Below are 144,179 nucleotides of genomic sequence, written 5' to 3'. Positions count from 1 at the left end.
TTATATAAGGGGACTTTCATTGTGTCACTACTAGACAGAGGCACAGTATTCTAAATTTATTCTGTACATTTTTTGTACCATTTCATGGGATGGCAAAAGCCACATCACTATGGCTAGGCTTACAAATGCCCCAGGGCAGATAGCCTAGTACTATACTATGAAACTATGAAACTATAATAAGATGCTATAATGCCAATTAGACCAGATTACATATGTTCAGTGGACACATGTGCGAAATGGACAGCTATGTATGGGGTGAGATTTTTTTACGAACAGATTGCCCTTTTTTTGTGTTGTTATTAAGATGAGAGTGAGATGGTGGGGAAGGATACTGGGTATACTTGGGGAGGATAGCTCAGGTAGGATGACAGACAAGACAACATACAGGGGCGGTATATGACACATGGGGGTAAACACCTTGGAGGAGGGAGGGGTTTTTGGAAGTCACAAGCCCATGAGCCCCCAGATAGAACAGTGGGACTGAGGTCCCCACCCAGGAGCAGTCACTACTGCACCTGCACGGCCCCAAAGGTGGCTGTGCTCGGTGCTGGGTAGGAGAGGAAGGCTGATCCTCTAATTGCACCACATGACCCTCTAGCTGGTGTAGCTGGTCTCCAAACTCCTTGCAGAACTCACTACACACCACAGGCCAGACCTGACCATGGGTGACAGGTTCCTGTCCAACTCGCTCCCAGGTGGGCCAGGCACCATCCCCTGCGGAGGTTCCACCTGAAGGTGGTGTAGGGTCAATGGATGAGGAGATTACAGGCTGGGCCACAGACATGCTGGTGCCCCGTGTCATGGCCAGCTGAGGTGGGACAGGTGGGTCAGCTGGGACCAGCCTTTCCATACAGGCTATGGTGTTGCAGTTTTAAGACAGATATGAGTTAGTAATAGTCAACAGCATTCAGGATTAGTTATGACAGCATGCATAGATATTCCCATTAACCCAGGACACCAGATTCGGAACAGTTGCAGAGCAAGCAGAACACATGCATATAAACTGCATGACATGTACAAAGGATGACAGACTTGTGGCTGGAGCCATGAACACTGGCCCAATATTGGCATGTTGCTGTGATACCTCAGACATTTACTGTCATACCAAGGTTTTTTGTGACATATGTCCAATGAGGGATATGCCTGTCACCATGTACTGACTGCAATCCTCACACTATGCTTCAGCAGTTCACAGATAAGTGTTTTGTGAGCAACACAAGAAACAAAAGGTTCCACACACTGCCCAGTCTACAGATGACCCTACAGATGGGGGTTTCATCACAAACATAGCACTGTCATAAGAGCTATCAAAACATGCAGACTAGCCATAACCACACATGACCTGTTAAACCTACATTACTCTAAATAAAGAATAGCAACACTTACATTCTGTAGTCATGTCTGGCAGATCCCCCTCCTGTTTGTTGGCCTTTTTCCACAGTGTATGTTGTTTGAGGTAACTCCCATAACCATCAGTGATGATGTTTGTCAAACACCAGATCTAGGTTCCACTCACACTGAATGCTATGGCCCAACACCAACATGATGTTCCTAGATATTGTAGTGTGTTTCCATGTAATTGGCTATGGGAATGTTACCACAGCTGTTCCCCATGCAATCAGCTAGAGGAGGACTGAAATTGGTGCAGAGGCCATCAGCTGATCATGACCATCACTTACAAAACACAAGCTGCTGCATAAGCAGAGCAGGTGTACATCTCCACATCCACCAGAGAGGGCGTGAGAGGGCAGACAGAGACAAAGTATGTCAGGGAAGGGGTGGGAGAGTAAAACCTAAGCATGTTTGTGTCACACACCTACCATATAAGGTGTCAAACCCCTGACTGACTATGCATAGCTATCACATGTGTATTCAGTTATTGCATGCACCACATAGCTTACATGCTGGTGAGCTATCCAGACATATATGTGCTGGTGAGTGACATCTGCAACAGTGATATAGTACTGAAATGGTAGGTGTAGCACACGTGCCTGTCCACATGAACAGGTGTTAGTGTCAACGCAGCCACACTCTCTAAGGGACTCATACACATTGCCACACTTTGCTGGGTCAATAATACACTTTCTGACTAGTTAGTTTGCCACAATACAGTAATGCACAGGTATCAAATGGCCCACAGGGGTTATCCTGAGGTTCTATGGGCAAAGGGTATGTGAATGTGTCTGATATCAGACAGCATGCATCAGTATACCAGTGGAAGTTATAATGGGTGTGAATGTGGTCAGAAGCATCATACACCACACAGAGAGACACAGGGCGCCGGTATTGATGTGCATGTGTGCATTGCTTCATGGGTGTGTAGTGGTTGGCTATGCCAGAGGGCTGTACAAGACTAGGTGAAGGGTATACCTTGGCATCAGGACACATGAGAATGGTCTGCAGTGGCTCAGGGGTGTAGTGTGTGGAATGACCCACACAGGTGGGTATTGTATTCTCCATCCAGACACCTGGGTTACTATTGTGTGTGGCCAGTGCTGTACAATGCTTGCCATGTATGTGTTCTATAGTCCATGACATGGACAGTGTCTGGGGTGTGCACACATCCCACATTCAAGTACAGTGACATGTGGAAGTGTACCTGGGTTGTCTGACCCATGTTGTGTACACAGATTGTTATCATCAAATGTGCCAGTCCTGGTCTCATGTGACGGGACCTAGTAATGGACAGCAGGTTGACCCTGCACCTACATTGATAGCATGATACAGGTATTCTCTGGTGTCAGTGGCATCTGTCCATACAGGGGATGTGTGTAAGGCATGGTATGTCCTTTGTGGATCACATTTGATGGCACCACAGTTGTTGCAGGCATCCAGTGGGGAACATAGTGAAGGCGCACTGTCTGCAATTATGTGCCTATTGTACTGATGGACAGGGTGCCATGCCCTCTGTAGTCTACTGCAATCACACCATGGTTACTATCTGTGAATAATATGCAGGGTACTAACAACATATCGGTTGTTGCCTAGGCAAGTGTGTTTGTGTATGAGACGTGGGTTCAGAGTATTTTCTGGGTAATACTAGGGTTGCTTACTTTGTTCAACAACTGGAATGGGTTACCTCGTAGACAAAGCTGGTGTATCCAAAAAGTCCAAACAGAAGAAAAAAATTATAACACCAACACCACGATGCAAATAAAAGATTTATTTCGCAAACAAATGCTAGTACTTAGACTTTCACCATAAGGCTTCGTCAGGCAAATGAGTACATATTACATGTGCATGTAAGTTGCTGTTCTATTGGGGTGAAAAAAATCATTCATGAGCTGCATATACTCAACAGAAGTGTTTAAGTTAATTTGCTGCCATCTTTGTAAAAGAACAGGATATTTATCATGGTAATTGGGCATGTTGAATATACACAAACCCCTTGGTACAATTTTATGTTTGAGATACACCTTAAAAGAAAGTCTCTGCCATTGTAGCCTTTTATAAAACTGTATTTTTTTATTGAAAATCTTGTAGTTGTTTTCAAAATTTTCAGGCACTGGTATATCATTAGAATCTTTGGAATTCTCTACCGTAAAGTCAGAATTCAAGGGGTTACCAGTAACATCCAGCATGTTGTTTAAATTTGCTATCCGCAGCTGCAAATCACTTGTAGAAGGAATCTGAGACATTGTGTCTGTAGGTAAACCCAGAAAAAAAGAATAAAATTTCAACAACAGGAATAGGTTACCTCATAGACAAAGCTGGTGTATCCAAAAAGTCCAAACAGAAGAAAAAAATGGTAACACCAACACCACGATGCATCATATACCCACTTTTAAAAATGTGTCATTACAACTGTCCTTTAGCTATAAAAAAACAAGCTAACTTAAAACTTCAGCTATGTTATAAAGAACAAAAGAAATGCCGGGACAACAGTATGATACAGTGTGGTACTCAAAAATGTTTTAATTTTAATTTTTGTAAACATATTTTTACTGGAACTCTATTTAAACATCCTATTACATCGATTTTTTTTATTTTAGAAGCCATGGTATATGCAATACTATGAATATAATCTATATAGCTATGTGCACACAATGTAATGCATTTTATATAGGTAAAAGTAATAGAAAATTAAAGGACAGAATATGTGAACATTTATCTGAAATTAAAAAGAAATTGGACACTAATGCACTGTATCGACATGTTCAGAATACAGACATATCACAAACTGTTAACTTCTGTATCTTACAGAATATGTATAAATCTATTAGAGGAGGTGCTTTGATTAATTATACTGAACTACAGGAGAATAAATGGATCCTACAGTTTAGAGTGTACCAACATCCTGGTTTGAATAAGAGTTTTAGTTTAAAACCTGCTTTAAGAGAAATTAGAAATAAATTTTAATTATAGCTTTTATGTTTCTTTAAGAATGTTTTATTTTGATGTCACATGATTTTAATGAAAGTGTATTTAAATAGGACTGATGGTAATATGTACTCATTTGCCTGATGAAGCCTTATGGTGAAAGTCTAAGTACTAGCGTTTGTTTGTGAAATAAATCTTTTATTTGCATTGTGGTGTTGGTGGTACTATTTTTTGTTCTGTTTACTTTGTTCACCAGGCCTTGATATCACATGTAGGGGTATGGATTGACATCTCTCGACTGATTGACATCTGTTATCCTTGTAAGGTGGACATTGTGACATATCATAGAGCTACCATACAGGAAAATTGCAAAACCTACTCCACAATGAGAGCAATTGTTACACACTCACCTCCACACAGGATACTTAACAGGAACACACACAAACTTTCCATGTCTGGGAACAGAACTCCTACCTAACTAGTGTATCACACTACAGCATTAGGCAGTTATAGCACACGCCATGGAGATTACTGGGCTATGCCTTCCCCAAAGGTGTATTTCACAGTTGATGACATCAGCACACTTGCCAAAGTAGGCCAATGGAGGTTGTAGTTCCTGTGGATGGCCTCAAAAGCATTACTCCCTACACTGACAAAGGGACAACACACACACACACAAACATCCACACTTGCCATGTCTGGGAATAGGACTCCTACCTAACTAGTTTATCACACTACAGCATTACACAGTTATAGCACACGCCACAGAGATTACTGGGCTATTCCTTCCCTGAAGGTGTATTTCACAGTTGATGACATCAGCACACCTGCCAAAGTAGGCCAATGGAGGTTGTAGTGCCTGTGGATGGCCTCAAAAACATTGCTCCCTACACTGACAAAGGGACACACACACACACAAACATCCACACTTGCCATGTCTGGGAATAGAACTCCTACCTAACTAGTTTATCACACTACAGCATTACACAGTTACAGCACACACCATGGAAATTACTGGGCTATTTCTTACCCAAAGGTATATAGCAAAGTGTATGACATCAGCAGCCTTGTCGAAGTCAGGCAATGGGGAGGGGATTGTGTGTGCATGGGCCATAAGCCATTCATCTAGAGGCAGGCACTCCACACTCAGGCACACATGCATTTATATTCCACAGGTATGTGGATACAATTGCTAGATGACTATTGACTTCTGCAGTCATGTTACACAGTTAGCACTAGCACCATAGACACTTTCATGCTTAATGATTCCAGAGGCAAATGTCTATGGTGATTGACATGTGCGCATCATGTGGTTTTAGCCATTTGGATGTGTGCTGGGTGGGACAGGCCTCATGATGGTAGGCTCTTTGTGACTATCACTCTCTTCCACGCATCTATGTATGTATACTTTTGGCCTATTATAGTGTGTTGCCCTTGAATATCTGTGTGTATTCCTATCCAATGTGTGTGCAAAGCATGGCTTGTGCATACTGAGGGTGTATGCACTAATATCTGCGACTGACAGGTATGTATGGTCCACTGTTGTTGGGAGACATGGGCTTCATTTATTTCAGTGTGGGAGCATGCCCAGTATGACCTTCTGTATCAAATGTGTGATTCCATTCCAGGTTGTTTGTACTCCAGTGCAGACATTTGTGTTCTACACCTACAGCTAGTAACAGTTTCTGCAGTACATCTGTAGATCAGTTGACAGTAGGGGTTCAGAATGGGCAAAGGATGGTGAGGTACTGTATGTAGGTGTCTCTGTGCTGCTTCTGCTACATGGTCCTGAAGTTGGCAGAGATATTCAGACATGTGTACTGTTATACACTGTGATGTTTTATGTCATCAAGTACTGTCACGTTGACAAACTTGCTAGCAGTGATGGCCTGGGGAACACAGGGTGAATGCAGCTGTGTCTGGTATTGTGATCAGCAGCCTACATATTGTTGTACACTCATGCCATTCTGGAGGGGAAGCATTCCATGGTTGTACATCTATTGACATGACAGTACGGCCATATCTTGCTGTGGTGATGACTCACAGCTGTACAGATTCACACAGGTTACGCAGAGACAGGGGTCATACTTCTAGACAGTACCCATACACACTGTGGTGTATGATCAAGATTTTAGCCACCCATTCTCGTGTTTGCAGCCAGGGATAGTATGTGCATGTGGCTGAGTATTGGACTTCACACACTCCATGTCACCCATGTTCCAAACCCCCATCCCTCTATTATTCTATCCTCTTCCATACATCATGCGGACATACTCTGGTATTCTTCCTATAGTTATCACCTCATCACAGCAGTAATTTGGTGTTGGTCCAGATTTCATACAGTGAGACATGGTGGCTATGTTACTGCGATTTGTCCAGATGGTCTTGCATTTGGGTTCTATGGACTGTGTTATGTTGTTATTTTGGAGTCGATGACATAACATACATTGGCAGTACAGGTGAGAGACAGGCCTTTGGCAGATGACTGTAGGCCATTTGGTAGTGATGCAGGCCAGATGTAGTAGGCCATTGCATTCTGTCAGTCATACAGTCCCAGACTGCAATGAACTATCTTACCCTGGGGTTACAGGGTAGGTGTGCAAGGTGTTCATGGCAATACCATCTGTCAGCATTGATTCAGTGGTGTGGGTGCTGGCAGAGTACTGCTTACAACTAGGGACACACCTGCATGGGACACGCACTCTGCATGGTGCATACTTTCGCTATTGCCATACACAGGTTGGGGTCATATTGTACTCATTCACAACAGCAGGGGTGAGACCGGTGAGGTACCTGTGGGTGGTGGTTGTGTGAGCTAGGTGCATCTGTGCTTTGGACAGTACTTGCATCTGACTCACGAATGTGCATGGGGCATTCCACTTCTGCTGGCTTGTGCAGGGACATTGGCTGTTTCTCCATACATCATTCTTATGACCTTTGCTGTCTGCTGGCGATTGGCCACATGACATCGGCATTCCCGACTAGCAGCCCAACTGATGTGCTGCAAACCTGTTTCTATAATTCCAAGAGTTTGTCCATTTGACAGTTACATATTATACACTGTCTGTCTGGGGTACTTCCCCCGTGTACTGCTTATATATGTGGGCCGACATTCATGCCATGTCCATCTTTCAGATGGTGACACATATTACTTCCAAACATTTACTACGGCTTACTGCTGGAATGTGTTTTGCTGGACAGCATTGTCTATGGTACTGCAGTTGTAATACCTTGGCCCCGTCATCGGCAGTACTGGGCAATGGCTACCAAGACAAACCTCACCATGCATACATACATACTGACCACTGGTGTACAATGCACAACACACCAGTCTAACTCACACACATGCATAGTGTACACATGCTACAATCTATCCTGCTACCTTGGCCAACTCAGGTAATCGGTGTGCCACTATTATACCTACACATACATGTTACTACATTTCTACATGGGATTGTAGGGGGGGGGCACACCTGACCATTACTAAATTTCTACATTGGATTGTGGGGGGGCACACCTGACTGTTGCTACATTTCTACATAGGGTTTGGCACACACCTGACTGTTGCTACATGTCTACATAGGTTTTGGGGGTGCATACCTGACTATTGCTACATTTCTACATTGCTTTGGGGGGTGAGCACACCTGACAGGTGTACACTTTTGCTATGTCTGTCCTGGTATTTCAGGTGCTCCATTTCATTTTGCATTCTAACCTATCATACTGACTAGAGGCATATAAGTGTACACAGGCCTTAGGTTTGATTGACCTACATTTCGGTTTCTGACTTCTTACCCTTCAGATGTAACATCCCACTACCTGACCTGTTGTAGTCTATCTGTGTAGCTCTGGGGGGGATGTTCTCCATAGCTATCAATCAGAGGCCTTAACACAGCCTTTGTTTGTGTCTGTCTACACCTGTCCTGCTGGCTGAGGCTGTTGTTGGGTATGTGAGCGTCCCTGACTGGCATGTGTGCATCATATGGACACACATGTGGGCCAGTACTTTTTTTGCAGTGGGTTTTGTCACCTTGTGTAGTACAGGCTACTATGGTGACACCAGTATTTGTTACAGATCTCATGCTGCCACTAGAGGTGTCTACTATCTGCTGGCATACCAATCAGCCACCCGATTCCCATGCACGCTGACATCCACACTACAGATACAAGTAACTACACATACGACTCCATTCAGCAATTGGTAGGAAGAGTGACTTACCTTGTAGCTGTGCCAGTATTGAGGATGGTGCTGGAGGGCTGACTATGTTGAATGCACATGGTACTCCCTATAAATGGTTAAGCACAGGTAGTGTCTTGTTTGGCATCCCTTTTACTGTGTGTGCGAGCCAGAGAGAGGTGTAATTCCCTGGGTCCCTACTGTGTCAGTGTATGTGCTATGCAATGCCTCTTTTTCCAAGGCCAAGGCATACTGGGTATGCTTCCTTCTGCCTACTGGGGCAGGCTCAGGTTGTTCTTCCTCTGAGTCACTCTGTGCCTGTGCAGGCCTAGGCAATGGTGGGGAGCTGTGTGGCCCTTCCCACGTGTTGTTCCTGCTGCAGCTGTTCCTGCAGGATCATATTGTGTAGCATGGCACATACGATGACAATTTGGGTACATGTAGCTGGTGAGTACTGCAAGGCTCCACTGGACGTGTCCAGGCACTGGAACTGTGACTTGTGCATCCCAAGCACATGCTCTGTTATGATTCTGGTCTGTGCATGTGCCTCATTATGAAGTTCTTGTTCAGTTGTGTGTGCATTTCTGATGGGTGTCATGAGCCACGGCTCCAGTGTGTAACCAGCATCATCCACTAGCTGACTGTACAGGATGTCTTCACTGGCAAATCTCTAGTACAGCTGCATCAGATGCCAGATGTGGGAGTCATGATAGCTTCCAGGGCAGCCAGCACACACATTCAGTATAATGCCCTGGGCATTGCACATGACCTGGCAGTTGATGGAGGGGAAGCCATTGCAGTTGATGTAGACCCTACCCTGCTCACCAGGTGGTGCTTTAATGCATATGTGCATGCAGTCTATAGCACCCACTACCTCTGGGTATTCTGCTATTTGGTGGAAGAGATGCATATTGCTTGCCAATGCCTCACGGGTGTTGGGGAAATATACGTGCTCACTGGCATGTGCTGAAATGACATCCAGGAACTGGTGTAGTACCCTGGATGCTGATGCCTGTGAGATGCCCTTGATATCTCCAGTTGGCCTTTGGAAGGTACATGTGGCTAGTATTCTTAGGCCTACACATACCTTGGTCTCCACTGGGATGGGTTCCCCTCTGTTAGTTCTGTGTGTGAGGCGTGGATGGCACAGCTCAACAATTAGCTGTAGGAGGTCCCTGTCCACCCTATAGCGCTCCACTACCTCCAGCTCATGTAGGCCCTGGTAGGTGACCCTGGGTCTGTACACTCTTCTCTGACTCCTCACTGAGAGTTGGTCGATAGCATTCTCATCCGCACCACCCTCAGCCTCTTCCACATGCTGATGTATGATAGCTGCTGCAGCCCTTATCATTTTGTTGCTTTTATTGTTTAAAATTTCCCCGCTTGTATACACTGTTGGTGTAGAGCATGTGGGAAAACCAGAGGGAAAGGTGTTTACATGGTTTATAGTAGTGTTTTGGGCTGGGCTGGGCTGGGCTGCCTGTGTAATTGGCTGATTCTGATACCTTTCACCTGCCAGCTATGCTAGTTCTCCGTGGTTACCTTCCTACTGCTGGTTTCCATTCTCATTGCCTTCCTGTTTAAGCCTGGGGGCGCGGCATACAAACACAGTGTTCAGATGTGCACAGAGCTGCTATTTCTGTTTTTTTTTTTTTCCTACACCTGGTGCGTGCCACACACACCTGCTTAAGTGACATAAGCACCTTTTACAAGATTTTGGCTCATCTTGCAATGTGTACACCATGGTTTTCTTGGTGTAAGATAATACAGCCCTAGACACACCCCCTGCCTTAGCTGTGCTTAGCTGAGGGCAAACCTGGGCCATAGGGCTCCAATAAGCTTACAACTTACATGACACACCCCTTTATGAAGTCATCTAGCTCTTAGGCTTAAACTATGGTTTATTGCTCCTACATGGTTGGGTGCAAGCTAGGCCTGCAAGGTAGTATGTGATTCAGTATCATAAATCCTCATTTGCATAGGATTGCCTGCTAATGCATAGTTACATGTCACACACTGAGCCTTCCCCCTTAGCAACCACTATTCACTGGCCATGTTGTCTTCTGCTTGCCATTACGTATAATGGCAAAATACTGATTTTGTCCAGATTGCTTATTTCAGGGTTTTTTTTTTATTTTCCACCTGATCCTGTTTGCACGCCGTTGCCCTACGCTTAAACAGCTGATATTGGCAAAAAAATATAAAAGGTAATTTTTTTTTTGTTTTATAACACTTTAGCATGCCAATGGCCATATATTTGGCCATTGGCATGCTTTCCACAGCCTATACACCCTTTATTTGTCATGGCTCCATTTTGTAGTTTGCAGAAATGTACTCGGTTACTAACCGAGTACATTTCTGCAGACTACACTAATTCTACGCGGATAGCTTTCAGATTCCTGGATCACAAATTCACCTAATTTGCATATTTTTCAACTACAAATGAGGTAATTTGCATCCCCGGGCTTGGTCTGTGCAGGATTAGTTTAAGAGCTTGTGTGCAATCCCGGGAAATCGTTCTTGGATCACGCGGCAGCCATATTGCCGAAAATAGCTCTTAAACTAATCTTACATGCCGTGCAGGGCTTGCAGAATCTGGGGGATTGTGTCTTAAGAAGACTTTGGTTCCAGTCCAGTACAGCAAGTACAGTATACAGAACCATCATAAATTAATTTAATTTTTCGGTATGACTTTATGAAGTATGCTCAATGAGATCATTCATAACTACCAACCCTCATTTTTCCAAAAGTAGAACAATGCTTCATTGCGTCTCAAAATATGGAGCACCGTATGGTGGTGACTATGTTATGTTGTTACAGAGGATGCTATCCTTCTGGAACACTACTTTGTGTATGTCAGTACTTAGCAATGTACATAATCTACTGTACGCATATAATCTGATGATACACATATATGATGTGAATGAAGCTAGATGAAAAGTTTTCCCACTTAAGTTAGAAATGAGTAAACAGGAAGTAGTAGGAACAGCTTTGTGGGCAGTGCCGGTGCTAGGTTATTTTGTACCCTAGGTAAAACTTACTAGTGTGCCCCTTGTTTTACAAATAAATTACTTTTTTTTAAATTGAAATTATAGAAAAAGGAAACAATGATTTAAATTGACATATTTATTGACATATTTATCTCACAAAAATTACACATACATTGCATAATCAAAATTAAATTTTTCTTTTTAAAATAATGAAAATAAAAGGCCATGGTTACATTATTGAATTTCTTTCATATCACATAGCCAAAAATTTACACGTGATCTTACTTCACCCATACACACTGTACTCGTGCAAGAGTACAATTAGTTTCAACAACAAAACATTGACAAACAGTCCCATTTATCTTGACTACCCCTACAAAACGATATTAGGTTATAAAAATACACCATCCTTAAACAGCTCCCTAGAACACACTGCAGACCTAGTATCTCTTTGACTCCTGCCAAAATATTAAATAAAAAAAAATTAATAATAATAATAAGAAGAAGAAAAAGAAGAATAGTAAAGAAATAATAATACTAATAATAATAACATTAAATAAAGTCATGAACAGCTCCCAAAACACACAGACCACTAGTATCTGGTTTACCATGCCAGACAGTGTATTACAGTATAAAAAATACAACAGCCCCCCCCCAAAAACTGCATCACCAGTATCTGGTCAACCTTGCCAGCATAGTATAAAAAAGAGAAAGTCATCAACAGCCCCCAAAACACACAGACCACTAGTATCCAGTTGACCATGCCAGTGTATTACAAAAAAAAAAAAAAAAAATCAACAGTCCCCAAAACACATTGCATCCCTAGTATCTGGTCAACCCTGCCAGGATAACTTATTTAAAAAAAAAAAGAAAGAAAGAAAGTCATCAACAGCCCCCAAAACACGCAAACTACCTAACCTTACCTACTACTAGTATCTGGTTGACCATGTCAGGAGTGTTAGAAAATCGCAAACTTCTCCCAAAACAGCCAGCCCACTGCAGATTTCATCTTCTGCTATGATCTGGTTGACCCTGCCAAACTCCAGGCCCAGGATGTTAGAAACAAAGGGTTCCTAATGCACACAAATACCACTGAGAGTCTTGCCAGTCACAAAATTCCTTTTCACCAAAAAGTGAGAAGATGTGATGACCGAACTCCTGTATTTCTGTACTGCTGAATTCCAACATACTCTGCAGGCACTGCTTCACAGCAAAATACCTCACGCTGAAACTATTTACTTACACATGTATTTTTAACAAAGGAGTTTTACTTGTTGAATTCCTGAAAAGAACTGCATTGATGCTTGTCATTAGAATACTATCAGAATATCAGAATCAGAATATTGACTAAAAACTCAAGAAACATAACGTGCCTTCCAAAGAAATAGAATGCGGTTCGTACAGCAGTAACATGAAATGTTCATCAGATAGTTTAAACTATGAAGTCTATAACTGAAAAATATGCATTTATCTTAAGATGCAAACAAAAGAAACAGCACGGGTATTAAGTACATACTCAAGAGCTGCCTATATACAGTTTGACCAAATTCATGTTACTCGGGTTTTCTGCACAAGTTAATTGGTGCTATACATTGCTTTTTTTGCTTCAGTCAAAATCATTTAGCTAACCTGTCATTATGCAGAGCAGAACATAGACTTGTGTCTTTCTCCATTCATGAAAGCAAAACTGAGCAACTAATGTCTCTCATATAACCGTACTCCATTTCTGTATAAATAAAAACAGAGAGAAAAACAATTTTCCACTTCTAAGGAGCACAAATACAGCATCTCATTCAAGCTGCAGAATAAAATATGAAGCCGTTAATAACGACTGACAGCTCAGTCTCCAGCAGCTGGTTAGAGTATCCGCTGGGTCACCTGGCACTAATGAAAGTGATGTACAGGTTGGGAGGACAAATATTTTTTATAGTCGATAGCGGCCACTAACAATGGGAGTGAAATTCTAGGATAGAAAGTTTAAAATCTTAGATCCTGTTTTATGTTATGTTGAGGGCTTATTGGTGATTTGAAGTGACAGACAAAGTTTTCTTAGTTTCTTATGTGGGAAAACACCTGATGTGGAAAGATGCTTCGTCTCTCCCAGATTATTGATCAAAGAAGTTGAGAGTTAGGTTACTAGGTGTTAAAAGTGAACATACAAGACAAACCATTCTCAATATGCTGCCTAAATGACATAATTTCTTCTTTCAACCACTGCATAATCAAAATAAAGACAGATTAAGTAAAAAACTAGCAGTAGCATCACTTCAGTTAGAAGCTCAAGCTACAACCCACAAAGAATAATTGTTTTACAATTTCTTCAGTATTGACGAAGGTTAAATTAGAGATGTATTACGAGCCACCTGGCTGCGCCCGCTCATGATCTGCACCCTAGAGGAATGCCTAATTCACTTTAATGGTGGTGCCCTCCCTGTTTGTGGGCATTATATAAATACCATCTAGCTAAGGCAGATTTATACAGCCTATCAGCTACTTTGTTGCTGAAGACTGCAAATCAGGATGATGACCGTTTGCCTTCAGCATATCCTTAAAAGTATAACAGAGGAGGGGGACTGTCCAGTCACTATGTGATGCATCATTAGCTCTCCATATCATTTCTGAGGTTATGAGAGATTACTTGTAGGCCATTTAAAATATTCTCCCAAGAAATTTACTGTTTTCATAAAGAAAATATCTCCTGGAAAAGAACTTCATGATTAGGAAAAATAATGTTCCTTAGAATCTTGGAAAAAAGGAGAACAATTTTGTTTCCTATGAAATTTTCATTTTCACTTGAGTTAGAAGGAGGAGTTCTTTCTTCTTTTCTTCTAGCTTTATGAACTTACACAAAAATTTGGGGCACTTTTGCAAGTATTCTCTGCACAGACTGATATGCACCTATGAAGAGATTTGAGATCACAAGTAGACTACAACCTTAACTTTGACCACCATGTGTCTACTGTAGTAAGGAAGGCTTTCTATGTAGCACACTTGATTAGCAAAGACATTGCCTCAAGAAAAGGAGGTTATAACCCCTCTGTACTCATCACTAATCAGGCCTATAATTAAGTATAATGCCCCTTCGGCATGTGCTGTACAAAGCACCAGCAGCAACTGGAGAAACTTCAGAGGTTTCTAACTAAGAAGATCAAGGGACTTCAGCATGTTCCTTACACAGTCCGACTAAAGTCCCTGTCACTATACTCAGTATTGTATAGACTTCTTAGGGGAGACATGCCTGGCTTACAGAGCAATCTCTGACACAAACCTAATGAATTTGCTGCATATCCATAAATCAAAACAGGACTAGAGATACCCATTCCAGGGACCTAAATATGGCCTGCAACTTGACACTTTTTAAAAGGAACCTGGACAAGTGGATGGGGCACAGTGAATTCTTACCAAGGATAGCACCCACAACTTTCCTGGACATGGGCAGTCATTAATAAATACAGTTGCGAGTATTGACTAGTGTATCTATGGTATTAGATTGGAATGAAATGGCTAGGCCTGAAATGACTTCCAGGTCGATAGCCTAGTAACCTCCTATGATCCTATGATGGTTCAATAAAGGTACTGATGCAGGTCACAGATCTTTCTTAGCAAATAAATTATACTCACAGTCTGTTTTAAGACAATAGACAAATACTTTTACAGCAGACCTATCTTGAGAAAACACCAAAAAAGTTCTAGGTACAGCATTCACTAAAATCCATGATCTGTCTCTTGAAGAGTTAGGAGTTCTTTTTTTATTTTCCTGCTTGCTTTTTTGAACTGTGCTCAGTTACTAGCAAACGTGTGCCTTAAGTGTTTTCTACATATACAAATAATGCTGCAACAAAGGTAGTGGCATAAGTCACTACTGTTTTAATGTAGTTTCCTATTCAAATTGAAGATTCCTTAGTTAATGTGTTTTATTCAAAGGCAGTCTTTAGTATTAAGGTAGCCACATTAAAAAGTGCTACAGAGGGTCTACCCAAGAAAAGAAAAATTGATAGCTGCAGCTGTGAAGACTGGTAGAGATGGGTGAAGGCTGCCAGCCTAGTCAAATAGAACTTGATACATAATTCTGGCATTTGTAAATATAAATGTAAAATACAGGCTTGTGTCTTAAATGTAAATGCTGTTTCAACAATGTGGCAACATTGCCATCTGCTGTAAGGAAAATTAAATCAAGCATTTCAAATTTTTCTTTTGAAGTTAAAATTATTTAAAATCTATCCTTTGATCTGTAGAGCTTGGAGTCAGCCTGTCTGAGCTAGCACATTCTTTCTATGGTTTTAACATAAGGAATAATTACTAGAGTGTACATGTGAAATGTCTTTTATTGTTGTAGCTTCCTGAGCAGGTGTTAGATTGCTAAATAATGCAGCCTGTGGCCTGGGAACCCCAGGCTAAGTGTCAAAATGATGTCATGTGTATACTGGGAAACCTAAGTGCCAAAATGATGTAATCTGGGAGGGCCCAGCAGAAATGTTTGTTAGTGATTTTAAAAACTATTGCTCAGAGAGACTGTAAGCATTTTGATCTTGGACATTTAACTCAGCACTGTCATATGCTCTCTTAAGTAAGTTATCTTAGAAGTGTGTTTTCTTGTAGAAATAGCTAGGACTATAAAGATTAGACTGTTTTTCTGTGATGTCAAAACTGTACTACTGATTTATTTTAAGTATTTTGGTGTGATCTCTGAACTATTTTGACTAGCACTGTGTAGTATAAAGTATTGTCTTGTGGTTTTAATTATTTATTATTAAATATTTTAAAACCTTTTAACTGTGGCTGGTTTGTGTAGAGATAAGTTAAGCTCTAGAGTACACTGCACATTTATAGAGTTTACTGTCTAAGCCACTCCTATAGCTTTAGCCCTGGACTATACTACCATTTGGATAATAATATTGCACAGTAATAATTGGACACCCTTTTAAGGGTCTTTGGGTAGCTGATAATTATTAGCTGGTGATGGCAGGAATTACTACAGTATAGTCTGGGTATAGGAGCACAGCTGGAGTATCTGTGTCAGCCTTTCGCAGGAGTGTCTGTGAAGTTTAATAAATACTTATCTCAAAGTGTGTGTGTGTGTGTGTGTGTGTCCGCTACTTGGGCAGGGACATGAAGCACTGGTTGGACAGAGAGGGTACTGGAGGTTAGCTTGCCAGCTAGGCTGAGATCTGGACCCTACAGCTGTGCCAGAGGGGAGTCTTAATGGGGACCTGGAGAGCAAGGGAGCAACCAGCCCCAGACTGACTGTGATCTCTGTGTGCTCTTAAGGGAAATTGCACTTTACTGTGTGTATTTGTTATCCTTTCCTCTTATATGAGACACCTTCTCTGGTGTTAGTGGTGAGGACTGAGGCTCCTTGTTGCTGGGCCAGGGCACGGGTGTCACATATTAATTGGTTTGCAGTGGTGGGATCCACTACACATACTAATTAGTGGGCATTAGTGGAATATCCACATCACATATTAATCGGTTAGCAAATACTAATTGGCTTGTAGTGGTGTGGGTAGAGTGAATCCTGTAGCTTATGTACAGTGATCTCTGAAGGTGTTTTGTGCTCTAAAACAGCCACACAGTGAATACTCAGAGTTCAGATCACAATTTATTTTCTTTTGTTAGCTTAGTTAGTCAGGGTGAGCAGGCAGCATATCAGCAGAGGAGTATGGAAAGCTGACAAGGAGCCAGGTGGTGGAGATGTGCCCGGCTAGGGGACTGGTGCATAGAAACCTGACTAAGCAGACCTGATTACAGCTTTGGTAACATCTGCATCAGAAAACAGCAACCAGGAGTGTTAGAGTATGCTCAACAATATACTAAGGTTGAAAGTAACTTTGCTACAAATATGCAACATAAATAAGGAATAAGATAAAGCTTGCTTAAATGTAGAAACAGAGTTTAGCAATATGTGATTAGCAACCATACTAAACAACTGTGGCTTAAAAAAATAAGGAACTTGCTTATGAGTGTATTACACACACATCAAGAAAGCTGACTTTTTACAGACTTGGCAAGAATGTAAAAAAAAACAGGATATATCAGAAAAAAACTAATCTGCTTTCTTTAAATAATGGACAACAGGACATGTGTTTATCCACAAGGCATTTCCTTGAAAATATATGATTTTCTAAGAAAGTTTAAAAATATGCTTTTCTAAGAAAGTTTATCCACAAGACGTTTCCTTAAAAATATGTTTTTCTGCACTTATCAGCATTTGCACAAGGACAGATGTGTCAGCATTTGCATCATCAAGGCAGTAACTTTCCAAAACTAAGAGGGTGTGTGCTTAACTAAAAATATATATAAAGTCTGTATAAACAAGACTGATTGCCAAACAAGTGGCTTGAGTGTTTCTAAAAACATATTGTTATTAAAACATTTTGAGGTTAAGGCAGTGGTGAGTTTTAAAGGGGGGAACATGTGAATCTATAAATTGTTAAAATGTTCACATGCAACACTATTTGGTGATTATGATAAAACATCACAAGTGTGCATATATGTCACTGATAATCTGTTTGCAGGTAAAGTTTAAAAGTTAAAAAAACCTCAGTTACATCAAGTATAGCCAGATGGGTTATAGTATACATACTGTTCAAATAAAGTATACAGGAGGGTACAATAACTACTAGTAGAAGTAGACAGCAAAGGCAACAGAAAAGAAAACAGCCAAAATGATCAGATCAGACAAAGGTCTACAGTTTAATAACCTAATAAAGCAAATGTATAACCAAAGTGTTGGGCTGACACACATTATAAAGGAAATAAACAATAGTGCAATACTACAGGGGGAGGGGTACTTTCTCAGTTTTACACTGACTGTGATCAGTATTGCAAAAGGGCATAAAATAAGGCTACAGGAAGAAATATCTCATTCCTTCTTGACAATACCCTTTCAGGAGTGAGGGAAAAACAGGTATTAGTGCATTAGAAATATTGGTAAACAGATTAAACCTGACAGGATAAGATATGTTACAAGTTGCTAATAGCTATCATTCTAGTTATTTTATTGTTTAGTATTAAATTGTATTTACAACCTGTTAAATTGTAAAGCTTTACAAGAGATGGCTTAAAATTGCTTTATTAAAGCTATACAAGAAAGAGTAAAGATGTGTAAAAACTGAGCAAGAATGGTCACTATTTTAATATGTTTTTGGCATATTTCTGGTGGCAATTCCACTAGATACTTCTAAAGAGACATAAGAATGTTCCAAGATTTTGCTTGATGCTAATGTTACTAAATTTGTAAGATTGGACTAAATATACTTTACAGTCTCTTTATGTAAAGAATTCAGTACAAATGAAATTAATGTCTAGTAGTAATTTGTCCAAGTTGTAATATTATCACTGGTTTTAAGTTAGAGTCTTATTATTGGTTTTTGGACCATCATTTTATCTGTACTAGTATTGGTTACCTCAGTTACAGGAAAATTATATTAAATATTGTACTTATACAGCTAATGGACTAATATATACATAGCATTCTTTAGTGTATAAATCATGTTTTTTTTAAATCATCAAGTATTAAATATACTGAAATAATTGCATTCAAATATTTATTATCTAAGCCCATTTCAGTACTTTATGTTCACTTCGCTGTCAGCCAATGTGTTAATGGGCAGTTCAGAGACATGACCACAATGTTATGGTTAAAAAGACATTAAAACTGTATATTTTCAGCAGTGTATAAATGCTTGGAGTAGCACATAGTTTTTGTCTCTTATAGATATTAGTCTATCTCTAATCTTTTGGTATAAAATAATTAATAAAAGTAAATAGTTAATTCAACAGTTGCAAAGAGTTAATAAAAGAGTTCTAAGTCATAAATTAAATTCTGTGATTGCAAAAGAATAAATTAATCAAGTTAAAAAAATAAAGTTAAAGCAGACAGCTCATAACTGATAAAATATTTTCACGGAATGGTTTGCAAAAGAAAAAGTAGTTAAATACATTCCGTTTTGGTAGTAATACTTGATATAATTGTATTAACTATGTAAAATTGCATTTTGACTTGTATCAAAAGAAGACTAAAGGTTTTGTTTCTTAATGTGTTTTCTATATAATGTGATCAAAAATACATATCAGTATAAAGTGTTTTAAGTACGGTTTAAAATAAAAAAGAGGGAATTGTTAGAGTGTGTTCAACAATATCCTAAGGTTGAAAGTAACTTTGCTACAAATATGCAACATAAATAAGGAATAAGATAAAGCTTGCTTAAATGTAGAAATAGAGTTTAGTAATATGTGACTAGTATCCATACTAAATGACTGTGGCTTAAAAAATAAGGAACTTGCTTATGAGTATATTACACACACATCAAGAAAGCTGACTTCTTACAAACTTGGCAAGAATGTAAAAAAACAGGATATATCAGAAAAAAACCTAATCTGCTTTATTTAAAGAATGGACAATAGGACATGTGTTTATCCACAAGGCATTTCCTTGACAAATCTTTTCTAATAAAGTTTATCCACAAGGCATTTCCTTAAAAATATGCTTTTCTGCACTTATCAGCATTTGCACAAGAAGAGATGTGTCGGCATTTGCGTCATCAAGGCAGTATCTTTCCAAAACCAAGAGGGTGTGTGCTTAACTAAAAATATATATAAAGTCTGTATTTAATCCAGTCATGTTAGGGGTATTGGTAGGGACACATTTGTCCCTAGGTAAATGTTATATCTCTCACATCACCTGTACTATATGAAAAGTAAAGTAGGACAGTACCTGAAGCTGCAACATTAGTCCATGTGGTTTGTTATAAAAAGTTATTTGTTACTTCTCTGAGTTGATGCTGCAAAGTATATTCTCTCATCATTGTATATTCTGCAAGTTTCTATATGCAACAGACTGTGAATGCAACTATAACCAGACTTTGATTTCAGCAGAATCCAGCCAGCAAGACTGAATGTCTTAAGAAGACTTCAAATCCATCACAGTAAGCAGCACCATAGTAACTACAATAACAAAAATTAATTTTACAAGCAGGACAATCAGACTGGCAGTGGAGATACAATATCATCGGAGAGTGGACAGCTCAACCTTTCTGTGAAGGACAATCAGACTGGCAGTGGAGGTACAATATTCTCAAAGAATGGACAGCTCAACCTTTCTGCAGTGGACTTAAATATCCAGCTGGAGCTAAAGAGACTTGACTTGGAGGCCAGGTGTTTGGAGACAGAAGCCAAAGAAAAGGAGCATCAGAGGAGGCATGAGTGGGAAATGCTGACTCTTCACCAGAGTCATGGAGGTAATGGGGAAGGGAGTAACTGGACCCCAAAAGCACAACAGGTCAGGAAATTTCTTCCACAATTTAAAGAGGGGGATAATTTTGAAAGTCTCATTCATATGTTTGAAAGGGTATGCAAACAATATAGTGTTGACCAAAGGCTCTGGGTACAGTCCCTGACCCCCTTACTCCATGGGAAAGCTGTAACTTTTCTGTCAAAAATACCTGACAATGTCTGTTTTGATTATGTATTTTAGAATGTTTTAAGCTAACACTTGAAATGTACAGGAAAAAGTTTTGTGAGCATAGACACAAAGCAGATGAACATGTGTGTGAATATGTTGCTGAACTGAGCACTTAGTTTCATAGCTGGGTGAGTGGATATCAGGTCATCACTTTTGAAGTGCTGGCAGACATTTTGGTTAGAGAACAAGCCCTTAGCACTTTGCCTGAGGACATGATGATCTGGTTAGCTGATAGACAATGTGCTACTTCAGATGAGTTAGGGAAGAAGGAAGATTTATACCTGGCCAGCAGGACAGCCCTGCTCATGGGCTTAAAGGAATCCATGGTGGGCAGCACAGACTGCTACAACAGAATCTGCCAGTAGCAGGGGAAGCCACTAGTTTAGGTACATGTCCAGGAGCTAGAGTTAAATGTTTTGAATGCAGCCAGTGGGGCCATGTGGCATACATATTTCCACAGAGGCAAAATGGGGAACCAATGGTGAGGGAGCCAGTAAGTGGGAAATACAAAATGCTAATAGTAGGTTGTGTTGGGACAACAAGGGCACCAGACTACCACCAGAGGCTAAATCCTATTGTAGTGAATAGCAAAGAGGCTATTGCCAAAAGAGACACAGCCTCTGATATAACTATTGTGAAGCCTGCAATGGTTACAGAGGAGCACTACTTGCCAGGGCAGTCTACTCCAGTCAGGGCTTTAGGAGGGATCCCATTCCAAATACCTTTGGCTAGGGTTCACCTTGACTGGGAGGGTGGAAAATGGAAAAGGAAGACAGTAAGTAGGTATATATGAGGATATACATGCAGATGTCCTGATAGGGAATGATTGTGATAGTGTAGTACCCTGTGCTTGTGCAGTTACATGCAGTCAGGCTTGGAGACAAGCATGTTGGTCTGGTAGCCTGGGGGAGACCCAGACAGACTGCATACTTGCAGCCAGGACTGCTGAGGTGGTTACTTCATGAAGGGAGCTACGCTGTAGCAGTGAGACTGAAGGTAAGCCACAGCTGCTTGTGGGTACTGATGTTCCCTTGGACAGGGTAACTGCAAAGGTAGAGGTGAGTAGTAGTACCCAGGCTGACAGTGAGGCACCACTGTCAGAGAATGCCAGACTTCCTGTGGAAAGGCTGCTGGGAAGGGTTGCAAGGAGAGAGTTGAGACAGGCTCAGCTCTCAGACCCTACATTGCAAGGCCTGAGGCAGGTAGCTAGGGAGGCACCTGATTCTCAAGGAAAGGGGGAATCTGTATTCTGGGACAAAGGGTTATTATACAGAGAGTGGACCCCTGAGGGAGGGCTAGAAGGTGAGGGAGTACAGCAGTTGGTAGTGCCTAGACCCTACCATCTGACACTTCTAGCCATAGCCCATAATATTCCCTTTGCAGGTTATATGAGCATAAAACGTACAAAGAGGCATATTATGCAGGACTTCTATTGGCCTGGAATTTCCAGAGATGTAACAGGGTACTGCAGGACCTGTGAGCAATGCCAAAAGGTAGGCAAGGCAGGAGTCAAGGAGAGAGCTCCTTTGATGACTTTGCCTGTGATTGAGGAGCCATTTCAGAGGGTAGCTATGGATATTGTGGGTACTCTGAGTACACCAAGTTCCGCAGGGAAAAATATATCCTAGTGGCAGTGAATTATGCCACACGATACCATGAGGCATTGGCTTTGTCCTCTATTGAGGCAGAGAAGGTGCCAAATGTTTTGTTAGAGATTTTCAGCAGGGTAGGTTTCCCAAAAGAAATACTGACTAACTGAGGTGCCAATTTCATGTCAGACCTGCTGGCTTGTCTGTGGAAGTCCTGTGGGGTGAAGCACATGAAGACTACCCCCTACCATCCCCAGACTAATGGTCTTGTTGAGAGGTTAAACTCTACAATCAAGTCCATGCTACGGGCATTTGCAGATCAGTTTAAGAGGGAGTGGGACAATATTCACCCCATTTGTTGTTTGCTTACAGAGAGGTTCCCCAGGAATCCACAGGTTTTTCACCCTTTGAGTTGATGTATGGGCATAAGGTGAGGGGATCTCTAGATTAAATTCGAGATGAGTGGGAACGTGAGTGTAAGTCTCACAAGGAGTCTGTTGTGGCATACATCCTAAACCTCAGGACAAGGCTCAGGAAACACATGGGCTTGGCCCAGGAGAACCTGGTAGAAGCCCAATAACAGAAAAAGGTGTGGAATGACAGGAATGCTCGAGCTAGAGGGTATGCTGTGGTGCACAACAAACTGCAAGCAGCTTGGGAGGGACCCTACAAGGTGGTAAGAAAGGTAAGTGATGTTAACTACATGGTGGAACTGTTAGGCAGATGGCAGGGGCACAAATTGTACCATGTTAACATGATGAAACTTTACTATGATAGGAAGGCCCTTGTGCTGAGCATTTGCAGTGGATTGCAGGAGGAGTCTGAGGGAGATCTGGGGACTGATCTCCTCAGTGAGGCTCGGGCTGACACCTCCATGGAAGGGTAGCAATGTCCCTGCAGCTATCTCCTACCCAGGTTCAGGAAATCCAAGCAGTGTTGCAGGAATTTGGGGACATGTTCACTGGGAAACCAGGGTGCACCCACCTGGTGCAGCACTCGGTGGATACAGGACCCCAAAGGCCTATTAGGCAGACCCCTTGTAGGGTGCCTGAGAGAGTCAAACATACTCTGAGGGGGAGATACAGGAGATGTTGCAACTAGGGGTGATTCAAGAGTCCAACAGTCCCCGGGCTTCAGTAGTGCTGGCGCCAAAGAAGGCAGCACCAGGTTCTGTGTGGATTACAGGAAATTAAACAGTCACACAGAGTCGGATGTTTACCCCATGCCTAGGACAGATGAGGCCCTAGAGCCGCTGGGTGGGGCTAAGTATCTTACAACCATTGATCTTACCAAGGGTTACTGGCAGGTGCCCTTGATTCCCAGTGCTAGAGAGGTCAGCCTTTGTGACTCCTTTTGGCTTGTATGAATTCACAAAGATGACCTTTGGGATGAAGAATGCCCCAGCGACTTTCCAGAAGCTGGTAGATCACATCTTAGTAGGAGCTGGAGGGGTTACCCTTGCCTATCTAAATGATATTGCCATCTACAGCCATTCCTGGTGAGAGCACCTTCAGCATGTCAGGGAGGTGCTGGGCAGACTACAGAGGGCAGGGTTGACCATTAAGCTGAGCAAATGTCAGGTGGGTATGGCAGAGGTCTCCTACCTAGGACAAAGAATTGGGAGTGGTAAGATAAGGCCAGAACCTGCCAAAGTGGAAGCCATTCAGGCATGGCCTGCACCTGTTACTAAAAAGAAGGTGAGGGCATTCTTAGGGACAGCAGGGTACTACAGAAAGTTTGTCCCTAGTTATAGTACCATAGCTGCCCCCCTCACCAATTTGACAAGGAAGAACAGGACAGATAAAGTAGTGTGGACCCCAGCATGTGAGCAGGAATTCCAGAAGCTTAAAGAAACTTTGGGAGGACCCCCCTGTGTTAGCCAGTCCAGATTACAGCAAAGAAATTGTTGTGCAGGGAATGCTTCAAACCATGTGGTGGGGGCTGTACTTAGTCAGATTTCTTCAGGGGGGAAGAACACCCAGTGGTTTATCTCAGTCATAGGCTCCAACCCAGGGAGGAATGCTATGCAGCGGTAGAAAAGGCATGTCTAGCCATAGTGTGAGCACTGCAGAAACTTCAGCCTTATCTGTATAGAAGAAAATTCACTGTAATGACAGATCACAACCCCCTAATATGGTTAAACAGAGCCAGCCAGCAAAATGCCAAGTTGCTAAGATGAAGTCTGGGGTTGCAAGCATATAACATGTCAGTGCAGCACCACAGTGGGAGTAGCAATGCCAATGCAGATGGGCTCTCAAGACGGGGAATGGGGTGAGGTATATTCAGATAGACATGACCCTCTCAAGTGGTGTTTCTCAAGGGTCACTTGAAAAACTAGCTTAGGTTTTCTGGGGGGGGGGGTGAAAAGACTGGTAGAGATGAGTGAAGGCTGCCAGCCTAGTCAAATAGAATTTGATACATAATTCTGGCATTTGTAAATATAAATGTAAAATACAGGCTTGTGTCTTAAATGTAAAGAAATGTTGTTTCAACAATGTGGCAACATTGCTATCTGCTGAAAGGAAAACTAAGTCAAGCATTTCAAATCTTTCTTTTTTGAAGTTAAAATTATTTAAAATCTATCTTTTGGTCTGTAGAGGTTGGAGTCAGCCTGTCTGGACTAGCACATTCTTTCTATTGTTTTAACTTAAGGAATAATTACTAGAGTGTACATGTGAAATGTCTTTTATTGTTGTAGCTTCCTGAGCAGGTGTTAGCTTGCTAAATAATGTAGCCTGTGGCCTGGGATCCCCAGGCTAAGTGTCAAAATGATGTAATGTGCATACTGGGAAACCTAAGTGTCAAAATGATATAATCTGGGAGGGCCCAGCAGAAATGTTTGTTAATGATTTTAAAAACTATTGCTCAGAGAGAGACTGTAAGCATTTTGATCTTGGACATCTAACTCAGCACTGTCCTATGCTCTCTTGAGTAAGTTATCTCAGAAGTGTGTTTTCTTGTAGAAATGGCTAGAACTATAAATATTAGACTAAGTGTTTTTCTGTGATGTCAGAACTGTACTACTGATTTATTTTAAGTATTTCTCTGTGATCTCTGAACTCTTTTGACTAGCACGGTGTAGTAGAAAGTATTGTCTTGTGGTTTTAATTATTTATTATTAAATATTTTAAAACCTTTTAACTGTGGCTGGTTTGTGTAGAGATAAGTTAAGCTCTAGAGTACATTGCATATTTATAGAGTGTACTGTCTAAGCCACTCCTATAGTTTTAGCCCTGGGCTCCCTGGGCTATACTATCAATTGGATAATAATATTGCACAGTAATAATTCGACACCCTTTTAAGGACCTTTGGGTAGCTGATAATTATTAGCTGGTGGTGGCAGGAATTACTACCATATAGTCTGGATATAGGGGCACAGCTGGTGAATCTGTGTCAGCCTTTACCAGGAGTGTCTGTGAAGTTGTATAAATACTTATCTCAAAGTGTGTGTGTCAGCTATTTGGGCAGGGACATGAAGCACTGGTTGGAAAGAGAGGGTTTTGGAGGTTAGCTTGCCAGCTAGGCTGACATCTGGACCCTATAGCTGTGCCAGTGGGGAGACTTATTGGGGACGTGGAGAGCAAGGGAGCAACCAGCCCCAGACTGACTGTGATCTCTGTGTGCTGTTAAGGGAAATTGCACTTTACTGTGTGTATTTGTTATCATTTCTTCTTATATGAGAGATATGAGATATGCCCTCTCTGGTGTTAATGGTGAGGACTGAGGCTCCTTCATTGCTGGGCCAAGGCACGGGTGTCACAGCAGTATTCACTGAAAACCAGTGATCAGAAATAATCTTAAGCGGACATCAGCAGAGGTACCAGTTTTGGAAAATCATTTGTGGTGCAGTGGCTACAGCATTCACTGAAAAACAGTGATCAGAAATAATCTTAAGGGGACATCAGCAGAGGTACCAGTTTTGGGAAATCATTTGTGTTGCAGTACTCTTCTCATAATCTGAAGCAGATAAGGTGAACTTCCATGTCTTTGGGCATTTTATAGCTTCCTTTAAGTGATTCAACACCTAATTACATCTAATCCCTTTTCTCTCATGAATATCATTAACTTCCACAGATAAAAGTAAAATGTAAGAAACAGCCATGAAGGGCTTGGTTTAAGACATACAAAAAAATCATTCTATACTGAATGGTTTTCATAATTCACTACACTGCATTTTTCATTACGGAGGAATAACTTTATTGAAGGTGATGGTTTAGCATGTGTGTCACACGAAAAACTGCAATATTCATTAAGATTTTATGAACACATAACCTTCAACATTCCACCCCAAGCCTGAAATTTGAAATTTCAATGCCAGAGTACAAAGAATAGATATACAAAAAATTGAAAAACTTGTTTCATTTGCACAGAGATGTGGGGAGAAGGAAATATCCAGAGCAACATATCCTGCCACTGCACTATTGAATGTAACTTTAAAGATCACCTGAAAATTTACAGGCCATAAATATGTTAATCAGAGTTAATCAAATCTTTAATCAGTAATCGGAGTCAAAATGTACAGTAAGGTGATGAATGTTTAAATTACTAGAAATGGGCCATGATAAATTCACCACCTTTGAATGTATAGCCTTTTGGTTCTTAACTTTAGTTTATGTTTTGCTTGCAGATAAAATATGCTTGCTCAGTTGCAGCACTTTTAATTTAAGTTAATATAGTTGTGGATTCACATTAAAGATTCCAGCAGGAGTTGCTTTTTTTTTTTTTTTTGTAATAACACAGAACTGCAAAATCTGATGCAGGAACAGAATAGTGCAGAAAAGGGATACTATTGTATAACTAGATCAGTTTTTGACAGAAGCAAAACACTCCATTTTTGTTTGGTTCTCATCAGTATCAGATATAACTCTGCATTTCTTTCAAACTAAACTGCTCAGTCTAGATTGAAGATCTTCAACAAGTCTTTAAAACAAGCAGGCATATTCTAGTACATTAATAAGTGAAACACATTCAAAATCGGTATTAATTTAGATGCTTGACTGCAAGTATCTTATAGTAGAATAGCAGAAAAGAACTTCCACTTACATACATACATAATTCAGAGAAACATTACTAGTACCTTACTAATCTTTGATGCAGATGTTTTTTTTTTTTTTTGCCTTCATGCTATGCTTCTGCTACTTAATTTACTCTGCTTGTTGTCAGAAGAAAAAATTCAAACAAGTCGCATCTGCCTCAGGTGATGAAAAACTTCTTTATTAGCAGCTAACTATATTACACAGCATGTTGGCCAAGATGATCTTATCTGATCAACTTGTTTGCTGACATCAACTTTTATACTGCAAGCAAAACAACTTTTTATTACATTTCTGACCATTGACAGTTGGCTATGAAAAACATATAGGATAAACATGTTTATCACAAATTACCTCAAACCAACAGCTAATACAGAATGTTCAAGAAGTACAGAATGTTCAGTTCAACAACGGTAGCTAAAATTTTCCAGGACACACAGCCTGCCCCAGTAAATTAACTCTTACTCGGCCGTGCGTCCTTATCCCAGGCTTCACTAAGCTATAACCAAATCTCTTTATTCTGAAATGCAGAAAACAGATATCATTCAGGTTCATAAGCAATGCTGCATATTATTCACAGATGAGGCCCATCTTTGATAGGCATATCCCAACAAATAACATGTTCACTTTGCAAGAAGAGGAAAAAGACAAATAACAGTATGTTTTTAAAACTTTTTCTCTTAACATTTCCCCCCTGAAAACACTTTTATTTGTCTTTTTATTTCAGCAATATATGGTAAAAACTAAGTTTTTCTTTGCATACATTACTTCATTGGCAAGACAAACTTTTTAAACTTCAAAAACATTTGCAAAGAGTCACACTTCAATGTATTCACTTTCACCAGTCTGTTGCAATTGCTGGTACATCGTCTTCGTAACAGCAGTATCAACCAGTCTTTGTAGAAGACCACTGATACAGGGTATACAACAACAACCACATGCCACCATGATAGCCACAGTGACTCCAACGGACACCAGGAAACTGCTGATGAGATGACTCCATTTTCCAAACCACCCTTGTAGAAAATCTGTAAAGGGATTATTTACCCCAGAGTTCTCTGCCAATTCTTCGGATAACATTTTCAAACCTTTCAAAGCTCGAGTGATACTTCCATCAGGCGCAGTGTTGTTTGGAATATATGTACAACAGAAAGTCCCAAACATCTTGCAAACTCCTCCTTCTTTGGCCAGGAGCATATCCAATGCAATTCGATTCTGCCATGCCACCTGCGAAGTGGCATTCAGTTGTTTAGCAATTCCTTTCAATGCATCTTTGGTATAGTTCACAAAACGCTGCTGGTTATAGTAAATGTAGTTGATCCAGTCCACATTCTTATTAGGTTGAATCCAGACAAAGATGGATGTAAAACCAGCTGCTATTTGGTTTATTGCTTTGTATTCATCAGGTACGCCTCTTGGTACGCCAATGCTATCGATGTAGACACTGTTATCAAAATATTTCTTCGGTGCCTCTCTTTTTCTCCTACTCAACCACTTCGGCTTTATTTCAGGTTCTCTTACGAGATTGCTTGCTGCAACTGGGAAAATGTAGAATGGCAGAATTAACTTTACAAGTGCACAAGTTCCCTTCCAGGGAATTGTAAGCCTTGATCTGATTTTGTTGTCTCCACATAACCACCGTACGTCTGCTAAACTATGAGTTTGGTTCTCCAGACATGGATTCCCATTGCCATTCACAGTAACATTGCAATAGTTCTGTCCCATATTGCCATAATTTTTCTCTGTGCCATCTCTGGAAATGCACATATACGAACCTGGATAGGAAATTGCTGCAAGCGGTTTCTCAACTTTGCTTATGACTGGAAAACACTAAATTTCATTTTTGCACTTATCTTCAGTTTTGTTGAAGAATAATTTCAACAGACATGTTAGGTTACCTTCATCTTGCATCAATGGGACTATCACTAATTGCTGTTTACCTTCAGCACAAGAAATACAGTTTTCACGATGTGCTTCTCGGGTACTATATCTAACCAAGATAACCATTCATTATGGTGTACAAATCCCATCTCGAGTAACAATTGATCTTCTTTTGTGAAGGCAAAGTCTGCTTTATTTGTCGCATTCTTAAGGCTTTGTATTTTAAGTTGGAGGGTTCCCAAAGGATCAGTTCTAGTTGGAAGGGACACTCTGATTCCATAAACTCCTGAATCACTTTCTTGTGGTGACACAATGGTTATAGTAATTACTTCGGTACCATGGAAATGCGCAATTTTTATTCTTTGTTGCCTGCTTTTATCTTTCTCTGGTATCACTGCACCACTTGTTTCCCATCCATTCACATCTGTTGACCACCAAACACTTGACCAGGACGTACAGTCTCTATTGCACAAGTATTTTGCATGAGTCAAGAAATTATTATTGTTCCATTTAGAACAGTCCAAAATTCCTTCACAAAGTTTCACCTGAAACACAGTAGTAACACCTGTTTGCGCTTGCAGCACCACCATTCCTTTTTCTCTTGCAACTGTTCCTTCTCATATGGACATATTTACTTTCGCCACCAAAATCATCATCATGTGACAGTTCAAGTACCAGTTGAACATGGCCATCCTCCCTAAGGACTACCTCGCGCCATTAGTTTCTTCACTGGGTTTGAGACGAACTAACCCCTATTGGGCTAATCCCCCTTTGTAGCCAGTCTTTGCGCTCAGAAGTCCGGTGGAGTTTGACCAACATCAATGGTAGAAGGAAGAGACTTGAGTTTTTTACAGTGGGTGATATGAATCCACAAAGTCCTCTCAGCAATCTTTACAGCCGTAGGTGTCGAGATAAGTACTTGGTATGGGCCTTCCCACCTGGGGGATGACCAATTCTTTCTCTTCACAATTCGAATCCACACCCAGTCCCCGGGTGCCACGCTTAACAAGGTTTAATTTCTGGAATCTGCAAAGGAGTCATTGGTTACAAGAGATTTGACATTTAGCAGCTTCTTCATATAATCCGCTAGATCCTCACCCCCCTCACGTTCCGCTGGCAACAATCCTTGCCACTGAGGGATGTAATATGGTCTCCCAAACAAAAGTTCAAATGGTGTAAGTCCTTTGTAGGAAGGTGAGATTCGCATGTACAGGAGTGCCAACGGAAGGCACACAGTCCATGACCTATGTGTTTCTGCCATTAGTTTGCGGAGCTTACTCTTCAAGACACCGTTGTGTCTTTCCACCAGTCCAGCTGATTGGGGATGGTAAGCACAATGATTCTTGAGATCAATTTGAAACACTTGACCCAATTTCTGAACAATCTGGTTAACAAAATGAGACTCATTGTCACTGTAAATGCGTCTTGGTAGGCCAAATCGGGGAATTATTTCTGTAGTCAAAAGCTTTGCTACTGTTTGTGCATTCAGATGCTTCACTGGAAAAGCTTCTACCCATTTAGAAAAAGCATCAATAATGACTAAACAGAACCTTTTTCCCTCTGAGGGTGTCAATTCAATAAAGTCCATACAGAGTGCGTGGAATGGATACGGAGGGGTAGAGAATGCCTGCTGAGATTTTTTAACTCCCCTCTGAGCATGATACTTTGCACATAATAAACAAGATAAACAGAATTGCTTTGCATAAGTTGAAAACCCCTTACACCAAAACACCTTATACACTATTTGAACCATTGTCTGTACTCCTACATGGGCAGGTCCATGGCTAACCAATGCTGCATACCTAAAAAGGTTTGAGGGTAATACCATTTTGCCATCTGATGCCCTATACAGCCCATCCTGTTGAGTGATACCATATTTCACCCAACGACATTTTTCTTTCTGTGTTGTCAATGTTTGCATTACTTTTAGTGTCTCTAAGTCTTAGAGGTGCCCGGGCTATAAATCATTGTCATGTAAAAGCAAATCATTTTCTTGAGCTGCCTTTTTTGCAGCCATATCAGCAAGTGCATTTCCCCTGGAGACAGGATCTTTTCAGTTGGTATGTGCAGAACATTTACATATCGCTATCTGAAGTGGTAGTTGCTCTGCATCTAACAACTGTAAAATTAAATCTCTGTGATTTATTGGTTTGCCTGTCGCAGTAACCATTCCCCTATTCTTCCATTGTTGAGCGAAAAAATGTACAGTGGAGAAAGCATATTGACTATCTGTATAAATTGTCACTTTTTTACCCTCCCCTAAGGTACAAGCTCGAGTCAAAGCCACCAACTCAGCTGCTTGTGCAGAATAAATGTTTGACAATCCTTTTGCCTCCAAAACTTCAGTTTCTGCAGTTACAGCATACCCTACTAGTGTTTTTCCTACAGTGCCCTTCTTTGCTGATCCGTCTACAAACAAAACGAGATCAGAATCTACCAACGGAATATCTGTTAAATCTGGTCGGGGAAGTACTTTGTCATGAATGCTCTCCAAACAAACATATGGAGTACCTTCTTCTGGAGTCAGCAAAAGTGTCCCCGGATTAAGAGTAGTACATCTTTCTATGGTCATATGAGGCTGTGTCAGCAGCACTGTCATACACGACAAATGTCGAATAGGAGATAAAAAGGTTATCTTATCGTGCAAAAGTATAGTAGCCACTGAATGTGGAACCCGCAATTTTAATGGATGAAACAAAACTAATGATGCTGAGGCTTGTACTGCCATGGCGGCTGCCACCATAGCTTGAACACAATGCGGCAATGCCCTTGCAACAGGATCTAATCTGGAGGAGTAGAAAGCTATCGGTCTCTGTTTATCCCCATGTACTTGTACCAGAACCAAAGTCATATATCCTCCCTTACAATCAACCATTTGTACAAACGGCTTAGAATAGTTCGGAAAACCCAAAACAGAAGATCCTGCTATCAATTGCTTAATTCTATTAAATGCCTGTATTGCCTTATTTGTCCACTGTATATTATTCTTAGCTACCATGGGAGTGTCATAGATCAGTGTGGTCAATGGCCCTACTTCCTCAGCATAGTTTGGGATCCAACTTCTACAAAAATTAGTCACACCTAAAAAGGACATCATCTCCCACTTAGTTGTGGGCATAGGTGCCTCAAGAATTGCTTGTTTTCTTTTGTTCTCCAATTGTCTACCTGCCTGCGAAATTAAATAACCCAAGTACTTTACTTGTGCTTTCCACAATTGTAACTTTTCTTTATTTACCTTATGTCCTTGCTCAGCTAAAAAACTAAGAAGGGCAAGGGTATCCTTTCTACAACTTTCCTGCGTGGGTGAGGCCAACAAAATATCATCTACATACAACAGAACCTGGCTTCCCTCTGGGGGAACAAACTGAGCTAAATTTGCAGCCATTTCTTGTGCGAATATTGTCGGACTCTCACAATAACCCTGTGGCAATCTGGTGTAGGTGTATCTTTTACCTTGATAAGTGAATGCAAACCAAAATCTATTCTCCTTATGTAGTGGTATGGAGAAAAAAGCATTGCTTATGTCTATGACAGAAAAATATCTGTGCTGAGGTAGTAAATCATTAAGTAATGTATAGGGGTCAGGGACCACCGGTGCTCTTGGGATGACAGCCGAATTAACTGCTTGTAAATCCTGAACCAACCTCCATGACCCATCCGGTTTCTTTACAGGAAACAACGGAGTATTGCAGGGTGAATCTGGGCATTCAACAAGAATTCCTACCTGTTTTAGCTGCTCAATAACTGGCTTAATTCCTTCCTCTGCTTGTTTACTTAGCGGGTATTGGTGCTTACGAGGTCTAAAACCTGACTTTGGAGTTATACAAACTTCAACTGCTGTTTGCATCAATCCTATATCCCCTTTACCTTTTGAACATAAATCTACAGGCAAGGCACTTAACGCACTATCTTCCTCTTGAGTTAGGAGGATTTGTCATGCCATTTCTGTTTTGTCATCCCTGAGGTGCATACTTGGTTGTGCCCAAGTCACCCAATTTAATCTTTGTACCTGGATCTGTCGATCTTTTAACTGACTTTCAGACATTGTGTTCCAAATCGTTACCTTTTTCGCCAAATCTACCCAATGTGTCCCCACCGTTTTAGTAATTGAAATATGTGGGCTATAACTTGAACGATATAAAGAACTCATTTCCTTGGTCAAAGTACAGGTCACTACTGTATTACCTTGCTTATCCCAAAACATATCATTCAAAATTATCCTTGCACATTTGTGCCTAAAGAATTCTTTTTCAAATTCTTTATCCAGACCTGGGGCCTGTCTGTAGTACATAGTACAATGTAAGTGCGCCACAACCTGCGGTGACCCGCTCCTAGATTTACTTAAAGCTAGGTTGATCAAATCTGTATCAACCCTCCCCGGCCCATTTGAAATCAATCCTGGCTATACCAGTAAAACAGGTCTTGTACTCCTGTACCACCAAGCCATCCGCTAACCTTTTCGCCTCAATGCCTTTAGGTGTGGGAATTGCCACTATTCCAAACAAATGCATCAAATCTCTTCACAGCAAATTAACTGGACAAACTTTTGATATAATTACCCTACACCTAACAGTTTGGTTTGTTTGTGGATCTGTGAACAATAGAGGATGAGACAGTGGTTCCTTATAAATTTTCCCGTTTGCCGCTTTCACAAGGACAAACTCGTCCATTTCGCAGTTCGGGGGTAGAACTGCCGGACCCAAAAGTGTACATGATGCACCTGAATCACATAAAAACTCCACTTTCTGTCCCTCAACCAAAAACTCTATCATGGGTTTTTGGTCCAGATGCATAGCAATACCCAAATGTGCCAGGTTTATGACTTCACAGTCACAATCCCGCCCTTCCTGAATTTCCTGGGTGTCCTGACATTCATCGCAGAGAGTGTCTGCCTCATCATCATCACAATCATTCTCACTTTCTTCTTCTCTACAATAATCACAATAATGAATTTGGCGCCTTCCTTTACTATCATATAGTTATGCGGAGCCCTTGTTCGTAAGCTGTGGGGGATGTTGCCACTCTTCACAGTCGGCAGCAAAGTGCCCATGTCTACCGCATTTAAAACATTCTCCACGTTTTAACCTCCCCTCATATTCCTCTGAATGTCCACCCTGTTTATACGACGTGTCCCATTTCGGGTCCCCACGTCTTTGTATGCCACCACGGCGCCCTTGCCCCCTTTGGTCCTGTACCAAAAATATACCACCATCATCCCCTACTGCTAACACTTGTACTTTCTTTTTCTTTTTTAAATTGAAATGTCACTTAGCATGCCGTGCATATTCAAACAAAGGTTGCAGTCTACATGTTCTGTGATCTACCATATGCTTAGGTATAAAACTACTTATCGGAGCCTTACAACCTTTAAGAAAAGCATTTTTCAATTGCTGTTCATACAGACTATCATTGGTCTGATCCTGCGGAATCTTCATTCTACAATGGTTATTGAACACTTTTGTCAATCTTACAATATAGTGATCTACAGATTCATCATCATTTTGGATGCACTGATTTATTACTGTCCAATCTGCTCTTGGACGCCACTTATCAGAAATTCTCTTTAACAGATCAGTGACTCGCTTGTCTAACACCCCAGAATTATGCTTTAATGTAGTGCCATCATCTGCCTTACATATCCAAGTACCACAAACTAAGTGCCAATCTGGACCCAGGATTTGTTGCACTACTTATTCTACTTCTAAACCATTTAGATGATAACTTAAACGCATACCAACTATGTCCTCAGAAAAGTTTTGAAAATTAACCTTGGGATGAGGAATACCATCCGTAGCTCGTTTTATATCCTCTCTAGCCCAGGGACGATAAACTAAAATAGTTGGCTCTTGTCCAACATCCCCTGCTTGTGGGTTTGCAACTTGTATTAAGGGAAGGGCTTCTGAGTGGTCAGAAAGTTTAATGGCCCAACGTCCTTGCCCTGCTGGTCCCGACCTTAACTGCATAGGTTGGTCTACCTGTTGCAAAGTAACCTTGGGTACTACGGGAATTTGCAGGTAAATTGGAGGGGTCACAACGTTTCCTTGAGCAGCCAATAACCCACCCTGCTGTACAGATCCCACATCTTCAGACTGATATTGAGGAGGTTCCGCCGGTACGGCAGCAGCAATTTCCCCATACGGTGGGGCAGTTGCCTGCCTTTGTACCGCACAAACTGTATGCTCATCCTCCTTATCTAAAAATAAAGCTACTTTTCCACTTGGCACCAGTGATTCCTTTTGATTTATTTTTTCTTTTTCCCGGCATTGTTTTTCTTTTATAGCTCATTTATTTGCTTCTTCTAACCATTTCTGTGCTTGGGGAAATCCCAATTGTCTTTGCTTTTTAGTTCTAGTTCCCGCATCTCTTTTCAAATCTCTAACCAATCTTGCACAGGCATTCTTATTCAGTGTACCATCAAAATCATATTTCGACTTCCACCTTTTCAAAAATGTAACATTATTTTTGTTTAAACCTTTAATATACTTAGCATCAACATTTAAACAGGCATCACTCTCACACTTGCAGCAATTCAAACCCATGTTTCCCCTAGATTTCTTATTTTACCTTCCTTTTTTTTTTTTTTTCAATTATTTAGGACTGTATCAAAATGTCACGGCCCTTAAAAGTTTCACACATAGAGTAGGTTGACCCTGTGAAGAAAAAAAAGTATCTGGTTGGCCCTGCCTATCAACAACCCCAGAAAACATACAGATAGACCACAGGAATCATCTGGACAGTGGTTCCTTTGATGGTTCATTGACCCTGTCTTGCTGCCAGTCAGTGTAATTAAAAAAAGAAAGTCAGCAGTCCCCCAAACACATTGCCTCCATACCATAGCCAGCCTTAGGCATAGGCCAACTAGGTGGATGCCTAGGGCACCACTCTAGCAAGGGCACTTTTCCAGTAATCTGAATGGTATAGGTAGACTAGAATGGGGGCATAGGGTGATATTGGGGGGGTGCTGTGGAGACCTTTTGCCTAGGGCACCAGTTGACCAAAGGCCAGTCCTGCTACCTAGTATCTGGTTAAACCCTGCCAGGTTATATATAAAACATATTAAAAAAAGTCAGTGCCACAGCCCTTAAAAGTTTCACACATAGAGTAGGTTGACCTTGCCAGGAAAAAAATAAAGTGTCTGTTTGGCCCTGCCTATCAACAGCCCCAAAAAACACACAGACAAACCCCAGGAATCATCTGGACAGTGGTGAACTGCATCTGCCCTGCTGCTAGTCAGTGTATTAAAAAAAGAAAATCAACAGTCCCCCAAACACATCGCCTCCCTAGTATCTGGTTAAACCCTGCCAGGTTATTACATATAAAACAAAAGTCAACACCACTACCCTTAAAGGTTTTACACACAGAGTAGTACATGGTTGACCCTGCCAGGAAAACAATACAGCATCTGTTTGGCATTGGGCTGTTCACCCTTTCAACAGCCCCAAAAAACACACAGACGTGACACACACACCACAGCCCTCTTTTTCCTCTTGCTCTCTCCTTGCAACTAAAGTGTGAGAAGAGAACACAAGGCTAACAGGACTAATCAGCAGCCCACATCATGTATTATGTGACAAACTGCTGAGTTTCTAGGCCCATGAACCGCTGCAGCCCACAGTCCTATGACATGAGCTGCCCACTGTGACTGTCACTGATGTGACCTGAAAGCCTGACATTTTTGCCTGCTGGATGGAGGACACAATGCAGAAAATGAGGACATGTCCTCCTTTTGCTGGACGTCAGGTAACTCTGCCATTGAGTGACTTTGGGCAAGTCACGTAACCAGACTGTGTTGTGGGAGGATAGTATGAATTTGGTTACAAGCCTAGTAGTGCCTACCAATGAACACGTAAATGAAAGGAAAGCAAATTAAATAGGAGTGCAGGAGAAAAGGAGAATAAGAAAACATTTCTTTTATATTTGCATTTCCTTAAAATATCGAGCTTTAGGATATGAACCATTTAGTTTAGTTAACTTCTAAGTGAAAATTCTCTTGGTATTTATAAATTAATATGTCTGAATTTGTGATATGAATGTGATACAAAAGGTATACCTTGAGTGTAAGTGAGCTGACTGCTGACTTGGTATAGTAAAATTGATATAGTAAAGGACTAATATACCTTATGCTGTATTTTCTCCTATTTTTGTATGTAATTATGGGAATGAGATCACTTATGACTTGTTTTTTACATTCCTTCTTGTTTATGCACAAGCTCCATTTTGTTTCAACATAATATTTGCTGATCCTGTATATGTCAACATGTGTCTACTTTATAACAACGAAAGACCAAACACTGAAACTGACAATGAGACCAAAACAATGAAAACTCAAAACACCGAAAACCACGTAACTTTACAGCATACACATAACACACAAAAACATACACACAACTACACCACACTGCTAAACTCAACACCCTACACTAGAGATAGGCAAGCCCACCCACCCCCTACTTTAGTATTCTAACTCCAAGATCACACAAACAGACATACAAGGCAAACTCACACCCACACAGTACAGTCCCTCACACACACACACACCACAGTCACAACACACACTTACACACAGCAATCCCCCTCACAAATACACTGACACATACACACTTACCCACAGCGGAACACCAGAAGCACTAATTCAAACTCCCGTAACATCGGAATTTTGAATTTCGCGCTTTTCGGTGTTCTGCAGTTTTGTTCTTTTGGTCTCAGTGTAATCAGTTTTGGTGTTCTGGCCTTTTGGTCTTTTGAAGTAGACCCGTCAACACACTTTTAAAGCTTTTAAAAGACAGGATTTTCTGCTTGGTTAGACAGAACCCTCACCTCTGGAGTGAATGTACTGCCCAGGGACTTTTCCCGACAGTGGCTCCTGCCTGGCTGAAGCAGGGCTTTCCAGTTGAAGTGTTGGCAAGAATGATGTATTAATTCTGTTATTTCTTGATATACTATGATGGATTGCTTTATTTAAGTTATATTATAGCAATAACCCACGCCTGGGTGTGGGTAATGCTGGATTTACCCACGGTTGGCGTGGTTTGGTCCCGAGGGCTAAGCCCGAGGGACCAAACAAAGCCAACCGTGAGTAAATACAGCATTACCCACACCCAGAAGTGGGTTATTGCTATTATACCATGACATTATTTAAGAAAAGAAACTATTACTTTTCTTAAATAATGGCATAGTATAATGCCTGTTTACTGCCCTTCCGCAGATGTCTGGCATCCGCGGCAGTTCTGATGTACTACGCGCCTGCGCAGTACATCAGAGTTGTATAAAGAACGAGAAAGCAAGATCTCCGTTGCGTATTTTTACTGTTGTCGCTATGTTAAATGGGTTTAACATAGCGAGACAGTTTTAAAATAAGCAACGGAGATGTCCGTTGCTTATTTTAAAACTGTCTCGCTATGTTAAACCCATTTAACATAAACAGTAAAAAAGCAGCGGAGATCTTGCTTTCTCCGTTGCTTTTTAAAACCTGTCTTGCTATGTTAAATGGGTTTAGCATAACGAGACAGCTTTAAAATAAGCAACGGAGATCTCCGTTGCTTATTTTAAAGCTGTCTCGCTATGTTAAACCCATTTAACATAGCGAGACAGTGTTTTAAAGTAGAGTTATACTAATGGAAAAAAGTCCGGGCGACCGGACCTTTTTCCATTAGTATAACTTGATTTACAATGTGCACGCTGGCCAATCAGCGTGCACGTTTTGGGAGGGTCATGGTATAATATGTTGTTTTATATGTATTGTCTAATTCTACCATAATAAAGTTATGCCTGACGTCTTTGTCTTGAACATTTCTGATCCTGCTAAAATTAAACTCATTAGGCAATACAGAATTAAAAAATATGCTTCTATTACACATTAACAGACCCTGGAGGGCATTATTGCCCTTAGACAATGGGCTGTCTGTAAAATTGTTGTGTTTTACTTACTTATGTATTTTTTAAGTACTATTTTATTTTTTAATACGTTTTGATGTAAAATAGTTCCTCTGCCTAATGTTTCATACTTGTTGTAGTATATGTTAAAGTTGTTGGAGGAAGCACTGTTACATCAAACATGTATAAAACAAAAAATAATAATTCTTAAAATAATAAGTGAAACACAATTCTACATACAGCCCATTCTCACTCCCATACACACGTACACAGTCTCTTCTGCTTTCACACATATACATATACTCACACACTCTCCTCTTTTTTCAAAGACATATTCACTCACACAAGATAGGGCTCACTCTCTTTCGATCCCTGTCTCACACACAGTCTCTTCTGCTTTCACACATATACATATACTCACACAGTCCAACCCCAAAATGTCTCCTTCCACCACACCTACCTAATTACCAAGCCCACACCTCATCTGAATGCAAATTATTATTAAAATACCACAAGTGTTTCACTACATATATAAAACATATCCTCCGCATTCTCTCTAAACTTACTCGCAGTGGAGACGTGCACCCTAACCCTGGCCCTGATTTCTCCAACCTCTCCACAAACCCCCCATCCAAATAGCTCCCCTATCACCCAAATCAGACTTAATAAAAAGCCAACAGACCTCCTCATTATGTCTCTTAACATCAGAAGCATCTGTAACAAAATCCAAGACCTCCAGGCATACATACACATGTATTCCCCTGACATCCTTATCCTGACCGAATCTTGGCTTAAACCTCACATCAAAGGTGAAGAAATACTCCCACCTGGATATAACATCCTTCACAAGGACAGAATATCCAGAAAAGGAGGAAGAGTGGCACTGATGTATAAACATCACCTCAATATCCAAATTCTCATCCAGTCAGCTCCCCAGCTTGACAAGGAAGAAATCCTCTATGCTACCCTAAAATTAAATCCTAAGAAAGCAATCAACTTAATAGGCTGCTACTTTCCTTCAGGCCAAAATATACCCCCCTTGAAAACCTATTAAACTGGGCCAATCTCTCCATACCCCAAGAAACCATCATACTCAGTGACTTTAACATCAACTGGCTATCCTGCAATAGTAAACCCCCAGCACTCCACCTAGATCTACATGGCTTCTCACAGCTTATACAATCCCCAACCAGGATAAATAAAAACCCCAATAATCACACCATTCTTGACTGGGCCCTAGTCAACAAAGATCCTCACTCTTACCTGGCAGGCTCCTTACCTGACTCCCTAAGTGACCACTCCCCAACCTTCCTACTAAAACACCACATAAATACAGCAAACCCATTGTCCACCGACACATTCACTGCAAAGCTAAATTCAACTCCAGCTCCTTCACCACCTCCCTACAAAAAATAAACTGGTCACCCCTAAAATACCTCAACCTAGATGAAGCAGTCCACTACTTTAGCAGCACTTTCCTCAACATCCTTAACTCCAATGCCCCCCAAAGATGCACCAAAATCAGAACTAAAAAATCCCCCTGGCTACAAAAACACCAAAGACCTTATGAAATCCAGGGATAAAATATGGAAACAATGGCGCACAACCAAAAACCCCTCAGATAGGCAACTATTCCTTGAACTACGTAACAAAGTCAAAAAGCAAGTAAAAGCAGACAAAGCCCTTTTCTATCAGACATCCCTAAACTCCTCCCAAACAACCCAAAGCAATTCTGGTCCACAATTAACTCTATCCTCTGCCCAGGGAAGGTAAACACCCCCCCCCCCCCACCATCCACCCCTCTCTCCACCTGTAGCACAGCAGACTCTTTCAACAAACATTTTACAGAGACCGTTCTATCCCTAACTAAAAAAACACTTCCCTACATCAGCACCCCCCACACTCAAACCAACTCCACCCCTCCCTCCCTTCTTCCTTTCCACAGTACCCACATCCAACATAAAAAAACTACTGACAAAACTTAAACCCACAAGACTAGCAGCTGACAACCTGCCCACAGAATACCTAAAAATAGCAGCTGATGTTTTAGCTTATCCCATCTCCATATTAATCAACCTCTCCATTTCCTATGTGCCAACCCTATGGAAAATATCCCACATCATACCCCTACACAAAGGCGGCCCCTCAACAGACATCTCCAACTACCGCCCCATTGCCATCCTCTCACCTCTCTCCAAGATACTCGAAAAATGTATCAACTCACAGATCTCCAATTATCTCCTAGACAATAATCTCCTCTCCTACATACAGCATGGTTTTAGACCACACCATAGCACCACAACTGCTCTGCTCTCCTTCACTAACACCATTCTCCAACATAAAAACAATGGCCTTTTCTCCTGTGCTGTATTTCTTGACCTATTGAAGGCTTTTGGTATTGTATCACATGATCTTCTACTCTCTGCACTCTCCAACCTCTCCTTCTCCATACCTGCCATCAATTGATTCCACAGCTATCTACACGGCCACCAGCAGTCAGTTGTCTGGCACAACAATCTGTCACCTCGTCTCCCTGTTACTTTCGGAGTTCCCCAAGGCTCCATACTTGACCCCTTGCTTTTCTCCATTTTTACCATTGACCTGCACACCGCCACCAAACATGCCTCCCTCATACAGTATGCAGATGACTCCACTCTCATCTGCTCAGCTCCGACTCTAACAGAACTACAACAGATCACTCAAGCATCTCTCTCTTCTGTTGAAAGTTTGCTATTAAATGCTCAACTCCTCCTCAACCTAAATAAGACCAAACTCTTCATCTTTCAACCCTCAAAATCTACCCTGAACATCCCCCATTTCAACATACTTGCCAAAGACAACACTTCCATCTCACCAACAGCCCACACTAAGCTACATGGTGTACAGATTGACAACAAACTCAAATTCGACACTCACATATCACTCACAATAAAAATGTCCACAAAAGAAATGGGTGCCTTGTATAGAAACCAACAATACCTAACCAAACCAGCCAGAATCTCTACCGCAACTTTCCAACTAATCTCAACCCCACTGTATGCATCACCCATACTCACAAATCTTCAACAATCAGACCTAAAGAAACTCAAAGCCTGCTACAATAAAATTGTAAAATTTGCATCAGGGGACTCCCACCGCAGTCACCACTGTGTCTCCCTTAGAAACCTAGACTGGCTTGAGCTCCCTCAACTCCTACAACTAACCCATCTTACCTTTGCTCATAAACTTGTAAACCACCCTCTTAAAATTCCCTCACTTCATACACTTCTCCAACCCTACCAATCCTCCAGACCCCTTCGCTCCTGCAACAAAAATCTACTCCAAGTCACCAAATCCAACAACTCTGCATGGGAAGCGCTATTCTCCTACTCCATATCCAAAATCTGGAACTCACTTCCCACTGCCATAACTACCCTCCCTTCCAGCAGTCTCTTCAAAAATGCTCTTAAAGCACACCTAAAATCTCACTGGCTATGTCCTTGTCCATACCCCAACTAACCCCCCCTTTCTCCTGTACCAGTAATTAGCTGCCAGCTCTACTATTAGCTGTCAACAGGTTATCAGTATTTCATTACTATTTCTTATCCTTTAACTAGCAGATGATTGCAGTACGATGTTTACTCTTTTCTCTATGTGAGAAATTAATACTACTAGGCAAATGTCTTGTACCTTATATTGCTATTAGACTCTGACATATGTCATTACCTGTCAGACTGTGTCTTTGCTATAAATACGCTGTTTTTTTCCCTCTGAAATGCTAGATTATACTCATATTATGTGTAGTTTTGCTTGTCTGAATATATGGAGCCTTCCTTGTGATATTATACTCTGACATATAGGTCATTTCTCCGGTTGAACAGTGTCTTTACTATAATTATACTGTTCCTTTTCTCATCTGGTATGCTAGATTGTACTCTTAATATTATGTAAATCTCATATGTCTGAATATATGGAGCTTTTCTCCCTGGGCCTCCTCTGAAAATTGGCATATACCCAGTCTGACTTTCCCGGTCAACAAATGTAAAATAAAATAAAATAAAAATAAGCTCACATACAATCTTGGGAAAAGGAGAAAGAGTGCCGAATGGTATGCTGTTCCTTTAAATGGAGGCTGTTCCTTATCTATTGACTTCACTTGCTAGCTGTGTAACGGAAATTGGGGGGAGGGGAAGGAAGACTGAGAGAAGTAAGTTACTGATTTTGCATCATGCAAGTTATGCTTTGCACAGCAGCTTATGTGCTCATTTTGTCTGAAACTCCAGTAATTTTGTTTGTGCTTGTTTCTGTCGACCTTGGATTAAAAGGATTTGTTGTACAGCAACAAACCCACCCGAGCTTGATATAAACAGGAAGTTCCTATCAAGGAGTATGCAGTGAACTGCCTGCTGTCTGATATGGATAAAAGTTTGCAGAGACCAAAACGGCTGAAACTAGGGAACAAAACACTGGAAAAAGACTGCAGAGAGAAAGAAGAGATGCAGAATGTGTGTGCTACAAATGGGGGAACAGAGCAGTGCTGTGGGGAGCACAGACGGAGTTTGGAGTTGTTCTGCCAGGAGGATGAGACGTTTATTTGTGTCCTGTGTGTTCCCAGGCATTCATGTCACAGTTTTGTGTTCCTGCATGATGCAGTCAGTGTGTATAAGGTAAGGGATGTCTGATGAATAACATTTAAGTAGGAGGTTTCCTGTACTGGATTTACTAACCTGCTTTCTTTTTCCACATTTTCAGCCTGTGAAGTGTTGGTATTGCTGTTATCTATTGTAAAGCAGTAGTGAATGCAAAGATAAAGTTCTGTATTCAGGTACAAATTAAAACTAAAAAGGATGTGAGTCTTTACCACTGTGGGTTATGCAGCCCATTCAGTGTTGTTTTCAGATATTCAGCTAAAAGTGTTTTTGTCTGAATGCAGTGAGGTCACAGAGCTGCTTCCAGCACCACAAAATTTTGCTGTTAGCATGAGGTTAGGATCGAGATGATGTGACTAGTTCAGAGTGTAGTTTTTTTGGCACATTTTCCAGGATGTACATATCACAGGACAACATAGATTCAAAACAGGAAAGTCATAACAGACAAATCTGTGGATAATGAAGAAATTAGAACAGAAAGGGGATGGTGGGCTGTCTTAAGAGTTTAATAAGGCATTTGATGAGATACTACACAGATGGTTATTGGACAGAACAGGCTTGTGTCTTAGGATGGCAGTTTGGGTAAAACACTGATTAGGCAATAGGGCGCACATTGTTAATGGAGGCTACACAGATAAAAAGACAAAGTTAAAATGAGTGCTATGGTGTCTTGTAGTGTGCCTGACCCTTTTCTACATTTATTGTCATTACCAGTACAAAAATATTGAAGAAGTTTTTATTTTTTATTTTTATATATTTTTTTCTGCTGATGATATGCAACAAAGCTATTACATGGAAAGGATTTAAAAGGGTGAGGATCTACTTGACAGGGTTGGAGGGATGGTCTAACATCAGGCAGAAATCCAAATATTGCATTTTCGAAAAAGATGCACAATTGTAAGAAAAATCTTCACCTTTAATTCATGGCAGAAAGAAAGAAACAGTGCATCTAGCATGCACTTTGAATGCATTTAACATTCTGTCTCTATTCTTTCTTCTCCTAGCCTTTGTCCTCTTGAATTCCTCCATAAATTTCCTTTCCAGCATCCTTTCAAGAAGTCCACGTGGGTTCACAACTCTCTTTGTGAAGAAATATTTTCATAGACACAAGAAGCTTGTTGGTCCTTGCAGTGTACAGCCCATAATCCGTCCTGTTCTCTCCTTTCTCTCTCACCTGTTCAGGGTGAACCCTTAACATCTTCTTGATGTGATCTTGCTTACCCGTATTATGCCTTCTCATCTCTTCTGGTCTGTAGCAACACCAGCATGTCTAGTCCCTGCTCACACCCTTTTCCTTCCAGACCAAGCAGTCTTCATGCACCTTTTGATTCAACTTCATGCAACAGTCCGGTATCCCTCAGCCTGTATGGCTCCCAGTATGTGCAACATTCAAGGGGTGACCTAAGTTTATAGAGTAGGTGCATTAAATCTATGCTTCTGGATTCTTTCCCTTAAAGGAGCACCCCACTATTTTTCTGGTTGCTATCATGGCCCTTTCACTCTGTTCCTGGTTGTTCAGGCCAAGTGTGAGCCACATCCCAAATGGTTTTCCTCCAGCTGATTGATTGTTCACATAGGTCTTACTCTGAAGTCAATCTATAAACAGACTTGCACCAGGGACCAGATTCCAAAAAAACTTACTCTCAGCTTAAGTGACTGGGATGTGTTGTTTTTTAATTTGGCTACAGATTTCCTAATGTTAAGCACACGTGTGAAAACAGCAAGGAAGGCTGGTAGAATGCTGGGACGTATAGGAATAGACATCACTAAGAGGCATCAGGAAGTGTATTATCTCTGTGTATAGACAGAAATGGTATTCACTTCTGGGGCCTTTCTTATTCTGAGTACATAGATTGGAAAGTGGTATTTCAGAGGAGCATCTCTTTATAGATAGTGAGACCCAAGATTGCTGTAAGAGTCCTGTGCGTGGTTCTGGAGATCTCCTCATCTTGAGCTCATAGATTAGAAGAAGGTCTCTGTATAGACACTATGTCTTAAGTAGAGTATTCTATTTAGTTCCATAGACCTCCTCATTATAAATGCATAGATTGTATAGAGGTGCCACAGTAGAAGGGGTCTGTGTATACACTGAGATCTCATGTGGAGTGCTCTCTCTAGATCCTGTGGTTATATCTTTCTAAAGGCATTGACTGGATCTAAGTAGTTCATAACAAAGCAGAATTAAGCATGGTCTGCACAAGAAACCTTTTAAGTAAAAACTGCAGGACCTTAATGTGTATAATCATGAAGAATGAAAGCCAAAAGGGGTCATGACAGAAATAATTATGTACATTAAAGATATCACGAGTGCAGGTGGTTGTCATATAAAAATAGATTACATTGTGTCCTCCTGTTCTCATATGTCAAAGATGCAAGGTATAGCTCAGATGAGGTGTTAGGAAATAATATTTCATTGAGAGGTGGTAAATAATTAATTCACCATATTTGTAGAAGCAGTAATATAAATCAGGACTGCACAGAACTAAAGTAAGGGTTGAGAACAAAATCGGAACTCATTTGTTCATAGGTGTGTACTAGGCTAATATGGAGCCCCCCCCCCCAAATAAAAATTGGCCAGTTGCTTTGCATGCATCATACTAAAGATGCACACATAGAGAAATCACACTGATGCCCTGCCTCCTTAAAGACAAAATTAAATTAATTTTGTTTTAATTGTTTAGTTAAATGTTGGAGCAGCCACCCAGCCAGTGGGCCCTAAGCAACTACCTCAGTCACCTAGTGGTGGATGTGGCTCCTACCCTACCTCATTTTAGAAAAGAACATTTTCAGAAACTGCCTAGATGGACTAAAAAGGTACAATCAGTAGAAAAAAAATAAAATGTCTGACAAAAAATGTCACATCTTACAGAGATTGTAATCCAGTTTAACACAATGCCGTAACTATTTAATAATGCCTACTGATGTATCAGATTGAAGTATTTATTAATTAGAGGTACCATATCACCGTTAAAACAGGGTATTAGAGGGTGGTAAGTTCAGTTCAATGGACTCCTCTTGGCTGCAGTAAAACATCTATGAGTGGTAAATAAGTTTAAGTACTCCCTCAACTGTGATTAAAGTGCTGTAGGGCAGTAAGCAAGGTTCAGTGGTTCCATTCTATTTTGGGTAAGATGTTGTAAGATGTTGAATAAGGATGAGGGTGTATGAACCCCAGTTAAATTTCAGTCCTAGAGGGATTAATGTTGCTGTCTTTCAATTTCAGTGCTTGGTCTTTAATTCGGTGTCTCCAAATGGATTTTCTGCAAGTATTCCAGTTGCGTCCCTTACACTAAAAACACAATTTGTCAGTTTAAGTCTACACACACTAAAAGTTCTGATAAAAAAATCCTGTTTGCACCTGGCATCCCCAGTAAACAAGCGTTTGCATCACTGGAATTAACCTGGTAGTAAAGTGAAATAATATCACATTGAGGTGTCATAGGATGGTAAGAGATGCTTAGTGGTCCAGACGTATCTGAGATTAAGGTGCCATAGAATGGCACGGAAGGTTCAGCATTCTCATGTTGGTTTTCATTAGCATATCACATGACACAGCATAATGCTCTGTGGTTCTCACCCTGTCTTTAATTAAGGTGTCACAGGATAGTGAGTAATGCTCAGTGGTTTCCATCCTGTGCTACACTAAGGTATTATTGGATGGGAATTGATGTTTAGTACTTCCTGTCCTGGTTTAGGTTAAGGTACCCAGTAATGCTCAGTTGTTCCAATCCTGGATTCAGTGATGTCTTACAAGTGTGTAAGATCTTACAAATCCAGCTTGCCTAAATGGTGAGTAAAGTTCAGAGGTCTCTTGGGCAAGAGTGAGGTGAGACAGAAAGACAGTAAAGTCAGTAAGAGGAGACAGTATAAGGAATACAGCAGCAGCAGCAGCAATGTACAAGGAGCCTGAAATGACAGAACTCAAACTGTTATCAACTGGTTAGAATCAGGAGAGAGTAATGATGTCAGGTATCACTTCTCAGGGGCTGCATACAGTAATATCAAGCTATCTAGGATGGCACAGTGGTGAAGCGATAGCGTTGTCACCTCACAGCAAGAGGTTCTCCAGTTCGATTCTTGGCTGGGGTGCCTTCTGTGTGGAGTCTGCATGTCCTCCCTGCATTCATGTGGGTTTCCTCTGGGTGCTCCAGTTTCCTCCCACATTACAAAGACATGCATCTGGAATGTTGTTTAGTTTATCTGTAGTGCATTCGCTAGAATGTGTTATTTGCTTCTATTTCCAAGCTGATACAAAACAGTCCTTTACAGGTTTCATACCTTCTTTCTGATGTATATCAGAACTTCGTGTGCTACTGTTGCTTGGTTCTACTGTTAATATATGTTGTTCCTGTAAACCAGGACTGCCATATAGCTATGCTGTTTGTGTATGCATATGTTATTACTGTGGAACATTTCTCCTATATCACTGCTGAAAGTGGGTGTCAACCCAGATGGAGGTCTAGGCTTGTAGATCTGGAATAGGACTGATATGGGACAAACACTCCTTATATGTTATACTTTTATCAGTGTTTCTTCGCCTGATCCATGAAAGAGTTTGAAGCATTTTGCCTGTAAGACCATCTCACTCTGTTTCATCAAAAAGATATTTTTCGGTCATTCTTCTCACTCCTTCCTTGAAGGATGCCGTCAGCATGTCTCAGTTAGGATGCACCGTGCATAAAGGAGTCTATGCAAAGTAATCATAAGATGTGGTTGTAACCAGTAAACTGCATCCCAGCTACCTCAAGACTACATACATACATACACACACACACACACACACACACACACACACACACACACACACACACACACACACACACACACAAGAAAACCCTTCTCTAGAGACTATACAGACCACGTGACACACACACACACACACACACACACACACACACACACACACACAAAGAAAACCCTTATCTAGAGACTATACAGACCACGTGACACACAGTTCTGCAGGGATGCATGCCTCTACTACACCCCCACCTGTGCTTCAGTCACTCCAGAATTGCACAAACATGAAAACAAAAAATGGCCGTAATTGCTAATACATAATACTGTACCCCCTTCTCTGTGGTTTAATAATCTCCATGTTGGCATGTTAACTGGTTCAGTCCACTGAACTGTCATTCACTTATCATGTCATAGGATCATAGGTTCATAGATCAATGTCATAGGATCATAGGTTCATAGATCACTACTAGGCCAACTGCCCTTGTGGGCCATTTTAAGCCTAGCCAATTAACCCATGTGAGAATCAAATCCTGCACCATGGGTCTGTAAGTCAAAATATCTTAACCGTTATGCCAGCCTCTCTCATAGATTAGTACTATCCTAACTGCCCTTGCGGGCCATTTTAAGCCTAACCAATTATCCCATGTGAGAATTAAACCTTGCACCCTGTGTTTGTAAGGTAACCATCTTAACCATTGTGCTAACCTTCTGCCAGGTCTGTAGTCTGTTATCCTTAAAGATCTGTATGTTCACATGATCATACTAGGTTATTGATCAGGTTAGTCATTGTAGCATAGTGTCAGCATGGACATGAATAAATATTACCTAATGTCATCCCTTTTTGGTGAGAGTTTGAGCCAGACCAGAGGTGAATTTATAGTTTCCCATCCATTCATTCAGGTTGTCGTTAAAAAAGGTACTAGAGCCCTGGTAATCAGTCTGGCTAGATTAAAGCCTTTCCTAATAATCACATGATGATCAACAGGTAGTTTGTCAATGAAAGTGTCCAGATCCTTAATAACTGTGTCAGTTTCCAAGGGGTGTCATATATGTGGTAGGTTTATGGGTGCCCATATTTGCCAAGGATATAGCACTACATTTCTTGGCATTTACCTTAAGGACATTCTGCAAATATCACTGGTTTGTACATGACAGGCACTCCTGGAGAATCTGGAAGTCAATTGGAGAGTTTAACAGCTTTGACTTTGTAGTCATCTGCAAACTTTGCAAGCCACATGTCCTGGATATTCTACCTTGACATGAGAAAAGCAAATACTGAAGAGGAGTGATCTAATGACTGATTCCTAAAGGTCGCCGTGGCCATTTTTAATGAGCGATTGCACCCTGCACTAATAGACTGGGGTCTGTTAGTAAGCCAGTGTCCTATCCAGTGGGTAATGCAGTGTTTTTTTTTTTTAGTTTGATTAGTTTGTTGATAATGCCAGAATGTGTGATTGTAGCCTTGGTCAGATTGAAGTAATCAGTGTGAACCCAGTAATCAGTGTGAACCAATCTTCTGCATTCAGTGCATCAGTGACTTGTTCAAAGGAATCCGTCAAGTTTAGGACACAGGTTGCACCTGCAACAAACCGAAAATGGTTTGGGTCTAGGAACTGTAGACTGCTGATATCCTTGTTACTAAGTTCCATATGCCCTCTGCTGCTTTACAGATAAGACTAGTAAGGCTTGTAAGTCTAGTTTTTAGGGCCAGTGGTAGGCCCTCCCTTGTAAAGTGGAATGACTGAAGGAGTTTCCAAACTTCTAGCACAAATCCAGTAAAGAGGAAATTGAGTAGCCTCATTAGCAAGTCTATAAGGTTATGATTGGTGCCTGGAAGAAGGCAGCCTGACACATTGTCTGGATCCACAGAGCTAGTGTTTAACCTTGGAAGGAGCCCATAGAACTTAGTCCAAAGTGATCTGGGGTGGGTGTTGGCATGGTAATATTTTGTGGAAAGTTAGATGAAGATACAAACACAAGGTGCAAGGTTTGAATCTCACAAGGGATAATTGGCTAGGCTTAAAATGGCTCGCAAGGGCAGTTAGCCTAGTACTAACCTATGAACCCATAAGGGTGCAAAGTCTGAGCTAAACTTGTCCATTAATATGGTGGACACAAAATCAAGGAGACTCTGTGCTAAAAAAAAAAAAAAAAAAAAAAACTCCCAACATTCTGAAACTCAATCACACTCATGGAGCACAAATCATGATGTAAACCAGTTGGGTTACATTGTGATTTGTGCTCCATTAATATGATGGCTATGACTTCTGAGGATGAGTATGTGCTATGTATTTATTAGCTTAGTGCATTGATGAATATTGCTTTCAAGGTTTGTGACATAGGTGGCAATTTTCAGTTTATATTTACCTGCCTGCAGATCAAGGTATTTTATGACTTTTTGTCTCTCTGTACGCAAGACACTGTAGTCACTGAGTGTAGCAGTTTCAATGATCAATGCTACTTTTGTCTTCTTTTCTTGGGCCACTATATCTGGTTTTCCAGCATCTATCTTTTGAACTGTTGGTATTGGGTGATCCCATGTGATATAAACTTCATCATTTTCTATGATTCTTTGTGGCTCATGTTTCCAGTGTTTTTCAGCCACTTCAATACCATAATGTTTACACAGTCTCGCCACATTATTATGCCTTTCAGTATACAGTCCCTCTGCCATTAATGCGTCACAACCAGCACCAAGGTGTGTGATTGTTTCCAATTCAGTTTTACAAAACTTGCATATGTATGTTTCTCCCACTGTCTTGGGCTGTCAGTATTAACCATTCATTTCTTGATGTGAATTCGCCTCTACTTAACCATTCCTGCATTCACTCTTGATCAACATGAGGCTCTTCCAGAAGTTTTCTATACTTGTAACTATATTGATGTTTTTTCCACATTTCTTGCCTTCTCCTCTAGTCCTTCACCTTATATTCTTTCTTTTGTTTTTTGGTACATTCAGTTGCTGCCTGGTTTTTATCTACTTCTGGTCTGATTTCCATTCCTGTTTGACATCAATATGCCTCTGCTAAATTAAGCAGAGATGTCATCTTAGATTTATTCTCCTCATGTTTCAAACCTTTCACTACATTTGGGTCTTGTGAGGTCAGTAGATATGTGTGGAGTCCCACAATTGTAGATCTATATATGTAATCAATTTCAAGGAGGCCCATCCCTCCTTTGGAATAGGGAATATGTAATCTTAGTATACAGTGATTTTTTTATAGATCATTTGGTGAGCATGAAGCATTCTTCTTGTTTTAATATCCAATCTATCCAACATTTTTTGGGGCCAATCAGTCACTCCAAAACTATAAGTTAGGACAGGAAGAGCAAATTGATTTATGGCTTGGATCTTGTTCCTGGATGTCAATGTTGTTTTGAGGACTATTTTAAGTCTTCTAAAGTATTCCTTACTGAGCTTTGTTCACATTTGTTCATGTTTTATTGCTGATCCTTTAATTCCCAAGAATTTATACACTTCCTCTTGCTCAAGTTCTTTTATATCACATTCTTGTCCCAAACTGAAGTTTTCCTGGTGCTGCAGTTTTCTTTTTTTAAAGGTTGCTTTTGCACATTTATCAAGACCAAATGACATTCCAATATCATCTGAAAAAGTTTGTCCTACCTTATGAGTCGAGTTGTGATTTGGCTTATTAGGAATAGACATACCCTCACCAATATTATTGCCATTTGGGGTGGTAGGTCTGAAAGAATAGAAAGAACCGAAACCCATCATTTTAGGGTTGCCATTTGTACACTAAAATTGTGTTTCAATAATTTTGCAGACACGTATATTTTCAAGGGTCCATACAAAGCATTAGTCTAGATAAAATACTTTTTTTTTTTTTTTTTTTTGTCCAGATTCTGTCTGCACTAATCATTTGTACTGGTTCTTGTTAGTCCTGTCACCATCTTTGTCACAGGCAGGATACCAGACCTATCTCAAACTTTCTGGATTACCTCTTGTTTTTATTTTTTAAGGGTCAGTAAAGACTGTACAGAGTGCAACTTTTTATTTTGGCTTCAAGAGCTGAGCACTGCTTCCGTTTCTTGGCTTATGTTGGTACTATGAGGAGAACGATCTTACTTATAAAAGCACTTTGGGGGAGAAAAAGTTTTAGCCAATATATGAAAGCCATGGGAAGAGAAGTGCAGGCCGCTCCTAGGGAACCAGGTAGGACTTTAAAAACCTCTCCTCCCATCTGATATATACTGGAGCCCCTTAGAATGATACCAGTAATGAAGCCAGTTGTCTTCTGTTTGTATTCTGGTACTATTATGAATCACTATGAAGTCACCTATGACTTTAGACATTGCCATTTGTTATGGCTTGCCCTTGCTGCCTTAATGGCATTAACATTCCTGCTGGGTGACCCCAATTTTACACCTTTTCTGTGTGTTGAATCTGAAGATGCTGTTTGCTTGCAAGTGTGACACTGAGTATGTTGTATCCTGAGCCTACATTTTTAACAGTTGTGGGGTAGTGATCAGGTATTTTGTAAGCACCTAAGTGTAAGAATGCTTATTTGCTGATTTGGGGCAAGGTGGACATGGCAGTGTTAAGTGGGTGTCTGTGCTAATAACCTGGTAAGTACTGCTAGTTAACCTGGATGAGAGGATGTTCTCCAAGGTTAGTAAATGCCTTCACCTTTGGTGTATAGTTCAGTGTAGTGGAAGAGGTGAAAGGGTGTCATTAGGCATGATTCATTTGTTGCATGGCCTCAGTGCTTAATGCTATCTGTCTGGCTACAGATGGAGGGTGAAACTGTAACCTCATGGGTCATAGTGTTGGTGTATAAGAGTCCACTGATGAGTTTTTCTGAACGGAAGGGGTTTTATATTAATTATTAATTAGGAAAGGCAATACTGATGCTATGAAGTAAGATGGTACAACTGAGATAGAAGCACAAAAAAGTGAGTTAGATGCAGACGTTAAGTAGGGTAGTACAGTAGGGTCTATATTAGAACATCAAAAGTTTAAAACTTCAAATGTTGTAATATTGACCCCTATTCAGTGAAAATACCGAACCTGCAGAACACCAAATTCTTTTCTAGAGAAAGAATTCGCTGTCCGAGAGACACACAACACAAGCACACCAAAAAAACAGCAATCCACACACATACACTTAAAATCCTACATGTAACCCTACACTAAACTGTACATACACTACTGTCTATCCACTTACCTTAACCCAAACCCTAATCCTAAGGTCCGTCACTATCGCACACTCACCTCACCCGCGCCCTAACCCTAAGGTCCCTCACTATTGCACACTTACCTGACCCGCGCCCTAAACCTAACTCACCTAACCCATGCCCTAACCCTAACGTCCACACAATCGCACACTTACCTGAACCTGACCTGTAACTTTCCACCACACTGCTGAAAATAGCGAAGCCACAGAAACGGCCAACCAAATTCATTCCATAAGAAAGAATTCTGTGTTCTGCAGCTTCGCTATTTTCAACGTTTGCTGAATAGGGGTCGATATTAGAACATTAGAAGTTTTAAACTTTCGATGTTCTAATATAGACCCAGTACAGTATACATAACAGAAGGTGCACAAGTGCTGGGAAATGGCTTGGCAGGTCTAACATAATCAGTGCAACCAGAGAACTGCAGTTGAAGTTAGGCTCAGAATTTTAGAACATTCAGTCTGGCTTAGCGTATACAACAAGTGAGTTACATTAAAATGAGAAATAGCAGCAGTAATGAAATAACAGTTACAGTGAGGGCAGCAGCAGTCATGAAATAAGTTACAGTGAGGGTAGCAGCAGTCATGAAATAACAGTTACAGTGAGGGCAGCAGCAGTCATGAAATAAGTTACAGTGAGGGCAGCAGCAGTCATGAAATAACAGTTACAGTGAGGGCAGCAGCAGTCATGAAATAACAGTTACATTGAGGGCAGCAGCAGTCATGAAATAAGTTACAGTGAGGGTAGCAGCAGTCAAGAAATAAATGTTACATAGAGGGTAGCAGCAGTCATGATATAGTTACAGTGAGAGTAGCAGCAATCCCTGAAATAACAGTTACAGTGAGGACAGCAGCAGTCATGAAATAACATTTACAGTGAGGTGAGCAGCAGTCATGAGATAAGTTACAGTGAGGGCAGCAGCAGTCATGAAATAACTAATACAGTGAGGGCAGCAGCAGTCATGAAATAACAGTTACAGTGAGGGCAGCAGCAGTCATGAAATAATTACAGTGGGGGCAGCAGCAGTAATGAAATAACAGCTACAGTGAGGACAGCAGCAGTCATGAAATAACAGTTACAGTGAGGGCAGCAGCAGAGTGGCAGTAATATAATGATAATTATAGTGAGGGCAGCCGCAGTAAAGAAATAACAATTACGTTAGGGCAGCAGCAGTCATGAAATAATTACAGTGAGGGCAGAGGAAGTCGTGAAATAACAATTACTGTGAGGGGAGCAGCAGCAATGAAATGACATTTATAGTGGGGGGCAGCAGCAGTAATGAAATGACATTTATAGTGGGGGCAGCAGCAGTCAAGAAATATAATTTACCGTGAGGACAGCAGCAGTCATTAACTAAAAGTTATAATGAGGGGAGCAGCAGTCATGAAATAATTACAGTGAGGGCAGCGGCAATAATGAAATGGCAATTATAGTGAGGGCAGCAGCAGTCATGAGATAACAGTTACAGTGAGGACAGCAGCAGTCATGAAATAACAGTTACAGTGAGGACAGCAGCAGTCATGAAATAACAGTCACAGTGAGGGCAGCAGCAGTCATGAAATAACAGTTACAGTGAGGGCAGCAGCAGTCATGAAATAACAATTACAGTGAGGGCAGCAGCAGTCATGAAATAGTTACAGTGAGGGTAGCAGCAGTCATGAAATAATTACAGTGAGGGCAGCAGCAGTAATGAAATGGCAATTATAGTGAGGGCAGCAGCAGTCATGAGATAACAGTTACAGTGAGGACAGCAGCAGTCATGAAATAACAGTTACAGTGAGGACAGCAGCAGTCATGAAATAACAGTCACAGTGAGGGCAGCAGCAGTCATGAAATAACAGTTACAGTGAGGGCAGCAGCAGTCATGAAATAACATTTACAGTGAGGGCAGCAGCAGTCATGAAATAGTAACAGTGAGGGAAGCAGCAGTCATGAAATAATAGTTACAGTGAAGGCAGCAGCAGTCGTGAAGTAACATTTACAGTGAGGGCAGCAGTGATGAATAAAAGTTACAGTGAGGGTAGCAGCAGTAATAAAATTGTAGTGAGGGCAACAGCAGTCATGAAATAATTGCAGTGGGGGCAGCAGCATTCATGAAATAATTGCAATGGGGGCAGCAACAGTCATGAAATAATTACAGTGATGGCAGCGGTCATGAAATAGTTGCACAGGGAGCAGCAGCAGTCATGAAAGAGCAGTTACAGTGAGGCAGCAGCAGTCATGAAAGAGCAGTTACAGTGAGGGCAGCAGCAGTCTTGAAATAATTACAGTGAGGGCAGCAGCAGTCATTAAATAATTACAGTGAGTGCAGTAGTAATAATGAAATGACAATTACAATGAGGGCAGCAGCAATAATGAAATAACAATTACATTGAGGGCAGCAACAGTCATGAAATAATTACAGTGAGAGTAGCAGCAGTAATGAAATAGTTACAGTGAGGGCAACGGCAGCCATGAAATAACAGTTACAGTGAGAGTAGCAGCAATCATAAAATAGCAGTTACAGTGAGGCTAGCAGCAGTCATGAAATAACAGTTACAATGAGGGCAGTAGTCATGAAATAATTACAGTGAAGGCAGCAGCAGCAATGAAATAATTACACTGAGGGTGGCAGCAGTTATGAAATAATTACAGTGAGGTCAGTGGCAATAATGAAATGACAATTATAATGACGGCAGCAGCAGTAATGAAATAACAGAGTTAGGGCAGCAGCAGTTATGAAATAAGTTACAATGAGGGCAACAGCAGTCATGGAATAATTACACTGAGGGCAGCAGCAATGAACAAAGAACAGTTACAGGGAGCGCAGCAGCAGTGATGAAATTACAGTCAGGGTAGCAGCAGCAATGAAATCACAGTTACAGTGAGGGTAGCAGCAGAAATAAAATAATTACTGTGAGGCAAGCAGCAGTCTTGAAATAACCATTACAGTGAGGGCAGCAGCAGTCATGAAATAAGAGTTACAGTGAGGGCAGCAACAGTGATGAAATAATTACAGTGAGGGCAGCAGCAGTAATGAAATAACAGTTATAGTGAGGACAGCAGCAGTAATGAAATAACAGTTATAGTGAGGACAACAGCAGTCATTAAATAATTACTGTGAGGGCAGCAGCAGTCATGAAGTTACAGAATGGGCAGCGACAATAATGAAATGACAGTTATAATGAGGGCAGCAGCAGTAATGAAATAATTACACTGAGGGCAGCAGCAGCAGTCATGAAATAATAATTACAGTGAGAGTAGCAGCAGTAATGAAATAGTTAAGTGGGGGCAGTGGCAGACATGAAATAACTGTTACAGTGATGGTAGCAGCAGTCAGAAAATAGTTACAGTGAGAGTAGCAGCAGTCAGGAAATAACATGCATCCACCATTTGTCTTTAAGAATATCATGAAAGGACAGGCCATTAGAGCCTCTAGATTAAATCCCACTGACAGTGGTTTTACTTTAGAGTTAAAAAGCCTCAGAAACAGATTATTGAGTCGGGGCTATAATGATGGTGAGATCACCTCTTATCTGGCGGAAGCACGTACGCTTCGTACTACCCTGGGTTTACCATACTTTGGTCCTAGAAGCCAGTATGAAGTTACTGGAGATCTCATGGTCCACAGACCTGTCAAGTTCTCTACTTGTTTTACTTCTGACCTGCCCAAGCTGAGGGAGATCATTGGTAAACACTGGGGTATCCTCCTTGTTGACTATGATTTGAAACACATTGTTGGGGAGACACTGGGTTTTTTGTTCAGGAATAGGAGTAATCTGAAGCGATTGTTGTGCTATCCTAGATTTGATAGGACTGTGACGAATATTGGGTGTACTAAACCCTGTGGTCAGTGTAATTTTTGCTCCTATATAGATAGTAGTGGGGAATTCTTCCATCCAGACCAACATGTCATCTTTTCCACCAGGGTGGATGCAGATTGCATGACATCTAATGTGGTTTATTTAGCTATCTGCCAGGCATGTTCGTGCTTTTATGTTGGTAAAACTAACCGTCCGCTACAGGACAGAATGAGAGAACATATCTACCACATGAGGAAGGGTACCCCACATAATGCTTTAGCAAGGCATGTAATCACCAACCATGAGGATCATATTTTTCTGTTTCGGGTATTGGAGATAGTTATTGCCAATAAGAGGGGTGGTGACATTATGAACTTTACAGAGGCTAAGGAGATTGACTGGATCATTACATTGAAAGCAGATAGGGGGCATGAGTTGAATGAAAGAGCCTCAATTAAACCCAAGTTGAAACAACGCAGGAATGTGAGATAATTTAGTAGTTATCCACATACACCTGTAGTTTAGTTTCAGTGTTGATTCATATTTTGTCATATATAGGCATACTAATGACCAGATGTATTTGTTCACACACATCTTCAATGCTTTCAATATGATGCATTTAAGTGTATGTTATATGAGCACTTTTTATTTATATACCTTTTTACATGCTTGTGTATGTTTTTTATATTTTTATTTTTTAATGACTAAGTGTAGATGAGCCCTTTAAAAAATGTTTTCATCTTTTATTAATTGGTTGATTGGGTTCTTTATATAAAGAACAGGTTTGTGGGGATTTTTTGTAGAAGGATCTGAAGAAGCTATTATAGTGAAAGCGCTCATCCGTTTGTGCACAACCATTGGAATTTGGAATTTTATCCTTACTTTCACTGTATTCCGTTTTTTTCTCTTTAGTTTATCTTGCTGTATAGTGTTTTACCAATCTTGCAGTCAGATGCAGGGCCTTAGTAGCACATGGCTTAAGCTGTTATTCAGAAATCTTAGTTAATCCTGCTGTTTCTGAGCTGAATCTGTCACTTTTTCTTCCTCTCTTGTTTGTTGGATGATATTAGCAGTAAATATCTACAGTTATTTCTGCGTTGCCTTCTGGGTTTGTTTTAATCCAGGGTATATCGGAGACCTAGGTGATAGCAGTGCTCACAGAACAGCGGCCATTGTGAACTTCCCATGTGTACATTACTTCTGTAATTTCCTACAACATGTCATGGTTTCACATAAATGCAAAGATTTTGCATTTTAGTTAACACATTTTATATATGAGTGCAACACTTTTTTAGTTGGAGGTGTAATTTCTTGTATTGTCTGAATCTTTTTGGCTTCTATGAGTCAACCAATCCCTGAATATTGTGATAACATCAGTTCTGGCAATTCCACTTTTCTTGATGATGATGGAACTTCTTGTTCTAGACTGTTAGTTCCTGTGACCTTCCTTGTGCCTTATAATTTTGATCTAGACTTTTAAGCAGTTTCCGTGACCTTCCTTGTGTCTTATTGAATGACTGTTAATATGCTTCTGTGGATATATCTGTGGCTAGTTGTGGGACTTGAGTACTTACTACTTTACTTTCCCTTGAAACATCAAGGTATACTGGTTTCTGTGTAAAAGATGTATTTATCTGGAGCAAATCTCTCCTGTTTCTCTTAAAGAGCTTTCCGTTACTCATATGGACAATTAATGACCTTTAAAATCGTAAATATATGGCCTGAAGAGAGTAAATGCTCCAACGGAACCAGCCAAACACCAATGTGAAGAATAAACTAAAAACAGTTGGAGCAATCCACAGTAGAAGAACCACCAGTTCATTTAAGATCCACAGAACATCAAAAGTCACAATTCTTCAAACGGAAAAAATCCAAGACTCGTTCAGTTCGCGGACCACTCTTTAATAAAACAAAAAATAAAAAGCAAGTACTTAGGTTAGCGCTTTCACCTTTCGGTTTCTTCAGACCTGTTAATTACTCTCGAAAATCTAACAGTTTAAATCGTAAGAATGGCGGGAAAGCCACTCATATTAAGTGCCAACACAGAAATAAATAAGAAAACACTTGAAACATCTCATATCAATAAAAAAAACATAAAACGCATAAAAAATGCGTAGACATAATTCTAAAAAAAATATATATATATATATATATATATATATATATATATATATATATATATATATATATGTGTGTGTGTGTGTATAAAAATGCCACATAAAGGCAAGAGGAATACATATATATAATATTGTATGATACTTGATAAATTGCTGCAAAAAGTATACATACAAATTCTATTCACAAATATGCATGTGACAGGTACTAAAACTATATGCACATACATACACACAAAAACCATCCAAAATGTATGTACATACCTGATATACATATATATGTACTCTTATTAAAACATATCAAGATGCATATCTGGGGACTGCAAGAGAGTGGCATAAAAGGTAAACTAAAATATAAAATGTATAATAAATCATGTCCTCAGCCTCCTCATTCTAAGGAAAGGCTTAATCGAGACCTTTCCATTGAGACCAGGATACAAATCAGACCTCAATCTCATGATCTTTGCTGACCACAACTTTTTATGTCTTTTTGTTGTTGCTGCCACATAGTCACTTTTGTTTCCATACTTTAAAGATAACATGTGACTTGTATCTCTTTCAAATAAAATGTCTGCATAAACTGTTTCTGTTTAAGTCTCTCATTTGTAATTTTCTTGCATTAGCAATAGCATAAGTTTGGGACATTTACTTTTCAGTCTAAGGCCCATCAACAGTTAGTAATGTCTTTCGACTTTTCCTGGTTAGGGGTCGCCACAGCGGAACACCGGTCTGCTTATGATTGGCAGTGGATTTTTATGGTACCGAGGTGCCAGCCCAACGCCCAACCTTCAATGAAGGCACACCCATTCACGCATGCATCTATCTGCATGTCTTTAAACGTCACTCAACTGCGGGGAGGACATGCAGACTCCACACAGAAGATACTCCAGCTGAGAATTGACCCGGAGAACCTCTTGATGTGAGGCGACAACGCTAACAGCTGCACCACTGCAGCTGCTAAGACCCAAGACCCATCAACAGTTAATCTGGCAAAAAGCTAATGACTTGAAGTGGAGTCTGTGTTTTAGTAATGTGAGCTTGCAGTCTTCCTAATCGTTTAAGTCAAAGCTCTTTGATTTCTTCATGCATTGCATCTCACTCTTTGTGGCTGTTTTCACTTGACCATTTGACTGAGGAGAATGTGTGTCTGATATAACATGCTTAAACCCTCATTGTTAATGAAAAGTTATTATTGGCAGCCCAAGATAGTGGACTTACATTGAACATGTGGGAGAAACAGACAAATGTAGGTTTTGTGAAACAGAATTGGAAGCGGCCACACATCTTGTTCCTGGTTGTGATATAGTAATGGCAGAAGGACTGTATACTGAAAAGCATAGTAATTTGGGAAGACTGTTGCATTGGGGATTGTGCAAACATAATATTGATGTAAATGAAAAACACTGGAAGCATGAGCCCCAAAGTATTTTAGATTGTAGTAGTCCATGAAAAGAAGAAAAAAATGGAAAAGTGGCATTGCTTATTGAAATTACTACACCCAGTGACTACAGTTTCTTATGTATATTGAGACACAAAGTCATAAAATTCCAGGATTTGCAGGCAGAAACAAGGGCAATGTGGAAGAAGGATACCCAGCAGTTCCTATAGTAGTAGGAGCAATTGGCCTTATAAAAAAGGAATTTGCAGTCATACTTGTATATGTTACCAATACAATTGCAGAAGGAGTCATCAATAGGCACATTCTGGGTGCTGCAAAGAGTGCTTCTGGCTAACATCAAAGATTGAAACAATACTAACTTCATGAACTTTAATCGTACTTTTCCATAGGAATGGGATCCATTCTCGTCATGGTATTAGAACCCCAAAAGACTTAGAGAATTAAAAAAAGTTCCAAACATCATTTAAATGCCAAGCTTGCATACCAATGATCGCAGTATAATGCAGCTACCTTCTGAATTCCTTATCTCACAAATACGGTTTGCAGAGCTTTAATGATACTTTTGCTCATTGGATCTAGCAGTATCACATTAGCAAACTTTAAATAATAATCTGCATAGGCTAGATACGTGACCTTTTTATGTTGAAAAAGACAGTTCTGGTTCTCTTCCATGATTTTTCTCCTAGTGCCAGAAATGTGTCTTCTTTTATACTGTTATTACAATAAGCATGGCACACATTATGGTTCATATGTCCTGCTGTAGTGAACTGAAATTCTTTAACAGAAAAAGTATGACAAGCTATTTATTTTTTATAGTTTGCAGTCAAGCTATTTATTTTTTATAGTTTGCAGTACTCATTAATTCTTACCAGCTTAACACTTTGTTGATGGTTCATTACCATTGGTTTATCAACTTTGGACCTCAGATGTACATGGCTAATCTTTTCTTTAAATGAAAAGCAAGGCTATATTTCTTTCCTATTGCAGACTTTGTTCTGGGCAACCCGTCATTGTGGTTTCCTTTAACACCTGCATCTCTGATCTTTTTTTTTATTCTTCTGAAATTCTTTGAACTTCCTAAAGGACTACTATGGGCAAATAATGAAAAACACAGTTTTTATCTTGCCATGAATTACTGCACCTCCCAAAGTTGCCTGCAGCAAAATAAGTACTCATTCCTAATTTTATTTTTATTTATTTATTTTTTATCCTTTTCTGCCATCATGGGGGCAGACATCCTGATTCCTTTGGAAACTAAATCTGTCCCATAATGCACTATGACAGCACAGATTATGAGAATAAGTAGCCCTGCCATTTGCTGTCAGACTATACTTCCATTCACTTAGAATGGAACACTTGAAAAAAAATGCCATGTTTAGATTGGGTTCATATGATTATAGAATGCAACATAGTGTCATCTTACTGGACTGATTCAAGAAGCTTTTGCCAAGCATTGTGGTCAGATAATTGTACTATTACAGATTCCTTGATTTTGCTCAATGCCCCAAACCCAGATGTTATTCAGTATAGCAGCTCCCTCTTCTTTGGTCTGTCCTAGCTGTTGCTTTAAAAGTTATAACTAAGACTGGAAATGTAAAACTACTCTCTCTCTATTTTACTAGTGAATTTATCTGTCTAGCCAAATCTGTTTGTCAAAATTAATTATAGACCATAAAAATCAGAACTAGAAATGTAGCTCTGCAATACATAGACTTGGCAGAAAGTTAATGATCTATTAGAAAAGTACTAATGCTTTTGTGTATATAATTCTTGTTATGGACTTTTTATGTAGTTTTTTGTTACAGATTGTTTGAATTATTGTTGGAATATGTAAAATCAAACTTAAAAAATGCCACATTTGAGAGTCTGCAGATTATGTGTCATTGACTGTTCTGCACTGAGTTTTAAAATTGTTGTTCCTACTGATTCTCTGAAACACTCTGTGAATGAAGTTTGCAAAAGTGTCAACAGTATTTGAGATAAATACTTTTTACAAAGAGCAATTTTGCAAGTTTCATTTCCTGGCCAAGTTGCTCTTCCATCTCCCCTCCTTCAGTGAGCTAAAGTGTCACATTTCCAGCTTGGCTAGATTCAACTAATTAGTCAATTTTGTATGACAATCAAGCGTCTCAACCTCTTAGAGCAAGAAATCTGGGCAAAGGCACATATAATGGGGGACAGAGGCCCAAAAATAGGGGTCCTTCTTACAAATTGCTCTTACAAACTTATAAAGTTGATAGAATAATAGGTTTTTCACTAGCATGTATTTTCTGAAGGATATGAAGTCTGAAAGTCAAATGTGTACCATTATTTTTTTACTTCAGTCCTCAATGATTTGGCAGTGATTTGCCAGAAAACCATAATTTTATGAAAAACAGATCAAAAATATGAGGGGGAAATCTGGACATTTCAGAGATATCAATTAACAGTAGACATCAAATCACAGCCTGGTGTGCCACTAAAACTGTTCTCTCATAGGTCCCTTCACTTCTAAATAGCATTTTCAAGGAATTATTTTTAAAAAAAGCACACATAAATCCAGAGTTTAGGCCAATCTATCCATTGCTTAAAATGTGCACTGTAAAATATTCCATTTGAGATGCATTCTGGCTGCTCATGTGGTTATCTTTGCATAATTGTTCTGTTATCGTACAACCTGAACTATGGTATTTTAATGCCAAGTTTTACGTAACAATGAAATATTTCTTGGTTTCCTTTTAATAATGATCTCCCAAGCCTCTGATATGACCCAGTACTTTCTGTTACTATTGTTTTATGCAGTTTGTCTTCATTGTATACTTGTAGCATATCTCTCATCCACTCAGCAACAGACTCATGGAGAAAGCTTCTAAATCAGATAGTTTTTAAAATAGCAGTGCCACTGGTATAGTAAGCTCAGAAAAGTAAGACTACATGAATTACCATTCATTTTCTGAAGAAAAAAAAAGTCTTTAATTCCAATGAATGTCATTATTTGTTCATAAGAATCCAACACCTTTTTTAAAAAGCGTTATGGATTGTAGTATGTCAGAGCAAAAGTTTGTCAAAATTTGGGACACTTGTGGGGTACACTGATAAGAGATCCAACACTCCTACTCACCTGTTCTCCTTTGCAACTACCCAAAATCAGACAGGGTGGCATGTACAGTTCATGTATTGAAACAGTAACAGCAGTTGTAGTGGTGATACCGTACTCTGAACAGGCTGTATGACAATGGGGGCTAGATTCCAAAAGAGTTGCTCTCAGTGTAAGTGTACCATCTAACTTTAAGTGAGACAAAGCAGAACTGTCTCAACACTCTACTATAACCAATAAAAGGAGGTAAGTACAAGGGGGGGGCAGCAGACAGATTCTGGTATACAATATCCAGCTGATACTGCACAGAGGTCATCCTCTGATAGTTACCAGTACAGAAAGCAAACGTCTTGGTTGTCTGGAATTCCTGTCATCATACTGGTAAAACTAAACCAGTCCATTATTAGTAATTAGTAATAGAAGGAATTATTTTTCAAGGTCTCTGAAACATTCTGCCATGGTTGGATATCCAACTTGCAGCATTAGAGGTTTGAGGGGATTTAGTATGAAGGACATAAGATCCACATTTTTTAAGCTGAATAAAGATAAAATCAAATACAATAAGGTCATAACGGTAGAGGAAAGTGGTGATTTGGGGAAAACTAATAATACAGAAAAGTTTGGGGTATGTTACTGAAATTTTTAACTGCAGGAGCAGTAAGAGATTTGCTGTTACATTTTGGTGATATATTACTAGTTTGTGCACACATTAACAACAGCTTAAGACTCTCTTGATACCGAAGCAGCAAACAAAAAGATTGCCATTCAAAAATTGAAATAAATACATTTATGTACATTTTTACTTGTAAAAAAATACATTTTTCTGTGCTGACAAATTGTTTTTGAGCAATGAGGGAACAAAACACAAGGGGCTGTTATAGTGAGTGAGATCAAATCTCTTTTGAAAACACCCCTAACCAGTTTATAAAGGTGAAAGTTACTAGACAGTTACAGTTTTTGTTGTAAAGTAATAGAATGAGTAAAAATCGATGCAGCTCTATTTACTGAGAAGAGATTCAGCAAGTACATTTTATAACTGGCTAGACTAAATTTCATAACCCTGGGAAAATGGATCCCATGAGGGGTTTGTCTTTATAGTATAATAGCAATCAGTTTTGTTTCTCTGTTGAGTTTAACAGCAATGTGGTATTACCTCAGTTAATAATAGGGAAAAGTATTGCAGTTCTTTTTTTATGAGACCTATACAGTTATTAAAAGAACTGACAGTTCACAAAGGACTTTAAAAATTGTCAGCACCCTTATATGCAGCGACCTAAATCCTCCCAAGGGTTGTTGGTCAGTTTATACATTCCTAAAACTTCACAGGACGGAATTGCTTCCATCCTTATTCTAAACTGGTTATCAGTAGACTGTAGACTTCGAAATGAGTGTTTCATCATTTGTAATGTAGAAATATCTAACAAAAATCCACAATGCCAGTTAGGTTCCTCTGACCAAATTAGTATACAGTGGTCAGTATAGTTTCATAATGATCACAAAAGGGTGGATTATAACCCCATGAGGAAATACTGTAAGATTAAGTACGAGGAAGTTAAAGATGAGCTGGCAGCGAGGCTTGGCAAAAAATATGAAGAGGCTGTCAATGGGAAGAGTCATGAGGGTGTTTATACTAAAACAGAGGGTCTTATTTAAAATCTTGTTCTAATAGTATGTAAGCATCAGCCAAAGAAAATTATACTGTTACCATGGTGACAAATAGGCTTGTCTACATTTGATTCTATGGTAAACGTATGTCACTTAGAGACAGAATGAGTACGATTTAGCGAATTACGTCAGTCAACAAAAAAAGATTTGTATAAACCTATAGGAAGCCGTAAAGATACTAATTATGACATTATGCCAATAAATACAAGGAAATTGGTACAACTATCACTGATAAAAAAAAAGTCTGATACTTTTTTTAGTGTTTTTTTTCAGAGCAGACATTAATATGGGTGTCCATAATTAAGAATGAGATGGTGGTAGTCTGTCTAAAAACAGGAGATGTTATTATGTTGGAGGCCCAGATGAATTCAAGGGTCTTTATTATGACTTGAATCAAGGAGTGTATAAGAACTTGCTTAAAGCATTTATTTTGACTTGTCATGTGCAATGACAGTGTGCTCCATCTTTGGGAAAAGGCTACTATTACCCCCATATTTAAGGGAGTGGATGCAGGTGACCATTGTAAACACAGACTTGTCAGCCTTACAAGTATTGTGGAGAGATTCTTTGAGAAGGTTCTGTAGAAATTTTTCTGAAAACCTGGCACATTTTATGCACTACTACTCTAGTCAGTATTAACACACCAGTGATTGAAGCCATTGGTGCTAGGCTATCCGTGGATATTGTTAGAATACGTTTAAAGGGCTAATCAAGTTATAACTAAAACGTTTGCTTAGATGTAGGAATACAGCTTAGCAATGCAAAACTGGCATCCATACTATGTGATGAAAAACAAGGAACATCTGTTTAATGGACATGCTTCATCACAGAATCAGCAGAAATTCTGAAAGACCGTCCTGAGAGACGAATATTGCATACTTCCTCACAAGTCAACAGGATATGTTTCCTCACAAAACATCTTATTAATAGACGTGCTTCATCAGAGAATCGGCAGTAATTCTGAAAAAGAATCCTGAGAGACAAATACTGCATGCTTCTTCACAAAGTCAGCAGGACATCCTTCTTCACAAATGCTTCAAAGTCGGCAAGGAAAAAAACATCAGAAGGTAATCAGGATCTAAAGTGTGTGTATAAAAGGACCGTAAACTGAATATTGTACTGGGTAATTCTAGGAACTTGATACTGAGGTAAATGGAGAATCATCATCTGTATCTGTAACAAAAAGCAAACCTTGTACAGTAAAAGCTGTAAGCCATAATGTGTGCTATGTTTGTTACATAAATAAGTTGTTTTATTAGTAACTGCCCTTAAATGAGTTAAAGTACTACAAAGTATATATTTTTTAAATGTATCAGATATCCTCTTTTTAGATCTGGAAAGGCATTTGATTCAGTTCTTATTCAATTATCATTCAAGGTTAACCTTTATATCATCAAATGAATAGACACGTGGCTATGAAATTGAGAAACCTTTGTTCGGTTTAAGAATGGTACATCTAACCTGTGCACACTTTACACAAGCATACGAAGGTACGCCCATTCACGCATGTCTCCATGCAGAAGACGCTCTTGAGAGTCAAACCGGACAGTGCCTTACTGTGAGGCGACAACGCTACCGCAGCACCACTAACCTTCAGTAATAGTAAGTATTCTGAGAGTACTAACCTTCAGTAATAGTAAGTATTCTAATTATTGGTCCTTCAAATATCAGCTACCAATTTTAGATGTGTAGTGACCACATTTTACATACCTTGTTATGCACTCAGATTTTGTGTGTGTGTGTGTGTGTGTGTGTGTGTGTGTGTGTGTGTGTGTGTGTGTGTGTGTGTGTGTGTGTGTGTGTGTGTGTGTGTGTGTGTAATTTGTCCAAGCTCCATCCCAACACAGCAGATAAAGGGTGTGAGAAAAACTCAAGTGTGTACAGTTTTTAGATTTTTTTTTTTTTTTTTTTTTTGTCAACACTCTTTGAGACTATGTTTCAGTATGTATTTTTACTGGGATCTCATTAAAGCTAATAAAACTCTCTTAAATATTTGTACTGCTCATTATAAGCTAAAGTAAAAGTTCACATTGCACACAGAAATCATACACACTGACATTCAGCGAAGCATGAAAAATTAGTGAGAATATACTTTGCAGCACCAAACTCAGAGCAGTAACAAATAACTTTTTATAACAAACCACACGGACTAACGTTGCAGCTTCAGGTACTGTTCTACTTTACTTCTTGAATAGCATGGGTGATGAGAGATATAACATTTACCTCAGAACAAATGTGTACCTACCGATACCACTAACATAACTGAATTAATACAGATCTTATATACTGTTCTAGTCATGCACACACATATAGATTTCCTCTTGGTATTCTGTTTTGGGGAATTGCTCATCCTGTTGCAGATGCTGACTTGATGATATTGTTTGTAAGCTTTCTTGCTTAATATCACATTTTTTCTCTTTGTACGAGGTCAGCTTTTTCTGACAGTATGAATATCCTGTTTTTTTCTTTGGTATTCTATTTCGATGTTTGTATGAGATCATCTGTTGTTCTCCATGTTTCACTGTTGTAGTCATCACATTTGGGTTATCTGCTTGCAGTAGCCCTCATTCGGCCTGATTATCAAAGTCTTGAGTCCTGCGTTGGTTGCTGTCTCATCTTCCATGACGTCAGGTAGTCAGGGGTATAAAGCATGCAGCCGATGCCATTACATCAGTCTTTCTTGCCATGCAGTGCCCAAAGCAGAAGCAGTTCACAAGTGCCGGTTGGCCGACTCCTGAAATTTTCATTTTCAAGTTTCAGAACCGAAGTCTTAAACTAAGCTAAGTACCCCATTGGGGAGCCTTTTTCTTGCTCTAAACCAATGTCAGGAAAAGTTAACAATTGTATTTCTTGTGGAAAGCAAATACCTCATAAAGATTTTCATTCGTACTGCATTCCTTGCTTAGGCCCAGACCATGACATACCTCACTGTCAGTTTTGTGCCTTATTCAAACCTCGAACTATTCGTTGTCTGTTCATTTACATTTCTAAATATTTTGGTATTCTGTTCTATTATCCAGAAATGGCTTCAGTAAGCCACTCAACTACCAACATTCTGAAAAAATGCAAAGATAAAGACATAGACAGACTGCATAGGTCCAAAGCCGCCACCGCCACTTCTCTAAAGCTAGTCGCCAGTTCTCCAGTCCTCAGTGAGGTGCTTTTGCAGCCCCTGATACCTGCTACTTCAGATTCGCAGGCCTCTACTAAGACCCATTCGGTGTCTGGTATGCCGCGAGATGCTTCCTCAACTGTGGAACCTGTGGATGGCTCTATCTTGGATGGGTCCGGAGCTGCTGTGTAGGCACCGGCTTCTGAGGGTGTATTCAGGCCTACTGACTTGCATATTAAACCGATGCTATCTTCTTCTTCAAGGCCTAAAACTCAATCTATGCCTAGAAAACCGACACCCAGACCGCATGGTCAGGCCCCTATGCCTAAAAAACAAATGATAAGAATGGCTGAAGACCTTATTATTCTAATCAGGGGAAGCCACCCTTCCCCCTCTAAGAGAATTAGGACTGATTTTCCTTCTGATTCTTTTGATCAGGACTCTGAAATTTCTGATTCCACTGATGACCAGGATTTACCCTTATCTACCTATGAGGATTCTGATGCAGAGGACTCCATTGCCTCTGCTTCCCCTCCAGAGGATTTTTCTTTTGGTGAAACCTTGCATACTCTTAGGGAGCATTTTCGCTGGGAAAGCCAGGAGTACTCTGACTTCAAAAAGAGGCTTAGGGATTTCTTACTTCTGCCCCAACACAGGCCTTTAGCTATACCTCCTGTACTGGACATTGTTGATGATGCCTTCTCGGAATCTAGCCTGGCCCCTGACTCTTTACCTCCTGCTCACAGAAAACCTGATAGATATTACAGGGATGTCCTTCAAGGATGCATCTGCAGTCCTTACAAATGGGTTGTCCTGTCGTCAGGCAGCCCTTCGGTCGGCCGGATTCCAAAGTCTGGGTCCGGCTTCGGCTGATGTCGCACTTCACCCGACGTCATCTCTGTTGGTCTTCGGGTATAAAGGCATCAGCCGGCGCCATTTTCCTCAGTCTTTCTTGCCGCGGCCAAGCAGAAGCTGTTCGCAAGTGCCGGTCGGTCCGATCCAGAGATTACTACTACCGAATACTACTTCGAAGACTTCTAAAAAGCTAAGTACCCCGTTGGGGACTCTTTCTTGCCTCAGCCGATGTCAGAAAAAGTGAACAACTGTTTAACTTGTGGGAAACAAATACCTCATAAAGATTTCCACTCTTACTGCTTACCTTGTTTAGGCCCAGACCACGACGTAGCAGCCTGTTTAGCCTGTGCTTCCTTCAACCGACGAACGCTTAGGCGTCGGTTGGAGTTTGCTGAACAGTTTTTCGGCTCAGATTTTGCGTACATTATGCCGTCGGATCCTCCGACTACTCAAATTGTTAAGAAACGCAAAGAAAAGGACCGACACTCGCGGTCCGCGGTTTCGGCCGAAACCACGGTTAATCAAACCGCGAGTGTCTCGGTTTCAGCCGAAACCGAGCAAACGGGTCAATCTTCAGCCGAATCCATGACTACTACCGAGGCCCCTGCTACCCTAGTTGAATCGGCCTCTGAAATTTTACCTACTAATGTGGTTTCTTTAGAATTATCGGACACCATCCCTTTGGATGTCTCTACCCCAGCACGTGGTGCTGCTAGGCCTCCTGCAGCCATGTCTATAAAGGCCTTTGCCAGGGCTAAAGCAGCCAAAACTGCTAAGTCTGTACCTGTTAAGCCCCCCTCACACAGGCCCAGTTCCAGTTCTCAAATGCTTACTCTGGCAGAGGATCTCATCTCTTTAATAAGAGGATCCCAATCTCACCCAGACAGGGCCTCTCAACCTCCAGAAAAGAGACCTAGAGCAGAGCCCCCCGAGCCAGTGTCCTCAGATGACTCTTCTGATGTTTCAGACAATACAGACCATCCAGAGGCTCCTTTTTCTACTTATGAAGATTCTGATGCTGAAGAATCGATTCCTTCTGCCTCTCCACCAGAGGAATTTTCCTTTGGGGAAACCTTACATGCCATGAGAGAACAATTCCAATGGCAGGGACAAGATTTCTCAGATTCAAGAAAAAGGCTTAGGACCTTTCTACACTTACCGCAACATAGGCCCTTAGCTATACCTCCAGTTCTTCCTGTTGTGGATGATGCATTTAATGATGCTTGCACTGCTCCTGATACTTTACCTCCTGCCCCTGCCAAGCCTGATAGGTTTTACAGGGTACCGGACACTCATCACCACTTAGTCTCAGGATCTGCAAGAGGAGCCTTGTATATCTCCCAGGGGCCTAAGGCAGTAGCTTCGACCTCAGCGAAAAACCCTCTCCCTTCTGAAAGGGAATCCAGGTCCTTAGAGAGATGGGGTAAAAAAGTATACACCTCTGCTACTCTCTCAGCTAGAGCTTTGAACTGTCAGTTTCATATGATCCAATACCAAGAGTTTATGCTTGATCAGTTAACTAAGAAACTGTCCTCTGATGATTCTTTAGATAAGAAATATGTTTTAGAAATGGTGAATAACATACAGCAGGTTAGTAACCATTCTTTAAAATGTGGCTATGATGCACTGGAGGCTTCATTTAGATCAGCCATGACTGGCACAGTTATAAGAAGGCATGCATGGTTGAAAGAACAGGTCTTGCCGGATCATGTTAAAGCAAAGATATTAGATGCTCCTATGGATAAGGTCAGTCTATTTGGTTCTCCTGCCCAACAAGTAATGAAGAAAATGGAAGAGAAGGCAAAATCTGTACAAACAGTTAAAGATTTCTTACAGGTTCAGCCCCCAAGGTTTAGCAGGAACTGGCCTTCCAAAAATTGGTCCTTTCCAGACTCCTCTAAATCTCAGAGAGGCAGGAATAGACGTTCCAGAGGCAGAAATCAATCCAGAGGAGGTGCCTACAGGGGACGCCAGTGGCAAGGCAATAACCAACGAGGCACAGATACAACCAATACCACTGCAACAGGACAATCACAGTGACTTGGCTCTGACACCGCCTACCAGGGAACAAATAGCAGCACCCTTAGGCGGAAAGTTAGCCTTATTCTCAAAAAATTGGCACTATATCACAAGAGACAAGTGGATTTTGCAAACTATAGACCAAGGCTACAGGTTTCATTTCCACACCTTACCAGTAAAAAGAGGAATGCCAAACCTACCACCAAATCAAAAGACAGAAGCTCTAAAACAAATAGCTCAATTAACAAAGATGAGAGCTGTGGAAAGGGTACCACCTACAGAACAGGGCAAGGGATTTTACTCCAGACTCTTCCTAGTACCAAGAAAAGAGAAAAGTTGGAGACCTATTCTAGACCTGTCCGCTTTAAACACATTCATTATTGTTCCAAAATTCAAAATGCTGACCCTACAGCAACTTCTTCCCATGCTGGGCAAGGAGTGTTGGCTGGTAACTCTAGATCTCAAGGAGGCATACCTGCACGTCCCCATACGACCAAATTGCAGAAGATACCTCAGATTTCTTGCAGGATCAGAGCATTATCAATTCTCAGCATTGCCCTTTGGCTTATCTACTGTGCCCAGAGTGTTCACGAAATGCCTGGCATCAGTAATCGCTCATTGCAGGCTACAGGGAATCCAAATTTATCCATACCTGGACGACTGCCTGATACAAGCGGACAACAAAAGCAAGCTGACACAAGACTTACAAAGAGTCATTTGCTTACTACAAGCCCTGGGATACACAGTCAATTTAAAAAAGTCAAGACTAATACCATCCCAAACAAGAACATTCTTGGGTGCAGAATTGGACACAGTAAAACAGATGGCATTCCTAACTGCAGAAAAGCAAGAACAACTTCCTCTTTACTTCTTGGCATTAACAAAGCAGAACAAACTAACAGCAAGGAAAGTACTGCAGGCCTTGGGCTTCATGGCATCCTGCATTATCCTGGTCCCCCATGCCAGACTGCATATGAGAAAGCAGTGGTACCTAAAAAATTTATGGTCTCAACACAGGCACAGCTTGGAAACCGAAATACCACTAATCCCATGCCTGAAACAAGAGTTCCTATGGTGGGCTCAGGCATGCCAGTCAAACCCAGGTTTGTCCTTCCACAACATTCAAGCAAGCCAAACCATCACAACGGATGCCTCAGACCTAGGTTGGGGGGCCCACATGCTGGACAAGTGCATTCAAGGCTTATGGACTCCGGACCAGCTGCACCTGCACATAAATCAAAAAGAAATGCTGGCAGTAAAACTAGCAATCCAGAATTTCAGACCATTCCTCAAAGAAGGCCAATTGATGATAAGGACAGACAACACCACAGTCATGTGGTACATCAACAAACAAGGAGGCACTCATTAATACCCACTATGCCGAATGGCTTTGGACCTATGGAATATGGCTCTGAACTACAACATTCAGTTACAGGCAATATTTGTACCGGGAAAAGAAAACATCCTAGCAGACATGTTAAGCAGAACTACCTCGGATGCTCACGAATGGATGCTACACCCGGACATCTTCAAGGCCATCACAAAGAAATGGGGAATGCCACAAATAGACATATTCGCATCCCCACTCAATCACCAGCTCAAGAAATTCTGCACAAGGACATACCACCCACTTGCTTGGAAGGTGGACTCTCTATCCTTCAGTTGGAAAGGCCTGACAGCATATGCATTTCCACCTCTTCCTTTGATTCACAAGGTACTACTGAAAATCAAAGAGGAACGTCCAAGGATAATTCTGATAGCTCCAAATTGGCCAAGACAACATTGGTATCCATTGCTGAGGAGCATGTCTCGGGGGGAAACGTGGGCTCTGCCCCTGATTCCTTTGATGTTAACTCAGAGCAACTACAACATCCTGCATCCAAACCTGAAAACTCTGCAACTGACTGCCTGGAACATTACATAAGAACAACTAACCCAGACTTATCCCAAAGGGTTAAAGACATTATCCTTGAGGCCCGCAGACCTTCAACAAGAAGGAACTATGCAGGAAAATGGAAAAGGTTTGTCATGTGGAGTACTGAAAGAGGGAAAGATGTGTCAAAGATAGATATTGCCAACATCCTGGAGTATTTGGCAGAGCTTCTCCATACAGGCCTGTCCTATTCCTCCATCAAGATACATGCATCAGCTATTTCTGCAGAATACAGCTTCGATCCCCCTGTCTTCTCACATCCTCTACTCAGGCAGTTCCTCAGAGGAATTAAGAATGTAAAACCTCCTAGGAAACCACCCTTACCAGCATGGGACTTGAACTTTGTGCTAGAAAAATTGACACTCCCTCCATTCGAACCAGCAGCAACAGCAGATCTTCAACATCTATCCTGGAAAACTGCTTTCTTACTGGCAATTACTTCAGCAAGAAGGGATTCGGAACTACAGGCTTTAATGGCAGTACAACCCTTCCTAATCTTCCATCAAGATAGAGTGTCCATGAGAACTAATCCTACATTTATGCCTAAGGTGGTATCCAGAGTGTCTCTAAACCAGGCAATCCACCTACCTACCTTCTTTCCCAATCCACAGAACAGGGGGGAAAGACTGCTGCATACCTTGGATGTACATAGACAGTTGCGCTACTACCTGGACAGAACCAAGAGCAATAGAAAGACTGACCAGCTTCTAGTAGCTTATGCAACAGGAAGGAAGGAAAAGCAATTTCCAAACAGACAATCTCCAAATGGATAGGAAATTGCATAAGATTCTGTTACTCCTACCATGGAAAGCAAATTCCACAGAACATAAGGCCTCATTCTACAAGGGCTACAGCCACTACCACAGCTTTCTTACGAGGAGTGGCTACCAAGGACATTATTGAGGCGGCTACTTGGACCTCCGTACATACATTTGCCAAGCATTATAACTTACCTCTATACTCTAGATCCCGAGCAGGGTTTGCCACTGCTGTTTTGCAAGGGATCCTGACTACACCATAATTCTTCTTCCTCCTCCCCTAGTTTGGCTATGGTATTCTACCCATTTGTAAGGACTGCAGATGCATCCTTGAAGGACATAGTACAGTTTTGTACCTACCATAAATGTAGATGTCCGAACAGGATAGCATCTGCAGTCAGGATTACCCACCCTCCTTCCCCTCTGTGGTACTCCTAGGGTATTTACCCACCTAATAGCTAGCTGGGGGGGGATCTCTTATGGTGTATTTGTTTGTATATATGTACATACATGCTTATTTTTTGTGGTTGCCCTCTACTTTTTTGGAAACATTGGCTTTTACCCAAATTTTAGCTTTCCAAGAGGGCATCTGGCATCTGGGGCAAGAAACACTGAGGAAAATGGCGTCGGCTGATGCCTTTATACCCGAAGACCAACAGAGATGACGTCGGGTGAAGTGCGACATCAGCCGAAGCCGGACCCAGACTTTGGAATCTGGCCGACCGAAGGGCTGCCTGACAACAGGACAACCCATTTGTAAGGACTGCAGATGCTATCCTGTTCGGACATCTACATTTATGGTAGGTACAAAACTGTACTTTCCTGACTCTCACAAGTTCCTTTTTAAAAATCCAATTGCGGATCCTGAAGCCATTTCACAGGGACCCAAGGGCATTAAGGCTACTACTGCCAAAAATCCTACCCCCTCTGATAGAGATTCCAGGGTGCTGGATAGATGGGGTAAGGAGGTATACACTTCTGCAACCTTGGCCATTAGGGCTTTAAATTGCCAGTTTCGTATGTTAAAGTATCAGCAGCGTATTCTTGGATTGCTTAAACAGGAATTGATGTTGATTCCTGATTGTGCTGAAAATAAAGATTTACAGGATTTAATGCATTCTGCTGAACAAGTTGTAAAACATACTTTGCAATGTGGTTTTGATTCATTAGAGGCATCTTGCAGGGCTGCTGCCAGTGGGTTTGTACTTAGAAGGCATGCTTGGCTTAAGGAGCAATCTTTGCCAGATCATGTTAAGGCTAAATTGCTGGATGCTCCCTTAAACCAAGACCGCCTGTTTGGCAACAAAGCAGAAGAAGTACTTAAAAAGATGGAGGAAAAAGCTAAATCTATGCAAACTGTTAAAGATTTACTGAAAGTACAGCCTCCCAGATTTAGCAGGCATTGGCCCTTTAAGAATTGGTCCTTTCCTGCCTCTTCCAGGCCTTCTCAGTCCAAAGTCAGAGCCAGCAGAACACACAGGCTGCAGTCCCAAGGGACTCACAGAACTAAGCAGTGGGGGCTTCCACTTCCTCTTCCTCTTCCTCCATTAAAATTCATGTCTCTCCTCTCCAAGGTACTACTAGACTCCCTCTATGGTAAACTGTCTCAATGACTTAACTTTAAACCCTCCAAGCCCTAATGAACTGACTGTTCCTTTAGGGGGAAAGATTGCCCTGCAGGCAAAAAATTGGGAACTCATTACCCAGGACAAATGGGTTTTAAATATAGTTTCCCAAGGATACAGATTCCACTGCCACTCCTTACCAACCCCAAATGGTTGGCCAAATCTATCCCCAAATCAGTGGGCAGAGGCTCAAAAGCAAGTTCTCTTTCTTTTAAGCATCAGGGCTATTCAGCCTGTCCCAGAAGAAGAATGGGGACAAGGTTTCTACTCAAGACTTTTTCTGGTACCCAGAAAATACCATTCCTGGCGTCCTATCCTGGACATGTCTATCCTAAAAAATTTTTGGTAATCCCAAAATTCAAGATGTTAACTCTTCAAGAGCTGCTTCCTATGCTAGGGAAAGATGCCTGGTTGGCAACTCTGGATTTAAAGGAAGCCTACCTTCACATCCCAATAAGGGAATCTTGCAGAAGATACCTACGCTTCAAAGCAGGCTACATGAACTATCAGTTCTCTGCACTGCTCTTTGGCTTATCTACTGCGCCCAGGGTATTCAAAAAGTACCTAGCTCCAGCCATTGCATTCTGCAGGCAAAGAAATATTCAAATATACCCATACCTGGACGATTGTCTAATTCAGGCAGAAAGCCAGGACATACTATCAAATCATCTAGCATTTGTAAAGAAATTGCTAACTTCTCTGGGGTACACCATAAATGAAAAGAAATCCCATCTTGTACCCTGCCAGCAAATTGTATTCCTGGGAGCAAGCTTGAATACAACTTCCCAGATGGCCTACCTCATGCCAGAGAAACAAGTTCATTTGACGGTCTACTTCAAACTACTGGCCAAATATTGCAAGCCCTGGGGTTCATGGCCTCATGCATTCTATTAATTCCATATGCAAGACTGCATAATAGGAAACTACAATGGTATCTAAAAAGCCTATGGTGTCAACATTCTCAGGATCTAGAATCAATGATTCCTATCATACCTTGTCTACAGATAGAGTTCCTTTGGTGGGCAGAGGCCTGACACCAAAAGAAGGGACAGCAATTCACTCTACCCACCCATTCCCTAACAACAGATGCATAAGTCTGTGCATGGGGGGCTCACTTGGCAGGGAAGTGCATTCAGGGCAAATGGAACCCAAGTCAAATGCACCTGCATATCAGTCAAAAAGAAATGTCAGCTGTACAGAGTGCTCTGGCAGCCTTCAAGAACCATATTCTTCCAGGACAATAATTGGTAAAGACGGACAACACCACTGTTATGTGGTACATAAACAAACAGGGAGGAACCCATTCATACCCTCTCTGCAGACTAGCCATGGCTCTGTGGAACACAGCCTTGAGCTACCAAGTGCACCTGCAGGCTCACTGCCAGGAAAGCTAAATACACTGGCAGACGACCTAAGCAGAAATCTCATGGACCCACACGAGTGGAAACTGGAACCAAAGATATTCAACATGTTGGGAAACAAATGGGGGAGCCCAGAGACAGGCCTGTTTGCCTTCCCCCAGAATGACCAATTGGACCTTCACAAGGCCTCCCCACAAACAAGCTTGGAAAGTGGATGCCCTGTCCTTCACCTGGAAAAACCTATCAGTTTATGCCTTTCCCCCTCTGCCTCTCCTCTCCAAGGTACTACTAAAGATCAAACAGGACAAACCAAGGACAATACTGATTGCACCAGACTGGTCACGCCAACACTGGTACCCCCTTTTGCGCAGTGTGTCACTGCTGACACCATGGCACCTGCCTCAGACCCCTACCCCGCTGTCCCAGCAGGAGGGCCAAATTCTGCACCCACAACTTCAAATCTTGATCCTGGCAGCCTGGCTAATTATCTGATCTCTCCGTTACCATCCCTCAGTAAACAAGTGACAGATGTCATTCTGGAGGCAAGGAGGCCTAGTACTAGAAAATCCTATGCTGAAAAATGGAAAAGATTCTGTTCCTGGAGCCAAACTCAGGGGATGGGCACAGCAGTGCCCAATTTACCGCAGATTCTTCAATACTTAACTGAGATGCTTCACAAGGGCTTTTCCTTTTCCTCCGTTAAAATTCATGCCTCAGCCATTTTATCTCATTACAATACAGAACCACCCCTCTTCTCTCATCCACAGTTGAAGCAGTTCCTCAGAGGGGCCAAAAACTTAAGACCCCCCCAGGAGAGCCTCTACTCCAGCCTGGGACCTCAACTTCAAATTGGAAAAACTTACTCTACCTCCCTTTGAGCCAGCTGCAAATGCAGAGTTGAAATTTCATCACTTCAGCAAGAAGAGTGTCTGAATTATAGGCCCTCATGGCACTGGAGCCTTTCATCATCTTTCACGCGGACAGGGTGTCCCTCAGGACCAATTTCTCCTTCATGCCCAAGGTGGTATCCAGTGTGGCCCTTAATAGTCCATTCATTTGCCTACCTTCTTTTCTCATCCACAGAACAAGGGGGAACGAATACTGCACTCATTGGATGTGCACAGATGACTTAGATTTTACTTGGGCAGGACTAAACCTCTCAGGGACAAAGGGGAAGGCCATTTCAAAGCAAAACATTTCTAAGTGGATAGGCCACTGCATTAATTTCTGCTATAAGCACCATGGAAAACCTACCCCACGGGGGATCAGACCACATTCAACCAGGGCTGCATCTACCTCTACTGCCTTTCTCAGAGGTGTCCCTGCCAGGGACATCCTAGAAGCTGCTACCTGGAGTTCTGTACATACCTTCACCAAGCATTACCATTTGCTAATTTTTTCTAAATCCAGAGCTGGTTTTGCCACTGCAGTCTTGCAGGGCCTTATAGCTGGTCCTAGTGCTATCTAATTTCCTCCTCCCATTCTTAGCTTTGGGAATCTACCCAAATGTAATGACTGCAACAGTAAAACATGAAAAACATAGTACAGTTGTGTACACTTACCATAAATGTAGATGTCCGAGAGTATTCACTGTTGCAGTCCTGGTTATCCTCCCTCCAGCCCCCTGACTTCTATTGACTATACCTCTATTCTTGTTTGCTATGCTTAAAGCTTTTTGGTGTATTTGCTTTTTTGTTGGAGGTGTAACCTTGTATATAATTGCTTCCCATTATAGGGGCACCTGACATCTGGGGCAAGAAAAACTGATGTAATGGCATCGGCTGCATGCTTTATACCCCTGACTACCTGACGTCATGGAAGATGAGACAGCAACTGACGCAGGACCCAAGACTTTGATAACCAGGCCGACTGAGGGCTACTGCAAGCAGATAACCCAAATGTGATGACTGCAACAGTGAATACACTCTAACATCTACATTTATAGTAAGTGTACACAACTGTACTTTCATGTGCAAATGCTGACTTCAAACTTTCTTACTTAAGAATGTCATATGATGCAGATTGTTTTCCTGTTTGTCCAGCCTTTAAAGAACCAGATTAGCTTTTTTCCTGGCAATGTGAAAACATACATCCTCTTTTTACATTTTTGCTCTTACTGACTATAATGCATACATAAGAGGTCAGCTTTCACATTTTTGCTGATTCTGTAACAAAACATGTCCATTAAGCAAGTTCCTTTTTTTTCAAGTTACAGTCATTTAGTATGAATGCTGATCACATATTACTAAACGCTATTTCTACATTTAAGAAAGCTTTATTTTATACCTTATTTATTTTGCATATTTTTAGCAGAATTACTTTCAACCTTAAAACCTTGTTGAGCATAATCTTATAAAGCATTTTAGTCCGTATAAGACTGTCACCACTAAAACCAAAAACTTGCACTTAGTTTAACAAAAGTATAAACTATTAACCCCATCTGTGTGGCACAGAGGAACAGACCTGATGACAACCCAGAACACCAGTTAACAATTCCTGGTTCTGGAAGAACCCGGTAAGGGAGTGTGACCATGTGCAGCTTATGCTGGTTTGTCCATCCTGGGGAGGGGGGAATTGTGCTCCCAATCATATGATTGCTTCAGTATAAGTGGAGGCTTGCATGTTCACATTGGCTGTCTGACCAGATGTTGTATTGGAGATATCTAGCTGGTGATGGTAGTTTTAGGGTGTGTTTTAAGCATGCACAATGCATGGGGAGAGCATACAGTGCTCCTGCAATGATATCGGTGTCCATGTCAGCCACCGGGGATGGAATTAAGGCCATTCAAGATGAAAACCCCAGTGGCTGTATGCATAACAGATTATGCAATCTGCTCTCACCCACAGGTGGAAGGGGATTACTTGATAGCAAGGCTGATGGTCAGCAAGGAGAAAAATAAAAAATATAAACAAAAATAAATATTAAAAAAAGACTGAATCATGACCACTTTTTTCATTCATTGTTATGTAGAAAAGTAATTTTATACACTGCACCTATCAAGTCCACACACAGAACCTGCAAACCTGTAAAACAAAATACACTGGCCATCTAAATTTAACCAACAAAACATTAAATGCAGTCATATTAGAGCAATACATAAAAAAATAAAAAGTAAAACAAAACCCAGACCATGCCTGCTTAATGAGAAAATAGCATTACTAACAAAATGTGATACTAGCTGTCCCATTAATAATAAACTCTAAAAGTACAGCTGAAATGTAAAACTAATAAATCTAATTGGCAGAGCACACAGGGTGTAGGTGGCAGGAATACTGTCAGAGAATATTAGGGTGTCTGTAGTGTCCTGTAGGGCTCAGTGCTGCGACCACATTTGGTGAATGGTCATCTCCAGGGACTATGGGATGATATTAGACATGACATATTGTCTGGTATTCTAACTAATTTCCAATCCATTTTGAATTTAAGTAACCTGGAAAAAAGGGTTTGTACCCCCAATTTCTATGAGACATCAGTAATTCCATGTAATAATGTTGACTGATCAATGGTCAAAGGTGACAAATTTTAAATGGAAGTATTTGTCCACTTTGAAAATATAATGGGAATAATTGATTTAAGTAAGGCCTTCTTTATTTGTAAGAGGGGGGTAGAGTATAAAAATAATATAAAAATAAGGTTCAAAGATCTATTTTAAAAATGCAGTAAAATCTGTGTTAAATGTGAAAAAAAAATGTGTTTACATAAATTAAAATAACGTTAAAAACGATCCCAGAAATGCACTAAGTAAACATGCACAGTTGTGTATCGGATTTGACAAATTTGTAGTTATTGTCCTGAACAGAATAACAGACAAAAGTGGGGGGAGTGGAGAAACAGGACTTGACAATAGGAAATTGGTTCAGATACTATGCATGTGCCGAGCAAAACTTTCATTGCATGCAAAACCAAAATTTAAAATAAATGTATCAACACTGGTTTTTGCAGAAGGGCAAGCCCCATTGCATTTCCTGCTAATTATATATATATTATCTCTGAGGTTGCACAATGCTGGGAAAAGGGTATATTTCACAACCTTTGAACTATGTTGTCTCGCACATCTGTTGACCATTGGTGTAGTCAACTCAATTTTCTGTTCTGAGCAATCAGGAATCGCAGTAACTTTTTCCAGTAGGACCTGGATAATTGGATGGCTATTTGCTATTCATAACTTCACCCCAGGGTTGACTGGCCAAGCCCTTTGGGAGGTATAGTACAGAGCAGGAACTGGCAAGGGGTAATGGTTGCAAGACTCGGGGGACCTTGAACTTCCTGTGAATATTATTATAACACCCCTAAATAGTAAAGTAAGCCAAATTAATGTACTTTCATCATAAGAGAAGAAAAGAAATATTACAGTTTAGTTTCACTGTGGGGAAAAAGGCACTCTAGTCCTTTCATAAAATCCTATACATCTAACTTAAATCCCCAATCAGCTGAGGCTTTGGGATATACATCTAACTTAAATCCCCAATCAGCTGAGGCTTTGGGAGTGAATGTAGCCTGTTCAGCAGAGACTTGGGGAATGAATGCAGCCCTGTTCAGCAAATACTTGGGGAACGGATGTAACCCATGTAAGAAAATGGGAAACGTGCATATGAATTCATGTTGGTTGTCACAGTTTAGTTCGACTGCTAGTGGGGAAAAAGGAGACTCCAGTCCATCCATAAAATCTTATACATATAAATTAAATCTCCATTCAGCTGAGTCTTTGGGAGTGATTGTAGCCTGTTCAGCAGAGTCTTGGGGAATGAATGCAGCCTGTTCAGTAGAGACTTGAGGAATGAATGCAGCCCTGTTCAGCAGAGACTTGGGGAATGAATGCAGCCCTGTTCAGCAGAGACTTGGGGAATGAATGCAGCCATGTTCAGCAGAGTCTTGGGGAATGGATGTAACCCACGGAAGTAAATGGGAAACGTGCATATGAATTCATGTTGGTTAAGTCACAGTTTAATAGAGTAAAAAAAGGAGCCTGACCTCTCTTGAATTTTGGAGTTAAACTCCCATTTCATTGCTGTTTTCTTTTTGTACGTTTTGTGTTAGGTGATCAGGTTTTCTTTCATTGGATTATGTTACATTTAGTTGAGGGTAGGTGTTTTGGCAAGTTGTGGTTTAATATTAATTTTTGGATAGCTGTATGTTTTTATTGTATGTGGAGGGACATATGATTGTATGACTATACAGGTAAGGGTGATTTTTTTCCCATTCCAGCACTTTTGTGAGATTTTTTGAGTTGGTACATATAAACAGCAAACAAAAAAGAAAATTCTGTTATTTTGACAGACTGAGATACGTGTGTGTGGGCTCCAAATATTTTAAATGGCGAAAGACAAAAACAAACGTGTGTGTGATTGTATATGTATATGTTATTTTTTTTGTTTTCATCTTACTTGTTTTATTTACTTTTTATTAAAAATCTCTCTCGTTATATATTTATATGTATTTTTTTTTGGTGTACAGTCTGAATTTGGAGCGGCAGCAGTTAGAAAGATACATGCACTCTTGAACAACCTTACTTACCAGAGAGTAAAATAAAATTTGTTGAAATTCTGACTGCCTAGCAGAGACATAAGACATTATTCATGAGATTTTCAGGAAAGTGGATGTGGGGTTGTTAGCTTTTTCATTGTGTCTTATAGAAAACAAAACCGATGGCCATGGTGACTGTCACCCCTTCCCAGTATTATTTCGGAGTACGACTGCATTTTATAGTTTTCTAATCACACCATGCTAGAACCTACTGCCATTTTCATTGTATTTCCACTACCTTTTAAAAATAGAACTTAAGGATGTGCTATTTCCATACTCACTTATATAGTTCACAAAACAAATAACGGTGTATTCGGAATTGGTGTGTATTCAAGTAACAGTGCTATTTGTATATCTGTTTGTGTGGATATTCTTTTCAAAGTAATACTTTTAATTACTGTCTATGTATGCAGAAGTAATCATGATATTTTTGCCTCCCAGATTCTTGTTGCTTATACATTTTACTTTTTTTTTTTCTTTTTCTTTTTTATGCCTGTAGGACAAAGTTAAAAGAGCCTTGTCATCCATCAGATCCAAAGTTGGTGCCTTAAAAAATATACGAAACAAGAGTGAGAAGGAACTCAAAGTCACGCATGTACGTAACTGACTGTATTTTGTTTGTAGAGCTCTTAAATACAAGTAGCTATGGCAAATGCCCAGTGGCTTCTGGTTTTTATGTAGTTTTGCCTCATAGTATTTAAAAAAATAATTTTTGTGGCATGTGTGTTTAACAGTTATTGATACATTGTTGTTTTTCTGTCTCTGATGTCTGCATAATGTTTTCTTTTTTTTTCCCTTCCCCTCCCCTTGCCTCATACTTTTTGGTCTCTAGCCTCGTTCCCAGCCCCTGCTTCCCCTGGACTAACACCACACCCAATCTGGGGTCGGCATGGAATGTAAGGGCATTCTGTGGGGTCTTGCCAGCAACAGCTTTTGTGAAGGGGAGATTTTTGTATTATGACCTACCTGTTAGAGTGTACAGAGCAATGAATAAAAGATTATAATTAAATTTGCTGTAAATATGCTGAAAAATAAAAACATTAAATAAAATGTTGCTTGAATGTAGGTATAGAGTTTAGCAATGTAAAATGGGCATTTATACTGTGTGTTTGTTTTGAAGAACGTTGATTAATAGACATGTTTTCTCACAATGTCAGCAAAAAAGTCTAATTCTGCAGAACAGTTTGACAAAAGTTTTCTTACAGACTTCTGTTAATGAACATTTTTTTACAAAATTAGCAGTATGTGCTTTTTCACAAGATGTTTTCTTAAAAACATGTTTTCTGACAATATTAGCAAAAAGTTTGACGTGCTTTCTTACAGAAGAATGGACATGATCAGCAAAAAACAATGTGTACGTGCTTTCCCTTAAGATATTTTCTTAAAAAAACAAGTCTAAAAAGTAAATTATTGTATGCTTTCCCACAAGTTATAAGAATAAGTTATTGAATAGTAACTGCTATCTAATAATAAATGCACTAAAAGTAAAGTAGTATAATGCTGCAAAGTATATTTTGTCATCAGTGCAGCTTGCAAGGCTCTGTGTCAGATTGCAAATGCAGTTATGCAGACCTCTGTGTTATAACCAGATGTTGATTTCAGCAGTAAACAGCCAACAAGACTTGGTGTCTTGAGAAGACTTTGGCTTCAGTACAGCACAGCAGCACCTTCATAAATTAATTTTTCACTACCCTCTTGCCCCCTCCCCTAACCTTGTCCTAGATTCATCCAACGGCTCCTGCTGTTAATAGTCCATGCCTGCCCTCAAGGATCTCCAAGATGAATGACCCTCCCTTGGGATAAGCTTGGCCATACCTCCCAGCTGTCAATTGAAAGTTGTTTGCCCATACAGTAGTCAGGTCTGGATCCCTCTGTCACAGTTCTGGCTTCTTCATGTAATGTTGAGGAAAAGTAGAACCATTTTGGAACCCAGTGGATTCATGTGATTTTTGCTTTAGATAAAATAGGCGGTAACACAGAGGCACAAATTACCTTTATGCATCCTGTCTATAACAAAGGTTATTAAGTAAATGTCAAAGCAGTACACAGCAAATAATACCTCTTGCAGTGCAGAAAGAAGCCCTCAAGGCTAAAGCTTGGTACTACCGAGACCTCAGTGCCATGATGTTCCTCAAATACATTGACCCAGACATCATAAAAAAGATACCATATTAAATGTCTGGCAATTTAAGATGCTCTGAACAATCAACTTGCATCAGCTAAATGGTGCCATATGTTGACCCCCCCCCCCTTTCACAACCTGTATGTGAAACAGTTGCAGCCCTTTACAACACTTAACAAATTGGTTTGATAAATTGATCCCCTTGAAGTATCAGTATGTTGGAAAATTCTAAAATACACAAAATTGGTAGAGTTATAATATCAAAAAATTATTAAATCAAAAGAAAAGGTCATTGGAATCCTTCAAACTTCAACCAGCCCAATACAACAAGATTAAGGTCATCGCCATCCAAAATGAACTCACTAAAACATTCAAAAGATGCAAAACTTCATTTGAGATAAAACTTTTTATAGGTGCCACCATAATCAGACCTTGTACAACTACATCTAATGAATGAAGCTGAATAAACATGAATGCAATTTGCTAGAGCAAAATGGTATCACCATAACAAATCCACATATAGGTAACACTATTTTACAGATTTGAAGCAATTTTCAGGTCTCCAAAAGGAAACCACATTCATTATTCCTTACTAAAACATGCATCCACCTGACATTTCATCAGAAGTGGGTTATGTCTGTTCTCAGTGATGTCAGAAAGATCAGTTCCATGGCACAGATGTGATACAGGGATACCTTATTTGTGTAAACTGAAATATCTTAATATACTAGTGCCTTTGACCTGGTTGATCATATTGTTTGTCTGACTGCTTACAAGAGGTCAAAATATGTTCAGAAACCACAGTCTGGTGCTGATGTTTCAAAAGTTAAAATAGTTTCCTTCTTATCACTGGCATGCTTGAGTGTACCACAGGGTTCAATTCTGGCCCCTCTGCTATTTTCTATTTTCATAAATAAACTTCAACTTGACCTCCCTTGACTACAGCTTCTCTTATACTCTGATGACATGGTCATCTTTCGGTCTAACCCTACAATTAACATTATCAAAAACAACTGCAAGCAGAACTGTACACATGGTTTTGCACCAAACTCAGCCCCCCCCCCAAAAAAAATTGAAATCCATACTGTTTGTGCACAAAGAAGGCAAACGAAAGCCCTGACTCCATAGACCTTGGCAGTGTCATTGAATCCACCACCTAATTTAGATACCTTGGACTCTGGCTTGATCAGTCCCTCAACTTCCAAGTCCACATTCAGAAAGTCATAACCAAAGTCAATTGCTTACTATTCTGGGACCAAAATATATCTTATTTCTTATCACAACCTACAAGGGCAGTTATAAGCAAAATGGTTCAGCTTGTTCAAGTGATAATTGGCCTCCCCCTGTATGCCACAGACTCACTCAAACAAAATCTGACTCTTTGTAAAATTCTCCTTGGTATGAACATCACCTAAAGAAGACAAATTGGTTACCCATTGAAGGCAAAGCTAACCTCATCCTTGGCTCCCTTCTTTTCAAACCCTTACACTAACATACCCCATCCTCCTTTACAATGAGACTACTTATGTACACCTTTAGAATCTAGGCCTTACTTCGGCCTACTTTTCTAACTCCTTCCACAGAATTACATTCCAGTGACCACAAACAACTTCTCCCTTCTTTCCCCTAAGCTTTGGCATTTGCCTTCACATTCCCTTTCTGAAATATAATGCAATAAACACTTCAGTCCTTAATTCAACATTACTGATTCTGGAAGATGTAAATACTTTCTTGAAGATTACTATTTCTCACGTGTGCCCAATTGCACTTTTCCCAAAAAAAAAACTATATACAGATTTATGTTTAGATACAGCACTTTAAATTGTAGCAAATAACTGAAAAAAGTAAAATAGTGCACTTTTGACTTTTTTTTTTTATTTTATATATACCAATCAAATAAATGCAAGAAGGTAAAGATATGGACAAGAAATATGTTTTTGAACAAGAGTGAAATTCATTTGGAATTGCAAAAACACTTTGGTGTTCAACCGTTAAGTAAGATTAAGGATAAGCTGAATTTGAACTGTGTAATTGGAAGAGGGTATAGATTTGTTGATTGAGAATGGACATTTAAGGCCCATTGATAATCCGATGAATGTCGCTACAAGTAAGTGTGTTCTGTGTTGTACAGGACAACCAGAAATGTTTCTTGTGTGGAGAAGCAGAGCCTGTTAAAAATAATGTCCTGCAATTAATGTGTGAAACATCTAGGCAATCAGGACATAATAAGGAAATACAAGCATACAAATATTTCAGACATTGGCAGTAATGCCCTTCTAGCATGCCAGTATAAGGAAACAGTCATTCCTACAATAAATGTCTAAATTGTTCTTAAAAACCATCTGAACTAGTACTTGATTTAATGTAGTTTGGCAGTCTGTTCCATGCATCAACTGCTGTCTCAGAGAACCAGTTAGTACATCTCTCATTCCTGTATGATCTCTCACACATCTGATGATCCTGTCCTAATCTTTGATAACTTTCCCAGAAGTAGTTGTCTCTAAATTCCCTGTATATACATATCTGAAGGTGGTGTCCTCTTAAAAATCTATATGAGATGCTGTACACGTTCAGATATTTTAACCTGTCATAATAACTTAAGGCATCCATGGGTTTGAAAGTTAGTTATATTTTCACAAAATCTTTCCAATGATTCATGCTAGTTTTCTTACAAGGTTTCCATATTATCATTATTATTATTACTATTATTATTACTATTACTACTATTATGATTATAACATTCTCTACTTTGGGTTTAATGTAACTGTACAAATAATGATTTCAACATTTCTATTTTCCAAGCCAGCTTGGTAGACATAGGCATCTTGTGACAATGTAGCAGTTGTCTCATGTTTACTGACGAGCAATCCATAGAATCGGACACAGTATGCGAAAGGTGTACTTGTGCAATGATACTGAAGGCTAAACTTCACATACAAATGCACATCAGGTTGATGAAACCACGTAGACAACGACCTCACACAGCACAAAACACACACACAGATAATGTATGCTGAGGCACAATTTTCCTAAACAGTATAGATTACCTAGACTGCCCATTGTTAAAGCCATGCCTCAGCAAGCCCAAAGGTACTCAGAAAAAACAGCACCCAACAGCACATATGCTGTCATTCTCAGTGTAGCCCCAAACACTAAGCCACTAAGGCAAGCAAATATACTTCTCATGACCCTCATGATAGAGGACTCCATTGTAAGATATACTTGTGCCCCTCTAACCAGACTGAACAGGAAGTTAACTGTTCGTCACTTATCTGGAGCCGTAATCCACCAAGTCATGCAAGCACTCTAGTTATTACACCACATGTACCAGTATTATTCCATCATAGTCCTTATAGGTGTAGGGTGGCCATGGTGGTGCATCGGTTAGCATTGCTTCCTCACAGCAAGAGGTTCTCCAGTTCAATTCTAGGATGGGGTGCCTTCTGTGCGGAGCTTGCATGTCCTCCCTGTGGTCGTGTGGGTTTCCTCTGGGTGCTCCAGTTTCCTCCCACATCCCAAAGACATGCTCTAGGTGGATCAGACACTCTAAATTGGCCCTAGGCATGAGTGCGTGCGTGTACCTTCTGTGGACGGTTGGGCACCAGGCTGGCAACTCGACAGTGTAAAACTCCACTGCCAGTCATTCTGTGGACTGTTCCACTGTAGTGACCCCTAACCGGGATAAGCCAAAAGGAGGCAAGAGAGTCCTTGTAGGTGTAAATGACTTGAGCTGTATCTCCCTGGACTATATGAATAGAGACATTATGGAACTCTCAGACTGTGTGTGTGTCAGGCTTGCCTGAGCGTAGCATTGAGCAGCATATTACCATCACTGAGGATGATGTCACAATGCATTGAGCAGCATATTACCATCACTGAGGATGATGTTACAATGCATTGAGCAGCATATTACCATCACTGAGGATGATGTCACAATGCATTGAGCAGCATATTACCATCACTGAGGATGATGCCACAATATGAGCAAAAAATGATTGGTTTCAACAACTGAGACTCTTTTTGGTGTCATTCTAAAGGGATCCAATACTTGTCAGCTTGGGAGGACATGGTTAATGGACCACATTAGTTCACCAGGGATGCTATGCACCTTTCCCTCTAAGCTTTTAAATACTGGCTAAAATGTTATCCAACTCCATAGTGCCTTTTTAGACGATGCCAAATTGACAAACCTACTGACACTGAATAATCAGTTCAACAGAGCCTCAAGATGTTGCTGCTCAATACCAGGGGCCTAAATTACAAAATTACAAATAAAAAAAAAAAACTACACAACCTGCAAGCCTTCCTCTCACTTGAATGTAGACATCTGTGCAATTACTTGTAAGGTTTCAGTGCCTTCCATACTTTCAGACCCATAGCTGCACAGACACGGGCTAAAGGTGGAGTTGTATCAATATACATGAATAATAAGCACAACTCTAGGGTGGTCAGACAAGAAGACATGTTAGAAGTCCCAAGAAGCTCACAATTCGTATGCAAACCTATTGGAAACACTTACTGTCCAGCCTAACACCCTGCTTATGGGAGACTAATTATTTCATATACTCTGAATCATACACGGCCTCAATTCTGCAGGCAAAGAGGTTTGTGGAATTCATAAATACAAACACCCTTGACCAAATACAGAATATTCCCACTAGAAGCTGCAACATACTGGACATCATGCTAATAAATATGGGAGAATGCTGCACCCCCCCAGTGTCTCCTCCCCAATAAGGTCTGACCATTAAGCTGTGTCCTGTAAAATAAAAATCAACTGCATAATCCCATTAAAGAACAGGAACTATTCCAAGGCAAATTACCCGTTATTAAGTGATGGTTTGTCAAAATTCAATGCCCCTCCAAGCCTAGAGAACACAACAGCATATGCTGAATTGCTCTCATAACCTCTCTACATCTGTGTCAATAACTGCATTGAGAATGCTGTACCTACAAGAAGCCCAGGAATAGCCCCAGAATAAAAACTGCCATGGTGGCATCCCAGTTTAAACAGGATGTACAACAAAAGGAAAAAAAATATGGCAGAAATCAGAAATGGTAATTCCCATAAAGATAACTCTGTCTTATCAAAGTAAATAGGCAACTGAGAGGGCTAATTAGGTTAAGCAAAGCCAACTTTGAAGTTGATGTCGTCCTAGATGAAAGATAACCATAAGGCCTTCGACAGCCATGTCAGAAACCTCAAGGACAGCACACTGCAGTGAGCTGAAATGGTGGCTAATGGTGTCACATTCACTGAGCCTGGTGATATAGAAAACCTGTTAGCGGACAAATTCAGTTCCACATACCCCCCTCATGCCCCAATCATTCTGCAAAAACTACCCTCAAACATAATCCCTCCAACTATAACTAGAGAGCATGTACTAGGTGCACTCATTAAAGCCAAGAACACTGCCTCAGTGGGCCCTGATAACATCCCATGATGCCTCCTGAATAGTCTAAAATATGACTTATCAGGACCCCTGGAGTCATTAAGTTAACTGCAGTCTTAAAACAGGCTTTATGGCACATGAATGGAGGACTGCAACGGTCATCTCTCTTCATAAGGGAAGACCTTCAACAGCTCCTGGAAACTACAGATCTAATAGTCTGACTAGTCTTATTTGCAAAGCCATGGAAGAATTATCATGGAAGTTATCAGTATGGACATAGGATACCTCCAGACACTGCATCCATCCTCGTTTGGCTTTGTCAAAGGAAGTCCATACTTACTGAACCTGATGGTCTTATTTGAAATAGTCACTTAGGCAATGGATGAGGGGAAAACTGTGTATATTAAAATAATGGAATCCAGTGGGTGCTTTACAGATAAGATGCAGTTCACTTCGCACTTTCATAGGTGCTCAAATCTACTGAGTTCCAGTTGTAACTGTAAACCAATAAAAGTTCTCAACTTTTATAATGCAAAAAAGCTTCATTTCAGCGGGGAATACTAAATGGAAACACCAACACCACCACCAAAAATATCAGAGCCAGGTAAAAAACACAAACTAAGTGCTTTCATCCCATAAGCATCAGGGACTTCATCAGAGCTGCATCAACCTGCTCCTTCTCACAAAATAAATAATTGTCCACCAATCAACATTCATCTAGATTATTGAATTAATCATAAACATAGTAAAAATGACCAGTGCAGTAAAAACTGTTAAAGCTTATATGTTGCTATACCTACTGTTTTTTTCTACAAAATAGTATTAAAACAAATATGTATTTATACATACATATATCAATCCATCCAAATTTTGATTGAAATTCAAGATACAATAAAAACATATATTGCAATGTAAAATAATAATGATAATAATATTGATAATTATTATCATGCACCATTGCAATCTATTGACCCCAATATTTAATATACTCTCAACAGTTATTGAGCTGGGGGTTGGCATGATTTAAGCCTCAATTGACAAACCAGTTGCTTCAATTCTAATACATTTTCTAAATCACCTCCCCTTGAAGAACCTTGTCAACTACAAAAATACACATTTCTTAAAATTCTTACAAGTGACCAAGTCTTTATAAAGGGCATTGTTCCCTCATACAGCCTCTGTGCCTAGATGTAGACTGCTGTACATGAGCTACATGTGGCTATGTAAACTACATAGGTGGTATCACAGTTACATTTACCTACTCTTACTGCTGTACATGAGCTACATGTGGCTATGTAAACTACATAGGTGGTATCACAGTTACATTTACCTATTGTTACTGCTGTACATGAGCTACATGTGGCTACATATACTACATAGGTGGTATCACAGTTACATTTACCTAGACATACCAGGCTATGATAGAAGCCCTCAACTCACAGATAGGAATCTTTGTGAATAAATCTGCAATATTTACATCTACCACATATTGTCATATGGTGGACATGATTTATTGACAGTCCCCTAGTCTGTCCCTTAATCAGATTCTTTATACTGAAACCCTTACTAAAGACCACAACCAGCTGTCCAATTTTTTTTCTTTTATTACTCTGTTAAGGCATGCTGGGTTTAATGTTTTTAATTTGTGGAGTACATCCCTTCCTGAGAGTGGTGTGTCTTTATTTCAAAAAGGTTTTCATTTTGTACCAAACGTTAGTGTGGTCATTGCCAAGATATTAATTTAGTTGAAACTATACATTAGAAATTTGAGTATGAATTTTTTTTTTCAGGTAAGGTTGTCAATATATGTGAATTAAATGTTAAAAGGAAGAGTGTGCTTTTGCCCTCTTCTAATTCACTTATAGCCACATTTGAGGGGCTGTGTGACAATAAGGTTAGACAACTTTGAGGGGGAAATTCATTGATGACTTATCAGTGGATGAAAGGCGGTTTTAAACCGTTTAAGGAAAGATAGAAGTTTGAGAGTCATATAAACCTGACAAAGGCAGGGGGATAGTGATTATGAACAGTATTGACTACTGTTTTAAAATGTTTGAATTATTATCAGATGAACTTGCCTACAAGAGTATCAAAGAATGAAATCAGTGTAGTTGATTTCATTTTGAATGGTTTATTGTTTCAAGGATCAATTGACAAAACAATTTTTGAATACTTAGTGTGACTAAACCCTTGACCCCTCTGCACTTTTTGGTATTCCAAAGATACATAAAGAAAAGCTGGACCCTCCTTTAGACCCATAGTAGCGGCTACGGGTCTAAAAGTGAATCGCTTTGAAAATATATAGATAAGTTATTTTAAAAAATTTTAAAAAGTACACCTTGCATATTACATCACTCCTGGCATTTACCATATAGCCTGAAAAAGATTACTTTTGATGAATCTCTTTTGTTTGTTTTTGTGATTAATTTATTTATGGTCATCCCTTATAATGAAGGGCATACTTGCTTAAAGAATTTTTGATATGTCAAGTCTCCATATTAGCTGCTGAGATCATGATTATTGATTCACTACTTGATATAGTACTTTCCAACAATTTCATCTTCTTTTGAAGGAGAATATTTTCACCAAGTGTCAGGGATAGATATGGGAGTAGCACATTCTCCCATATACACCAACTGGGTCTTGGCAGAGTAACAAAAATGCTAAGTTTTTTGTTCTGGTTTCTAAACTTTGATTCACGCCTATTTAGATTCTTGCACAATATTTTAATTTTACAGAAGGATACTGAAAATAAATTAACATCTTTTATTTCTTACTTGGAGACTATCAATTTTTTGAAGTTTACTTAGATTGATTATGAGAATATAAGAAAATTAATTATTCAGATGTTATGATTGGAAAGAACAACATATTTAGATGTTATAATTGGGAGGGACAACAATCTAAAAAGCTTTACTTCAACTATTTATAGAAAAAAATACATTTTCATGTTTGTGTTTACATTTTGAGAGTTGTCAGCCCTTTCACCAAAAAAAGAGGGATTGTTGAAGGCCAGTTGGTCCAACTATCAAGAATTATCACAGTGGAAGAAACTCTTGAAAAAGAATTGCACCACTTGTGCTGTATGCTAAGAGATAGAGGATACCCCAAGGATTTATTACACTCTGTCAAAGAAGATGTTTTAAAAGGTAGATTTGCACCCTTATTAATAGCTCTTGAACAAAATAATGTTTTAGGAAGAAGTGGATCTGTTATTGACAAGGATGAACTTGGGGGTAAGGTCTCGCCCTTTGTTGTGGCCTTTAACCCTGAAATCATTAAGTATGTTGAGGCATTTAAAAACTTACGGAATTTGGTTTTACCCAGAGAAATAAAAGAAAAATTCACTGGACAGCTGGTTGTGGTCTTTAGTAAGAGTTTCAATATAAAGAATTTGATTGAGTGCCAGACCAGGGGATTGCCAATAAATAATGTCCACTGTATGAGTACATGTGGTAGATGTAAATACTGCAGATGTTTTCTCAAACATCCCTGTCTATTAGCTGAAGGGCTCTATTATAGCTTGGTATGTCCAGGTAAATGTAATTGTGATACCACCTGTGTAGTTTACATAGCCACATGTAATTCATGTACAGCATTCTACAAGGGGAAAAATACAACCATAGGCTGAGAGATCACATGAGGGAACACCTGTATGATATTAAAAAATATCAGTCCAACAACACACTTTATAAGCACTCTTGTCACTTGCAAGAAATGTAAGAAATATAGATTTTTTTGTAATTGACAGAATATTAGGCTCCTTAAGGGGAGGTGATCTAAAAATGATTAGAACTGAAGGAATTGATTTGACAATTGAGGTGTAACATGTGCCAACCTCCAAGTCTCAATGAGTCTGCTTCTATTGCAGATGTATTCAATAGTAGTTCATATAGATTCTTAGAGTATGATAATAATCAGTATTGTTATCATTATTATTTTACATTATATTATTTTACATTGCAATATGTTTAATTTGTATCTTGAATTTAAATCAGTATTTTGGATGGATTAATATATGCATTTACACACACACAGATATATATATATATATATATATATATATATATATATATATACATAAAACATGTTTGTTTTGATACTATTTTGTAGAAAAAACAGTTGGTATAGCAACATATAAGCCTTGTTTTTAACAGTTTTTTTTATTGCGTTGGTCTTTTTTCCTGTGTTTGTGATTAATTCAATAATCTACTAGATGAATGTTGATTAGTGGACAGTTATTTAAATAGCAGGAAGGAGCTTGTCAATACAATACAGCTGTGATTAAATTCCTGATGCTTAAGGTTAGAAAGCGCTTAGTCTTTTGTACTTATTTATTTATTTTTATTTATTTATTTCACATTTGTTAACCAGGATAGTCCGACGGGATAGCAGGTGTCCGTTTTCAGCAGAGTCCTGGGGAGAAAATCCCCCGCATAATTAAAGAGAAAGAGTACAATTTACAATAACATGAGAGAAGTTTTAGATTACTTTAACATAGTACAACTAGTTACAAAGCTGCTTACAATAGGTCAGAACATAGATATAAATTTGCAGGTAGATGTTACAATATAAAGATATTTTAGATGGTGGGAATGAGTATTCAGTTGGATAAAAAGGTGAAACATTTTTATACAAGATGAGCATAGTCACTGTATTACACTGATGGATGGGTAAACAGGTGACTACTTGTAAAAGTATTTACAGTATTTACAGTGAACATTAAGATGCGTTCAGAGGAGTATAGTACAGCCTGAACAGTGACCCTGGCAGAGGATGCACTTGAGTTGTAAAAAGGTTTCCCTGTAGTAGTATGTTGTTTTATGGTGACTTGTTACAGTTGCATAGGTGGCTGGAGTAGAGATATATGATTTTAGGTGATTTTATGGCTCTGTTCTCACTCATTTCCAGGATATGCTATATCAATAAATATGAACAAGTACCTGTTCTCATACCTTAAACCTCCTTACCCCCTTCTGTTCTCACTCAATCCCGGGATAAGCTATATCAGTAAATATGAACAAGTACCTGTTCATACCTTAAACCTCCTTACCCCACCCCCCTTCACTCATTTCCTTGCTTCAGTAAATGTCCCCCCCCTTACTCTCTATCTAAATATGCCATAACTCTGTTTTTCTCCTACTTCATATTGTAATTCCTGTTTGTGTTCTACTCATTTATTGTTAATTTCTCTAAACTACTAAAATTTCTCTAAATATTAAATCACTGTCATACAAGTTGCATCTATTCTTAACTGTTTTCACATTATGTCTAATTTGATGTATTATATAAACTGTGGATTTTTTGTATTATTTTTGAAGATTATAAAATGGGTACCTACCCAATCAGGCTTTCCCAAAAAATTAAATGTTAATAAATAAATCACTTCTGGCTGTGCTTTAAAGGTGAGAACCAGCACCATGGCATAGAGCAGTAAAGCCCTAGCAATGGCCCAGGTGACCTGGGTTCGAGTAACGTCTCGGGCATCTTGAGACACTGATGGGGAGGAAGGGTGTTCATTGATGATGTTCACTATGCAAAGATGAGGTCAGTGAGCATAGGGGAGTGGGCTGATAAAGAAAGTAGGGCATAATAAAAAAAAAAAAAAAAAAAAACAAATGGAATGTGGAATGCAGAGGCCTCCTTGTCTCCTTTAGGTTCCATGACCAGCCCAAGATAGACCACTTATGCTGTGCTGATGAAGTCTATAAAGAGGTCAAAACAGGCATATCCTCAGATAGAGGAGTTTGGCTTTATTGGCCTGAATGTAACCGTAAAGACTTAAAAAGTAAAAAGAGTCATGGACATTCAGAAGCTATGTAGCTGAAGCCATTGAGGTGGAGTTTTTACATAAAGTAATTTTGCAGTGAGAAAAACTACTTGCCTTGTATAGGAAGTATTCCAAGAGCTAAAATGGATTAGCAAAAATTTTAGGTGCTCCATCAGAAAGTGTAAGGTTATGTTCTGAATCCGTTTCCTAAGCCACCAAAAAAAAAAAAAAAAACATAAATCCTTAACTATATCAGAAAACTTAGATGTAACTCAGTATTGCTTGTAGCTAGTATTTAATGGTATCATGTATTCTGAGCCTGAGGCCATTGCTAAAATCCTAGCTGACAAATTTATTTCCAGTTTTACTGCAGATAATCACATCACCTGCCCCCCCCCCACCTCTACCCACCAAACCACACCTTCTCCCACAGTGTCTTTTAACTAGATCTTATCTGCATTGTCCAAAACTAAGAATGTTGATTCCATGCATTGAGGCAGTATATCTGGCTGCCAAGCAGAAGTGTGACTTTGCTCAATCCTTTGTGAGACTGTTCAGCCTTAGCCTGTCCACTGGGAATGTACCAGATGTTCAGGGACCTGAAATAGGGCTGTCATTAAATAAGGTTGGGTCCTTTGATGTAGGTAAGTATGGAACCATAAGTTGCACTAGCACCATCTGTAAAATCATGGATAAGTGTATCATAATTGAACTTAAAAACAGAGGAAATTTTCAGTCCCTCAATCCAAATCATTTTGGCTTTGTTAATGGTTGAACCTTTCTCTCTGTCTTCAACCTGGTTCATTTGTTTTATAGGGTTACTGAAGCCAAGGAAATTGGCCACTCTTCCATTCTGGTCCTGGTCAAAGTCTTTCATGCAGTCACTGATTCAGCTATATTCAAAAAGTTCATCCATCTGTACATTAAACCCTATATTGCCCATGGTATAGCTCAGTGTCTCTCAGGTGAGACACAGACACCAAGAGTTGCTGGTACATATTCCACAATAAGTAATATTACTAGTGGTGTTCCACATGGCTTTGCCTTAGGGCCCCCTTTCTGGTTTACACTTTTCTTATGTTAGTGACAGGAGATGTGAAATGGATATGGCTGAATGTTTGCTGGTAACTGGGCTGGGCTTAGTCTTGATGTCAGGTCTTTAGTGATGCAGACAAATGCCCTTGCCCTACCTCTGTACTAGTGGGATGGCCTTCTCTTATTATAATCCTGTAAGATAAATACAAAAATGCAAAAAATATATAAATATATGTAATGTACAGCCATTCATCTTATTTTTTTATCTCTTGTTTCTTAGGAAGATGCTTATAGTTTGCAACAATACATTAATCAAGAGTTTGCAAAACTGCATCAATTTCTCCATGAAAAGGAGCAGAAACTCATTCAGCAAGTTAAGACGGAAGAAGAAAAAACTCTGAATGAAATAGAAAAAAACCTTGACTGCATGAAACGTGATGTTATATCCACCAACATTACAGTGGTTGATGCCAACATAGAGCACAAGAAGCTAGTCGTAGAGACTCGAAATGAAAAGGAAGAAAATTTATGCATTAAAAATGATGTCATGGCCTTTCAGGAAACAGTACCTCCTAACTCAGAAGTTGAAAAAGTAAGTATGTTTTCATTTTTGTTTTTGTTAGAAAGTGGAATTTGTGCTTTGCAGCTGATGTGTCGAAATGTGTAGGGTAATTACTGATCTATCAGCATTGTGAATTATGTAACAGTCTAAGCTTAGTTTTAAATTAATTTTATTTGCATTTTAAATTCTGTGTGGGCATGTCAGAATCATTGTACATATAAATGCAGCTCTGATTTATGCAGACATATGATTGAAAGTAGTGTATGCTAGCAGTGACACACAGTTTGTTTTTCTTTGTATATTGCAGATTACTTCATCAAAGATTTACTGAATATTAAAATTGAAATTTAAGATTTACTAAAGGTTTCATATCAGTTAGGCAGATCACACCTCACAGAAACATTTAACTATTTATTTTTTGGCTGTTGACTAGGAAGATGTCCTTATTGCTGTTGCAGTAATTATAATGTGGGATCTCCTGCCAAGGATAACCGAAATGTCCAGGCAGTACACCAAAGCCTTTGCATCTTCCTAATGTTGAATATCAGGCATGTGTTCTCTGTGCAGGTATAGGGCAGAAAAGTGACATAAGTATGCAATATACTTGGAACTTCTTTGCCTCCAGTCCAAATGCCACAGTTGAATGTCCGAATGTCCTTTGCTAAGCTGGTTCCTACTGAGCTTTTTACTTATAAGTGCCCCGTTGTGGTTCCTTCTTTTTCTTCCTGTAGGCTCATGTCATCCAGGAGAAGGAAAATGTCAGTGTGGGAGGCAGTGTCCCAATAAAGACTGTCAAAAGAAGTGTGTATTCTGCCTAGGTGCATCACACTATCATGCCCAATGTACCATTTGTAAGGCTTTTGTTCCCAAAATGCTTCACAGCTGTCTGTCCTCTTTATAAATTTATCTTGAGAAACAGTGCCTCAAAATTCTGACCCATGGTACCGTGTCTAAGTCCACCCACCTTGAGGTACAGCTGTATCTTAAAATGACCAAACAGTCTTGGTCTGACTCTGCTGCTGTCCAGCCTCTGCTGGATGTTGTTATAAAGGTGAGTGAAGACCCTGAAGACCATTCAGTGCTGATCCAGTTTCCTCTGCCATGGCCCTTTTGGAGACCAGCATGGACCCCACTTATCGCATGTCCTCTGAGGCAATGCAAACATCAGATCATTTCTGAAGGGTCTAACAAATTCTCCAAGTTCTGGTTAGGGAAGAGGTCCCTGGTACCCTTACTTACTGAGAATAGGCATGGCTCAGAATCTCCTAGGTTGGTCAAAGTTGATGTCCCACTAAAGAAGAAGCTGAAAACTAACCAGATTCCTCTCATTGCTAAGGATCCTCAGAAGGAGTGGAGTGGCAGGATTTTACACTGGGCTTGTTTAATACTCCAATGGCATTAAGACCACCTCAGGAAGTGTCTGATCTAGCCCACTCCTAAAAATGACCTCTTCTTTGGACTATGATTCTGGGGAAAAAGATTCCTTGAGTCCTGACTTTTACAGGTCCATTGGTAAGCACTGGGCTGGCTGCCATTGGCGACCATTTTAAACATAGCCAATTTCCCTTTTGGTACTCAGTTTGTCACAGTACTTTACCAAAGCATATTATAAATGGAAAACCATACAACAAATAAGATGAGCAAACAGAAAAAAAATCCTAATACTTGTTATAAATGCAATAAGGTAAAATATATTACTGTTTGTGGGTGAGAGTCATACATATGGTGCATACTACATATGGGCTAGTACACCAGGATCAGCAGTTAAAACCATATGCATGCACATCTATAAATGTGTACACTTTATACTGGTACAAAGTGTAACAGAGTCATACATATGGTGCATACTATATGGGGTAGTACACCAGGATCAACAATTAAAACTATATGCATGCACATCTATAAATGTGTACACTTTATACTGGTACAGAGTGTAACAGAGTCATACATATGGTGCATACTATATAGGGGTAGTACACCAGGATCAACAATTAAAACCATATGCATGCACATCTATAAATGTGTACACTTTATATTGGTACAGAGTGTAACAGAGTCATACATATGGTGCATACTATATAGGGGTAGTACACCAGGATCAACAATTAAAACCATATGCATGCACATCTATAAATGTGTACACTTTATATTGGTACAGAGTGTAACAGAGTCATACATATGGTGCATACTATATAGGGGTAGTACACCAGGATCAGCAGTTAAAACCATATGCATGCACATCTATAAAATGTGTACACTTTATATATTGGTACAGAGTGTAACAGTGTTGATGGTTCTACTGAAACAAGTGCTCTGATGAGCTTAATCTTGAAACAGAAATGGAAGGAAAAGAAGTATGCATAATTAAACAGCAAGTACTATTGTACTACTGTAGAACTCTCTGGTACTATCTTCTTTTTTTTTTTTTTTTTTTTTCAAATCTTTATTAAATTATCACTTAACCCACAGGCAATCATACATTTATATAAATGAAAACAAACATATTGATATATTTTTAGTAGCAAACACTATTCATCACTTATAATCTATCCAGGCATTGTCAAACATTGCGTAGTTCATTCAAATCCTGGCTTTTTAAAACCCAATTCTTCCTTCAAAACACTATTCTGCATAAGTTGGTCTAGCAATTTCCATTTTTTCTATGTAACTGACTCCTATCCTTTTCTAAAGGTCCCAGTTCCAGTTGTTTTATTTCTGTTACTATATTCACTACTTCTAGTATAGTTGGTTTACTGACTCCTATCCTTTTCTAAAGGTCCCAGTTCCAGTTGTTTTGTCTCTGTTACTATATTCACTGCTTCTAGTATAGTTGGTTTACTGACTCCTATCCTTTTCTAAAGGTCCCAGTTCCAGTTGTTTTGTCTCTGTTACTATATTCACTACTTCTAGTATAGTTGGTTTACTGACTCCTATCCTTTTCTAAAGGTCCCAGTTCCAGTTGTTTTGTCTCTGTTACTATATTCACTACTTCTAGTATAGTTGGTTTACTGACTCCTATCCTTTTCTAAAGGTCCCAGTTCCAGTTGTTTTGTCTCTGTTACTATATTCACTACTTCTAGTATAGTTGGTTTACTGACTCCTATCCTTTTCTAAAGGTCTCATTTCCAGTTGTTTTGTCTCTGTTACTATATTCACTACTTCTAGTATAGTTGGTTTACTGACTCCTACCCTTTTCTAAAGGTCCCAGTTCCAGTTGTTTTGTCTCTGTTACTATATTCACTACTTCTAGTATAGTTGGTTTACTGACTCCTATCCTTTTCTAAAGGTCTCAGTTCCAGTTGTTTTGTCTCTGTTACTATATTCACTACTTCTAGTATAGTTGGTTTACTGACTCCTACCCTTTTCTAAAGGTCCCAGTTCCAGTTGTTTTGCCTCTGTTACTATATTCACTACTTCTAGTATAGTTGGTTTACTGACTCCTATCCTTTTCTAAAGGTCCCAGTTCCAGTTGTTTTATCTCTGTTACTATATTCACTACCGCTAGTACACTTGGTTTAGACTTTGATTTCCATTTTCTAGTAACTGCTTTTTGGCAGCCACCATAATTAGACCCGCAAGACCTTAATATGTCTAGGCAGTTCTGATTCTGCATTGTAGTTCAAAAAATTAATTTCCTTAGTTACACCAATTTGCTCATATTTCTAATATACCTGACAGCCTGGGAGGCCATGATTAATAGATCAAGATGCTTTGCCAGAGATGGCCGTCATCTGCCTCCACTGGGCTACAGGCTTCTGACAGAGGCTTTTTACTCCTCCGTACTGTCTTTTTTAGGCAAAGTCATGATCACAAAATTACCAACATGAAAAATTCTTCTAAATGAAATTTAAAGGTCATGCTGCTAAACGCTAAGAGTCTTAGCATGAAACTGCACTCATTGCAAGCATTCCTTACCCTGGAGGATGGTGACATTTGTGCAGTCACTGAACCCTGTTTCAAAACTGTGGAGAGTACCCCAGCCTTACCAGGTTACTCATCCTACCATACTTTCAGACACTAAACAGAGGGCTACAAATTCAAAAGAGGTGGAATACTACCAGGCTGGCCAAATGGTATGATGCACAGGAGACACTCCAAGTGCAGTTAACTGTTGCCAGAACACCTTTTCAAACCATAGCTTGCTACAGGCCCCCATCTATGACTCAGGATGCCTACTGCACCTACCTGAACTTACTTGAATCCATCAAGATTCAACCCTCTACCCAGAACCTGGGTGACTTTAACTACCCAACCATAGAGTGGAACACCTATTCTAGCCCAAACATGAACACCCAGAGATTCCTTGACTTCGTCAGTGCCAGTGCATTGGATCAGCTGGTAGACACCCATACACGAGGTGAAAATATCCTCGACCTGGTCCTAACCAACATGAATAGCCACTGTAGCACCTCCACAGTCTCATCCTCCTTGGTAAGATCCAACCATAAAGTGATCACTTTTGAAGTCACCATCTCCCCGGACCCCCCCCCCCCCCAAGCGGGTCAAACAAATTTTTTTTTCCAAAGCTGACTACAATCTCCAAAGAGCAGGTATAAGCAGCTTCACAGTCACTGCCCCTTCAGTTGGAACTAACACTAATGTCCAAGCCTACACCAAAAAAACTATATGAGCACCTGCATAGCTGTATGGGCTCAGCAATACCTAACAGGAGCAAATCATCTTCCCAAAGAAGAATAACCCTGTCTGGTTGACAGCAGCAATAAACAAACTCTATAATAAAAGGAAAACATTGCTGCCCAGGACCAAGAAGGAGCAGGTGCCAAGGTGGAAGCAGTCTCTCCTTTGTCCAAACAAGCAAATAAGGTTACTGGTGAAATCCTCTAAGGGTAACGTCGAGTCCAAATTGGCCACATCCACTAAGGACAATCACAAGGCCTTCTTCACATATGCCCGCAGTCTTAAAGGTAACACTCAAATCTGCTCTAAACTGGTGGTCAATAATCACCATATTTATACTCAACCTGCTGGCAGATAGGCTCAGTGAAAACTTCAACCCCATCCCCCCATCAGTAAACCAGGACATCCCCAAAACCTGCCCTCCCTCCCCTCATCACCAGGGAGCAGATCTTTAAGGCCCTCTCAAAGGCAAAAAAATGCAGTCTCCATGGGACCCAATAACATCCCTGGCTGTATCCTACATGAACTCAGGCATGAACTCTCAGCTCCATTAGGCACCCTATTCAACCAAAAACCGAGGACCAGCTTCATTGCAGCTGAATGGAGGACAACCACTGTCATCCCCTCTACACAAAGGTAGAGCATCCACTGACCCAGGCAATTATAGGCCCATCAGCCTAACTAGCCTGATCTGCAAGGCCATGGAACGCATTATCATGGCCCTTATAAAAAAGGATGTTGGCAACCTCCAAATGCTTGGCCTCCACAGTTTGGTTTTGTCAAAGGAAGATTTTGCCTGTTAAACTTGGTTGATTTTTTGCAAAACAGTCACCAAAGCCATGGACTAGGGGAAGATGGTGCACACCACCTATCTTGACCTAGCCAAAGCCTTTGACACTATTCCCCACCCGGGCATAATAGATAAACTCTCCCAGCTAGGCATCAGCCTGTATGTTACCTGTTGGGTTGCTAACTGGCTCACTGATAGAACCAACTCAGTCAAAATAGGAGACGCCACCTCTAGTAGTAGACCCATAATGAGCAGTGTACCCCATGGATCAGTCTTGGGACCTCTGCTGTTTGGGATATACTTTTCTGAGGTGCAAGCCAAAACCAGTGGTCTGTGGTTGACCATATATGCAGATGACTGCAAGCTGAGTGCTGTCTTAAATTCCCCTAGTATTGTGAACATCCTCCAAGAGGGCCTTACCGAGACTAATGACTGGTACCTGAAGCATTATCTCAAACTGAATGCCAAGAAATGCATTATTATCCACTTTGGGGAAAATGGCATCCCCACTAATTACCATATTAATAACTACGTACTAAGCACTCAATCAGTCATGAGAGACTTGGGCACCCAGGTTGATAGCAACCTGAGTTTTGACCACATTTCCTCCATTGTACGGAAGACTTTTCTACATGACCCACATCATAAATAAGGGTATTTTATCCAGGAACAAAGAGGTCATAACATCCCTGTACTCCTCCCTTATTAGACCCATTATCAAGTACAATGCCTCCTTCGGCATATACCTTGCCAAGCACATGCAGCAGCTGGAGAGACCACAGAAGTTCCTGACCAGGAAAATCCAGGGTCTCAAACACCTATCCTATACAGATATACTAAAAGCCCTGTCCCATACAGACTGCTCAGTGGTGACCTGTGACTGACATACAAGGCCATCTCAGACCCAACCTTGATGGAGTTGCTGCATATCAGTAAGTCAAACTCCACTCACGTAAACTGCATGCAAGGCCGTAACCCCAGTCTGTGACATTAATAGAACTTGTTGGCGGGATAGATATGTCTCCCAAAGACTCCCCCGTCTGTGGAATAGACTCCCTTTCCATGTCGAGCAGAGTACCTCTCTAGCCCTCTTTAAGAGGAACATGGATGGGAAACGGAAAATACACCCCTGGTATCCCACCTGTGTCCCTCCTGAACAGAGAAACGGGTGCTGACTTTGAAGAAACATGGGAGAAATTCTTGGCTAGGCTTATAAGGGCCTCCAGGCCAATAGCCTAGTATCATCCTATGAACCTATAAAGTCTGCCAACTCATTACACTTTAAAAAAATATGTTCCCAGTTACTACATTCTTCCCCATCACACCTCCTACATTTGGTATCTATTCAAGGAAAAATTCTGTGGAGTCTACTCGGGTAAACTGCTCCAGGCAAAGATCCTAAATCTTCTAGACTTAGTTGTATATTTGGGAGTCATATGTGTATCTCTCCATTGTTTCTTTGCCAATGTTTTCCCAATCCTTTCTAACCTCCTCTGACTGATTGTTAGAGTTATTTTGCATTATTTTGTATTCTCTACTAATTATCCCTTTTTGACAGCAGCTTCTGTTCTAGATTCTTCTAAAAGCTCTACCAATGCTGGTCTTTTGCTTAAGAGTCCCCCTATTTCTTTCTTTTGGTCTATACTCTGATATCAATCCTTGATAGAGAAGGCAATATCTGGCTTGCAGTCCAAGTCAATTCTTGGCCTCTTCCCATTCTGTTACCTATCCCCTGTAATTATTTGCTCCCAAATACCTTTCTTCCCTTGCCAGTTTTCTCCAGTAAATTCCAGCCCCCTCGTGCTTATTGTCTGTACCCTTAATTACAGTCATTCCCTATTGGCAGAATCTCCTTTCCATACAATTTATTTTAGTACAGTTGTTGTTCTTTCGGCTTTTCCCGGTTAGGGGTTGCCACAGCGGAACTCTGGTCCGCTAATGATTGGCAGTAGATTTTTATGGTGCCGATGTGCCAGCTTGATGCCCAACCTTCAATGAAGACACGCCCATTTACGCATGTCTTTCTAAGGCCACTCGACCACTGGGAGGACATGCAGAATCCACACACAAGGCGCTCCAGCTGAGAATCGAACAGGGGAGAACCTCTTGCTGTGAGGCGACATTGCTACCGCTGCACCACCGCGGCTATCTACAATTATATTTATGGTTCCGCTGACAAAAGTACACCTTTGAGTTTAATCTTGAAACAGTTATGTTTGAAAGAATTCTCACATTTTAGTAGGATATAACTTTGTATGTAAATATTAAACTTGCAAACTAGTTAGCAGTCAAGGGTGGGGCCCTAACTGAAGATGTGCAAAAAGGGCCAAAACTTCTTAGCTGTAGTGCTGTCTCTATACATCTCTGATGGCAATTTATGAAGAGAGTGAAATAAACTGTAATTACACTAAGCTACTTCCGATTGTTGATCACATACTTATATGCACTGCTTCCACTGGCAACAAGCCATGTCAATAAATTTATAGTAATCATGCAAGTGTCCTTTACTTTAATATGCACACTGTGCCCAGCCTCTTGAAATTTCACCAAAATGGGACAATCATATAGTTTAAATAACCTGCCTGGTGAGCATGCTACAGTGATCTTTACAGGTAAACTAATGTAGCAAAATTTGTTGAAAGTAATACTTCATAGTTACAATTTATTTTAGTACAGTATACATTATATGTAAAAATAAGTAAATAAAACCTTGTGGCATTTATAAGATAAACTTGGCAAACTGAATGTAAACTCTTTTGTTGTAAGATGGGCTAACAACTGGCCGGACACATACTATCAAAGTGGGTGACTCCACATCAGACCACAGACCTGTTACCAGTGAGGTACCACAGGGGTCAATGCTAGCCCCCTACTGTTTATATACTTCTGAGAACATCAGGTCAAAATGAAAGGGTTGTGGCTGACCAAGTAGGTGCAATTGTTGAATCCCCAAATCATGTCAGTATATTCCAGGAGGGTCTCGCACACACCATTGACTGGTGTATTAGTCATGGTCTCAAACTGAATGCAGAGAAATGCATCATTATTCACTTTGGCACACATAATGTCCCTTCACACTATCAAACCAACAACAGTACCCTAAATACCCTTGAAGTGGTAAGGGACCCAGGATCACAAGTTGACTGCAACCTTAACTTTGATCACCATGTGTGTACAGTAGTAAGGAAAGCTTTTTACATAGTAAACAATTAGTAAAGACAGAAAAAGAAGGTATAACTCCCCTATACTAGGCATTTTTCCCACCCATAATTGACTACAATGCCCTGTTTGGCATGGACAGCACTAAGCACTTGCAGCAATTAGAGAGACCTCCGAGGTTTCCAACAAAGAAGATCAAGGGACTCTTGCCCATGCCTTACAGAGATCAACTAAAGTCCCTGTCACCATACTCCATACTGTATAAATGTCTTAAGGAAGACTTTAGCCTGGCCTACAGACCAATCCAAGTCCCAAGACCCAAACCTAATGAACTTGCTGTACATCTATAAATCAAACGGGGCTAAGGCTACCCATTCCAGGGCCTGTGACTTAAATAGGACATGTTAGAGGGACATATTTATCTCCAAGTGATTGCCGCATCTTTGGAACAGACTATCAGTTCATGTGAAACAGAGCACCTCTATGACACTGTTCAAGAGGAACCTGAATGAGTGGATGGGGTACCATAAATTCTTACAGGGATAGAGTCCACAACCTTCCTGGTCATAGGCTGTGATTAAAAATGCAATCTTGGATACTGACTAGCATTTCTATTGTATTAAATTGAGATGAAATGGCTAGGCATAAAATAGCATACTAATCTCCTATCATAATAGCGAGACCTAAATGTATAAAATGGTATGAAACAGTAGACTAGCGCTCTTTCTTTCTTCTAGTTACTCTGCTACAGTGTTACAAAGTTATGTCTGAAAAGTTGTTACATTTTCATAGTGAAACCACATCCTGCAATGTGTCCAATTATGGCTGTAAAGGTTTCTACAGGATGTCCTTCAAGAATGCAACTGCAGTCATAACATATGGGTTGTCCTGCCTCAGGCAGCCCTCGGTCGGCCGGATTCCAAAGTCTGGGTCCGACGTCGGCTGATGTTGCATTTCTCTCCGACGTCAGAGCGGCTGGAGTATATAAGCATCAGCCGACGCCATCTTCTTCAGTCTTTCTTGCCGCGCGGTGCCCGAAGCAGAAGCAGTTCGCAAGTGCCGGTCGGTCAGCTCCTGTATTCTTCGAAACTGAAGTCATCAAAAAAGCTAAGTACCCCGTTGGGGACCTTTACTTGCGTCAGCTGATGTCAGAAATTACCGAAAAAGTAAATAATTGTTTGTCTTGTGGTAAACAAATACCTCATAAGGATTTCCACTCTTACTGCCTCCTTTGCCTTGGCCCAGACCACGACGTCTCGGCCTGTGCCGCCTGTGCTCGCTTCAACAAGCGCACTCTCAGGCGCCGGGCGGAGTTCGCTGAAGACTTTTTCAGCTAAAAATTTGATTATACAATGCCGTCGGAACAACCGACAACGCAGACTCCTAAGAAACTAAAAGACCGGGACCGACATCCTTGGCCCGCGTCTTCAACCGACACCACGCCAAAACTAACCGCGAGTGCTCCGGTTCCCTCTGAGGTGGTTATTCCACCGCTCCAATCAGAAGACACCGCATTACCGATACCTCCAATACCGGAGGCCACTCCGACGCCAGTTATTGATTTTTCCTCCGGATACCAAAACCGAGGAAATGCCCGAGACCATTGCTGTTGATAAGGTAACTCCTGCACGTGGAGCGGCTAGGCCTCCCATGTCCATGTCTATCAAGGCCTACACAAGTGCCAAGGCAGCCAGCAAGTCCAAACATCTTACTGCTAAAAACATACCTCAGACTACTCCTGAAACTCAGATCATGTCCATGGCCGCAAATTTAATTTCTCTGATCAGAGGCTCCCAGGCCCTTCCTGAGAGAGGATCCCAGCCTCCTCCTGATAAGAGGCCCAGGGTTGAACCCCCTGACCCTCTGCCCTCAGATGAAGATTCTGAGGACTCTGTTCCCTCTGAAAGCCAGGAAGAGCCCTTCCAGACCTATGAGGATTCAGATGCAGAGGACTCCATCCTCGGCCTCCCCTCCTGAGGATATTTCTTTTGGGGAAGTTCTGCATTCCATGAGGGAGCATTTTAAGTGGCAAGGCCAGGAATTTTCTGATTCCAGAAAGCACCTTCGAACCTTCCTTAAAAAGCCTCAACACAGACCCTTAGCTATACCTCCTGTGCTTGATGTTTTGGATGATCTATACTCTGACTCCAGTGTTACCCCTGATACTCTTCCTCCTGCTCCTGTCAAGCCTGACAGATACTATAGGGTTCCAGAATCCCATTCTCATTTATTTAGGGCCCATGCTGTTGATTTAGAAACAATTTCCCAGGGGCCTAAAGGGTTTCAGCTACCACATCCAAAAATCCTTTGCCTTCCGACAGGAAGCAAGGTCCTTAGAGAGATGGGGAAGAAGGTCTACACCTCCACTACTTTATCTATGAGAGCTCTCAATTGTCTCTTTCACATGTTTCAATATCAGGATTTCCTGTTAGATGATTTACAGAAAAGTTTGGCCTCTCCTGAACCTTTAGATAGGAAGTCTTTGCAGGAGGCTGTGCATAATTCTCAGAAAGTTAGCAATCATTTTTTGCAGTGTGGATATGATGCATTGGAGGCTTCATGTAGGGCAGCTATGACAGGGCGGTCATTCGTGACATGCATGGCTAAAGAACAACCTTTACCAGATCATGTTAAGGCAAAACTTCTTGATGCTCCCTTGGAAAAGAACAAGCTTTTTGGTGCTAATGCTAAAGATGTGTTAAAGTCCATTGAGGAAATAGCCAAGTCAGTACAGACAGTCAAAGATTTCCTCCAGGTTCAGCCGCCCAGATTCAGCAGAAACTGGCCTTCTAAAAACTGGTCCTTTCCTAATCCTGAAAGATTTCAAAGGGGTAAAAACAGGCGTGCCCGAGGAAGAGGGCAATACAGAGGATCCTACAGGGACGACAATGGCAACCAACAAACCAAAGAAGTGACACAGAGGTTTCTCCTGCCCCGCAGGGACAAGCTCAATGACTTTCCTCTACTTCCGCTGACCAAGGAGCAAACAGAAGCTCCTTTGGGCGGAAAGTTATCTCTATTTTCAAGAAATTGGCACAAACTGACAAAAGACAAATGGATACTGGACATTACAGACCACGGTTACAGGTTCCACTTTCATACCTTTCCAAGAAAACAAGGCATGCCAAACCTTCCACAAAATCAGAGGGCAGAGGCTATCAAGCAAATTTCTCTGCTTGCTCAGATCAAAGCAATAGAAAAAGTTCCACAACAAGAACAAGGCCAGGGGTTTTATTCAAGACTGTTCCTTGTTCCAAGAAAAGAAACTCAATGGAGACCAATACTGGACTTGTCCGCTGTAAACACTTTTCTCATAGTACCAAAGTTCAAAATGCTGACTTTACAGCAACTCCTTCCCATGCTGGGCAAGGGGTCTTGGCTGATTACTCTGGACCTCAAGGAGGCATACCTGCATGTCCCTATCAGACACAGCTGCAGAAGATACCTCAGATTTCTTGCAGGGCCAGAGCATTATCAATTCTCAGCATTGCCATTTGGCTTATCTACTGCGCCCAGAGTATTCACGAAATGCCTGGCATCAGTAATTGCTCATTGCAGGCTCCAGGGGATTCAAATCTACCCGTACCTGGACGATTGCCTCATACAAGCGGACAACAAACTAACCTTGACAAAAAACTTGAATTATGTCATACACTTGCTACAGGCTCTGGGATACACAGTCAACTTTCAAAAGTCAAGACTTCAGACATCCCAGCAAATAACCTTCTTAGGAGCCAAGCTAGACAGCCTCTCAAATGGCTTACCTGACAGAAGACAAGCAAAAGAAGTTAACTCATTACTTCAAAAGTTTAGCAAAGCTCACCCAGATGACTGCAAGGAGTTTCCTACAGGCCCTGGGTTACATGGCATCCTGCATTCTCTTGGTCCCACTAGCAAGACTACACATGAGAAAGCTTCAATGGTACTTAAAAAGCTTATGGTCTCAACACAGCAACAACCTAGAAGCAATTATTCCACTCATTCCATGTCTACAAAAGGAATTTTTATGGTGGGCCACAGTAAGCCAGTTAAACACAGGCATGTCGCTCAAAAACCTCAGATAACACAGACAATGACCACAGACGCCTCAGACCTTGGATGGGGGGTGCACATGGAGGGCAGATGTATTCAAGGGCAATGGTCCCCAAAGGAAACACATCTGCATATCAACCAAAAAGAAATGCTAGCAGTAATGCATGCCATCGAGGCCTTTGGACAACAACTTCAACAAGGCCACCTACTAATACGGACAGACAGCACCACTGTGATGTGGTACATAAACAAGCAGGGGGGCACACATTCTTACCCCCTTTGCAGACTGACAATGAATCTTTGGGAAAAATCACTGGGTCTAAACATACAGCTACAATCCCAGTTTGTTCCAGGCAAAGACAATGTTCTGGCGGACAGTCTAAGCAGGAATTTCCTGGACCCCCATGAATGGAGGCTACATCCAGACATCTTTATACGACTCACCTCGAGATGGGGCAGGCCGGACGTGGACCTAGTTGCCTCCCACCTCAATCATCACTTACAAAAGTTCTGTTCAAGGACATATCATCCACAAGCATGGAAAGTAGATGCCCTCTCATTCAACTGGAGCTCCCTGATAATTTATGCATTTCCACCCCTGCCACTGATGACCACAGTGTTATTAAAGATCAAGGCAGAGCAACCGAAGGGGATCCTAATAGCTCCAGACTGGCCAAGACAACACTGGTACCCACTACTACGGAGCATATGTCACAACAAAACTTGGGCCCTTCCACAATGGCCTCAACTTCTGACCCAACACAACTTCAGGACAATTCATCCCAACATCCAGACTCTACAGCTAACAGCTTGGGAAATCCCATAAATAACCTCAATTTACCTCTCTCCAAGGAAGTTCAGCGGATACTAACAGAAGCCCGCAGACCATCCACCAGAAAGGCTTACTCAGCCAAATGGAAGAGATTCAGCATTTGGAATACCAACAAGGGTCATGATGCATCACTTTTGAGCATCCCTCTCATCCTGGAATACTTGGCAGATATGTTACATAATGGACTCTCATACTCTTCCATAAAAATACATGCTTCAGCTATCTCAGCTAGATACAACACTGATCCACCTGTGTTTTCACATCCTTTGCTAAGGCAATTTCTTAGAGGAATCAAGAATATAAAGCCCCCAAGAAAGGCACCAGTACCAGCTTGGGACCTCAATTTTGTCCTAGAAAAATTGACTTTACCTCCCTTCGAGCCAGCAGCTTCTGTGGAGTTACAATTTCTTTCCTGGAAGACAGCTTTCCTGCTGGCCATAACCTCAGCAAGAAGGGTTTTGGAATTACAGGCCTTAATGGCAATACCACCGTTCATAACTTTTCACAGAGATAGGGTCTCCCTATGAACCAACCCTACTTTTCTGCCAAAAGTGGTATCCAGGGTTTCTTTAAATCAAGCAATTCGCCTGCCTACTTTCTTTCCCAGTCCTGAGAACAAAGGGGAAAGACTGTTACATATCTTGGACATACACAGACAACTTTGCTACTACCTAGACAGAACCAAGACCAGTAGGAAGTCTGATCAGCTTTTTGTAGCTTACGCCCCTGGAATACAAGGAAAAGCAATTTCCAAACAGACAATTTCAAAATGGATTGGACATTGCATCAGATTCTGTTATTCCTTCCATGGAAAGAGTGTGCCAGCCAATGTCAGACCACACTCCACCAGAGCTACAGCCACCTCTACAGCTTTTTTAAGAGGGGTGCCTACAAAAGACATTCTAGAAGCTGCCACATGGAGCTCCGTGCATACATTTTCCAAACACTACAACCTCCCTTTATATTCCAGATCCAGAGCAGGGTTTGCTTCGGCAGTCCTGCAGGGATTGATAGCTACACCATCCTTTTCCTAGAGCATACCACCTCCCTCAGCTAAGCTATGGCATTCAACCCATATGTTATGACTGCAGTTGCATTCTTGAAGGACATAGTACAGTTTTGTACCTACCATAAATGTAGATGTCCGATAGATATGCAACTGCAGTTGGGTTTTCCCTCCTTCCTTCCCCTCTATGCCTTGGGTCCACTCCTATCCCTATTATCCTTAACTGGGGATATCTGTTATGGTGTATCTGTTTATTGCTTATTTATTGTCTGGAAACCTATTTTTGTCTTCCAATTTGATTACAGCCTTCATTGGAGGGCACCTGGCATCTGGGGCAAGAAACACTGAAGAAGATGTCGTCGGCTGATGCTTATATACTCCAGCTGCTGTGACGTCGGAGAGAAATGCGACATCAGCCGACGTCGGACCCAGACTTTGGAATCCGGCCGACTGAGGGCTGCCTGAGGCAGGACAACCCATATGTTATGACTGCAGTTGCATATCTATCGGACATCTACATTTCTGGTAGGTACAAAACTATACTTTTGCTACAGTGTGGTCCAAGCTTAGGTCAAGTTGCCAAACAACCAGCACACAGTGCTGCAAAGCAATGCAGCTGCTACAAGGTGACACTAATTGTTTGCATCACTGACCACCCAAAAACTTTGTATTTACCTTCCCACCACACAGCATATACATCAAAATAGTTCAGCTTAACCTTAACCTTACTTTTACATTGCTTTCAAATGTTCAGCCTCCTCCTGATAAGAGGCCCAGGGTTGAACCCTGACCCTCTGCCCTCAGATGAAGATTCTGAGGACTCTGTCCCTCTGAAAGCCAGGAAGAGCCCTTCCAGACCTATGAGGATTCAGATGCAGAGGACTCCATCCCCTCGGCCTCCCCTCCTGAGGATATTTCTTTTGGGGAAGTTCTGCATTCCATGAGGGAGCTTTTTAAGTGGCAAGGCCAGGAATTTTCTGATTCCAGAAAGCACCTTCAACCTTCCTTAAAAGCCACAACACAGACCCTTAGCTAAACCTCCTGTGCTTGATGTTTTGGATGATTTATACTCTGACTCAGTGTTACCCTGATACTCTTCCTCCTGCTCCTGTCAAGCCTGACAGATACTATAGGGTTCAGAAACCCATTCTCATTTATTTAGGGCCCATGCTGTTGATTTGAAACAATTTCCCAGGGGCCTTGGGGCAAGGGGTTTCAGCCACCACATCCAAAAATCCTTTGCCTTCCGACAGGAAGCAAGGTCCTTAGAGATGGGGAAGGAGGTCTACACCTCCACTACTTTATCTATGAGAGCTCTCAATTGTCTCTTTCACATGTTTCAATATCAGGATTTCCTGTTAGATGATTTACAGAAAAGTTTGGCCTCTCCTGAACCTTTTAGATAGAAGTCTTTGCAGGAGGCTGTGCATAATTCTCAGAAAGTTAGCAATCATTTTTTGCAGTGTGGATATGATGCATTGGAGGCTTCATGTAGGGCAGCTATGACAGGGGCGGTCATTCGTAGACATGCATGGCTAAAAGAACAACCTTTACCAGATCATGTTAAGGCAAAACTTCTTGATGCTCCCTTGGAAAAGAACAAGCTTTTTGGTGCTAATGCTAAAGATGTGTTAAAGTCCATTGAGGAAATAGCCAAGTCAGTACAGACAGTCAAAGATTTCCTCCAGGTTCAGCCGCCCAGATTCAGCAGAAACTGGCCTTCTAAAAACTGGTCCTTTCCTAATCCTGAAAGATTTCAAAGGGGTAAAAACAGGCGTGCCCGAGGAAGAGGGCAATACAGAGGATCCTACAGGGGACGACAATGGCAACCAACAAACCAAAGAAGTGACACAGAGGTTTCTCCTGCCCCGCAGGGACAAGCTCAATGACTTTCCTCTACTTCCGCTGACCAAGGAGCAAACAGAAGCTCCTTTGGGCGGAAAGTTATCTCTATTTTCAAGAAATTGGCACAAACTGACAAAAGACAAATGGATACTGGACATTACAGACCACGGTTACAGGTTCCACTTTCATACCTTTCCAAGAAAACAAGGCATGCCAAACCTTCCACAAAATCAGAGGGCAGAGGCTATCAAGCAAATTTCTCTGCTTGCTCAGATCAAAGCAATAGAAAAAGTTCCACAACAAGAACAAGGCCAGGGTTTTATTCAAGACTGTTCCTTGTTCCAAGAAAAGAAACTCAATGGAGACCAATACTGACTTGTCCGCTGTAAACACTTTTCTCATAGTACCAAAGTTCAAAATGCTGACTTTACAGCAACTCCTTCCCATGCTGGGCAGGGGTCTTGGCTGATTACTCTGGACCTCATGAGGCATACCTGCATGTCCCTATCAGACACAGCTGCAGAAGATACCTCAGATTTCTTGCAGGGCCAGAGCATTATCAATTCTCAGCATTGCCATTTGGCTTATCTACTGCGCCCAGAGTATCTCACGAAATGCCTGGCATCAGTAATTGCTCATTGCAGGCTCCAGGGGATTCAAATCTACCCGTGCACTGGACAGTTGCCTCATACAAGCGGACAACAAACTAACCTTGACAAAACTTGAATTATGTCATACACTTGCTACAGGCTCTGGGATACACAGTCAACTTTCAAAAGTCAAGACTTCAGACATCCCAGCAAATAACCTTCTTAGGAGCCAAACTAGACAGCCTCTCAAATGGCTTACCTGACAGAAGACAAGCAAAAGAAGTTAACTCATTACTTCAAAAGTTTAGCAAAGCTCACCCAGATGACTGCAAGGAGTTTCCTACAGGCCCTGGGTTACATGGCATCCTGCATTCTCTTGGTCCCACTAGCAAGACTACACATGAGAAAAGCTTCAATGGTACTTAAAAGCTTATGGTCTCAACACAGCAACAACCTAGAAGCAATTATTCCACTCATTCCATGTCTACAAAAGGAATTTTATGGTGGGCCACAGTAAGCCAGTTAAACACAGGCATGTCGCTCAAAAACCTCCAGATAACACAAGGTAGACAATGAACATGGTACAGACGCCTCAGACCTTGGATGGGGGCATGGAGGGCAGATGGTCTAAGGGCAATGGTCCCCAAAGGAAACACATCTGCATATCAACCAAAAAGAAATGCTAGCAGTAATGCATGCCATCGAGGCCTTTGGACAACAACTTCAACAAGGCCATCTACTAATACGGACAGACAGCACCACTGTGATGTGGTACATAAACAAGCAGGGGGGCACACATTCTTACCCCCTTTGCAGACTGACAATGAATCTTTGGGAAAAATCACTGGGTCTAAACATACAGCTACAATCCCAGTTTGTTCCAGGCAAAGACAATGTTCTGGCGGACAGTCTAAGCAGGATTTCCTGGACCCCACGAATGGAAGGCTACATCCAGACATCTTTATATGACTCACCTCGAGATGGGGCAGGCCGGGACGGACCTAGTTGCCTCCCACCTCAATCATCACTTACAAAGTTCTGTTCAAGGACATATCATCCACAAGCATGGAAAGTAGATGCCTTCTCATTCAACTGGAGCTCCCTAATAATTTATGCATTTCCACCCCTGCCACTGATGACCACAGTGTTATTAAAGATCAAGGCAGAGCAACCGAAGGGGATCCTAATAGCTCCAGACTGGCCAAGACAACACTGGTACCCACTACTACGGAGCATATGTCACAACAAAACTTGGGCCCTTCCACAATGGCCTCAACTTCTGACCCAACACAACTTCAGGACAATTCATCCCAACATCCAGACTCTACAGCTAACAGCTTGGGAAATCCCATAAATAACCTCAATTTACCTCTCTCCAAGGAAGTTCAGCGGATACTAACAGAAGCCCGCAGACCATCCACCAGAAAGGCTTACTCAGCCAAATGGAAGAGATTCAGCATTTGGAATACCAACAAGGGTCATGATGCATCACTTTGAGCATCCCTCTCATCCTGGAATACTTGGCAGATATGTTACATAATGGACTCTCATACTCTTCCATAAAATACATGCTTCAGCTATCTCAGCTAGATACAACACTGATCCACCTGTGTTTTCACATCCTTGCTAAGGCAATTTCTTAGAGGAATCAAGAATATAAAGCCCCAAGAAAGGCACCAGTACCAGCTTGGGACCTCAATTTTGTCCTAGAAAATTGACTTTACCTCCTTCGAGCCAGCAGCTTCTGTGGAGTTACAATTTCTTTCCTGGAAGACAGCTTTCCTGCTGGCCATAACCTCAGCAAGAAGGGTTTTGGAATTACAGGCCTTAATGGCAATACCACCGTTCATAACTTTTCACAGAGACAGGGTCTCCTATGAACCAACCCTACTTTTCTGCCAAAAGTGGTATCCAGGGTTTCTTTAAATCAAGCAATTGCCTGCCTACTTTCTTTCCCAGTCCTGAGAACAAAGGGGAAAGACTGTTACATATCTTGGACATACACAGACAACTTTGCTACTACCTAGACAGAACCAAGACCAGTAGGAAGTCTGATCAGCTTTTGTAGCTTACGCCCCTGAATACAAGGAAAAGCAATTTCCAAACAGACAATTTCAAAATGGATTGGACATTGCATCAGATTCTGTTATTCCTTCCATGGAAAGAGTGTGCCAACCAATGTCAGACCACACTCCACCAGAGCTACAGCCACCTCTACAGCTTTTTTAAGAGGGGTGCCTACAAAAGACATTCTAGAAGCTGCCACATGGAGCTCCATGCATACATTTTCCAAACACTACAACCTCCCTTTATATTCCAGATCCAGAGCAGGGTTTGCTTCGGCAGTCCTGCAGGGATTGATAGCTACACCATCCTTTTCCTAGAGCATACCACCTCCCTCAGCTAAGCTATGGTATTCAACCCATATGTTATGACTGCAGTTGCATTCTTGAAGGACATAGTACAGTTTTGTACCTACCATAAATGTAGATGTCCGATAGATATGCAACTGCAGTCGGGTTTTCCCTCCTTCCTTCCCCTCTATGCCTTGGGTCCACTCCTATCCCTATTATCCTTAACTGGGGATATCTGTTATGGTGTATCTGTTTATTGCTTATTTATTGTCTGGAAACCTATTTTTGTCTTCCAATTTGATTACAGCCTTCATTGGAGGGCACCTGGCATCTAGGGCAAGAAACACTGAAGAAGATGGCGTCGGCTGATGCTTATATACTCCAGCCGCTCTGACGTCGGAGAAATGCGACATCAGCCGGCGCCGGACCCAGACTTTGGAATCCGGCCGACTGAGGGCTGCCTGAGGCAGGACAACCCATATGTTATGACTGCAGTTGCATATCTATCGGACATCTACATTTCTGGTAGGTACAAAACTGTACTTTTGCTACAGTGTGGTCCAAGCTTAGGTCAAGTTGCCAAACAACCAGCACACAGTGCTGCAAAGCAATGCAGCTGCTACAAGGTGACACTAATTGTTTGCATCACTGACCACCCAAAAACTTTGTATTTACCTTCCCACCACACAGCATATACATCAAAATAGTTCAGCTTAACCCTTTGAAAATTTCTTCTAATGCAGTCAATTGAGTTGGCATAATTTATTAAATTATACATTGCGTTTCTAAATGGGGATCTCTCTTTGTGCCTCTGAACCCCCTGGTGGTCAACAGACATAAATAATCTTTAAAATAAGATAAAACAAAATCCTTAAACTGTACAGCAAGGTGAAAATTGCTCAGAATGGGGATAGTATAAAAATGAAAAGCAACGTAAAGACCAGTGAAGCAATCCATCAGTGAACATTACCTTCTGAAGTAAAAGGTAAACACAGGTCCTTCTTTACTTGCATTAGAAAACTAAGGAATAAGTCATCTGGTAACATGAAATACACAAAACATGCAGCAATGTAATCACAGTTTTCTCACTTACAATTATATGGATATACCAACAGTGGTGTTAAGACAATTAAGGTATCCAAAGAACACTAGATTTTTTTTGGATCCAAGCTAATTTCATACACAAATGTGGACATGACAGATTCATTAACAGAAGTCCTAATGCTATGGATGTCTAATACTGGTGAGTTGCTAATACACTGAATGAGTTTATCAGGAGCCCCTGTCATATTTCCAGGTGTAGCTGTTAACTTTGTAGTTAAAAATGTCAGACAAAACCTAAGAGAATTAGAGAAAATGGCCCAAATTAATGACACCTTATTAACCAAGCCCTGGTGGGGCTGCTACTTACACTATTAAACAGGAGTTAAGCCACAGTCTTTGCCCCTGAGTTCTGGCACACATCACTAGTGGTAACACTTCATAAAGGTAACACCACCACTAACCCCGGGAACAGGGCTGGCTTTAGTTGAACTGGTGTCCTGAGTGAACAGATACCATGCCCCCGCGATTCATTTTTTTACTTCCTTTTTTTTTCTCACAGTATGTCTTACACGTCAGTTTGTTTCTACATTTATTTATTCATCACATTCTGTCTAGGCAAGACTACACACTGACAACTGTGGAAGAAGCAACTATATTAAGCTGTGGGTCAGCCCCCTAGAAGCCATGACATTTCTAGATGGTCTGAGATGCATTTTAAACAACCTTTTCATCAGTGATTGCCAGAAAAAAAAACCACAATCAAAGAGAGAAATTTAATGTTACTCAACTTTGATTTCCCTGCATCCTTTCAGCCCATTCTAACTAACCAAGACTACACTAAAATAACTAAAGTGGAAATGACTGTATTAAGGTGGGGGTCTGGGGATGCTAGTGGCCCAAAACCATGAGGTTTCTATGTGCTTCGAGATGCATTTTAGTTTTTTAAACATTGTTTTCATTCAGTGATTGCCTGAACAAAAAATAAAACATGATAAAAAAATAAGTTTAGTTTAAGTCTTCAACTTGTCTTTTTTTTCTGCATCCTTTCAGCAGATTCTAACTAGTTATTACAGAGTAGTCTTGGGTAAAGTAGAAATAACTGTATTACATTGGGGGTCTGGTGAGTGGGGATCTGTTATGCTTCTGGAGCCATGAGGCTTCTAGTTGATCCAAGGTGTATTCTAGAGTTTCATCCAATAATTGCCAAAACAAAAAACATAATTATGGAAAGAAATGTAGGCTTACTCTTCAGCTCTGCTTTTTCCTGCATCCTTTCATCATGTCCTAACTGACCAGGCCTTAGCTAAATTAAGCTAGGGGTCTGGGGGGCTTAGTCACCCAGAAATAAGCTAGGAATCTGAGGGTTGTTATGAACCCAGAAGCCATAGGTTTACATGTGCTCCAGTGATGACCTGAATAAAAATCATATGTATGGAAAAGAAATGCAATCCTTCTTTGTCTCATCCTGCTGTTAACATTCATAACTGAGCAGACATCACTTTGCAATAAAGTTGAGAAAACAAATGCTTGCTTGGATACATACATATTTTTGAATAGTACCTGCCTTAAACCCCCTGAACTCAAAAAAGGTAGTCACTTTCTGTGTATTCCTTTCTGGTGTTAAATTGGGATTAAAATTAAGGTCTAAATGCCCATAGTCGTATTTCAAGCTGCTGCTGTCAGATTTATATACTGTATGCCTCCTCATCCCCAGGCCCAAATGGTAGCCACCCTTTGTGTACCTCTGTACACTTCTGGCCAAAACTGAAAAGACAAACGGAACATATTTTCTGTCAGATGTATGTAAACATCATGCTTATTCACCCTCCCCCAAAGATAGCCACCTAGATATACACCAGATGACTGATTGTGAAGAAAATGAGAAGACAATTATTACAGTAATGTTTATAAATGGTTACTTCTAGAGATGATACAGTACTACTATAAAAGCTATAGTGACCCTCCGTGTACCTCTCTGAAATTGGGAAAGTCAAAGAAGTATTGACCACCCTGGCCTCAGCCCAACATAAGATACAGTAACCTCTGAGGTTTGGGAGCAGTGTTACAGAAATAATGACACCATCCCCAGCACAACATAAGATACAGTAACCTCTGGGGTTTGGTATGAGTGATACAGAAGTAATGACACCATCCCCAGACCAACATAAGATACAGTAACCTCTGGGGTTTGGGAGGAGTGTTACAGAAATAATGAAACCATCCCCAGCCCAACATAAGATACAGTAACCTCTGGGGTTTGGGAGGAGTGTTACAGAAATAATGACACCATCCCCAGCCCAACATAAGATACAGTAACCTGTGGGGTTTGGGAGCAGTGTTACTGAAGTAATGACACCACCCCCAGACCAACATAAGATACAGTAACCGCTCAGGTTTGGGAGCAGTGTTACCGAAGTAATGACATCATCCCCAGCCCAACATGAGATACAGTAACCTCTGGGGTTTGGTAGGAGTGTTACAGAAATAATGACACCATCCCCAGCCCAACATAAGATACAGTAACCTCTGGGGTTTGGGAGCAGTGTTACAGAAATAATGACACTGTCCCCAGCCCAACATAAGATACAGTAACCTCTGGGGTTTGGGAGCAGTGTTACAGAAGTAATGGCACCACCCCCAGCCCAACATAAGATACAGTAACCTCTAAGGTTTGGTAGGAGTGTTACAGAAATAGTGACACTGTTAGAGTGTGCTGAACAATGAATAAAAGATTAAAATCAATTCCGCTTCCTAGAGTGTATTTAACAGTGAATAAAAGATTGAAATTAATTCTGCTGTAAATATGATGAAAACTAAAGCATAAAACTAAAAGTTAGCAATGTAAAGTGGGCATCCATACTATGTATGTGTTTTGAAAAAGGAACATCTATTAATAGACATGCTTCTTCACAGTATCAGCAAAAAAAATTCTGGAAAGCAGATATTGCATGGGCCAGAAGGGTCTCAGAGTTGCAAAGCTCATGGCCGCGAACCATAGGCAGGCTTTGCCTCTGCTGTTTTGCAGGGTCTTCTCTTGTCCCTTCTTCTGTCTACAGACCTCCTCCCCTTTTTTCATGCTTTGGGATTCCACCACAGTTAGTGACCGCAACAGTGAAACATACATAAAGTAGTACAGTTTCCACCATACAACTAATGTTGTAGATGTGTCTCAGTGTCCTCACTGTTGCCTATCCTGTTTCCTTCCCTCTCCCTGGGTGTATTTTGTGTTTCTTTTGTGTGTTTCTTTATGATTTTGGGAAATTCATTTTTGGGAAATTCTGAACATCTAGGCAAAGAAAGGCTGAGAAAGGCGCTGCCGGCTGAGGGCTAGTGTACCAGAGCCGCATCGACACAGTCTGGTACTGGAGACTATACAGCCGCACTGACCCAGTTGCCTTTTCTCACATCAGCAGAACAGTTTGACGTGCTTCCTCATAGATGCTTCCTTACACACTTCTATTAATGGACATGCCTTCTCTCGGAATCAGCAGGAAAACAATTCTGAAAGGCAAACATTGCGTACATTTTCACATCAGCACTTTGACACTGAGGGAAAAACAGGATCTAAATTATTGAGAAGAATAGTATATAAAGCCTGCAACATCAAGCTGTGTTGGGATATGTTAGAACTCCGGTTCTGAGGTAAATTGGACAATGCAAGGTTTTTATTCATATTTGTACTCGGAAGCAGACCTTGAAAATTAATGCTGCAGCTGTAACAGTATTGTAAACGTCATCTGTTATAAAAGTTGTTGTTGTTGTCTTTCGACTTTTAGGGGGTTAGGGGTCGCCACAGCGGAACTCCAGTCCGCTAATGATTGGCAGTAGATTTTCACAAACGCCGAGGTGCCAGCTTGACGTTCAGTCTTCGAAAGACATGCGTGAATGCCCACCCAACCATGGGGAGGACATGCAGACTCCACACAGAAGGGACTCCCCGCACTCCAGCTGAGAATCGAATGGGAGAACCTCTTGCTGTGAGGCAACAATGCTACCGCTGCACCACAAGTCTGTTATAAAAGTAGTATGCATGTGTGTGTGTATATGTATATATATATATATATATATATATATATATATATATATATATATATATATAAAATTGACTACAGTTAATATGGTACTGTGCTGTGAAGTATATTTTCTCATCAATGTGCAGCCTGCAAGGTTCTGCATCTTAAACAGACTGTAAGTGCAGCTATGCAAAATCCTGTGTTTTAACCAGACATTGATTTCCGCAGTAAGCAGCCAACAAGAGTTTGTGTCTTAATCGGACTGTGGTTCCAGCAGTAGCATCAAAATTAATTTTTCGGACACCATACCCAGCCTAACATAACATGTAGTAACCTCTCAGGTTTGGGAGCAGAGTTACTGAAGTAATGACACTGTCCCCAGCCCAAAGTAACGTACAGTAACCTCTGGGGTTTGGGAGCAGTGTTACAGAAATAATGACCCATCCCCAGCCCAACATAAGATACAGTAACCTCTGGGGTTTGGAAGGAGTGTTAAAAAATAATGACACCATACCCAGACCAACATAAGATACAGTAACCTCTCAGGTTTGGGAGGAGTGTTACAGAAATAATGACATCGCCCCCAGCCCAACATAAGATACAGTAACCTCTGGGGTTTGGGAGGAGTGTTACAGATATAATGACACCATTCCCAGCCCAACATAAGATACAGTAACCTCTCAGGTTTGGGAGCAGTGTAACAGAAATAATGATACCATCACCAGCTCCTCAGCCCAAAGACTTCTGTGCACACCTATGAACAAGGCGGGTTTTGGATTAGGTGGATTTCATGGCAGAGTTGATTAAGCCAATGTCAGTATCCACTTATACAGCTTTGAAGTGTGGAAGTCTCCAGGATTTTTAAAGTTCTGGATATTCTGTGATGCATTTATCCCTTTTTTTTCTGTTTTTTAGAGCTGAGTGTTAAACTGAGAACGTGGCAGTAGGGTCAGCTACTTTCATATAAACAACCCCCACCAATTAATTATAGCCACATCCATGTGCAGTTCTGACATAAGATCATGATAAAAGAGGATGACCATATATTTCACCTTTACGTTGCTTTGCATAATCACATTAGTCCTGCAAAACCAAAATAATAAGCAAGGAACAGCAGCAGGCAGCTGGTCATTTCCCTCCAAAGACAACAAGTATGCCTTCTCCGTTTGTCCATATCAGCTGTCCAGTTAAGTAGTTCATCTGACTTCTCACAAATGCCACTAGGTCTGCTAAGCCAGAAAGAGAGTTTTTAAACTGACCAAATGACAAGATCATCAGTTAATTTCATCCATCCAACCCTAACCACTCCCTTTGAGGAGTTGTCCTTTGGAGACATACTAGGTAGGATCGCTCAGTTAATTTCATCCATCCAACCCTAACCACTCCCTTTGAAGAGCTGTCCTTTGGAGACATACTAGGTAGGATTGCTCACAAGCTTCTGATATTCAAGATAGGTTTTATGAGCTGCAGATGGAATCTCCTAAACCTTCTGTTCTAGATGCCTTGTTGAATACACTTGTATCTGCCTGTTTGGCATCTGATTCCCAATCTCCAGTGCCTAAGAAGTCTGACCACTTTTATAAGGTGCCTGAAGGCTTTAATTACCTATAAAACTGTCATACGTCAGACCCTGCAGTGGTATCTCAATCTCTCTCTCTGTCTTGGTGTCTCTCTCCAGAGAAGTTATCCAAGTGTTTGTCCTCTTTCAAACCTCTTCCTTCTGATAAAGACAGTCAGGCAATGGAGAGGCTGGGAGAAAATGTGTGCACTTCTGCCCATCTGACCCTCAGGGCCATTAATTATCATATGATTAGGTATGTTTTGGCCCTGTTATTCCAACATGGGAGAGAAGGTGTTATCTGACCTTCCTGATGCTGAAGGTAAGACTGATGCCGTCTCCTTATTGAATTCCACTTCTCAGGTTTCTCATCATTCCATCAATTGTAATTATGATGCAGCTGATGCATCTTCTAGAACTGCTACTTCAGGTTCAGTTATCAGGAGGTAATCTTGACTTCACCTCCAGGCTTTACCTGGATATTAAGGCCAAGCTCTTGAATGCTCCTTTGGACAATCAGAATCTCTTTGGTATGGCTGCTGCTGACTTAAGACTCTACATGACAAAGGTAAAATGATGCAGAATCTTAAACAAGTCTTTGTTTCTCTCTTATCCAAATTTCAGATAAATTATCCTTTTATGCCTGTTTGTATATGTAGGCAGCCTCATCAGCCTTCCAAGGAGAAGAATGTTCCTAAGCATATGTTCTCTGACAAACCCACCCAGACTTCTAAAATTCAAAAGCCCCCCTTTTCAGGACAAATCTGCCTCTATCTGAAATACTTTCTTCCCTTCTTCTTGGCCAGGTTCCCCTATCTGTCTTTGTCTGGCAACAGATTATTTCAGACTTCTGGGTTCTGTCCAATATCTGTCAGTTATTTTATGGTGTGGAAATCCACCCCCCCCTTTCTGAGGTTTTCCTCAACCTCATGCAGACCAATATCCTCTGTTTTCTGTGATTCTGTAGGATTTACTAGAATAGGGCACTATTCAACCCATTCCAAAGGTCCAAGACATTACATTATACATGTTACAATAGAAAAACAATAGTTCAAACAGAAAATTAAACATTACGTTATAAGCCCTTAGTAAATTAACATTAAACATATAGTTACTAGCCCTCAGTAGGTAAGGTGAAATTTGTGGATGGAGGAAGTATCAGTATATTTATTTGGAAAGTATAGTACATCAGATAGAAGAGAGAAGATCTGTCCCTGGTAGGGGAGAGATTGTCTTTGGTTGAGATATAAGCAGTAATAGACGGTAACTGGTGAAGATTACAGTGCAAGGTAGAAAAAGAGAGGGGGTTTGAGAGGGGTTATGTCGGAGTGTGACATGGGCATTCCCATTTGGAAGAAAGGTGAGAGAATAGCTGAGATTTGAAATTGGTATTTTTTTTTTTAGTAGGTTGCATAGGTGGGAGGGGAGAGAGTTCCACTGTTTACTAAAGAGTAGGACAGTAGTAGTTGGCCAGGAAGGTGTGATGGTTTGTGGACCTGAAGGAGATTTTTGTTTTTGGATCTGAGTTAGCAGTTGGGAGTATAGGGTTTTAAGGATGTAGCAAGAGAAGGGCAGTTGGCAGGTTTAAAGATGAGTTTGTGGGCAATGTTGAGTTGTAGGTAACTGAAGTAGTTGGATAGTTCTAGCCATTTGAGGGTGTGGAGGGAGTGGCAGTAGTGGGATGAGTTTTTTGAACTGGTTGCATATTTGCAGATTTTGTGGTAGCAAGATTTGAGTTTGGATAGTAAGCCAAGATGGAGATTGGTGAACAGGGGGTCACAATACATAAGAGAGGGGAGAAGGAAGGTAGATGCAAGGGTTTTGTCTGGTTGAGGGGCTGAGGAAGCGGTTGTGCCTGTAGAGGAGACCTAGTTTTTTTGGTGGGTTTTTTGATTGAGGAGTGGATGTGGCTATCAAATTTTAGTTCTTCATCAATGATGATGCTGAGAAGCTTGGTGTTGGGAACGATTTCAAGGGGTGTGTTGTTCTGGCTGTGTATGGTGAATGAGTTTTTGTCAATCATGGAGTTTTTAGTAGGGGAAAATATCCTAAGATTAGTTTTATTTGTATTTAGAGCCAGGTGCTTGGATTGTATCCCGGTTTCTGTTTTGGAGAAGGCTAATTGAGTTTCTGCTAAGCGCTTGGAGGGGGAGAAGGCTGAGCAGATGATTGTTGAGTCATCTGCATACTGTATGACACAGGATTCTGGGATGGAGTGGTGGAAGTTGTTAATGAAAATATTGAAGAGTAGAGGACCACAAACGGAACCTTGTGGGACGCTAGTGGGTGTAGGTAGGAAGGTGGAGGTTGAAGTTTTCCACTGGACAACTTGTTGGTGGTTAGACAGGTAGCTGGAAAACCAGGCTAAGGTGGTGGGAGACAGATGAAGGGTGGAGAGCGGGAAATGAGTAAGGTGTGGGAGATGGTGACAAAGGCCTTTGATGGATCTAAAAATGGTGCAGATATGAATTTGCCAGAGTCGCGTTCAAGGTTGGTAGCTTCAAGAAAGGAAAGAAGGACAGTCATGGTACTGTGGCCAGGGTGGAAGCCATGTTGGGTAGAGGAGAGGAGATTGTTTAGGGTTAGGTGTGTCATGAGTTGAGCTTGGATAGTTTTTTCTAGAATTTTAGAAAGAGGGGAAAAGATGGCAGTAGGCCTGAAGTTGGAGGTATCAGTGTTTTTGCCACCTTTGTTGAGGGGAATGATGTAAGCGTGGTGCCAGATAGAAGGAACATCAGATTCTTGTATGGATCTATTTATAAGAATAGAGATAGGCTAGGCGATGCTGTCTACAGAATGTTTGAGGAAGGTAGGTGAAAGATTGTCAGGTGCATTACGACAGGGTTTGAGTTTGAGGAGAAGTCTTTTTATAGTCCATGTGGGAATGGGAGGTGAAAGGGTGTGGAGGAAGTTAGGTGATTGGGGTGGTGGTTGAGGTTGGAGGGGCTGAGGCTGGAGGAGGGGGATGGGAAGGAGGTAGACAGTTTAGCTATACAGTCTATGAAGAATGAGGTGAATTGCATGGCTGTGTCAAGGTCAGTGAGGGTGGGATTTGGACAGGGGTTTTCTTTATTACCAGGATGCAGAATGGACGAGATAGAGCCCCAGAATTTTTGGAGATTTGTTGAGTGCAAAGATTGGAGTTTGCAGTAGTGGGCTTTGCGGTGTTATTAGCTTTTTTGTGGAGTATCGAAGTTGTTTAAACTCGGGGAAGGAGTTGTTTTTTTTTTTTTGTTTTTGATATTTTTTCCATTTTTTGTCTCTCTGGTGTATGGCTAATTTAATTTCTTTAAAACTTTGTGGCAGAATCCCTGAACAGGACCAGGACACTAGCTCATGAATGGATGCTTCACAATAGGTGTTTGTAGACATAGTACATCAGTGGGTGTATTCCTCAAGTGGATCTTTTTGTCTTCTCTCTGAATGCACAACTTCCTTGCTTCTGTTCCACAGTCCCAAGTCGTCTGAACTTGGAAAGCAGATACCAAGTCCTTAGGGAGTGTTGCCATATACTTACCCTCTTCTTCCTGTATTTTCCAGGGTCCTGTACAGAATCATGAAGGGCTCCCCAGGAATCTTGGTGGTGACTCCCTTTTTGGCCCAGACAGCACTGGTTCTCCTTTCTCTTTCATCTGGCCAGGACCAGTCATAACAAGTTACCTCACTGGCTGGATCTCACGCAAAACATGGGGTCTCTCATTTACCATCACTTGTCCACTCATCAGTACCCACTTCTTTTCTGAGGACATGATTGAGGTTCTGCAGGAGGCTAGGGAGTTCACTAATGGAAAATCCTATATGTCTAAATGGAAAAGATTTTCTGCTTGGTGTAAAGCATCAGCAGGGTCCCTTTGGTCATTTCTTACTTGTGTGAACTGCTCTATGCTGGCTTAGCATATGCTTCTGTTAAAGGTCACCTGTCAGCAGTCTCTGCTTGTCTGCCATTGAACCCACCATTCCTGTCTCCTGTTGAGGTCAAAAAGTTCCTTAAAGGTGTCCTTCATATCAGGCTCCCAAGAAAACCTATTCCACCCTCTTGGGACCTTAAGTTTGCCCTTCAAAAACTGACTCCGACTCCTTTTGAGCCCACCTTTTCTCGACTTTACAACACTGCACCTGGAAGACTGTTTTGTTGGTTGTCCTTACTTCAACCAAGAGAGTTTTTGAACTTCAGGCTCTGAAGGTGGTTCCTCTATTTTTGATTTTTCATAGGGACAGGTTGTCTCTGCATACTAATCCTTCTTTTATGCCCAAAGCAGTTAATGAGTTGTCTTTTAATCAGTCTATGCAGCTTCCTTCCTTCCTTTTCTCCACAATCTTCTAGTGAGAAGGTTCTTCACAACTTGGATCTACATAGACTACAGAGGTATTATTTGGATAAGACAAAGGCTATCTGCAAATCTGAGTAGCTTTTTGTTTCATTTTATACCAGGAAACTGGGTTTGGAGGTTTCTAAGCAAACCATCTCTTCCTGAATTTCTAAGGCCATTTAATTTTATTATTCTTTTCATGGAAAGCAGCTTTCTGCTTCAGTTCAATCTCATTCTTTTTGGGTAGTGACCCCTTCTGGAATTTTTTAAGGGTTGCATACTAGATCCAGCTTTGAAGCTCCCACTTGGGCTTTGGGCCGTACTAAACATGACAAGCTGGATGTCATTTGAATGTATAGCACAGTGGTGCAGCAGTTAATGTCGCCTCACAGCAAGAGGTTCTTTGGTTCAGTTCTTGGCTGGGGTGCCTTCTGTCAGGAATCTGTATGTCCTCCTTGTGTTCATGTGGGTTTCCTCTGGATGCTGCCATTTCCTACCACATTACAAATGTTAGAGTGTGCTCAACAATATACTAAGGTTGAAAGTAACTTTGCTACAAATATGCAACATAAATAAGGTATAAGATAAAGCTTGCTTAAATGTAGAAATAGAGTTTAGTAATATGTAATCAGCATCCATACTAAATTACCATGGCTTGGAAAATAAGGAATCTGCTGAATGGACATTTTTCCCTTACAGACTTAAAAACAGGATGTATGCAAGAGCAAAAATGCAAAATCTGCTTTTAAAGAACAGTGACATGTTTTTCTGCATATAAAAAGAATGGACACAATATGTTTCCTTAAACAACAGGACATGTTTATGACACTGTGACAATGTGTTTCCTCAAAAACATGTTTTCTGCATGGACAACAGGACACTGTTATCAGCCTTGGCAAAAGAACATATGTTCTTATACAAAGATCCAAATAGAATACAGGATGTTCACACTGTCAGAAAAGCTGGTCTCTTATAAAATTCAGCAAAAATGTGACAAGACATTGTTAAACAAGGAAGCTGAAAAATAATATCATTAAGTCAGCAGTTTGCGTCAGCATCTGCAACAATTAGTACTGTTTCTACAGGATGAGCAATTCTCCAAAATAGAATACCAAGAGGACTAAAATTGTATATAAAGAGCTGTATGAATCCAGTTATGTTAGGGGTATGGTAGGGACACATTTGTCCTGAGGTAAATGTTATATCTCTCACATCATCTGTACTATATGAGAAGTAAAGTTGGAACAGTACTTTAAGCTGTAACGTTAGTCCGTTTGGTTTATTATAAAAAGTTGATGCTGCAAAGTATATTCTCTCATCAGTGTATATTCTGCAAGTTTCTGTATGCAACAAACTGTGAATGCAAATATAACCAGACTTTGATTTTTAGCAGAATCCAGCCAGCAAGACTGAGTGTCTTAAGAACACTTCATATCCATCACAGCAAGCTCCATATAATTTTTCAATGGCCTTTAGGCATAGTAATTGATTTACCTAATGAAATTCTGTGGATGGGAGACAAACAACAAAGAGAGGAAGAGCAAAGTACAGGTTGCTATGCAATCTCTCTACATGACAAACCTGAAAAGCCTACAGGCTATGTAAATACAGACAGTGAGGATGTATGGAAGCATTTACAACAGCAATTCCCAAATCTGTGGTCCAAGGGTCCCAGTGATTGTGGGAAACTAGAAAGCCCGGTAGGAAGTGATCAGGACTATGTACCACCTTTTCAAAAACAATATCCTATTCCTAGGGAAGCAGAAGAACATATGGAGAATGTATTGCAGAATGGGAAAAAGAAGGGATTATACAAAAGGGCAACAGTCCTACAAATTCACCAATCTGGCCAGTTAAGAAAAAAGATTGTAGTTATCGTCTTGTTACTGATTTACGGAAGGTTAATCAATATACTGCTCCTAGAGCACATTTGATTCCAGGAGTCCCAGAGTTGGTTGCACATATTAAGCCACAAAGTAAGTGGTTTACAGTAATAGATTTAGCAAATGGCTTTTTTGCAGTACCACTCAGGAAAAAAGATTGGCCAAGATTTGCCTTTACATTTAAAATCCAGCAATATGTCATGACAAGGTTACCACAAGGGTTTCAAAACAGTCCAGTTATTTTTCATCAGACAGTAGGATCCATTCTACAACATTTGGAAAAGGTTGATTTAGTAATACATTACATTGACAATATTTTAATTCAGTCAGAAACAGTAGAGGAGCATGTACGGCTTCTTAAGAGAGTTTTTCATACTCTACAGCAAGCAGGATTTAAGGTTAAAAGTGAAAAAAATTCAGTTTTATGACACACAAGATTAAGTTTCTAGGTACTATTATAAAACCAACAGGAAGGTCTCCTTGCCCTGTACGTGTACAAGGCATTTTACAAATGGAAAAGCCACCGACTATAGCAGACTTACATAAATTCATGGGAATCGTGAATTACAATAGGGAATTGATAGAGGATTATGCAGCCGTGGCTGCTCCCCTATACAAAATGTTACAGGAACAAAAGAACTCCACCTTTTTTGAGTGGGAATCTCATGAAGAGGAGGCATTTTCACAGATAAAAATAAAACTAGCACAAGCTACAGAACTAATAACACCCACACCAAGGTTACCATTTGTGTTACAAGCAGCAGCAGGCAAAAAAAACACTGTCTGTGGTACTACTACAGGAATGGCCACATGGTAGTGACAACAGAATGGAAAAAACATTATGCCCAGTCACTTTCTTTAGCAGGAAGATGACTCCAGTGGAATTGGGCTACCATCCATGTATATAGCAGTTATTAGCCATTTACTGGGGTATTAAACAAACTGAATATTTGACCGTATTTTCCAGCATTATAGTACAAACACCACATCAAGCTGTAACAGCTTTGATAGACAGTTTTGAAATGAATAAAATTACAGATGGTATTAGTCAGGCAGTCTTTGCAAAATGGATGGCACTTTTTGGAATGAAAACTGTTACTATACAGACAGGGGACAAATACTATTTGTCAAACCACATGGGATATGAAGGAAAACAGCATAACTGTTTAGAAAAGATAATCGGCCGGATTCACGATGGCTTGCACGGAGTCTACGAGTAGAGTAAGACTCCATGCAGCCATCATGTCCGACAAGCAATCCACGAACAGCCTGTGGGGGTGTGTAAGAGAGCTTCTAACATGTCTCCTACACGGAGAAGGCTGTGATATGCAAATTACCTCACTTGCAGCCGAAAGGCATGCAAATGAGGTAAATTTGCGATCCAGGAAGCAGAAACCTGTCCGAGTAGGAGACGTGTTAGCTGCAGAAATGTACTTAGTTGACAACTGAGTACCGTTCTGCAAAAAGCACAATGGAGCCTTGTCAGCTCCAAATAAAGGTTGCATATAGTTGAGGAAGCATGCCAATGGCCAAATATACGGCCATTGGAAAGTTTCTCTGATGCAAAATTAAAATATTTTTTTTTTTTCGCCGATTTCCGATGTTTAAGCATAGTGCAGTACCGTGCAAATGGGTTGCGCTATAAAAATCATAAAATAAGGCAATAAAAGCCACAAACATGGAATTTATGAAAATTGTCAAATTACAATGTAAGGGAATAGCAGGCTGAAGACAACATGGCCACCGAGTAGGGGTTGCTAAGGGGAGAAGCCCAGTCTAAGACATGTAACCAAGCATTAGTAGGCAATCCTATGTAAATGAGTGTTAGGATAGTGAATCGCACTTTTACATAGCAAATGAGCACAGTCAGTGGAGTGTAGGAGTAGGATATGGGGAGGAACAGAGTAGGAGATAGGTGACATCACAAGGGGGGTATGTATGAAAGTAGTGAAGCTCATTGAAGGACAGTGGCATGTGTTAGGTGTCAGTTAAACATCATGGAAAGAGGTGTGTCAACAAGTAGGCCAGGGAAAGCCAAGAAATGGAAGGTGTATACTATGGATAACACCAAAGTTTCTTGCTGAGCGGATATGCGCATGTGTGCGCGCCTGCAAACTCGAATAAGACAGAGTGTGCGCGTGGAAGCGTGAGTGCGCACGTTTAAGCGGGAGTAAGCATGTATAAGTCTGTCTAAAGACCTGTAAGCTTGTTTGTGCTGGTGTGCACGTGTTTTAACCTGAATAAGCAAGTTGTAGTCCGTCTAAGCATGTGTACGCGCATGTGAGCTGCTGTGAGCGTGTTTGCACTTCTATGCGCATCGCTCCTCCTGAGGAAACAGAAAGGAAAAAGGAAGCACAACAAATAGCAGGAAGCTACCGGGTAATACAAGTAGAGCTAGCAGGTGAAAACAACCAGAATCAGGCAATTACACAGGCAGAACACTAGCCCAGCCCAGCACTTAAAACTCTGCAAACAACAGTACAGTTTGTTTCTTTCAAGAGACACTGCAACACTGGAATAAGCTACTAGAAGTGAAAACTGTAAAATCTTCACTCAGACAAAAAATACTAGGGGCTGCCATTGCTGTTATAAGGCGACATATGCAACATGCTGAGGGTGGTGACAATGCAAATGCTGCTGGACAACCCACAGTTAGGAGACGGAGAAGAGTGTACAGGCCCAGGGTCACCTACCAGGGATTACATGAGCTGGAGATAGTGGAGCGCTATAGAGTGGACAGAGACCTCCTGCAGCAAATTGTTGAGCTGTGCAGGCCACGCCTCACACACAGAACCAACAGAGGGGAACCCATCTCAGTGGAAACCAAGGTATGTATTGGCCTAAGAATACTAGTAACAAGTACCTTTCAGAGACCAACTGGTGATATAATGGGGATATCACAGGCATCAACATCCAGGGTACTGCACCAGTTCCTGGATGCCATGTCAGCACATGTCGGTGATCATGTATATTTCCCCAATTCCCGTGAGGTATTGGCCAACAATATGCATCTCTTCCAGCAAATTGCAGAATACCCTGAGGTAGTGGGTGCAATAGACTGCACGCATATACGCATCAAAGCACCAGCTGGTGAGCAGGGTAGGGCGTACATTAACCGCAAGGGCTTCCCCTCCATCAACTGCCAGGTCATGTGTGATGCCCAGGGCATAATAATGAATGTGTGTGCTGGGTGCCCTGGAAGCTACTATGATTCCCATATCTGGCATCTGACGCAGCTGTACCAGACATTTGCCAATGGGGACATCCCACATGGTTACTTAGTGGGGGATGCTGACTATGCACTGGAGCCATGGCTGATGACACCCATCAGAAACGCACACACACCTGAACAAGAACGCCATAATGAGGCACATGCATAAACACGAAATGTTATCGAGGATGTGTTTGGGTTGCTCAAGTCATGGTTCCGGTGCCTGGACACATCTGGTGGAGCGTTGCAATACTCACCAACTACATGTACCCATATTGTCATGGTATGTGCTATGCTACATAATATGATCCTGCGAAAACAGCTGCAGCAGGACCAGCATAGGCCTGAGCCAAACAGCCCCCCACCAGTGCCAAGGCCATCACAGGCAGAGCGTGACTCGGAGGAGGAACAACCTGAGCCTGCCCCAGTAGGCAGAAAGATGCATGCCCAGTATGCCTTGGCCTTGGCAAAGAGGCAATGCATAGCACATACACTGGCTCAGTAGGAACCCTGGAAATGATACCTCTCTCTGACTCGCACATATAGTAAAAGGGATGCCTAACTTGACACTACCTGTTACCAAACATGTATAAGGAGTGCAGTATGTGCATCCAACATAGGCAGCCCTGCAGCACCACCTGAGGCATGATTGCCATGTGTTAATCAATGTAAGGTAGTGCTAAACAGCATTTACCACCATGTAGTATATGCAAACTTGATGACCTTCAGTAGCTTCCTACCCTCACCAAACATGAGGCCACAATATGAAGACAAGATAATCAATTACAACAATTGGCTTAAGTATTGGTGTCAGAGAGAGCGGATTCAATGCCTGTCAGCCTGGGATGACATGCTCGACAAGACATGATGCTTTGCTAGGGATGGATTTCACCTATCACCTGTGGCCTATTGGATATTGCCAAAGGCTTTTGTCACCCCATAGTGCCTTTTTTAGGTAAGGCTCAAAAGACAAACCCACCTCCATAGGTATCACAAGGGTTAAGAGAGTATAAGTAATGCTACTCAGTGCCAGAAGTCTAAACTGCAAGATGCACACACTCCAAACTCTCCTCAGCATGGAGAATGTTGATATCTGTGCAGTAACAGAAACCTGGTTCAAGGCTCCCAAGAGCACCCTGGCATTCACAGGTACACCTCATACAATGCTTTACAGCTGCAAAACATGGAACAAACTACAAAAGGAGGGTGAGTATCAATATTTGTCAAAGATACCCACACCCCCAGGTTGGTGGCACAGCATGAAGCATCAGAGACTACCCATGTGTAACTAACAGTGGGTAAAACCACCTTCCAGTTCATAGCCTGCTACAGACCACCCTCCTAAATCCAGGATCCACACTTGACCGACTGGAGAACACATGAAAATGGAGAACACATGAAAATGTGAAGGTCTCCCCAAACACCATTATATTGGGTGGCTGCAACTACCAAAACATACACTGGGAGCATTACCCTAGCTCCAACACCCTAGCCCAAAGGTTCCCAGAATTTATAAACCAAAATGCTATGGAACAACTTGCTACCACTCCCACAAGAGGGGAAAACATACTGGACCTGATCATCACCAACATGGGGACTCTATGCCCAAGACCAAAAGTGTATCTCTCACTGGTAAGATCACACCAGACAGTAATCTCACTGGATATTCACATCCCCACCCCAGCCCATGGCCAGAAAACCACAGTGAAAAATTTTCACTAAAGCATATGTCACACTCCTCAAAACTGAGGTGGAATCCTTCACAGCCCCTGTGTCTGTGGAAAATACGGACCACACCCCATAACCCTTTATAAACACATTCTATGAACACCTTCAGGAATGCATGGATCATGCAATCCCAAATAAAACCAAGACCCAATCCTCAAAGGCAGGAATCCTGTTTGGTGGACCCCAGCCATAAACAAACCATACAATACAAGGAGGAAACTACTATATGATAGATCCAAATCACAAAAAGGGAAGGCATCTCTGACCAGTATTATTGAAAAACAACGTCCACACATAAAATTGTCTAAGGCCATCTGTCAGATAAAAATTGTACAAGGCACCATGGATAATCACAAGGCATTCTTTATTTATTGTAGGAACCTGTGTGGGAATCCCAGATATGCTCAGAATTAGTCCAAAATGACAAACAATACACCAAACCCACAGACATTGCCAACATCCAAGCTGACAGGTTCAGTGCAATCTCCCCCCCCCTCCAAAAGGGCAATTATCTATCCCAGCAGAGTGCTGGCCCCCTGACATCGCAGATGCTCAGGGAACAGCCAGCCTCTCCAAAGCAAAACGCACAGCATCAATGGGACAAGACGGTGTCCTGGGCTGTGTCCAACATGAACCCCAAGAAGAACTGAACACACACATAAAACCACTGTTCAGTCTCAGCCTTAACACAGGATATGTACCCAAAGAGCAGTGTACAGCAACAGTGGACCCTCTCCACAAAGGTGGTGCCTCAACGGATACTGCAAACAATCGCCCCAGAAGCCTGACTAGCTTGATCTGCACAGCTATGGAAAAGATCATCATGGACCTCAGAAATATACATATTGGGGACACACAGACACTGGATCCTACCCATTTAGGCTTTAAGGGCAGAACCTGCCCCTTAAACCTGGTTGAGTCATTTGAAACAGTCACCAAGGCCATTGACGAGGGGATGGTGGTCCACACAGCCTACCTGGACCTCGCAAAAGCCCTCCATACAGTACCCCACTTAGTCATCATAGATAAGATCACCAGCTTCAATAGAAACCCCTATGTCACTAGATGGGTTGCAAACTGGCTCAAGGACAGAACCCACATGGTCTGAAATGCTGGAGCCATGTCAGACCACAAACCAGCTACAAGTGGCATCCCACACAGCTCAGTCCTGGGGCCTCCCATGTTTGGTATATATTTCTCAGAGGTACAGGCCAACACAGAAGGACTGTTGGTGAACAAGTTTGTAGATGACTGCAAACTGGGCACCATAATCAACCCTCCAGCTAACACAAGCATCCTACAAAAGGGCCTCATAGAAACAGACAACTGGTGCTAGAGCCATGTCCTCAAGCTAAATGCAAAACAGTGTATAGTCCTCCCCTTTGTCAAAAACGATGTGCCCACAAATTACTACATATGTGGTAACCCATTAAGTATGGAAGAAGTGATAAGGGACCTGGGGACCCAAGTCGATAGCAATCTCACATTCGACAACCATGTGGCCAAAGTGTTCAGAGAAATATTTCATATAGCCCACCTAATCATGAAGGTATTCACATCTACATCAGAGGAGGTCATTGTGCCTCTTAACTCATCCCTCATCAGGCCCATAATTGAGTACAATGCCCCTTGTGGGATGTACCTTCTCAGGCACCTGCAGCAGCTGGAAAGACCCCAAAAGTACCTCACCAGGGGGATCAAAGGGCTCAAACACATGCCATTCACTGCCTGGTTAAAGAAACTGCAGCTCCACTCAGTGGCATACCACCTGCCCAGAGGCGATCTGTGCCTGATGTATAAAGCCATGTCCAACCTGGAATCATTGGACATGCCGCACCTTGGAAAATCCGAGTCCCATCAAGCTACGCGCTCAAGAGACCTGAACCTCAGGACTGAAAGAAATAGGAAATGCTGGAGTGACAGATTCATAACCCAGAGGCTCCCCACACTCTTGAGTAAACTCCCACTCCAGGTTAGCCAGAGTCCCTCATTGACTCTCTACAAGAGGAATCCTGATGAGTGGATGGGAGAGTGTAGGTTTACCTTGGGTATCACTTCTATGTCACTGTTAGCCAGAGTCACAGTATACTAACCTTGAAAATGTCATGGCAAACTCCATTTACAATGTGTGTTGAAAGCCAAACACACTCTGGCTAGGATTATAAATGCCCTAGGGCAGATAGCCTAGTATGAACCTTTACAGAATCACACACACCAACTAGTACAACTGTGGTCAATGTGGAGTAATGTTTGGCAATGTCCACCCAAGTTGGTGAATACACAGCAATGTCGGACAAGCCTGGTTTAATTAGGCCATAGCTGAACAAAATGGCCAACTGGCCCTTAACTAGTCTGGTCTGCTCAGTATGAGCATTTACAGCAGTGATGGGACTCAAACCCATGATACTGTGCACCATAGTGAAAGTACTGAACCACTACACCATGACAGTATTGCAGTGTTCAGCCAGTATGAGAGAATGTTGCCAAGTCTTTGCAAACTATCCCATGGAAACCCTGCAAACACAGCATAATCCCTGTTGAGTTATGACACAAAGGAGTCTGGCAGTAAGAACATGACATGACTTCCAACACACACAGTATTAATGTTAATATTGGTCATGTTCACACACAACCACAAATGTAGTGGACTTCAGATCACAACATATGGAAAGGTCACACTGGGCATGCTCACACACTTGGATAAATGAGACGTATGTCAGGCAGCAAACCATGGAAAGCCTGAACTGGTCATGCTCACACACTTAGGCCATGTCTGAGTATAGCAGGCAGTCACACATATCTGGCAGTTGTATGTGTTAAGCCAGGAATCTCCCATGATCCAGCAATCCACCCTGTGCACACAGTTAAATGACAACAGACACATATATTAATATACTGGAACCCTGTCATGATCAAACATGTTACACAGATGCACAAGTTGTTCATAGAAACTGGGAAAGCTACGGCAATAAAGACCTGCAAACAGTAGCGGCAACAAATGTTGTGCATCCCGAACATAAACATAGGTGCAGAGATCAATACTAGGCTGTCTGCCCTAGGGAATTCATAAGCCTAGGCAGAGTGTATTTGGCATCTGCCTCCCCATTAGAGCAGCCTACTGTGCCTTTGTAAAGTAGGTCACAGAAGGCACCCTTTAAGGCTAGTTTGCTGTGCCTCTGTCAAGCAGGGACACAGTGTAGATCCCAGGGGTGAATTCGCAATTTCCCATCCATGCGGCTGTATTTTGCTGGAAGAGGATTGGCGAGGGGCTATGTCTAACTTTAATTGGGATTCAATTCCAGAGTGAGGGGAGCCTCTGGGTAATGAATCTGTCCCTGCAGCATGTCCTATTTATGTTTGTGCTGAGGTGTACGGGGGTTGTGTGTGTGTATGCAATTCTCTGTGAAAGGAATGGCCTTTTTGAAGACTGGGATAACACACTAAAATATGTAATTCTTCTTTGGAAAGACTGATGATGTCAGCACCCTATAAATACAGCAGGAGAAGGGAAATCATCCAGTAATGCGAATAGCGCGCTGTGCTAATGCTTCTCTCTCAAGTGCCATAACCTAGTTAAGTATGGGTTTGAATCCTACAAATGCCATGTGTGCAGTTGTCACACAGTTTGTGAATGTTTTGTGTTTTGCTTTTATTATTGTATGACATATTATTATTACAGTAATTGCCATGCACACATCAGGTATGTGTTTGCCACATACAGATATGTACCTGTGACCTTTAATAGTTCCTATGTGTGAAGCCTGCCCCATATGAATACAGTTGTTACCTTTGCCGCAGCTTACCAGACCGTAGGCCATACATGTGTGTTGGTGACAATGCAGGCTACTGCAGTGATCTGTGTCCTAGGCCAACTATGTGACACACACCCATGAAAGCTTTGATAGATTAATGTGGGTGACGGTTCATGTCTGGAGTATATGTCAGACATGTTAAAACACAACAAAGTCTGTGAGTGATGGCCATCCAGTGTAGGTGTATGGCAACTGTTGCCAATATGCATACAGACACCTTCTTGCTTAGGTGATACACCAAGGGACTGCAGAATACCTTTGGAAATGTGAATATCACAGGATAGACAATATAGCACCTGTCCACATGTACACACCATTACCCGTTCTACATGATGTGTGCTGCCACCTACATGGTACTGTTGGAATACTATGTTAACTACATGCCGATGACAATGCCACAGTTGTGTTACAGCAATATAGCATGGCTTGGACAACAGGTATCTGTCCGTATGATACCCTTGTGGTGGTTAGGTGTGTCATGTGTAGAATGCATTGTAGGCCACTGTATGCATTTGCAGTCATGGATGGACATATCCGTAGTGTGTTGACATGTATGTGAGACTGCTATATGCCAAAGGGTATTGTTCCCAGGGATGTGTGGGGCACAGTAACAATGGCTACTGGTATAGTGTAGTACTGCAGGGATATCACTGACACCAGGTTCCTACGTCTGTGTATCAGTTGAGGAGACACCCTGTAATGACCACTGAATGTCAGGCTATGTAAGCTGTGTATACTACCAGAATGCAGACCATTGACATGTGGAAACCGTATCACCCACAGCATACTGTCAAACCATGTCATGTTCCATGCTGACCATGTTCACAAATGTACACCTGCAAATTGGTGATGCAAACATCACACATGTACTGTCCACACCCCAACACATGCAGGCACAGGTACACACAACAGCCATGTGGCACATGTGCAGACAGTAGACTTTGGGAATTAACACTCATGTATACAAAACTGCAGTGACAGACATAGTTATTGCATCATGCATGCTCGAATATACCCACAACAATATCATTACACTGTACTGTTAACGACATGATAATATTACTACAGTGCTATGTAGTCACCCTGTGCATCAGTACCATGCTATCCTGTTCCAGCATCAATGTTACAGATGGCAGGAGGTGGCACAGTTTCATCATATGCACAGGGTGTGTACTTGGTTTGCCAGAGTTTGCCATTGACACATCCAATCAACATGTATGTTTGTGTGTGTTAGTGAGGGACAACAGTACAAGATGGGGCAATGTTGCTGCGATGTGTGTGTGTATGTGTTAGCCCTAGGTGTTAGCATTATGTGTGTGTGTATGCATGCACACAGTTCCACCATGTGGCTGCCATATATGGGTGTTTGTGGACAGCCACAGACTGTACCTGCCAGGTCATACAGATCACTGTCTCTGGCCACGGACACGGTACCTGTGCCTGGCAGGGGTGCTACGGACAGTATCAGGTACTAAGCCAGACTGGGTACCGTCATCAGAAGCAGTGGGTTGTTGACTGGACACATGTCCCTGCTGGGACTGTCCAGAGCCACGTGCACTTGGTCTTCTAGGATGGTCTAATGACAGCACAGACCCAGCATTGCTGGGGCTGGTACTGGCACTATGGGAGCGGCTGCGGGTTTGTTGTCGTCCACGACAACTGCCAGCTGATAATGTTGCTGGCATACGTCCATGTCAACGCCTCAACCATCCTGCAGTGTCCTGGCTCCTGGACATGTAGTTGTGGAACAGATCTAATGTGTCCCCCCAACGTCTATCAATGACCTCGCTGATGTTACGGATGGCAGACACAACATCAAACATAGTGTCATTCATAGCAGTGTGATGTGCTCTAAGCTCCCTCAGACCCTGTCTGGTGTACCGTTCCATACGTGCCTGTGCCTGCATTATAGCCTGGAACATAGCTGAGGTTGATAGACCTCTGTGGGCACGTCTGACAGGGGCAGTACGACCACGGATGCTCCCACGAGAACCCCTGGACATCTGCCTGTGTGGTACCATGTCAGGAATCTGGCCATGACTGCTGTGAGGGGATGCATGTGCCAATGATACCACACTACCCTGGTCAATGCCCACTGTATGCTGTCCCTCAGCTAAGGACATTGGTGATAATGGATGTATCGGCAGGATGACTGTGCTCATTGATGGGGTTGACTGCTGTGTAGTGTCAACTGGATGACCAACGACAGACCCTGTCACACCTCCCTGTGCCATTACACATGTATCATCATTAGCACTATCCCCAGCAGTGGCTTCCCTGCTGCACTCCACCAGAGCAACATCAGAACCTGTGAGAGGAAGATAGGAAACACAGTTTACAAATGTGTACACGATATTAGCACACAGGTGCACATGCACACATGCACATGCGCACAAGCACAGGCACACATGCGCACAAGCACAGGCACACATGCACACATGTACACAGGCACACAGGCACACAGGCACACTCCTCAGTACAGCAGATACAAACACAGACACACCTGCAATCCAACACATACGCAATACAGTTTTAGGGTGGGTGACCATTTCACAAGAAAAAACATCACTGCACACTTGTCAGCATGCAGATTATGTGTTGCACAGGAACATGCAGTGGAAGTGTAGACAGCCCTTGTTAATAACAGTATACGTGTACTTGATGCTTGTGTGTAGTTGTTCAATGATTGTCTCCACCCTGGGATTCAATGTGTACAAGGACATAACAATGTTGTGCAAGTGTTACAAGCTGTGGGTGCATAGATTTGCACACACACACACACACACACACACACACACACACACACACACACACAAAAACACATGACGGTGCTACACAATAACAGCTATGTGTTCTTTTGTGGTCAGTGGAACTGGATGTGGTGTAGTAATGTGAGCCATGATCAACATGCTTCTTGTGGTCAGTGAACAATAATAATGTGTGCCAGACAGGCAGCTAGCATACTGTACCTGAAGTGCAGTAACATGACTACATCCACAATTACACAGCCACTTGTTACATGGGTGTGTAAGGTGGCCAATAGTGAGCATTGCCAAACATGAATGTATTATTTGTTCAAGACTGTTGCACAAAGACATGATAGGCCTCTACCCCTCAGGTATATTATGTGTGCTGCGTAGGTAAGTGGGATGCTGAAGGCTGGCCATACAGCAGATGTCATAATTGGACATGTGTAGCAGGCTAAGGTGTAGTGTCTATGACAAACGTGTGTGTTGTGTACATGTGTATCAGGTATGCCTGTACAATGTCCAGTACTCTGTTGCCACACATGTGTGTGATGCTCAGTGTATTGCATGTGAGTGAGGCAGCTACTGAGAATAATGGGATATGCATAGTCTCACAGCAAACATGCACAGCATGCATTATGTATAGGTGTATTACATGTGCACACACTACACCTCCATATGACATGCACATGTCATTAGCAATAGTATTGTTATTACACACTCACCAGCATGGATTGGCTGCCTTGCTGTCACTCCAGAGGGACCTGCAAACATATGAGAGTGATTGCAAGTGGCCACAACTGTGCCTTTGATACTGTGAGTATGATAAAGTACAGTAGTACAACAGGTGGCTTTCACAGGTGTACAGATTATGCTCAGAATATCAATCTTGCAGAAGAGTGGGCAGGTTAACAGCTACACAAACAGTACACACCTTACACATAGACTACCAGTACAGAGAACAGTCAACTACAGATATGGCATGTTACCTGCACACTCCATTTCAACATGCTGGGTGGCTCCGGCCTTCATGATGACACATGTTTGTGGATGTTCTTGTTGTTGGCCTGGAGCCACAACACTTAGGAGGTGCTCCTCCACACTGGTGAGTTGGGGGTGGATAGGTACCCCACCACCTGTGGCAAGCTGTTGTCTGTGGATATCAGACGCACGCTGCCGGACATGTCTAATTAAATCACTGCAGTGATGGTGTACCTGCTCATATGTCCAGTTATGCATGCCTATGTCATTTATCCGACGGACAAGTTCTTGCCACAGTGCAGCCCTCCCATGCTGGTTCTGGCTGGTCCTGGAAAACAGCACACAGTAATTCTGCACCAGGCTCTGGTGGATCTCCTGATCCTCTGCTGCTGTATAAGGTGGGTTTCTCTAATGCACCATCACCCTGGAAGGAAGGAAAAGGAAAATATGTGAGCAAGTCATGTGGCACACTTAATATTCAAATGTACTGATATCACTTCACTGCCATATATAGCATCTGTCTGTCTATCAGGGGATACACATGTTCGATACCACATATCAGTGCTCAGCCCACAACTGCCTGACAATGCCTGCCACACTCCATACAACAAACTAGTATACACCAGTACTCGGCACACTGTTTGGGATACAATGCACAACCTCACACTGGGGTATGTATCAAGCTAATGGATGAAGAATATTGTCATCCCATGCAATGAATGCAATACACGTATACAGTTTCAATGGTAATCCACCCTAGTCTTTGATGACATACCCCTACCTGACATATGTGCACATTTGTTACTATAGCCAGCATACTGCTGTCACAGAGTATACATGCTGCGAGGTACACACACATACCATGTAACACACATGTGATTGCGGCCATGGTACAGGCATCATTACACACACATTACACATACATACAACACACAAATGTATGTCGACACAGATGAGCATTAACTGTGTACCTTATAGTACTGTGTGCCCCTACTTACAGATACCTAGGCATGTGGTATGTAATCTCTGCAGACTACAGGTAACACACCAGACAGTGTTACCACGGAATGTGAACATACGCCATACTGTAGTGTTTAGGCCTACAACATTAGGTAGTACAACAGTTCATATGTGAGCTGGATTCAACAGCAGTACCACTTACTGAGCATACATGTATTGCTTCTGCCTATGATGGGACACCGCAGTCGTAGACAGGGAACTACGGCACAACATATGCCAATCTACTGTGTTTGCATCCCAATAAATGACACGTCTTTCTCTGGCCTCACACCAAGGACACCAACTACCATGACAGACACAAACTCACGCTAAGCTATCACACCTTTACAGACCTTGCACACAGTCAGTGTCACACTCATTCAATGTCACATAGCTGGTATTGCACTGAGTACGTGTGTGTGCATTGTGTCATAGGTAGGTACTATGCTATTGGCCCTGGGCCTAGGGCAGCCTAGCCATATGCTACCCTGCCCTTTGGTACACATGTACTGTGATTTTACTTGCACTTGTGAAACTGTTACAGAGGTGACTCACAGGGCATATTACCTATCTCCATGACATTCATCAGGGGTATGTATGAAATTTACTAATGAGGAGTCTTGTTTGTTAATGCTGGGTGGTTTAGTCCAGGGTA

The 144,179-nt window shown here is 41.2% G+C and overlaps 1 protein-coding gene across 1 annotated transcript; it reads left to right on the top strand.

The window, feature by feature from the left end:
* The first annotated feature begins 43,482 nt into the window (after positions 1–43,482).
* On the top strand, positions 43,483–98,097 carry LOC122814456 (nuclear factor 7, brain-like). Its single transcript, XM_044087036.1, has 3 exons — positions 43,483–43,972; positions 83,610–83,705; positions 97,711–98,097. The coding sequence occupies exons 1-3, from the start codon at positions 43,721–43,723 to the stop codon at positions 98,095–98,097; spliced, it is 735 nt and encodes a 244-aa protein (XP_043942971.1). The 5' UTR covers positions 43,483–43,720.
* The last annotated feature ends 46,082 nt before the right edge of the window (positions 98,098–144,179 follow it).

This window comes from Protopterus annectens, chromosome 10.part0, assembly GCF_019279795.1.
Source record: "Protopterus annectens isolate FY-2018-M chromosome 10.part0, PAN1.0, whole genome shotgun sequence".
NCBI lineage: Eukaryota > Metazoa > Chordata > Ceratodontiformes > Protopteridae > Protopterus > Protopterus annectens.
The sequence above is the reverse complement of the archived record's forward strand: the minus strand, read 5'-3'. Positions and strand labels throughout refer to the sequence as shown.

Coding starts and splice junctions, on each gene's coding strand:
- LOC122814456 (XM_044087036.1), top strand. CDS start 43,721: ATGGATAAAAGTTTGCAGAGACCAAAACGGCTGAAACTAGGGAACAAA. Junction 43,973..83,609: donor ATGCAGTCAGTGTGTATAAG/GTAAGGGATGTC, acceptor TTATGCCTGTAG/GACAAAGTTAAAAGAGCCTT. Junction 83,706..97,710: donor AGGAACTCAAAGTCACGCAT/GTACGTAACTGA, acceptor CTTGTTTCTTAG/GAAGATGCTTATAGTTTGCA.